The sequence below is a fragment of the Myxine glutinosa genome, chromosome 6 (genome assembly GCF_964187855.1).
Source record: "Myxine glutinosa chromosome 6, kmMyxGlut1.1, whole genome shotgun sequence".
Lineage (NCBI taxonomy): Eukaryota > Metazoa > Chordata > Myxini > Myxiniformes > Myxinidae > Myxine > Myxine glutinosa.
The window spans coordinates 178,162,401-178,306,579 of NC_136266.1; the positions used below are offsets into that span (position 1 = coordinate 178,162,401).

Consider the following 144,179-nt stretch of genomic DNA (forward strand, 5'->3'; position numbering starts at 1 on the left):
GGATGTGGTGTATGGATAGTGTGTACCATTATGGATGGCATAGGGGATTTCCTTGTCCGAGTAAGAGTTAGGAAGAAAGATGAGAATGAAGAGTGCGTATATGAACAACGATCGCCGACACCGGCACAAATGCATGCTCTGGATTGTCCACTCAGTGGACGGCTTGCTTTCGCCTTCGTCCAGCAGACGCCAATACGATGGCGTCGTATCGGCAGTTAATCGGATGCTTTTGGGCCCCAACGTCGGCTAATTCAGATTTTTCGAGTATGGCTGTACGTGATAAACAAAGAGTGCGGTTCGTAGATCGTAAATCCATTAGTGCCGTGGGCATCGGGTCACTGGGTGCGGCGTAAAAGGGATAACAAAGTCGAGTCCTTACGCTATTATTATATAGACGAGCCGAAACCCGTGGAACATCCACGGAAGGGAGGATGTGGTGTATGGATAGTGTGTACCATTATGGATGGCATAGGGGATTTGCTTGTCCGAGTAAGAGTTAGGAAGAAAGATGAGAATGAAGAGTGCGTATATGAACAACGATCGCCGACACCGGCACAAATGCATGCTCTGGATTGTCCACTCAGTGGACGGCTTGCTTTCGCCTTCGTCCAGCAGACGCCAATACGATGGCGTCGTAAGATGGCGTCGTATCGGCAGTTAATCGGATGCTTTTGGGCCCCAACGTCGGCTAATTCAGATTTTTCGAGTATGGCTGTACGTGATAAACAAAGAGTGCGGTTCGTAGATCGTAAATCCATTAGTGCCGTGGGCATCGGGTCACTGGGTGCGGCGTAAAAGGGATAACAAAGTCGAGTCCTTATGCTATTATTATATAGATTGACAATTGTGAATGCAGTGCAACAATGACCCAGCCATTCACAAACAGCTCCTAAACACCGCACCGGCCTCAACAAAAAAGGTTTGTAATCGGCATGTGTCATGTCCTCAGTCTTCTCAAGCTAAGAATGTTTGAGGTATGCAAAGGTCACAAATTCAAAAATGTCACAGTCCGGTGATTCATGCCCAGCAAGCAAAGCACTGAAATGAACGCAGTCATATAATAGACCGATAGACATTGCATAAGCTAAACTAGAGAGTTCATAGAACACATTACTCCACACTGTCTTGAGAAAAGAGGACATCGGCGGGGTCAAAGAGCGGCAAATTTGGTTGGTCGTGATGACGTAGAATGCTGTAATACTTTGGCCAAGTACTGCTAAACTGAAGGTTTTTGAAAGTGCCAAAAAGGCAATTTGTGTTCTACAGTGTTCAAGTATTTTCATTCAATTGAAATGAAATAAAAAGATTTGAAGTTAAAGGAAAACTAGAGCAATGCGACTGTCGCCAATATGCCTCCACGTAGTCCCTGCCCTTGAAAATAGGTAGACTATGTCGTAAAAAGTAAACAAGTTTCTTTTAAATCCCTTCAGCTGTTCTCAAGTATCACATTTTTACCACAGGACAGGTTTCACATTGATCGGTGAAGCAGTTGCAGAAAAGGAGGTTTTTACAATGTCGGCTTTCAAGCTAATATGGCTGCCAAACCACGTGGCATATGACATCAAAAATGTAAACTCTGTATATGTATGGGTAGGAGATCACATTTGTGAAGTTTCATGTTGATCAGATAAGGTTCTTTTTCGAGTCAAGATGGCTGCCAAACCACGTGACCTATGATGTCATCATTTTCAAACTACATGCAACGATGGTGTCGGATGACATTTGTAAAATTCCACATCGATAGGGGAGATATAATAATTATGCAGAGATATAATAATTAAATATTTTCCTTCATTCCAATATCCCTGGTGTTGGGCTAGTGGCTAGGGTGCCGGCTAAGGATCCTAGGATCCTGGGTTCGAATCCCGGTCAATCGCTGAATTAACGCCAGGGGGGTTGACTCAGCCTGTCATCCTTCCGAGGTCGGCAAATTGAGTACCAGTTCACTGGTAATTCCCTGCTTGTCGTTAAAGGCGGCAAAAAGGGTTGGCGTCAGGAAGGGCATCCGGCCGTAAAACATTGCTTCAAAAAGGGGACCGAAAAAACAACAACAACAACCACAGTTCCCGAAAAAGGCCAACCCCCGCTTGCGGGGAAAAATGGCCTCTAAAGGTGTTTTTTTTTTTTTTAATTCCAATATGGCTGGTACACCATGTGACCAATGATGTTTTCGTGATAATCTTTTAATCGCCATGCCTAGTCGATGACGAACGTAAAGTTTCAAGTCAATCAATTCAGTGGTTTTGGAGAAGACGTTTTTTTTAAAGGATTTTGGTTAAATCCAATATGGCTGCAAAACCATGTGACTGATGATGTCATAAATTTAATATTCCAATACAAATGGGTCAAATATCATGAATGAATGACTGAATGAATGAATGAATGATCGTTTTAAGGCCATTTTCCCCGCTAGAGCGGGGGTTAGCCTTGCGGGCCCCATGACAATCATGGTTCCCTGTTTGAGGCAATGTTTTTATGGCCGGATGCCCTTCCTGACGCCAACCCTTGGTCACGCTCTTATGATGCGCAGGGATACGGTGTACCTATTCTAAACCGAGGTACACACCATGATCATTCATCCCAGCAAGATGGTACTCACTTTGCCGACCTCGGAAGAATGACAGGCTGAGTCAACCCCCCTGGTGTTAATTCAGCGATCGACCGGGATTCGAACCCAGGATCCTAGGATCCCAAGCCGGCACCCTAACCGCTAAGCCAACACCAGGCTCAAATGGGTCATATATCATGTGCATGCAATTTCTGATTTTTAGGATAAGGCATCCGATTAAAACATTTATGGCTGGTATACCACTTCACTGATGATGTGATCATTATGATGCTTTTGTTCCACATTGGGAATACTTGACAATGTGCTAAGCTTCAATTTTTTCCATTCAGCAGTTTCCGAAAAAAATTTTTTTAATTATTTGCGTTTAATCAAAGGTGGCTGCCATACGTGGCATATGACATCACAATTATCGTAAAAACATTCTGCAGGTGTGTCACTCCTACGCTGAATGTTTTGTCTCAATCGGACATGTGGTTGCTGAGAAAAACGAGGTTTAGCCCGTCCGGACAACCCGAAAACATAATGTGTCCAGCAACCTTTGGGGGCAGAGGCATAAAAAAAATTTAGAATTTTTTTTCTGAATGTTTACCGCTGTTGATGCAGCGCCTGATACACCACATTATTTAACACGTTACATGAGTTCTTCGTGCCTGTTTGGGCCTATTATGAGGTCCATACACATTACATGAGGTCTTCGTGCCTGTTTGGGCCTATTATGAGGTCCATAAAAACAGGAAGTTTTCCGTTTGGAATGATTTTCAATTGCGTTTCACTTCCAGACAGACAGAGTAAAAAATTACATCAATCCTCTCTGTGCATGCGCGATGCCTCCTCAACTACAGGTTCGTTTTCCGATTCATGTTCAAACTAAAACGGCACTCAGTAGACAGCATACATACCTCCGCCAGATTGGCCATATCTAAATAAATTAACTAAATGGTGAAGAATCACTTTAAAAATTCTACAAGCTGGATCAGGATCAGGATGTTCACCAAAGTCGAATCGATTCTTCCTTGTCAGACACCCAACCTGTCCACCAAGTTTCGTCCAAATCCATACACAACTTTTTGAGATATCCAGCTATGTATCATTTTTGGCCCCATCTCCCAATGGTGCCGAATCACTTTGAAAATTAAATAATCCTCATATATGAATCCATATTCAGATCTTCACCAAAATCGAATCGAATAGTTCTTGTCAGACACCCAACCTGTCCACCAAGTTTCGTCCAAACCCGTCCACACCTTTTTGAGATATCCAGCTATGTATCATTTTTGGCCCCATCTCCCAATGGTGCCGAATCACTTTGAAAATTAAATAATCCTCATATATGAATCCATATTCAGATCTTCACCAAAATCGAATCGAATAGTTCTTGTCAGACACCCAACCTGTCCACCAAGTTTCGTCCAAACCCGTCCACACCTTTTTGAGATATCCTGCTATGTATCATTTTTGGCCCCATCTCCCAATGGTGCCGAATCACTTTGAAAATTAAATAATTCTCATATATGAATCCACATTCAGATCTTCACCAAAATCGAATCGAATCGTTCTTGTCAGACACCCAACCTGTCCAGCAACTTTCGTCCAAATCCGTCCACAACTTTTTGAGATATCCAGCTATGTATCATTTTTGGCCCCACCTCCCAATGGTGCCGAATCACTTTGAAAATTAAATAATTCTCATATATAAATCCATATTCAGATCTTCACCAAAATCGAATCGAATCGTTCTTGTCAGACACCCAACCTGTCCACCAAGTTTCGTCCAAACCCGTCCACACCTTTTTGAGATATCCTGCTATGTATCATTTTTGGCCCCATCTCCCAATGGTGCCGAATCACTTTAAAAATTCTAGTAGACGGATCCGAATCCGGATCTTCACCAAAATCTAATAATTTTGTCCTTTTCACATACGCTCCATCTCTGCCAAATTTCGTCCGAATGAGGTCACAACTTTTTGAGATATTTTGTTCACAAACAAACTGACATGGGACAAAACAAACAGACAAACAGACAAACAAACAGACTTGTCTTCAAGACAAACAGACAAACAGATATGGGTGAAGACATAACCTCCATCTACCTATGGTGGCGGAGGTAACAATAACATTCAATTGAAATGAAGTCGTTTCTCGATCAGAAACTGACATTTGTAGACAGAAGGACAGACAGACAAAGTGACCCAATTACTGAACTCTGCTTTTCGCCTTAGGTGCGCACGATAATATTATATTATTGCCCTCATCCTACTCATAGTATTTTCAAAAGAACATCACATTCCTCATAATGTAGTTTAGTTATTTGTGAGGAATTCTTGACATTGTTATTTCAGATAATAAAAATGGCCATTACTGTGTGGCATGCCTGGGAGGCAGTATACCATAAAGTCAGCAGCTCCGAGCCATTTGACATAACAACAGGAAAACAGCACCCAGCCGGTTCGGTTTAAGCAACATCGGCAAATTTAACAAGCAACACAAGCCGAGCCACTGCCAACAACGGGCACGATGCCACATTTGGAGAAAACATCTTCACTTTGGACCATCAGGACAGGACTCCAACGGGCCGGTACGCGCATTCTCTGGATGTTGCGTCCTTCCTTTTAAATGCCTCCTGCAGTCCAACTCCTGAGATTTTCAAGGAAAGTAAAGCAACAGGTAATTGTTGATGCAAAACGAATACATCAACAGCCGCCAAACACGTCTTCTTTCGCAAAAACGAGCTGTGCAATGGAGAGAGCACACCTCCACCTGCTTGGCCATAATCACTCAATGGTGAAGAATCACTTAAAACATCCGTTGATGGATCAAACCGGATCCGGATCTTCACCGAAATCGAATCGATTCTTCGTCAGACACCCAACCGGTCCACCAAGTTTCGTCCAAATGCGTCCACAACTTTTTGAGATGTCCTGCTTTGTATCGTTTTTGGCTCTATCTCCCAATGACGAAGAATCACTTTAAAAAATTAAATAATTCTCATATCCGAATACATATTCAGATCTTCACCAAAATCTAATCTATTTGCCCTTGTCAGACACCCAACCGGTCCACCAAGTTTCGTCCAAATCCGTCCACATATTTTTGAGATATCCTGCTGTGTAACGTTTTTGGCTCTTTCTCCCAATGGTGAAGAATCACTTTAAAAAATTAAATAATTCTCATATCCGAATACATATTCAGATCTTCACCAAAATCTAATCTATTTGCCCTTGTCAGACACCCAACCGGTCCACAAAGTTTCGTCCAAATCCGTCCACACCTTTTTGAGATGTCCTGCTATGTATCGTTTTCGGCCCAGTCTCCCAATGGTGAAGAATCAATTAAAAATTCTAGTAGCCGGAGCCGAATCCGGATCTTCACCAAAATCTAATAATTTCTTCCTTGTCACATACGCTACATCTCAGCCAAATTTCATCCAAATCCGCCCACAACTTTTTGAGATATTTTGTTCACAAACGGACAGACAGACAGACAGACAAACGGACAAACAGGGGTGAAAACATAACCTCCATCCACCTTTGGTGGCCGAGGTAACAAAGATTTGCGCACTAAATGTCATTTTAAACAAAATCATTGGAATGCACTGCAAAAATGCCCATTTCTTATGAGGTTTACTGTATGGTTGCAGTCCATAAAAGGGCTACTACAACTATTTCTGGGTAATCTGAATCTTCTTCTTTAATGGCCACAAATATTCCCATGTTTTTGTGGGGTTGGCCAGGGGAAGCTTGGCCCAAGTCTTTTGCAACCAGCTGGCCAGGCCTGACTTTTGACTAAGTTTAGGGTAGGAATTTGTAATTTGTTCCAGGGTGCCGGTGATAGCTCACCTACTCTTCGTGAAAGACACCGTGGGATATTTAACGTGCAACTAATGCTGGCAGACGGGACGCCCAGTTTAACGTCCATCAGAGTGACGGAATATGATGAATCACCTGTGAAACACCGGGATGACAGTTTATAGCTGGGTCGGGATTCTCACCCAGGCTAGACACCTTAGAGGCGAGCGTCACTGTGTGTACCTCTAGGGCCTAGGCCATCCTGCCAGCCCTCTGGGTAATCCCAATGATTTTCCAATTAATTATGCACATGTGCCAGTGGAGATGAAGAGAGAAAGAGTCAAATGTAATAATTCTCCATGCAATAAATAAACTTTACAAGCTTTTAATATTATTGGCACTTTGTGTGACGAGGTAGAAGCACAAGGCCTGTGGCTCTCACATCACAGTCAGGTTGGTGGCCTCTATTTTTTTTTTTTTACTGCCTCTCCTTGGGTCTCACTCCCTCTGGTCTCTCAGACCTCCCACCCTCCCCAGGTCCTCAATGACATACCGCACAAGGAAGTTTGATGCGGAGGATGCCATCCGGCCTGCACATCATACTCATGCATTTCAGTTAATGTCCATGTACTTCTGTATCTTCTAGGTACCTATCCAATTCTAGTTTAAACCTATCGACCATTTCAGGTGCCACTACCTCTCCCATGAGACAACTCCATGCATCAAGTCCTGTCTGAAAGACCATTGCCTTAAAGTCTTTATAACTCTCCTCTTCTTCACCCTTCCGAATACAACCTTAAACCCTCTTCGCATTAACATTAGCTATCTGGCACTGTGCTGTCTGCTTGGCCCCATATCTATTCCCACCCCCAGATCCTTCTCCTGCGTCACATGCTCCAAGACTGTCCCTTGCATTATGTCGTTCTATTTTTATTGTTCTTACCCATCCTCAGCACATTACGTTCCCTCCTGTTAAAGTGAATGATCTGCCAATCGTTTGGCCAATCCACTGAATTACCCAGTCCCTCTTACCTCCAAAATTAGTGTCATCAGCAAATTTGAAAAGCTAACTTTTAACCCCATGGTCCAAATCTTTGTTGTAAATGATGAATAATAAATGGTCCTTGAACCGATTCCTGAGGTATCCCACCACTTAAATCCTCCCACTCACAAGCACTCTTCACTTCCTATCACTAAGCCAGTTTGCTACTCAAACCACCAATCCACAAGGAGCACGTAGTCTTCCACCGACTGGTCAAACTCCCAAAATCCAGGCTTACAACACAGTTCCAATCCTTTGTTACTTTTGTGCAACCGTCTTCCGGAGACGGCTCAATCACACCGTACCATCCTGCGATTGAAGCGAGCCATCACCATCTTGTGTCGTCACAGATCCCTCTCCCCAATCTCTCATCATACCCCCATGACCCCCATCCAAACTCAACCCTCAAACATATTTCTCTATTTCCTTCCATCTCTTTTTTTTTTTTTTCCTGTTTCTTTCATTCACTCCGTTACTTGTGTCCAACTGTTGCCCCACTGTCAAAACGTTGCCTTTTACCTTCTGTCTTCAAAGAGCTGAGATTTTGCATACAGAGGGGAAACATCACAAAGTTGTAAAATTGATTATTCAAACAAAACTCTTTTGCTCTGATTAAGCACCAATGCTCAAAACATCAACTGCACCACACTTCCCACAGTGGCTTTCACTTAAAATCCATTGTTCATACAAAACTACAATTAAACATTGCTGATTGATATCTATATTATAAAACAGGGGTGTCCATCTGTCCATCTGTCCATCCGTCCATCTACGAACTACTCCCTCAGTTTTGGGGTCCCAGCGGGCATCGCAAGGTAGGTAGGAGGTTTCATAAATTTCTCAATACAATCGTGGTTTTGAGTTTTGATCCGCACGAAGCTGATCCCGATCTGGAGGTGTATCCACATTTTCTCGCTGGCAGATTCGTCTGTATTGGTTATCTCATCCAATCTGAGTCTATATTTCTTTACCTCATGAGGGTTTGCAACATTGTATTTTGTTATATCAATGGTATCTTACTATAATTCACCAAATGTATGTCCGTCTGTTCCCAGATACCGCAAAAACGGCTGAACCGATCGCAACAAAATTTTGGGTGGGTAATCCTGGGACCCCCCTGGAGTAAAATAGGCGATATTGTTTTTCCAATTTTCCAGTTTTTGCAAACCCACTGGAGTAAAATAGGCTATATTGTTTTTCCTTTTTTCCCCCAATTTTCCAATTTCAAATTTTTCTGATTTTTCCAAACACGATGGAATAATATTTACCGATATGAACAGTGATGTGGCTTTTATTGAAATTCTACAAATACTGTTTAAATTTGGATGATTTGCGTGTGATACGATTTAATGGATGTTTATATAAATCGTTTAAAAAAATTTTTTTAAAGCCTTCAATTTCTGATATTTTGCCTTTTCATTTGGGCCTCCCAATTGAAGTCCTGCCTGTAGAGCAGGTACCGTTGCTAGTAGTATTAATTTGTGAATCAAATTATGCTGTTTGGAATGATAATATAGAGTGATTGAGTTTAAAGGAAGTGACGTGAGGGTTGCCACCCGTGACATTCGTGGATTCGCTATCGACTGGGTATAGAAACATTCACTCGGGTACGTTTTTTGCCCAAGTCATTCACAAACTGGCTGGTAATGTCGGACGTTTAACTGAAGGTGGCACATGAATATGGAATTTATTGGGTCATGGTTTGCCATTCTGCCGTTTTTTGCCGATTTTTGCCCAAGGCATTCATGAACAGGCTGTCCATACCTGACGTTCGACTGAAGGTGGCATAATAATATGCAATTTATTGGTTCATAGTCGAGCATTCACCGTTTTCGCATTGTCTGCTTGAATGTGACCTTCCACACATGCACAGCACAGGTACCGAGCCTATCATCATACAGTGAGCGGGGAGTGGGGAAGGAATTTAACCTCTTGAAAAAAACAAAAACATGTGGCAATCTGCCAATTTATGTTACTTTATACTGTGTTATGATGTCATTTTTTCATATCGATAGCAGTACAACAAGCCTCAGATTCATGATGTGCATTCAGATCACCCAACCTGATGTTTACTCTCTACACCTGCTTGTACCTCACTTTTATTCCAAAAGCATCTCCTATGTTAGCTTAGGGTTGTACAATGACTATTTTATTTATATATATATATATATATATATATATATATATATATATATATATATATATATATATATATATATATATATATATATATATATATATATATATATATATATATATATAGTTACGGTCCGCGGATAAGGATGTTGTTTGCCGAGCGGAGGCACCGCGGCCTAACAGTTACCCCGATTAACCCTTCCCGAACGTTGGCTGGATCGCGCCACAGATATTCAATATGGAAAACTCTAAAGCGACCGAATGTAAAGAGGAAGAAGAAGACGTACAGAAGAGTAACGGGATTTATTATTTACACACACAAGCAAAAGGAGCCGTCACGGTTATATACAGCGAACATGGAAAAAGCAGGTGACACAGTGAAAATTACTAGCTTAATCAAACTTAATTAAATACCCAGGACAGAACAAACAGAACAAACTCACGTACACAAGAAGGATGGAATGGCAGGAATGAATGCTGGAAGGTGTGTGGCTGGAGGGGGAGGAAGGCACGGAGCTGGCTGGGGCTTGATCCCGCACGGGACGTCGGGCTGGACCTCGACGGCCGCTGATGCCACCGATCCTGTCGTGTGCGCGGGATCACGGGTCGGAGCTGCTTGGTGGAGCCGACGCGCTGGTGGGGGGTCTGGCGTGACGGGTTCTCTCCTCTCTCTTTCTTGGTCCAACCACTCTTTCTCCACCGACAACTCAATGCAACCACTCAATGCAACCACTGACCACCACTGACGACCAACTCTGACCAAAACCACACAACTCAGCTCCTCGCAACTTTTTGCGCGCGCGCCTTCATAGCGCCTCCGGCGATTCAGCCGCCGGCCTTTAGGACACGCCCATCGGTGTGCTCACCTCGGCCCTGGTTGGTCGCGCGACCCTCTGGCTCCGCCCTTGATGACGACGGGCGGGCACGCCTTTCTTCCCCAACCCGAGCACATGTTCAATGGCGGCTTTGGGGCGAAAACAACCCACAGCTGTAACAAACTGGCCAACTGCCCAGTGCAGTTGGCAATGGAGACTTGGAGGGGATGTAATTGGCAAATTGAGGCTTGGCCATGACGAAAGGGGAAATGGAGGTTTTTGGGAATGGGAATGAAGAATGAAGGGAATCTATCTTTTTCACTTGGTGCAATGGAGTGTCATTTTAAGGGAAGACAACGCCTTAACCTGATACACAGAATAAGGAGATAAACTACTGAACAGGGATATTATAGTGTCCTTCAATGTATGCTTTATGGAATTAACTACCGGAACGCCCTTTGACCTTTATACACACTGGAGCAAGGAGGGCTCAGACTAAAACAATATTACACAACAATTTACCATACAATACAACACAATCAAAAAAAATACAATCCTCATATCCGCAACAATATATATATATATATTTATATATTGTTACGGTTTTTAGAACCTTCACATGTAAATTTAGTAGAAAATTCCCTTATAAATGACCCCTGTGTACATGTCCCCTTAATTGGCTGTTAATTAAAGATTGCACCTTAGTTAGTCCATGTACAACACGTAGGACACTTTAGGACCTCTCTATAGTTATGTCATTATTATGTGTTCCAGGTAAGGCTGTGTTTCCAATAGTTGACTCTATGTTGCATCAATCAAATAAGATAGGTCCCTTTCAGTGCCCCAATCGTCTCTTCAAAGTGCCAGTAAGTTGGCATTCGTCGCCGTTGCATTGGGCTGTTTTCGGCGGCATTACACCACCAAAACTCCATTGCACACGAGGCCAAGATCGGAGAAAAAGGGGGGAGGAGCCGCCAAATCACGGGCGTGGCACCACCTTGTCATCAAAGGTGGAGTCAGAGAGCCCTTGCCAACCAACTATCGCCGAGGTGAGCCCACCGGTAGGCGTGTCAGCGGGGCCGGCGGCTTGATACGGCCAAGGCCAATAAAAGGAACTGCGAGGGACTGCTTACGGAGATGAGTGATCAGATAAGAAGGAAGAGGCACTCGGCGAGTTCACTGGAGATGAGAAGGGGGTCACGCATCGCGAGCGAATGGTATTGAGAGAACGCATTGAGCGACTGAAGAGCGCATTGTTCGCGGTTGATTGAACTCTTCGCTTATTACGTATGTGGCTGAGCCGCGAGGGTAACCGCCGAAGCCGGCCTACCGTTGCCCTGTGATAGTCCCGCACACGCCAAACGGCACGCGGAGAGCTCCTGCTGTTTGGTTCATCTGCTCCGCGGCGCGAGTTGGGGACTGGAGAACGAGCTACCTGGACGCCATACCTGAACCATCTCCTCCAGCCATTCCTGCCTGCAATTCCCTATTCGTGTGAGTCTGTCTGTATTGTCCTGTGGGTTTAAGTAAGACTGTTTATAGATTTGCGCTGTGTCTTCTTCTGCTTCTTCTGTATATCGCTTTCGTTCCTTCTCTTTCTTTGGTTTTGTATAGTAATTAATAAATACCTGTTCCTCCTCTTACTTTGGTTTCATTCTCGTCCGATCGCTTTAGTGATTTCCCAATTGAGTACCTGTGGCGCGATTTCGGCAAAACCGCTTATAATCGGGTTTAGTCCTTTGTTAACGGCCCGCGTCGCAGCTCGCTTCGCTCGGCGCAATCCATCTATTACGCTGCGGCCCGGGCGGGAGTATTTCCTCGCGTACCGGAAGGCGCTGGTACTTAGGTCATAGGAATAATTGGCCTACTACCCTATTCAGCGCTGACCGGGCGTGACGTCATACCCCCAGGACCGGTCGGACGGCCAGCTTAACAAGACAGGGGGATTAACCCCCCCCCCCCCCTTGCTAACGGGAGTGCCGTCCCCCGGATCCGTAACAATATATATATATATATATATATATTGTGTTATTATTTCTTATTTTGTATATATGAGTGAGTGGGTGAGGGTGTGTGTTTTTGCATGAATTAATTTTTGCATGAGTGTGTGTTTTTGTGTGTTGAGTGGTGTATGATGTAAAGGTAGGTGGTTGGTTGGTTGGTGTTGTGTGTGTATGTGTGTGTATGTGTGTGCATGTGTGTGTATGAATGATCTGGTGTGTTTTGTTGGTGAGTGGTGAAGGGTATAAAGGTGGGTGTTTGAGTGTTCCACAATGTTTGTTTGGTGCTGTGGATTCTGGATGTGGAGGTGTTGTTGTTGTTGTTCGCACTGGCTGGGGGTGGGGGTATGTACGCATCCAGGTGCAGTTGCTGCATGTGGATGTGTATGTGCCCCTGCTGGCCCACCTTAGCTGACCGTATCGACGTTGAAGGGTCGAAACGGGATGATGCTGAGGACCTCGACTGAGGACCCGGTCAGTGCAGCACACTTGTGACCAGGTGTGTTTTGAACTTATATACATATATATATATATATACGACCTGCTCTGGCAAAAGCAGACACTTGGGGGCAAAAATCTAAATTGAGATTTTGATATCATCTGATTCCCCATGCTTTTCTCTTTCATTTGATATATACATTATGTTAATTGGATGAAAAATTAACAAGGTTATGGTATTTTAATGACAATTCATGTCTTTCAATCCTGACAAATCTCACACTCTCACTATGCAATGTCTCTCCGAAAAGACCGACTGGACAACCCTCCCATCCACTTTCTGAATAATCCTCTCCAAGAAGTTCTGTCACTCAAGCTTTTGGGTCTCACTGTCTGCCATGATCTTTCCTGGGAAAACCACATTTCCAAGCTGGCCTCCAAAGCCAGTCGCCGACTGGGCATCCTCCGTCGTGCGAAGTCCTTCCTTGGCACACCTGAGCTCCTCACCACATACAAGGCTTTCATCCACAGCTCAATGGAGTACTGCTCTCCCCTCTGGGCTGGTGCTCCTGCCTCACACCTAGCTCGTCTTTACGCTGTTGAAACCAAAGCGTTCAGAATCATTGGAATCTCCCGCGATGACGCTATCTCCGAGGGCCTTTCATTTAATCACCGCAGGCAGATTGGTGGTCTTTCTGTCTTCTGCAGACTCCTCTCTGGCCTAGCTCCCCCAGCTCTGTCTGTGCTCTGTCCCCCAAATATTCCTGTAGGACGCACAAGATCTGCCTGCAACCCTCTTTTGGTTAAACTGCCAAAATCAAGACTCTCTGCTCACCTTCACTCCTCTTTTCTCCCGCCTCTGGAACAAACTCCCTCACTCTCTTCAATCCCACTCCTCCCTCCAGGTCTTTAAAACGGCTGTTCACCACCATCTCTTATCTTCCCCCATCCAAAACCTTGATCTTTTCTACCCCCGCTAATTTCACCCCAAATCCACTTTTTTGAGCTGACTTTTGACTTATTTCCTGGAAGTCCTTGGTGTCCTTACGTTTTATACCTATCCTGCCTCCCCCCAGGCCCTCTCCCTCCAAAAACATCTCCCGATGTCCCTGCTCTCAAATGTTGTGTTTGTGTGCTTCCTCCCCCTCTCTCCCCATCTTGTCGACCGCTCCCCTTTTTATATACTTTGTTTGCTTGTTTGTTCGATTTGTTTGTTTGATAAATGTTAGGTCTTTCACGAGCCTCGACTCTGTATACAAAAATATATATATATATTCTTACCTTTGTACCATTTCAGGTTATTCACTGGACTTGAATTGCTTAAATTTCAATAAAAACTGGAAAAATTGACGTGTTCTAAAACTTTTGACCGGTAGTGTATATTCCAAGTTTCAGCTACTTTCAATGTATGGAGCTTGAGATATGAGCGCCAACACATTTTGGGTGGATGGACGGACGGACAGACACACACCAACGTGATTTTGAGGGTTTTCTAAATAAAATTCAGGAATGTGCAAACAGACGTTGCTGAAATTTGTAACATCTTACCTCAATGTACAAAGCATTTACTTTTGACATTTGTAGCCGATTTTGTCCAGTAGAAGCCGAGAAACGTATTTTCAGTCCTCATGTTAAGGTTGCGCACAGAGAAACGATCCCTTATATAAAGGGACGGGTGCTTTGCTCCTCCCTTTGATAACTCGCTATTACGGCGTCAAGATTAATTTATTACTCATGAGATAAATTGATCCATGTAATGTCATTTGACTTAATGTCGTGGTCTTCAAGAATGCACCGGTAACCACGACGTTAACCGAGGACCAAGTGTATATGCTTCAAAATCTAAAAAACTACTGAACCAAATCCAACAAAATTTTGCATGTTGCCTAAGGGTACCCCAATTATGGTTTCTGTCTTGGTAGCATATCTGGGGTAGGGAGTTCAAGGGGGAGAGAGTGGGTGGGGGGGAGGGGGGGGAAGGCCCCAATCCTATGTGTATTGTATCGTATTATATCGCATTATATCGTGCCCCCGGTGGTAGCCGGTATCACAAATCATCATCTTGAATGAAGAAACTTTAAATCACTTGATATTATAAATTACTGTGAAGTTAAAATCTGAGTGACAACAATTTGATATTTTCAAAATGTTTAAATTCTGTCATTTTAACTGGAGGTTAAAACCAAAGCATCCAACACGGAGCTTTGCAGTGAAGCTGAAGTGATATTTTTCTAGCGCCATATATATATAAAGCAGCAAGGTTGGCTGATGAAGATGGTGGCAGGATGGCCTAGAAGTACGCATACTCACCTCAAAGATGTCTAGCATGGGTTTGAATGTCATCCCAGATATAAATTGCCATATCAGGCTTTTACAGGCAGGGTGTGTGCCCTCATTAAACTGGGCGCCCCGTCTCTGGCATTAGTTGTCAACGTCAAAGATCCCATGGTGTCCTTCACGAACAGAAGGCGAGCTATCGCCAGCACCATGCCCACAGTATCCTATGGGAAGAGAAAGCTATTGCCGGCACCCTCGCCAAATTACGCATTCCAGCCCTAACCTTAGTACTTGAGCCAAACTCCACCACCCACCTGCCCACCTGCACCGGCTAACCCCACAAAGACGGACGATACTCGTGGCCATGAAGAAGAAGTTGGCTGGCAAAGGTGACGTTAGCTGACTTCCAAGCAGGTGGAGGATGACCTCAGGTAAATTATGGGGTGAATAGCGCAGAATGTTTGTGCAGTAAAACATGTGTCTTCTCATTAAATCGGCCAACAAAGCAAAATAAAATGAGTGTGTGTGTGTATTTGCCTTCATGTCCGGTAACTACACCAAGACCCGAGGACCAATAGACACCAAATTTCCAGGGTATACTCAGGGGGTCCCTACCTAGGTATTCCATAAAATATTTATCAAAAAAATTTCAAACAAAATTATGAATGTTTTTCTTTTTTCCAGATTTCTCATGGGTGTTGTTATTTGGGTTATTTATCCATTTTGGCAGACCATGCCATTTACTTTGTCCGGTAACTACTCCGAGACCAAGATCCAATGGGAAAGTCCTATTACACATGCATGAGCCTAATTAGAATCGTCTCCCTTTCAGGTCCCATGAACAACCGGATTACGTGACGTTTCAATGCCACCAATACCATAGAATATCTAAAACCAAAAAGTTGAATAAGTATCATTTTAGATCCCTTTAGATATTTTAAGACCCTTCAGACTCCTTACACCCTTTTACTATTGGATGTGGGGATGTATATGACGTTTAGACCCCATAGACCTCTCCACCTGATAGACCCCTTTATACAAACAACAACAACAACAGGCAATTTAAGGCCATTTTCCCTGCAAGAGCGGGGTTAGCCTACTCTTCTTGCAATATACAAACTTCTTTTATCAGCAAGTAATGTGCAAACACGACCCACCAAGTGGGTACTCTGTAAGTAATGTGGGTACTTTGCTAATGCATGTATATGTTTGTGTGTGCATACATCTTCAAATCAGACCTAGAATAAGGCAATTTCGCAATGCATCATGGGGCAGGGAATGGGGTTCACACACAAATCTTTGCTCAACCAAATGATAAACAGATCATACATACACAAAGGCAAATACCTTGTAAAATTTGAAAAACACAACACTTTCTTGTTATCATTGGAAAGTCCACAACACTTTGGCCTGATTTTTGCACTTTGCCTCACACCAAACAATTGCAAACAGTAGCACGTGTGACCAGGTAATTCGGGCTCACGGAGACGAGGGTGCAGGGAAGGAGGACCATAAGTTTGTCCCATCGACTCCATCACTATTATTTTTTTTGTTTTTTATTTACTTGGCCCGACGCACAAGTTAACACAGAGCGAAGCAATTATTAAATTGACGCAAGACTATTATTAAATGCTCAGTCCATGCTCATCTGACAGGATGGTGCACAGGTAGTGGAGTGCACTTACCTTTGAGCCAGGTAGTCTGGGTTTTATTCCAGACCACACCATAAACCGTCAGACTTGCACTTTGCAAACAGGGCGTTGCATCACAAAGTGCGCCATTCCATCAGATGGACTAATCCAACACAGGCCGCTTGCATTGGTTGGTGGACGTTAATGATTCAACGGTGTCTTTTGCGAAGAGTTGGTCAATCATTCCTGAAAACCTGAGCAAATTCCAAATTCCTTCCTTACCGACTGAATTGGAAAAGCAAATACAAATCACAAAAAGATTCCTTGCCATGGGCCTCCTTTGGCAGCACAGAACCTGCCTTAGGGCAGAGTACCACATGGAGAAAGAAGAGCAGAGGGAAAGGAGAGCTTCTTAGTTACTGTACAGGAGGAGGTACAGGTAATATGTTTGTCAAAGAGTGTAAAAGGTATGTCGCTACCAAAAACCCATTTGTTTCATGCCCTGGATGAGGTGTCACCACAACGTCCAGCACATGAAAGGCCACAGTTATTGGACATGTGAAGAAGTTTTGCTGGATATGTGCGACGGGAAATAAACAAACTTTAAAACACATTTTCAAACATCAATATCCAACCAATCAATCTTCTTCTTCTTCAACATCCACCAACTAATGCTGGCAGATGGGATGCCAGTTTGAGGGCCATCTGAGGGATGGCACACACAATGATGAACCGCTCGGTCCTTGATGACAGTTTATAGTTAGGCCGAGATTCAAACCCAGGCTGTTCAGCTTAGAGGTGAGCGTGCGTACCTCGACGACATCCATGAAGCCCTCAACCCTACAAACCAATACAAAATAAATAAATAAATAAATAAATAAATAAATAAAGAAATAAATAAATAAATAAACAAATAAATAAATAAATAAATAAATAAATACTGCTGCCAGAATAGCTGAGAGCTATGAGCAAACGCCTTGGAGCGGTCTGGCCTAAACTTGAATCTCTACCAAACTAGAAAACTGTCGCTTTAGTGCTTGAAATGCAGGCCAATGCATCGATGTGACTGTGTGTGCCTTCAGATGGACATTAAGCCTGATGATCCATCTGGCAGTACTGAATGTTGGTCGATGTTAACGATCACGCAATGTCTTTCACAGAGAGTAGGCAAGTTATCTCCGGCACCCTGAACAAATCACAGAACTGTCGGAAAGTGTGCGTAAATGAAAATTTACGTTAAAAAAAATGTAAAAAAATTAACGCATCAATAAAACAACAACAACAACAACAACAAAAACCCTCAATTGATATTTAGCAGCAGGTCGGTGATGCCTTCAATCATAAAGCTTCTATTTATTATTTCCCTACGTAGTGTACGTACAAAGCACGGTTCGTTATTGCTTACACAATGTGTAAGCATACCATACCTGTATGTATTTTTACACACACACACACACACACACACACACACACACACACTTTGCAATACTGTACATGATTTAATGCTATCAATCTACAACGACTCAATAATACATATACACCCTGTTTACAATCACATCAATAGCTATGTCACACACGTGCCTCAACATGTCATATTTCACAATCACGCCATGTAATAATTACGATCCAAAACAGACATATATGATAATGATATAATATATAGACTCGTGAACGTGTCAAATCAAAATCGACAAGCAAAGCAATTTTTTTTACTTTGCTAGGTAACTAATACCGTTTGAGAGGATACATTGCATTTCGTATATCTTCATTAAACATTGGATAGAAAACACAGAGAACCCGTACGGGAGACTAGGAAACAACGCGGATATGAACATACACCGCCACAAACATTCAAGGAATCCCCCCCCCCATACCTTTCCGCTTTCGCATGTGAAATATTTCCTACAGGTATAGAAAGGTATACAGAGAAGATTCCCGCTTGAGAAACATGAAAGGAACAGCTGAAACGACAAGACGGTGTGAAACGGCCACGACGGACCCTCCAAGCCCGAGTTCTCCTCAGGCTCAGCAGGAACCTTATCACTATCAGCTGCATAGCGCGCAAATGGGAAACGGAAGGACCACGATAAGAATCCCAGGAAACAAAAATAATATTTGTTCCGGACATGAAGGGTAATAACTGCACAGAGTGTGAAGAACGTTGAGGGAAACGTTATCAAATTGGTGTCGCTCCAAACCGCTTCACCTCCACCAACACCACGAAGCACGAACCGCAACAAGTAAATAATTAATTTCCTCCCTGTGGGATCAATCCGCTACCCAAGGCCCAGCCCGTTATCCAAGGCACAGCAGGTACGCGGGACCCACCTGATCTCCTTGTCTCCTTCCTTTTCCTTTTCTTTCTCGTCTCCACTCTTATCCTTCTTTCCTTTCCTGCACTCCTCCCACGCTGGTTCTCAATCCATGAAACACGCTTCCCAAGCACTCCACGCACGATATTGTTCCTCGTGGGTTCTCTCTGCCGCCCCCTGCTGGTGCAATGGGTCCATTCCACACCTGTTCCTCTATTTCCCAGCCGCCTGACTGTTTATCCCGACATTTGTCTGTTTTCTTGGCCTCGTTTATATTCCCGTACGACGGTCCATTGTTCCACCCAGGTTCTTCCGCCTCGTGCAATGTTTTTACCCAGCCATTTGTCTTCCCAGATATTGGTCCATTTTCCCAACCAGTGCTCCTTTTCCCACCTATTTGTCCATATACCCAGCCATTTGTCCATTTCCTGACCAACTGTCCATATACCCAGCCATGTGTCTATTTTCCAGCCATTTGTCCTTATCCCCAGCCATTTGTCCTTTTCCCACATATTTGTCCTTTTCCCACCTATTTGTCTTTTTCCCACATATTTGTCCTTTTCCCACCTATTTGTCCTTTTCCCACCTATTTGTCCTTATCCCTAGCCTTTTGTCCTTTTCCCCAGCCATTTGGCCTTTTCCCCAGCCATTTGTCCATTTTTCCAGACATTTGTCCTTATCCCCAGCCATTTGTCCTTTTCCCACCTATTTGTCCTTATCCCCAGCCTTTTGTACATTTTCCCAGCCATTTGTCCATATACCCAGCCATTTGTCCATACACCCAGCCATTTGTCCATACACCGAGCCATTTGTCCATTTTCCCAGCCATTTGTCCATTTTCCTAGCCATTTCTCCATTTTCCTAGCCATTTGTCCATTTTCCCAGGCATTTGTCCATATACCCAGCCATTTGTCCATATACCCAGCCATTTGTCCATACACCCAGCCATTTGTCCATTTTCCCAGCCATTTGTCCATACACCCAGCCATTTGTCCATTTTCCCAGCCATTTGTCCATTTTCCTAGCCATTTGTCCATTTTCCTAGCCATTTGTCCATTTTCCCAGCCATTTGTCCATTTTCCCAGCCATTTGTCCATTTTCCTAGCCATTTGTCCATTTTCCTAGCCATTTGTCCATTTTCCCAGCCATTTGTCCATTTTCCCAGCCATTTGTCCATATACCCAGCCATTTGTCCATTTTTCCAGCCATTTGTCCATTTTCCTAGCCATTTGTACATTTTCTGAGCCATTTGTCCATTTTCCCAGCCATTTGTCCATTTTTTCAGCCATTTGTCCATTTCCCCAGTTTTCATTTTTAAAATGATTTTCACCATTGAGAGAGAGCAGGCCAAAAACAATGTATGTTTGTATAGTATGTATGTATGTATGTATGTATGTATACACAAAGAATTAAGTTAAGCACCCCCCCCCCCCGTTTTTTTACAACCTCGCACATTACAAGGTTGTTGTCGTCAAAACAGTGTAATATACCCATGATATTGCTATATTTTCTGGAGAAGTGATATTATGGTCACATAAAAACATAACAATCATGCCGTTTTCAATATTTTATTCTGAATAATTTAAGGTGAAATTTATTGGGAATTTTAGGCATATTTTCACCTCAATTTAAGTATGGAGCTATAGGTCCATCACGGACAGTGTGGATGACGTTTATGTTTCCTAACGTACAGTCATTGTTCTGAGAAGACCTCTAGCGATCTTTGCGTCAATAACGTGTGTAGGACCCACGTGATCGGATCACTGACTCAACCCTACGTCTCATAGACCCTGTAAGCCGTCGTATGCGTTGCTGTGGCAGGTTGTTCCATTCCCGATGTAATGCACGTTCCAATGATCTCACAAGGTATGATCTCACATACCTTAGAATATATGCCAATGTATACATATACACAAAGAATATATATTAGGGGGTGCTTAACTTAATTCTTTGTGTAGGGGTGCTTAACTTAATTCTTTGTGTATATGTATGTATGTATGCACGCACAGTGCATTCAGAAAGTATTCAGACACTTTCACATTTTTCACATTTTGTTATGTTGCAGCCTTAGGCTGAAATCGTTTAAATTCATTTTTTCCCTCATCAATCTACACTCAATACCCCATAATGACAAAGAGAAAACAGGATTTTAGAAAGTTTTGCAAATTTATTAAAAAGAAAAAACTGAAATATCACATTGACATAAGTATTCAGACCCTTAACTCAGTACTTAGTTGAAGCACCTTTGGCAGCGATTACAGCCTCGAGTCTTCTTGGGTATGACGCGACAAGCTTTGCACACCTGGATTTGGGGACTTTCTGCCATTCTTCTCTGCAGATCCTCTCAAGCTCCATCAGGTTGGATGGGGACCTTCGGTGGACAGCCAGTTTCAGGTCTCTCCAGAGATGTTTGATTGGGTTCAAGTCAGGGCTCTGGCTGGGCCATTCAACGACCTTCACAGAGTTGTCCCTAAGCCACTCTTGCGTTGTCTTGGCTGTGTGCTTTGGGTTATTGTCCTGTTGGAAGGTGAACCTTCGGCCCAGTCTGAGGTCCTGAGCGCTCTGTTTCAAGTTTTCATTAAGGATATCTCTGTACTTTGCTACGTTCATTGTTCCCTCAACCTTGACCAGTCCCCCAGTCCCTGCTGCTGAAAAACACCCCCACAGCATGATGCTGAAACCACCATGCTTCACCGGTGGGATGGTATTGGGCAGGTGATGAGCGGTGCCTGGTTTCCTCCAGACATGACACTTAGAATTGAGGCCAAACAGTTCAATCTTGGTTTCATCAGACCACAGAATCTTGTTCCTCATAGTCTGAGAGTCCTTTAGGTGCTTTTTTGCAAACTCCAAGTGGGGTTTCATGTGTCTTTCATGGAGGAGAGGCTTCCATCTGGCCACTCTGCCATAAAGCCCAGATCGGTGGAGTGTTGCACTGATGGTTGTCCTTCTGGAAGTTTCTCTCATCTCCACACAGGATCTCTGGAGCTCAGCCAGAGTGACCATCGGATTATTGGTCACCTCTCTTACCAAGGCCCTTCTCCCCAGATTGCTCAGTTTGGCCGGGCGGCCAGTTCTAGGAAGAGTCCTGGCTGTTCCAAACTTCTTCCATTTAAGAATCAAAGAATCTAGGAAGAATCCTTCGACCTCATGGCTTGGTTTTTGCTCTGATATGCATTGTCAGATGCATACCGGCGGGCTTCAATTGGGAGGCCCAAATGAAAAGGCAAAATATCTGAAATTGAAGGCTTTTTTTATTTTAAACGATTCATATAGACATCCATTGAATCATATCACACGCAAATCATCAAAATCTAAACAGTGCATGGCGCCCATTTTGAAAAAAGATTGAATTCTGCAAAACGGAAGCGGCCGCTACACCTGTTTCTCAGTCGCACGTTTATGTGTGAAGAGTGCGCGCCGAATCTGTAACACGGAAGCGGCCGCTACACCTGTTTCTCAGTCGCTTTGCACACGCTGCCGTATTACTTCGGAGCTGCACGTTTTATCGGAAGAGTTCGTCAGGAGTCGATCTACTCTCTCCTGGTACTTAGAAAGCCACATCACTGTTCATATCGGTAAATATTACTCCATCGTGTTTGGAAAAACTGGAAAATTGGAAAACGTGGAAAAATTAGAAAAACAATATAGCCTATTTTACTCCAGGGGGTCCTAGGATTACCCACCCAAAATATTGTTGCGATCGGTTCAGCCGTTTTTGCGGTACCTTCGAACGGACAGACATGACGGATGGACATTTGGTGAATTCTAGTAAGATTGAGTGTCGATTGATGAGGGAAAAAATGAATTTAAACGATTTCAGCATGAGGCTGCAACCTAACAAAATGTGAAAAAAGTGAAGGGGTCTGAATACTTTCTGAATGCACTGTATATTTGTGACCAAAACGTGTTCTTCTTCAAATATATATACACTGAAAAACACGGTCTGTGAAGCAGTGATGTGGTTCGGTAGTGAGGTGGTTAGGCAGTGAGGCTTTTATGCCATGTGACTATATTTCTATTAATTACATACTGTTTAAATGTTGGTTTCATCATGTCTATTAATTATGTACTTCTATTAATTACGTACTGTTGGAATATACACAACATGACCAAAGGTATGTGGACACCCCTTCTAATTAGTGGATTTGGCTGTTTCAGCCACACCTATTCCTGACAGGTATATATAAATTAAGCACACAGCCATGCAATCTCCATAGACAAACATTGGCAGTAGAATGGGCCGTACTAAAGAGCTCGGTGACTTTCAATGTGGCACCGTCATAAGATGCAACCTTTCCAACAAGTCAGTTAGTCAAATTTCTGCCCTGCTAGAGCTGCCTCGGTCAACTGTAAGTGCTGTTATTGTGAAGTGGAAAAGTCTAGTAGCAACAACAGCTCAGCCGCGAAGTGGTAGGCCACACAAGCTCACAGAAGGGGACCGCCGAGTGCTGAAGTACGGAGCGCATAAAAATCGTCTGTCCTCGGTTGCAACACTCACTACCGAGTTCCAAACTGCCTCTGGAAGCAACGTCAGCACAACAAATGTTCGTTGGGAGCTTCATGAAGTGGGTTTCCATGGCCGAGCAGCCGCACACAAGCCTAAGATCACCATGCGCAATGCCAAGCGTCGGCTGTAATGGTGTAAAGATCACCGCCATTGGACTTCAGTGCAGTGGAAACGCATTCTCTGGAGTGATGAATCACGCTTCACCATCTGGCAGTCCGATGGACGAATCTGGGTTTGGAGGATGCCAGGAGAACGCTACCTGCACGAATGCATAGTGCCAACTGTAAAGTTTGGTGGAGGAGGAATAATGGTCTGGGGCTGTTTTTCATGGTTCGGGCTAGGCTCCTTAGTTCCAGTGAAGGGAAATCCTAACACTACAGCATACAATGACATTCTAGACGATTGTGTGCTTCCAACTTTGTGGCAACAGTTTGGGGAAGGCCCTTTCCTGTTTCAGCATCACAATGGCCTCGTGCACAAAGTGAACTCCATACAGAAATGGTTTGTCGAGATTGGTGTGGAAGAACTTGACTGGCCTACGCAAAGCCCTGACTTCAACCCCTTCGAACACCTTCAACCCCTTTAAACACCTTTGGGATGAATTGGAACGCCGACTGCGAGCCTGGCCTAATCGCCCAACATCAGTGTCTGACCTCACAAATGCTCTTGTGGCTGAATGGAAGCAAATCACCCCAGAAATGTTCCAACATCTCGTGAAAAGCCTTCCCAAAAGAGTGGAGGCTGTTATAGCAGCAAAGGGGAGTAACAACTCCATATTAACTCCGGATGTCGGGTAAGAACCATCACCATGTAATAAGTTCTGTTTAGCCGAATGTCGGATAAGTGTACATCTGTCCCCGTCACGAGGGGGCGGGGCATGTTAACTAGCTTAGGGCATAAGGATAAATTATCCCTTGTACGTCTTACCCTTGGTGATTTATCCTTTGTCCCTTATGGCACCGCAATAGACACTAGCGCAGGAATTGCCCATTAAACCACACATAACAATAAAACCAACCGGAAGCCAGGCATCGGGCACTGGGGCTGACAATCCGCCTGGCAGGCACACATCGCTCGGGCAGGCGGAGAGCCACGCCCAGAAGGACAGTGATTGGGCGGGAGTTGACCAACAGGAAGGCCGGGGTAAGAAGGGACTCGCTGATTGGCCAGGGCGAAACAAGAAGGCACTCATCGATTGGTGAAAGAAGGGCGAGCAATTTGCGGCGCGCGGATTGGTTGAGAGCTGGACGAGGTGGTGGTGGCCTGTGGGCATTGGTGGAGAAGTGGTGATGACGTCACGACCCGATGTTAAAATAACTCTTGGACCGACATTTTCCTCTTGCCCTCCTCTTGCCCTCTGCTCCTTGGCTTCGCTCTTGCCTTCCTCGCTGTTGCCCTCTTGCTCCCTTGCTTCTTCTCCCTCGTGCGATTGTGCTTGGACCGACCGTGTTCAGAGACGCCATCGGAGCCGTGCAGAGGCTGCAGGAGGAGCTGCAGCCCGGGAACTGCGGTTCTCCGAGCGGACGATGCGTGGACGGGCGCGGCTTGCCGCTGCAGCGTGATTAGGCCGGGGTGAGCGAGACGCCCTGCGAGGCCTAGCAGGGCGCAAACGAGCGGACTGCAGCCTTCGTCCTGCCAAGAACCGGACGGCGAGTTTGGGGCCGACACTATTCCAGATGAGGTTCAAGCCGATTGAGATAAGTGCACACACACATAATTTATTTTATATAGCTTATCCTCCCCATTTGTCCGTGTTCTCAGTCTGGTGAGGGAGCACTCCATTTCGGAATTTCGTTTACCGTCACGTTTCTTGTTGTCGGCATTTCTTTTAATAAACCTTTTTGTTATTTTCTGTACATTTGTAAACCCGGTTTTTGTTACTCCCGCCAGTGTCCATCCGTGTGTGTGTGTGTGTGTGTGTGTGTGTGTGTGTGTGTGTGTGTGTGTGTGTGTGTGTGTGTGTGTGTGTGTGTGTGTGTGTGTGTGTGTGTGTGTTCGTATGTTCGTGTGTTTGTGTGTTTGTGAACAAGATATCTGGAAAAGTTCTGAACGGATTTGGATGAAAGTTGGTGGGATGATTGCCCTTGGGATAAGGAAGAATTGATTCGATTTTGGTGAAGCTCAGGATATTATTCCGGATCCAGGAATTTTTTGAAGGATTTTTTACCATTGGAAGATAGGGCTCAGCAGCGGCCACCCACGGCGGGAGTATGCACTCTACTGAGTGGCGTTCTAGTTTGAGTTATTTTCTGCAGGTTGAAGACTGCTCGGCGGGATCGCTCAGGTAAGCGCTTCAGCTTCCTCCACTTTTCCCTTTCTTTCCTCCCATGCTATATAGTAAATTCCACAATTGAACTGAACGCTTTGGAGTTAAAGCTCGCTATTGGCCATTTATGATCCCTGTGGTGTTCACCTGAGGGAATCACACGACAATACTATCAGGTTTTTCATTTTGCTATAGATACAGAATATATAAATCCTATTTATTTTCCTTAAAAGTTCCAAATCAAACCCAAACCCAAAACCCTTTTAACATATAATGGAGAAGTCATTTGTGTGTTTCCTCTGCATGCCAATTTGATGATTTTTTGCTATTTGGATTGGAAAATTTGTGTTGGACAAAGAACCTCCTGTTACTTCACAATAAAAATCTGTAAAATATGAGTGATTTTTTCCCCTGTCTGGTAACATATTGTTCAATATTTGTCTAGCTTTAAAACAAAAGTGATTGAACACCACTCCTTTCATATTCCATCTCCAGGTGCTGCGTGATGTAATCGCCAGGCACCGACGGGGGCCTGGAGATGACGCGCTGAAAGGGAGTACTCAGTTTTCACTCCGTTTGTTTTCATGTTTTCTTTCTTGTTACTTGGAATATTTGTCTACAGGTCACAATTTTAAACCGATCTTCACAAAACCTCATCAAATGGTGGAGTTTGTCATAAGCAAGAAGCCTATTGTTTTTGGAGTCAAAAGGTGAATAGGTCAACATACGCAAAAGGTCACCAACTTTGTGAAATTTCTAAAATCCTCAATTTTCATCCAATTAACTTGAAATTTGAAGAGGATTTCATATCTAGTCACTGAATTCAACCTCCAACTATTTTTGAGGTCAACAAAAAACCGAAACCTCGACACTGATTCTGCAACTGAACCAGATGACCAGCCCACGGGTCCTAAAATCCTGCTCTGCCACTCTTTCATACCCTCTCTCTATTTTCTTCACACTCTCTTTTGTTCAAGGTCATCTGCCATCAGTTTGGAAATCAGCCAACATTACCGCTTTACACGAAAAATGTGCCAAAACAGATTCTTGCAACGACAGTCCAATCAGCCTGCTCCCAATTATCAGCAAAGTCATGGAATCCATCATTGTTTTGGATATCCAATCCTTCTACTTCTCCAATGGCTTGATCTCTGATCATCAATTTGGATTCAGACCAGGTCACTCTACTCTGGACATGCCGCTTCTGCTGTCTCAACAATGGATGGAGGTCCTCTATGCCAAACAGGAAATCAGAGCTGTCTCCCTTGACATATCACGTGCCTTCGATACGGTCTGGGAACCCACTCTGCTCACCAAACTCTCCTCCTATGGTACGCATGGAAATCTCCACGCATGGCTTGCGGACTTCCTCTCTGGTCATAGCCAACGTGTGGCCCTGAATGGATTTCTCTCATCTCCCCTTCCTGTTCAGGCTGGAGTTCCCCAGGGCAGTGTTCTGGGCCCTGTGTTTCTTCTGGTCTTCATCAATGATCTCTCCGACTCACTTGAAAATCCTCTCTATCTCTTTGCTGATGACTCCACACTCTGCTGCTCCATTCCTCATCCCTCAGATCGGCAGTCTGCAGCCTCCTCACTCTCTGCAGACCTGGACAAAATCACAGACTGGTCAAACAAGTGGAACATGTCTTTCAATCTTGACAAATCTCACACTCTCACTATGTCTTTCCAAAAAGACCGACTGGACAACCCTCCCATCTACTTTCTCAACCATCCTCTCCAAGAAGTTCTGTCACTCAAACTTTTGGGTCTCACTGTCTGCCATGATCTTTCCTGGGAAAACCACATTTCCAAGCTGGCCTCCAAAGCCAGTCGCGAACTGGGCATCCTCCATCGTGTTAAATCCTTCCTTGGTACACCTGAGCTCCTCACCACATACAAGGCTTTCATCCACAGCTCAATGGAATACTGTTCTCCCCTCTGGGCTAGTGCTCCTGCCTCACACCTAGCTCGGCTTCACGCCGTAGAAACCAAAGCTTTCAGAATCATTGGAATCTCCCGCGATGAAGCTAACTCCGGGCCTTTCACTCACTCATCGCAGGCAGATTGGTGGTCTTTCTGTCTTCTGCAGACTCCTCTCTGGCCTAGCTCCCCCAGCTCTGTCTGTGCTCTGTCCCCCAAATATTCCTGTAGGACGCACAATATCTGCCAGCAACCCTCTTATGGTGAAATTGCCAAACTCAAGACTCTCTGCTCACCTTCACTCTTTCATTCCTCTTTTCTCCCACCTCTGGAACAAACTCCCTCACTCTCTTCAATCCCACTCCTCCCTCCAGGTCTTTAAAACAGCTATTCACCACCATCTCTTATCTTCCCCCATCCCAGTTTGTTTTTTTGTGTTTGATTAATGTTAGCTCTTACATGAGCCTCGATCTTGTATCCAAAAAAAAAAAAAGGTCAATGTGTGGTGTGGTCTTCTCCATGCTCGCTTGGTGGGTCCATTTTTCTTTGTGGAGAATACAGTGATCTCAACAATTTACATGAACATGTTGGAAGGATTTGCCTTACCACAGATTGAAGACCTGTAACCTGATGTCATTTTTCACCAGGACGGCGCTCCCCCTCATTGGGCCTTAGTCGTTCGAGCTGTGCTGAATGAAACATTTCCAGATCGCTGGATTAGCTGAGATGGACCAACCGCCTGGCCCCACCATCAACAGACATAACTCCCCTTTATTGTTTTTTCCTGTGGGGGGTTGCCAAAGATGTTGTCTCCACCAAGGTGGCAAACCTGCAGGATCTTCGTTCTCGGATCACAGCTGCATGTCCACTGGTGGACACAAACATGCTGAGCTGAACATGGCAAGAACTCATGTACCGCCTTAATGTCCTGCGCACAACAAACAGAGCTCACATTGAAGTGTTTTGATGGTGTGCACTGAACTTTGAGTGAAGGAACCACCTTTAGAGGCCATTTTTCCCCGCAGAGCAGGAGTTGGCCTTTTTCGGGCACCATGGTCCTCTTTTTGAAGCAATGTTTTATGGCCGGATGCAATGTTTTCCTGCCGCCAACCCTGTTTGTCGCCTCTTACGACCCACAGGGAATTACCAGTGAGCTGGTACTCAATTTACCGATCTCGGAAGGATGACAGGCTGAGTCAACCCCCCTGGCATTAATTCAGCGATCGACCGGGATTCAAACCCAGGATCCTAGGATCCCAAGCCGGCACCCTAACCGCTAAGCCAACACTAGGCTGTGCACCGAATTTTGAGTCTCTGTTTCATATAAAGTTATAAACCAAAGGGTATCATTGCATCATTTGTGGTTCTAAATATATTAACAACCAAAGTTGTCCGGGTCTTTTTGTAGCACCCTGTACTGCAGCTTTTTCATCCATTTTCTGGGAAAGGCAGCGTCCCTACAAATGAAGCGGGTGCTTTTTAATTTTTTTTACACACAGTATTAATGCCAGAGTTGTATCTTAAAATTCATAAGGTGAATGTAAAGTAAACTACTTTGTATTTACCAAAAATAATTATCCATGTAACAGTCCATTTTATGTACATTGTACAAAATATATGCCATAAATACATGTTCAAGTTCTATGATCGGTATTGAAGCTTGATCAACACAGATTTCTTTCTCTACCGACATTTAAGTAATAAATATGCTGGGGAACCATGTTCGAAAGAAGTCTTCGAGACCAACCAAAATCCTTTAATTATATATTATTGTAAACAAACGCAAACCACACAGTTCCGTATGTAATTGAGTTATAGCCATGTTCTTTATAAAAGGGTTTCCCTGTAGTCTGTTGTATATGTGAATGAAAGTTGAGGTGCTGATGTTGTTCAAGTTATTTGCAAAATGGCAGGATGGGACATTTGTGGCAGTCGATTAACTAGTTCCATATCTGCTATTGGTCTTCTACTGGTCCAATTTACCTATTTGTATTCTACTTGTCTCCTGCTGGTCCAATTTACCTTTTGGTATTCTATTGCTCTCCTACTGGTCCCATTGACCTATTGGTATTCTATTGGTCTCCTACTGGTCCCATTGACCTATTGGTATTCTATTGGTCTCCTACTGGTCCCATTGACCTATTGGTATTCTTTTGGTCTCCTACTGGTCCCATTGACCTACTGGTTTTTTTATTGGTGTTTTCTACTGGTCCAGTATTTCACTTTCCTTATTTAAAGCAGTAGATGCTACTGCTCCAATTTCTTATGGGATTTGGCCTATTGGTTTTCCAATGCTATTTTCGACCTGCATGTGGTAATGATCAATTTGATTTTGATGGCCACAGGTTTTGGGCACAAACCAACTTCTCAACATCATTCAATCCTATTCCCTGATGGTACAGTCCCCGGGCCATAAGTTTTTACCATTTGAGCTTTTGTCATAAATTTTTCAACGAAGCTTCAAATGAGAATATGGAGAAGAAAAATTAATAATTTTGTAAATTCGTCACTAGGTTTTTGTTATTTAAAATAAACAAAATTAATGATTTTGTCGAAAGGTCAAAGTTCAGTGTCACCTACAATTGTCCAATTTTCATCCGATTGACCTGAAATTTAAAAAAAAATTGCATATTAGGTCACTGAATTGGTTCACCAATAAAAAGCTAAAAGCCAACTTTTTATATTTTAGATCAAAGTCAGTTGGCAGATCGTGAGAAAGATTAAGGCAGATAGTAAAACCCAAAATCTTGAGTGACCGAACTTCTTGGTCAAAGGTAAAGGTTGTATAAAATCATAAATCTTTGTCCAATTGACTTGAAATTTGAGCAGGGTTTGTATATTGGGTCACTGAAGCCTATATTGCTTTTGAGGTCAGAAGGTCGAGGTCGTCAAAAATCGCCAAATTTTAGAATTAATTAATGTTTGATTGTTGGCATCAACCACACCGAGGATACTCAGTCTAAATCTGAACCCAAAATCAACTATCATATATATACAATGTTAAATGTCTTTATTACCGAAAATCGCTTTATTCGTTACAATTGAGTGAGCAGTTACACCTGCCAGACTGTGGCTTGCATGACTCGTCTTACTGTAGAAACCAATTACCACTTTTTGTAGTTTCCCAACAACTGATCATTTGGGAAAAAATATTTCCTATAATGAATAAAGGTTGAGTGCGATATAGAATCAGCTTTATCATCTCCCTGATGTAGCTTGTTGATCACCTTTGATATCTACATGCTTAGTAAGTATGACTGTGATGTTATCATCCTCCACATTCAATGCTGCTAAATAATATTGTTCCTTTGTCCAGATTTCACTTAAAGTGCAAGGCGTGGTTTGGGTCATGCTGAATCAAGTCCACAGATGTTTCCAACCCACTGTGGCATGCAAGAGACGTGCTATCACAAATATTTCTGAAGAATGAAGAGCAAATTTTTCCTTCCACTCAAACAGTATTGGTTCACAACAAGGTCCCTCATCACTTCTGCACAAGCTCATTTTGAGTGCGAAGAAAATGAAAATGGAGCATCGTGAATGAGTAATTGTCCACTGGAAGAAAGTGGTCTGGTCTAGCCGAATCATGTTTCACATTATTTAAAACAGATATGAGGAATATGACACTTTCAAAATGACATAATCCACCCCCAGATTGTTTCGAGAAACCCCTCGTAACGAAGTGAATAGGAGTGGCCTGGACATCTTTCATGTCCAGATAAGTACATGTCATCTCCAGATAAGGGCATGTCATTTCCAGATAAGGACATGTCATTTCCAGATAAGGACATGTCATTTCCAGATAAGGACATGTCATTTCCAGATAAGGACGTCATTTCCAGATAAGGACATGTCATTTCCAGATAAGGACATGTCATTTCCAGATAAGGACATGTCATTTCCAGATAAGGACATGTCATTTCCAGATAAGGACATGTCATTTCGAGGATATTTTCAGATAAGGATTGTATAATTAAATGACTAAATAGACTTTGAAAGAAGCTGAAAACACTTGGAAGAAAACACTTGAAAATGGAGCATCGTGAATGAGTAATTGTCCACTGGAAGAAAGTGGTCTGGTCTAGCCGAATCATGTTTCACATTATTTAAAACAGATATGAGGAATATGACACTTTCAAAATGACATAATCCACCCCCAGATTGTTACGAGAAACCCCTCGTAACGAAGTAAATAGGAGTGGCCTGGACATCTTTCATGTCATTTCCAGATAAGGACATGTCATTTCCAGATAAGGGCATGTCATTTCCAGATAAGGGCATGTCATTTCCAGATAAGGACATGTCATCTCCAGATAAGGACATGTCATTTCCAGATAAGGACATGTCATTTCCAGATAAGGACGTCATTTCCATATAAGGACATGTCATTTCCAGATAAGGACATGTCATTTCCAGATAAGGACATGTCATTCCCAGATAAGGACATGTCATTTCCAGATAAGGACATGTCATTTCCATATAAGGACATGTCATTTCCAGATAAGGACATGTCATTTCCAGATAAGGACGTCATTTCCAGATAAGGACATGTCATTTCCAGATAAGGACATGTCATTTCGAGGATATTTTCAGATAAGGATTGTATAATTAAATGACTAAATAGACTTTGAAAGAAGCTGAAAACACTTGGAAGTGTACCTGCGAGCCTCTGCACAATGAAACAGTTGGATAACTTCCTGATCAATTCGTCCTAAAACTTTATTTCTTACAGTCATCTTGGGGAAAATGCCAGGGGCATAGAAAAGGCCCCTTTGTATGGTATGTGCAATGTGGCAAAGTATAGAAAGGAAGGGACATTCCATAGCTTGTAGAAAATGCCAAACAATAGAAAATAAGGGACATTCAAAAAATCTCATGTACATGCTGGACTACCCTTGTGTTCTGAGGAGGAACCAAGTAATGCTCTAGAAAAGTTCATATAAAAGGGCACGCTACATCTGGCAAATAATATACATTTACTTCTTCATGCAGCTGTATGAATCAAATTGGCACCTCTTTATATGAAGATCTTTATAGCTGTATATTGTTGAAATATACCTTTCAACCCTTTAGACTGCTGAGATCCCTTAGACCTTTGGAGACCCTTTAAGTCCTCCATGACCCAAAAGACCCCGAAGACCCTGAAAGACCCAGGGAACCCAAAAAACTGAAAGACCCCCAAAGACCCAAAATACCCCAAAAACCGAAAATACCCCGAAGACCCAGAATACCCCAAATACTCTTAAAGACCCCAAATACCCAAACGACCCCAAAGATCCAAATACCCAAACGACCCCAAAGATCCAAAATATCCAAAATACCCCGAAGACCCAAAAGACCCTGAAGACCACAAAAAAGTCAAATTACCCCAAAGACCCTTAAAGAGCCAAAATACCCCCAAAGTCCCCAAAGAACCAAAATGCCCCAAAGAACCTTTAAGACCCAAAATACCCCTAAAAACCCAGAGAACCCAAATATCCTTAAGGACCCTGCACAACCAAACAACCCAAAAAGACCAAGGGGACCCAAAATACCTGAAAGAACCAAAAGACCATGAAGACCCAAAACATTCAAAAGACCCCTAAGATCCTGAGACCCTTAAGACCCCAAAGACCCTTTAGACCCATTACACCAGCTTGGACCCTTGACCATTTAAAGCTTTAGAACACTTGGACCTTTTTAGATTACAAATAAATTACAAATAAATAATATCACCAATATTACAAATAAATTTGTACAAAAGAAATGTTTGTATTATGATTGGTGTAGATCATAGAAACTTAAGTTCAGTCAGGTCATTATCCTCAATTAAGACCAACCTGTGCCTCTGCAGCAACGTGTGGTGAGTCGAGCGTAGCGAGCAGATCCACACTAATCCTATATAAAATATATCGATTGATTTATGACCTGTTTTGAAATCAATTGTCTGAAATGTTATTGACTATAAAAGTTAATGTATAATTTATGCCTTGTGGCAAACTCGATAACTTCTCTGTAATGAAATAAATGAACATCAAAACAATGAGAATAATAGTTGTGCATTGAATAGTGACCATGACGAAGTTGTTGGCGGTAGTACTCTGTCTTTCGTGGTCATAATATGGTAGTTGTTCTTCACGTTGGTTGTACAGACGTTACGTACTATTTGTTTAGTACATTACTGTACAAGATGTTTTCGGAATGTAGAAAGAGCTTTACGTTTGACTTTGATGTAAATAAGGAAGAGCCACGTATGCTGTGGGTGTGCGGACGTTTCTCCTGTTGTGACTCTTGCTCGTTTCCTGGGGTTTCACCATGGCCATGGTGAAATCGGTGATCCTCATTGGAGGTTCTCAAAAAGGTGAATGCAACGGATACGTGGACATGTTCCAGCAGGAAGTCAATGGAACATAGAATCGATTGTTTAAATAGGCAGTATAAGTTTGGACATGAAGAGAAGTTTATGTCCCGCGTCAAATCGATTAAAAATATATACATATTGAATATGACGTCAACAAATATAGAGAATATTGTGTGAAATATGAAATATGTTGATATATGGCGTGGGATTGACACGGACACCATGAGCAACGCGGATAACTTGATCACATCATGTCTATCTCGACTGAGGGATTATAATAATTAAAATGAAAGTGAACATGACTATGACTGAGGAGGCTTAAGGGATTATAATAATTATATATTGTCACTATGAGGGTTAAGGGATTGTAATATTATATATAATGAATACGAGGAGGGTTGAGGGATTATAATAATTATATATATAGTGACTCTGAGGGTTGAGGGATTATAATAATTATGTATAGTGAATATGAGGGTTGAGGGATTGTAATAATTATGTATAGTGAATATGAGGGTTGAGGGATTATAATAATTATGTATAGTGAATATGAGGGTCGAGGGATTGTAATAATTATATATTGTGACTATGAGGGTTGAGGGATTATAATAATTATGTATAGTGAATATGAGGGTCGAGGGATTGTAATAATTATATATTGTGACTATGAGGGTTGAGGGATTATAATAATTATGTATAGTGAATATGAGGGTCGAGGGATTATAATAATTATGTATAGTGAATATGAGGGTCGAGGGATTGTAATAATTATATATTGTGACTATGAGGGTTGAGGGATTATAATAATGTATAGTGAATATGAGGGTTGAGGGATTATAATAATGTATAGTGAATATGAGGGTCGAGGGATTGTAATAATTATATATTGTGACTATGAGGGTTGAGGGATTATAATAATTATGTATAGTGAATATGAGGGTTGAGGGATTATAATAATTATGTATAGTGAATATGAGGGTCGAGGGATTGTAATAATTATATATTGTGACTGAGGGTTGATGGATTGTAACAATGATATGTAGTGACTATGAGGGTTGAGGGATTGTAATAATTATATATCGTGAATATGAGGAGGGTTGAGAGATTGTAATATTTATTATATGTAGTGAGTGAATATGAGGGTTCACGGATTGTAATATTTATATGTCGTAAGTGAATATGAGGGTTGAGAAATTGTAATATATTTATGGAATGAAAGTGAACGTGATGGCGAAGGATAAGGGATTGTAAATATTAGTGAATGAATGAAATTGAACAAGAGGTGGATAAGGGATTGTAAAATTAGTAATTATTTGAAAGTAAACATGATGAGGGATTGTAATATATTTATGGAATGAAAGTGAACATGAGGGTGATGGATTTAAATATCATAGGTGAAAGTGAAAATGAGGTGATTAATTGTAAGACTATTAATGCAATGAACGTGAAAATTAGGTGATGGATTGGAACACTATTAATGTCATGAAAGTGAACATGAGGATGGTTGAGGGTTGAGGGATTGTAAACGTCCGAAAATGGACGGAGGTTGTGTTTCCATCCCTGTCTCTGTTTGCCTTTCTGTGAACATGATTTCTCACAAAGTTGTGGAAGGATTCGGACAAAATTTTGTGGGCAGGTTGGGTGTTTGATAAGGACAAATTGATTAGATTCTGGTGAAGATCCAGATCTGGATCCAGATACCATAATTTTTACGTGATTCTTCACCATTGAGAGATGGGTCCAAAACACTATATAACGTATCTAAAAAAAGTTATGGATGGATTATGACAAAACTGGGTGGAGAGATTGGGTGTGTGACAAGAACAAGCCGATTCGATTTTGGTTCAGATCCGAATCCAGATCTGGCCTATCAGTGGGATACAAAACGTAAACTGTTCAGTCTGTCTGAAGTATTGTCATGTGTCTGCCCTGTAGTGAACACCGCAGGGTGACATGGATTACCAAACGAGCTTGAACTCCAAGGCGTTCAATCGAATGGCGGACCTTTACTCGCGAGGGAAAGGAGGCTGACGAATTTACCTAAACGGCTTCCACCCGACGTCTTCGAACCTGCGATAGTCAACTCAAACCCGACACAGAATTGAATTCAATTCAAATTGCAACAAATATAGAGGGTTTTTTTTTTTTGGGGGGGGGTATACAATATCGAGGTTCGTGTAAGAGTTAACATAAATCACAAAACGACAACAAAAAACGGACACACAAAACATACAAACAAAACATACAATAAAGGGAGTGGGAGACAAGATGGGGAGGGAGAAAGGGAAGCACACAAGTACAACAGCAGAGAACATGGACATCGGGGGATCTGTGGGAGGTAGAGGGCTTGGGGGGAGGAGGCGTGGGAAGGGGAGAGGTATAAAACACATGGACACTGCTAGGACTTCCAAGAAAGAAGTTGGTATTTCAAAAAAGTGGATCTGCGGTGAATTAACGGGGGTAGAAAAGATCAAGGTTTTGGATGGGGGAAGACAAGAAATGGTGGTGAACAGCTGTTTTAAAGACCTAGAGGGAGGAGTGGGATTGAAGAGAGTGAGGGAGTTTGTTCCAGATGTGGCAATAAAGAGGAATGAAAGAGTGAAGGTGAGCAGAGAGTCTTGATTTTGGCAATTTCACCAGAAGAGGGTTGCTGGCAGATCTTGTGTGACCTGTAGGAATATTTGGGGGACAGAACACAGATAGAGCTGGGGGAGATAGGCCAGATAGAATTCGGTAGAAGACAGAAAGATCACCTACCTGCCTGTGGTGAGTGAGTGAAAGGACCACACAATCAGCTTCATCGCAGGAGATTCCAATGATTCTGAAAGCTTTGGTTTCAACAGCGTGAAGCCGAGCTAGGTGTGAGGCAGGAGCACCGGCCCATAGGGGAGAACAGTATTCCATTGAGCTGCGGATGAAAGCCTTGTATGTGGTGAGGAGCTCAGGTGTGCCAAGGAAGGACTTCGCATGACGGAGGATGCCCAGTCGGCGACTGGCTTTGGAGGCCAGCTTGGAAATGTGGTTTTCCCAGGAAACACCATGTCAGATAGTGAGACCCAAAAGCTTGAGTGACAGAACTTCTTGGAGCGGATTATTGAGAAAGTAAATTGGAGGGTTGTCCAGTCGGTCTTTGCGGATAGACATAGTAAGAGTGTGAGATGTGTCGGGATTGAAAGACATGTTCCACTTGTTTGACCAGTCTGATTTTGTCCAGGTCTTCAGAGAGTGAGGAGGCTGCAGACTGCCGATCTGAGGGATGAGGAATGGGGCGTCAGAGAGTGGAGTCATCAGCAAAGAGAAAGAGAGGATTTTCCAGAGAGTCGGAGAGATCATTGATGAAGACCAGAAAAAGCACAGGGCCAGAACACTGTCTTGGGGAACTCCAGTCTGAACAGGAAGCGGAGATGAGAGAAATCCATTTTGGACCACATGTTGACTACAACCAGAGAGTAAGTCCGTAAGCCATGTGTGGAGAGTTCCATGGATACCATAGGTGGAGAGTTTGGTGAGCAGAGCGGCGTGCCAGACCGTATCAAAGACACGTGATATGTCTGATTTCCTCTTTGGCATTGAGGACCTCCATCCATGTTTGAGACAGCAGAAGCAGCATGTCCAGAGTCGAGTGACTTGGTCTGAAACCAAATTGATGATCAGAGATCAAGCCATTGGAGAAGAGGAAGGATTTGATATCCGAAGCAATGATGGATTCCATGACTTTGCTGATAATTGGGAGCAGGCTGATTGGTTTGTAGTTGCAAGGATCTGTTTTTGCACCAGTTTTGTGTAAAGCGGTGATGTTAGCCGATTTCCAAACAGATGGCAGATGACTTTGAGCAAAAGAGAGGGTGAAAAGAATAGAGAGGGTGTGAAAGAGCGGCAGAGCAGGAATTTAGGACCCGTGGGCTGATGCCGTCTGGTCCAGTTGCAGAATCAGCGTCGAGGTTTGACAGAAACTTCTCCACCTTGTCAGGAGAGAAGGACAAAGAGTCCAAGAGCAGCTGGGTTCGACTGGGTAAGATGGGTACAGAGAGAGATGGGTTTGTGACACAATATTTTGAGGCAAACACAGAGTTGAGGCATTCGGCTTTGTCACGTACGGTGTCAACTGTGTAGCTATTTGAGGTAAGGGAGTGGATGGAGGGGAAACAAACACCAGAAACAGATTTGACCAAACGCCACCAGGATTTGGTGAAAGCAGACAGGTTTGAGAGTAGAGAGATAATGTTTCCTGGCTCTCCTGAGGGTAGACACATTTGTTCCAAGCTTGGTGGAAGGAACTGAGATTTCCTTCAGTTGGATTAGCCTTCCAAGAGGCAAAGGCAAGTTGTTTCAGGGCAACTGCCTCACCACAAGATTCAGTGTACCATGGATGGGAGGTAGGTTTAATGAAAATAAATGCCAGCAAACAAGAAAATGCGCGATAAACTAATATCCTAAATGGGACGGCCCCCACAGTCCCATATGCACACAAAGGGAAATATAAAAGAACGAAAGTAAAAATGTGTATTTGTTTCATGGCACTTAGCTCTGAGCTGTTCTTGAACCTCGTCAGGAATCGTCCAGGCCCCTGCGCGCAATCCGGGCGCGACACCGGCCTTGGTGGGGAAAAAAGGCCTACGCATGCCCTCGTTCACTCAGCCGCGCTCGTCCTCCCGATCGTCCAGACTTCCAATGTCCCCGGCGCAAGAGCGCTACAAAATGTTCACATGCTCGTCAATGAATCTCCCTCGCATAGGAGCGCTATGAACTCTGACCATTCGCTCTGAAATTCCGAAGCAGAGCGAGATACGAAATCGTCACCGCTCACCACCAAAGCCAGAAGATGAGAGACAGCCAAGAGGAGGAAATGTCGGGGAGACGACCGTTCGCCACCAAACCCAGAAAAAGGAGAGGAAGTCAAGAGGAGTCGTGAACTTCGACCGTTCGTTGTCGAATCCCGAAAATCAGCGACAGCCAAGAGGTGAAAATGTCAGGGAGAGCATTATTTTATACTCGAGGCTCTGGCGTCTTCCGTGCCTGCTCCACCAATCCAATAGTCCCATCTTAGCAGTCCTTGCTCCAATCAATCCCGGACCAATCACTCTTCTTCGGGGCGTGGCCTTATGGCCCTGCCTGCTTGATGTGGCGATGTCGTGGCTGGCAGTGCCAACGGTATTGTTCAATGTCTTGTTCCGGTCGCTTTTATTTAGTGTTATAAATGTGCGATTGCCTGGCTTTGTGTATGTGCTGCGTCTCATAAGGAACAGAGGAAAAATAACAAGAGGCCATTACATACAGTGGATTACTTACCCATAATCCATAACTAATCCATTGAATGATCTCGCGAGATCACGGCGAGGTCACGTCTTTTCGAAGCTGTTCCATGCGCTCACGCTTTCGAAGCTAAGTGATCTTTCACATTTGTGTTTTTGTCGTATCTTTATCTTTCTTTCGGTGCATGTACCTATTGGGGTGACTTTAATAGGTTTCTCGGTGTTGGTTTTTCATACCTGTGTACAGAATCGTCGGTTTTTTCGTATCGTGTATTCTGAGGCCTAGTGTAGTACTAGTCGACTACCGTGTCATCAGACCTTGGCTTGAGGCTTTTGTTTTTTGTCTCAGCGGTTCTTCGATCGCGCTGCAACTACTTTCGGTCTCTGTTTTTCACGGTCTTTTCACCCATACTCCCTTGTTTTAAAATCTCAAAAAAAACCAAAAATTTTTTTCCCTTCCCTGTTCTTATCCGCTTGTGCGTTCTTATTTGTTCTTTCGGTCTTCGTTCTTTTGCTCTTTCGTTCTTCGTTATTTGTTCTTTCGTTCTTCGACCACGTTGTTCGAGATCACGTGATCAAGTTGTTAATACATGTTTCATCTGTCCCCTGAAGAACTTTATTATTATGTCATATTCGATAACACTTTTTTCTACTTCTTCTATAAAAGGATGCTTTCGACTTGTTCACCAATTCTATTCATTCAAAAAAAAAATTCCATCTCTTACAGTGCATCTTTCATTCATTCCCTAAACTCTCCAGAACTCCACCCACCCTTCAGCGTCCTCAAACGTATTTTTGACTCGAATGTCTCAAGAAACTCATTTTGCAATAAATGTTCGTTTCCCATAAATCGTACACTTTTCAAAATCCAATCACACCCCTCCCCTCCAAATCTTCCCCATCACCCATCTCTGTCAAATCTTCCCCCTTGCCCCTCCCCCCCAAATCTTCCCAAACACCCATCCCTTTCAAATCTCCCCCGCTGCCCCTTCCCTCCTAAACTCCCCCTACACCCCTCCCCTCCGAGACTCTCCCTCACTCCTCCCCTCCTAGACTCCCCTCTCACCCCTCCTCCTCAAAGCGTCCTCCCCGCTTCTTCCCCCTTCCAACTTTCACCTTCATCTTCCTCAACCTTCTGCCTCACTCTTCCCCCTCCTCAAATAACACCTCACTGCGCCTCACCCAAACACCATCAAACCTTTTGTCCGCCCCATTCTTCCCTTTCTCCAAGCTATTCTGTAATCTCTGACACACCTGCAACAGCTCTCCCTACCTCTTCCTCCTCTTCCACATCCTGCCCTACCGCTCCCCCCCCCCCCCCCCCCCTGTTCTGTATCCGATGCTCCCCCTTCCTCTTCCTTAACAGTATGGACCTCAAACATCCGGGGCCTTCGCTCAAACTTAACTGATCTCTCCATACAGGTTGCTTCTGACAAACCAGACGTGATCTGCTTAACAGAAACCTTCCTCCTTCATGATGTCTCTGATTCCTTGGTATCTCTCCCAGGTTACTCCCTCCTCCGGTGTGATAGACCTGAGCCTCGTCCTGGAGGTGGGGTTGCTATCTTTATAAAAAACTCTCTTCCTCACTCGCCCTGCACTGCCCTCTCTCCACCTCACCCCCAGGAATACCTTTGGCTATGGCTTCCCCTTCGCTCCCACCTTTTGTTCATATGCGTGTTGTACCGTCCACCAAACAGTGATGACTCCATCTACATCTCGCTGTCTCATAATATGGACCAACTTCTATCTACCCATCCCAACTCTCTCTTCCTCATATGTGGTGATTTCAACTGTCACCATGCCAGTTGGCTGGGGGTGGGTACCTCTCTCACCAGCCATGGCTCTTCAGCAAAGGACTTCTGTGACTCACTGGGACTGACACAATCTGTCAATTTCCCAACCCGGATCTCAGTCAACGGAGAATCTTCTCTTCTGGACTTGGTTATGACTAACTTCCCTGAAAATGTCTGCTGCTCTTCTTCTGCTCCAATCGGCTCTTCTGATCATGTGCTTGTTAAAGTGGACATCTCTCTGACCATTTTCAGAGAGCCTCCTCAGCGTCGACAAGTCTGGCATTTCACTCAGGCCAACTGGCACGGTCTTCAAGCAGCCATCAATCATCTGGACTGGTCTCCCATCTCTACTGCCTCTGACATCAACTCATCCTGGGAATTCTTCCAAAGTAAATTGCTCTCTCTCATGCACAGATTTATCCCTTCTCGTCTTCAGTTGTCATACCCTTCCTCCCGTCCATGGTACACGGAATCTTGTGGTGAGGCTATTGCCCAGAAACAACTTGCTTTCGTCTCCTGGAAAGCAAATCCAACGGAAGGAAATCTCATTTCCTTTCACAAAGCCCGAAACAAGTGTGTGTCCACCCTCAGGAGAGCCAGGAAACAATATCTCTCCGTCCTCAGGACCGAACTCTCTTATCTGTCTCCCTCTTCCAAATCCTGGTGGCGTCTGGTGAAATCTGTTTCTGGTGTTTGTTCCCCCTCCATCCCCTCCCTCACCTTAAATGGCCACACGGCTGACTCCACACGTGAAAAAGCTGAATGCCTCAACTCTGTGTTTGCCTCTAAATCTTGTGTCCCAAACCCATCCCTCTCTGTACCCACCGTACCCAGTCATACCCAGCTGCTCCTGGACTCTGTGTCCTTTCCTCCTGACAAGGTGGAAAAGTTTCTGTCAACCCTCGACTCTGATTCTGCAACTGGACCTGACGGCATCAGCCCACGGGTCCTAAAATCATGTTCTTCCGCTCTTTCACTCCCCCTCTCTGTTCTCTTCACCCTCTCTTTTGCTCAAGGTCATCTTCCACCTGCTTGGAAATCTGCCAACATCACCGCTTTGCACAAAAAAGGTACAAAAACAGATCGCAGCAACTACAGACCAATCAGCCTTCTCCCAATTATCAGCAAAGTCATGGAATCCATCATTGCTTCAGATATGAAATCTTTCCTCTTCTCCAATGGCTTGATCTCTGATCATCAATTTGGTTTCAGACCTGGACACTCCACTCTGGACATGCTGCTTCTGCTTTCTCAACAATGGATGGAGGTCCTCAATGCCAAACAGGAAATTAGAGCAGTCTCCCTTGACATATCACGTGCCTTCGATACAGTCTGGCACCCCGCTCTGCTCACCAAACTCTCCTCTTTTGGTATCCATGGAAATCTCCATGCATGGCTGGCGGACTTCCTCTCTAGTCGTAGTCAACGTGTGGCCCTGAATGGGTTTCTCTCATCTCCTCTTCCTGTTCAGGCTGCAGTTCCCCAAGGCAGTGTTCTGGGCCCTGTGCTTTTTCTGGTCTTCATCAATGATCTCTCTGACTCTCTTGAAAATCCTCTCTATCTCTTTGCTGACGACTCTACTCTCTGTCGCTCCATTCTTCATCCCTCAGATCGGCAGTCTGCAGCCTCCTCACTCTCTGCAGACCTTGACAAAATCACAGACTGGGCAAACAAGTGGAACATGTCTTTCAATCCTGACAAATCTCACACTCTTACGATGTCTCTCCGAAAAGACCGACTGGACAACCCTCCCATCCACTTTCTGAATAATCCTCTCCAAGAAGTTCTGTCACTCAAGCTTTTGGGTCTCACTATCTGCCATGATCTTTCCTGGAAAAACCACATTTCAAATCTGGCCTCCAAAGCCAGTCGCCGACTGGGCATCCTCCGTCGTGCGAAGTCCTTCCTTGGCACACCTGAGCTCCTCACCACATACAAGGCTTTCATCCGCAGCTCAATGGAATACTGCTCTCCCCTCTGGGCTGGTGCTCCTGCCTCACACCTAGCTCGTCTTCACGCTGTTGAAACCAAAGCATTCAGAATCATTGGAATCTCCCGCGATGAAGCTAACTCCAAGGGCCTTCTCACTCACTCACCGCAGGCAGGTTGGTGGTCTTTCCGTCTTCTACCGACTCCTCTCTGGCCTTGCCCCCCCAGCTCTCTCTGGGCTCTGTCCCGCAAATATTCCTACAGGTCGCACAAGATCTGCCTGCAACCCTCTTTTGGTTAAACTGCCAAAATCAAGACTCTCTGCTCACCTTCACTCCTTCATTCCTCTTTTCTCCCACCTCTGGAACAAACTCCCTCACTCTCTTCAATCCCACTCCACCCTCCAAGTCTTTAAAACAGCTGTTCACCACCATCTCTTATCTTCCCCCATCCAAAACCTTGATCTTTTCTACCCCTGCTAATTTCACCCCAATTCCACTTTTTGAAATACCAACTTTTGTCCTGGAAGTCCTTGGTGTCCTTGTGCTTTATACTTCTCCCTCCCCTCCCCCCCCCCCCTTCCCACGCCTCCTCCCCCCGGGCCCTCTCCCTTCCACACATCTCCCTGCTCTCGGATGTTGTGTGTGTGTGCTTCCCCTTTTCTCCCCATCTTGTCTTCCGCTCCCTCTTTTTGTGGATTTTGTTTGTCTGGTCGATTTGTTTGTGAAGTTAATGTTAGCTCTTTCACGAGCCTCGATTCAGTATACAAAAAAAAAAAAAAAAAAAAACTAATTAACATAACCCCACCCCTCGTGATGGAAATGAAGACACGCGCGTACACGGCATACGGTCTTCCAGATCCCTACTTAAGAAACGGGGTTTCTTCTTCTTCACGACAGTCGGAGCACACTACCTATGCAAATCTACCTGGACTAATCTAATCACTGCCTACCCCCTACAAACGTAACAGTATGTTCTCTACAGAGTGCCATTCTGGTGGTGGTTCGTGTGCAGCCACCCGGCTGCTGGTTGCGTCATTTTCAGTGGGCTCGTCTGCCACTGATGCAATGCCTCTCTATAACCAGTTATCTGGTACTCATTTTGCCGACCTCACATGGATGACTGGCTGAGCCAACCCCAACTGGCCATCAATTCAACGGGATTCAACGTCAGGACCGAAAGATCCCAAGCCTGCTACCCTAACCATTAGGCCAGGTTAGGTTGAGGGATTGTAATATTTGTAATTTTGTGAAAGTAAACGAGGGCGAAGAACCATGCAGCACATTGTGAACATACCATGTGGCGGATGATCATCGCTGTCTTTATTTCTCTCATCTGTCTGTCGAAGGAGAAGTGAATTCTTGTAGAAACTTTTATGTAAGGCTCATTTTGCTGCAACTCCATGGGTTTGAGGGTTGTGGAGTAGCAGCTGAAACCTGAATCCTATCCAGGTTCTGCCTGATGTCTCCATCTTTGCTCTTTGCTTATTTGGGTTCCTTCTGACGACTCCAATGCAGTATTTGGTTTTCCATCTGATTTTGTTTTCTGGTTTGACGCTACCACTTGCTTTGTGTGCAGGAACTCGCTTTCGACCCCTCTCTCTGGACTTGCCAAAGCCTCTGTTTCCTGTGGCTGGGTTTCCCATCATTCAGCATCACATTGAGGCTTGCAGCAAGGTGCAAACTCCCCTCATTGTTCATATTGATTACGTGTCGATCGACAATTCTTATTTGATGATTTGCCGTTGCAATTCCTGAAATGTAACAAAGTGTCTTTATTATTTTTCACTAGGTTCCAGAGATGAAGGAGATCCTCCTCATAGGTTTCTTCCAGCCAAGTGAAGTCTTAAATAGTTTTGTCTCAAATGCACAACATCAGTTCCGGATCTCAGTGCGGTCAGTACCACGTTTATTGTTGAATATTATGTGGTCTGCATCATCCAAATTGAGCTTTGTGATTTCTATACCAAGTAAACTACCACAGCATGAATGCTATTCTGTTGACATGCCAAAGTTTGTGGCATTGATTCATGATGGAGTATGAGTTCTAATACCTGGTTGTGCACAGCTACCTGCAGGAGTACAGTGGACTTGGCACCGGAGGTGGCCTGTTCCATTTCCGGGATCAGATAATGGCCGGGAACCCAAAACGCTTCTTCGTGCTCAACGGAGATGTTTGTGCAGACTTTCCTCTGGTGGAAATGCTGAAGGCTGCTGAAGTCCACCCTCCAGACACCTTCTCCATCATGTGCACCAATGTGGGTATTGAGGGATTGGCATTGCATCTCTTGTAACTTGGTGGGACACTGTCATTGTCCCCATTGTATTATCTAATCCTGTCTGAATGCCCCGAGTGTGACCTCCTCTCTCCTCCCACAGGCAAATCGCAAACAGTCATTGAACTACGGCTGCATTGTGGCAAATGCACACACAAAGGAAGTGAGTGAAGCAGGCCAATAGCTTTGGAGTGTATTGTCATTGTGGCATTGGTTGAGGAATTTCATCCACATATCCATTAGTGGTGATGATGAAGGGGTTTATTATTATTATTTTTGTATACAAGATTGAGGCTCATGCAAGAGCTAGCACATTAAACACACAGCACATAAAACGCAAAAAACAAATGGACACGAAAACAATCAAGGGAGGGGGAGACAATATGGGGAGAGAGAGGGAAGCACACAAGCATAACAGTAGAGAACAGGGACATCGAGAGATCTGTGGAATGGAAAGGGCTGGGGAGGGGGAGGGAAGGGGTACACGGTATAAAACAAATTGACACTACCAGGGATTTCAGGAATGAAGTCGGAGATTGAAAGAGGTCGATTTTGGGTGAATTAACGGGGATAGAAAAGATCAAGGTTTTGGATGGGGGAAGATAAGAGATGGTGGTGAGCAGCTGTTTTGAAGACCTGCAGGGAGGAGTGGGATTGAAGAGAGTGTGGGAGTTTGTTCCAGAGGTGGGAAAAAAGAGGAATAAAAGAGTGAAGGTGAGCAGAGAGTCTTGATTTTGGCAGTTTCACCAGAAGAGGGTTGCTGGCAGTTCTTGTGCATCCTGCAGGAATATTTGGGGGACACAGCACAGACAGAGCTCGGGGAGCTAGGCCAGAGAAGAGTCTGTGGAAGACAGAAAGACCACTAATCTGCCTGCTGTGAGAGAGTGAAAGGCCCTCAGAATCAGCTTCATCGTGAGAGATTCCAATGATTCTGAAAATTTTGGATTCAACAGCTTGAAGCCGAGCTAGGTGTGAGGCAGGAGCACCAGCCCAGAGGGGAGAGCAGTATTCCATCAAGCTGTGGATGAAAGCTTTGTATGTGGTGAGGAGCTCAGAGGTGCCAAGGAAGGACTTCGCACAATGGAGGATGCCCAGTCAGCGACTGGATTTGGAGGCCAGCTTGGAAATGTGTTTTTTCCAGGAAAGATCATGGCAGATAGTGAGGCCCAAAAGCTTGAGTGACAGAACGTCTTTGAGAGGATTGTTCAGAAAGTAGATGGGAGGGTTGTCCAAACGGTCTTTTCGGAGAGACGTAGTGAGAGTGTGAGATTTGTCAGGATTGAAGGACATGCTCCACTTGTTTGACCAGTTTGTGATGTTATCCAGGTCAGCAGAGAGTGAAGAGGCTGCTGTCTGTCGATTTGAGGGTTGAGATATGGAGTGGCCGAGAGTGGAGTCATCAGCATAGAGATAGAGAGGATTTTCCAGACAGTCAGAAAGATCATTGATGAACACCAAAAAAAGTACAGGCCCCAGGACACTGCCTTGAGGAACTCCAGCCTGAACAGGAAGGGGAGAGGAGAGAACCCTATTCAGGGCTACACATTGTCTGCGACTGGAGAGGAAGTCTGCAATCCATGCATGGAGGTTTCCATGGATACCATAGGAGGAGAGTTTGGTGAGCAGGGTGGGGTGCCAGACCGTATCGAATGCACAAGATGTGTCAAGGGAGACAGCTTTGATTTCCTGTTTGGCGTTGAGGGCCTCCATCCATTGTTGAGACCACAGAGGCAGCATGTCCAGAGTAAAATGACCTGGTCTGAATCCAAATTGATGATCCGAGATCAAGCCATTGGAGAAGAGGAAGGATTTAATATCAGAAGCGATGATGGATTCCATGAATTTGCTGATGATTGGGAGCAGGCTGATTTGTCTGTCGTTGCAAGGATACCATTATTTATTGGAGTTTTGGTTATTTGTGAAGGTCTATTGGGTGATGAGCCAGACTAGGTGGTTTCATCGTTAGAGCATCCACTCTGCATATCGGAGGTCAGGGATTCAAACCCTGGCTGAGTCGTGCCAAAGACTTTTAAAATGGTACCTGCTGCTTTATTGTTTGATGTTCAGCATTTAAGAGGATTGAGCATGGCCAAACAACGCTGGGAAGGAAATGGCAATCCACCAAGTATAACCCTTGCTAAGAACCTATTTCGGCAGCAACATTGCTGAACTATTAACTTTCTGGAACTCGTTCAGATTTTAGTGTATGCGGTTATGTTGCAATTAACAGGGGAGTGAAACTTTCATATAGAATCTTGAAACTGGTACTTATTGACTTCTTTAGATCACATAGGACTCAAAACCACCTGTTTCCAATTTTTTCCAGCATGGATACGCACTAAATCCAAGATGGCGGCCATTTAACACGATAATCGCTTAATCGCCAACTATTTTGGACATTTGTAATGGATATAGTTGTCCAGTATATCGTTTTATAGGTTTTTTTGGTCACTGAATTCATTGAAGTACTTATATCATCAATAACACAAAGCATAAAGTGAATAATCATCCAATATGAGGTATAATTGGCGCCATATGGCATGGCACACCCATATAAATACCCAATGAACGGTACACAAATATTTGGGTTATAATAATGATTATGTATATTTGTTTTTCAGCAAAATAAATCTGTCCTGATCGTTCTATGGAAGACTGCATGGCATGAGCCATAATAATGTAACCACAGGAATGGATGCATGGGTGCAATCTGCCATGAAATCAGAGTTGACCAGCTTATGAAGTGTCCATTTCTAAACATGTATTTTCTTTTCTACTTGCAGGTAAATAATGGCATCCGAAGCGGAACCTCTGGAGAAAAGGGCACGTACCGAACTAAATTTCAAGCTGTGCATCAAATGTCAAACTTCAAAAGAAGAACAATTAAAGGAACCCCCACAGTCCCAAAAGCAATCAACGTATGACAAATTTCTAACAGCGGTTCGTTTGAGAGCGCAGTTTGGAAACACTGACTTTATTGCACTCAACGAAAAAATTGGACAATTGACAGCACAAGATTTATGTGACAAACATGTTGTGTGGCACAGAACGTGCTATGCTATGAGCACAAATAAAGAACATATAATACGTGATGAAAAGCGCTACAACCGAGCGTGTGCAACATCCGATGTTACTCTCCTTAGTAGCCGAACCGTGGGGAGACCAACTGCTTCATCAACACTTAGTGCTACGGACGAAGAGCCAGTGTCAAAAAAGTACACCCGATCACAGTTAACTGCATATGACAAAACAGAATGTTTCTTCTGTCAAGGTAAAATACAAGGTCCCTTGCACGAATGTCAATCAGCAAATATTGGAAAGCAGATAAAGGACATATTGGCGCCAATTTCCACCACTGTACTCCTGAAGGACATTTCCACCACTCCAACAACCAAGAATGGAAGGTTAACTATGCCACTGTCCTATCTGACAATGATGCGCTGTCACGTGATATTGTCTACCACAAGAAGTGCATCACCGAACAGTGGCAGTTTCTAAAGCAGGGAAATGCTGCAGACAGTGGATCATGCCCTAAGACAGCTGACCGCTGCAACACAGATGCCAGTGGGCCGACAGTACACCACATCATGGCTGAAATTGAATTCTTTGCCGAAATACAAGATCGCATCAACGAGGGAGAATTTATTCCAATGGACGAAGCAGAAAAGCTATACTTATCGAAGATGGAACAATACAACATCCAGTATGTCTCGAAGTTTTCTAACGCCAAGTCCGAGCGGAGGTGGCTACGACAAAATATCGAGGAAAATGTTAATCTCGTTCAGTTCACACCATTACCGAAGAAGCCTACACTGATACATTCCAAAGCTGCACAAAATGCTGCAGTTGATGAAGCTGTCAAGAACAACACATACGATGACATGAAGAAGTTATTTGAAGCAAGCAGAGTCCTACGTAAATTGATCCAGGAAACAAAGAAAGACCCGTGGGTTTTCACCGGAACACTCGATCCCTGTTTGTCATTAAAGGCGGCAAAAAGGGTTGGCGTCAGGAAGGGCATCCGGCCGTAAAACATTGCTTCAAAAAGGGGACCAAAAAAAAACAAAAAAAACAACAACAACAACCACGGTTCCCGAAAAAGGCCAACCCCCGCTTAGCGGAGAAAAATGGCCTCTAAAGGTGGTTATTATTATACTCGAAAATAGTGAGTATTGCGCAGTGCCACAGGAGCTCCACGGCATGGTGCTTTGGATCATGAAAGGTACAACTACAGTTAAAACTGAAGCTCGTGCACAAGAGTTTAATAGATCTGCGTCAATCGTCTCTCAGCAAATAGTACAAGCCCACAAATCTAATCGGCAACTCCTGTATGACCCAAAATCACCAGTGGCTGCGTTTCGATCGACAATTGAAACTCCTATCACACTCGGCATCTCACTGTATTGTGACCACAAATGGCGAAGCCAGAAACTGTCAAATCTAGTTTCACAAGCCGGTTTGGGAGTTCCATACCGACGCGTAAAGCAGTGTGTCGCTCAAATTTCGGAAGGGGTACAGATGAACATGGAGAAGAACGATGGAAACTATTTACCACCAGGGCTTCACAAAAAACGAAGATTGTGATTCTCAATTGACAACGTTGATGCCAAGGTTGATACCTCTGATGGCAGGAATTCTTTCCATGCAACGGCAATGGCTGTGTATCAACGGGAACCCAGCATGGATGAAACCGTGGAGGTGGTCACAGAGTATGCAACCCCCACACACAACAAATCGGCAAGATCGTTGAAGGATGTCCCCATGACTGTCGTCCCACTGATTCCGAGCAACATAACAGGTACTCATAAACCTCCCACGAGTCCTTCTTATCCGAACTTCAAACTGGGGATGAATGAGGAACAGCTCAGAGGACCTGCATTTGATGACCTATCATGGCTGTTGGTATGCCATTACCATCGCAATCATGCCAATCCAGTTATTGAGCTAGCTGAACCACACGACAGCTCTCGAGATGGTGAAGTGATTCATGTGCGACACCAACCTGTCCCTGTCTGGACAGCATATAATTCACTTCTGCGTACGTCAGCATCCAACACTGAATCTATCAAACTGGACAAAGTGCATGCACTGCCCCTCATAAATGCACCAGCCCATGAGTGGACGACCCTTACCACAGCCCTGACTCAGCTCTCTAATCTCAACAAACTGATGGCCCGAGACAATCAGGACAATGAGCCAATACTTGTGTGGCTAGATATGGACTTGTATAAAAGAGTTAGAAAACTGAGCTTCCTGGATCTACAGTTCCAAGCCAACATAATCCCAAGTCCCGGTCCTTTCCATGTAGTTCTCTGTGCCTTACGGTGTCTTGGAGCGACTCTTGAGAGCAGCGGTCTAGATGAAGCATGGATTGAAGCCGGCCTGTACAGTAGAGTAACTGTAGTACAGATACTGAATGGAAAGCACCACAACAGAGCCTTGGATGCTCACCAGATCACTCTGCAAGTTCTATTTGATTTGTGGATCGAGGCATTCTGCGAGCAACATCCAGTGCTACTCAACAAACTGACGTCTGCAATAGAAGATGTGAGAACAGCATGTCAAAATGGTCTGGATATAGCTCAAGCTCATCGTGAATTGGTGAACTTGGCATCCGATCTGAAGCTGGTGGAAACGCTAGAAGCATTCGACCACGAGAACGAGAAGTACCCGATGTACAAGTGGGCTCGTATGTATATGAGACAGGTCAACAACCTACTCCACTTCATGCGAGGTACCCGCGACCATAACTGGCTCTTGTACCTTGCCTCATTGGAAAAGATGTGCATCTACTTTTTCGCATATAACAGGCATGACTATGCACAGAACATTCCCGACTACATCGCACACATGTATCACCTGGAAAGCAGCCATCCCTCGATATGGCAAGAGCTCAAGAGTGGTGACTTTGTCGTCAGTACGAACCCTGTTGCATTCACATCCATTGGACCTGATCACGCACAGGAACATGTCAACAAGATCCACAAAGGTGAAGGTGCCATTTCTGGCTTAACCACCGATCCCCAGGGTCTGCTCAAATACTGCCTCGGCTCCCCAGAACTGGCAAGGCTGGCTGGAGAAACCGAGCGTATGCTAAACATATCAGATTCTATCCCAAAGAAGCACCACCAACACTCAGCATCTAAAACTGGACGACAGGAAAAGGCTGTGAGACAACTCAAGGATGTCATAGGCAGTGCAAACCCCTTCAATGCACCAGAACATGATGATGGATCTGAAATGAAGTTGGTCAACTTCGTCACCAAGCGGATAATGCCAACGGCAGTGCAGCGTGGCGTTTTGGACATAGAGGTACGTGGACACACGGCACTTGCAACATATGTTGATGAGAGGGTCAATGGAGACAAGAACATGTGGGACAAAATGTCGAAGCTCAAGTATCTGACTTGGAAAGATGGATGCAAAAGTATCAGTCTGAAGGCATCCTCCGAAGTAGCCAGCTTGAAAGCAACTAACTCCCTGTTCGTTCGCTTGCTGCTCGTTGCAAAGTCCTCAAGAGCACTGGACCTGCAGAACATTGTGGGAACACATGAATTTGCCCATTACAATTCAAGCCTAATGAGGCCCGATGGTTCTCTGCTACCTACTACAAGCAAGTCCACCCTCATCCATGAACTGGAAGGAGTGGTTTCGGGGACAGATACTTCTGAAGAATCCATAGAAGAGCCGATCATCCCACGTCAATCAGCACATGTCTTGACCAGCATCGTAATAGATGGCATGGCTCTCGTGCAGGAGATGGTTGTTCGGAAGGATGGTATAAAGTGTTGCCGAGACCTGTCAGGCTGTTTCATTCGAAGTGTTGACAAGTCGCGAGGCTACAGTGACATATACTTATTATTCGATAACTACACTGTTACAAACTCCATGAAGGACAGAACGAGACAGCTCCGAACAGCAGGAAGAGCACAAGACAAGAGATACAAAATAGAAGATTCCACACCTATCAAAGACTTTAAGGTATTCCTAGGAACCAAGGAAACCAAAGCCAACCTCGTGCTATACCTTGCACAAAATCTGTCCAGCTGTGCAAACTGCCGATCACTACCCACACACACAAAGGTGTTATGTCTTCCCAATCAAACATGGTGAACATCACAAGTACACAGGAGGAAGCCGACACGTTACTGGTCATGTATGCAGTGAGTAGTTTGTATGCAGTGAGTAATACACCACATATATACTCCTCTGACACAGATGTGTTGGTGCTCGCTCTGCGCAGGGTCCTAGACCTCAACACAGAGAGTCTCATCATCATGGGCTCTGGTGATCGACGACGGAAGATTAAACTCAAACCTATCTACATGGCCATTGGCGCAGAACGTGCAGCAGCTTTGCCAGGATTCCACGCGCTCACTGGATGTGATACCACTGGCCACATCCAGGGAAAGGGGAAGCCTACTTGCTTCAAATCCTTCATGAAGGCTAGTGATGACGTAATCCATGCACTAGCTGGGCTTGGTGTTGGTGTGTATCCATCTCCGGAGGTGTTGGCTGGTTGTGAAAAGTTCGTGTGTCAGCTCTTCAAACCTGGTTATGAATCAGCTAAAGCACTCCGGTGGCATATGTTCAAGCAACTCAAGGGCAACCAGGGTGTAGAGAAACTACCTCCAACTCAAGGATCCATAACTGAACACATTCTGCGAGCACACTTCCAAGCTAACATTTGGGTGCAGGACACAGTAGCTGTTCCAAGTCTTCTAGATCTAGTATCGTTGGGATGGAAACAACTAGATGACGGACGTTGTGTTCTTGTGACGTCGAAAGTTCCACCGGTACCAGAGGCTGTCGTCGGCCTCGTGAAGTGTTCATGTATTGCCAGCAAATGCAGTGGACGGTGTTCTTGCAAGACCAATAATCTGTCATGCACAGAGCTTTGCAAGTGTGAAGGTGCTGAAGGATCATGCACTAATGTTGCAAATGAGGAGACAGAGAGTGATGATGATGATGACAGCGACAGTGATGACTAATAACGTGGCAGTAATAACTAGCATCCGGATACATGTATAATTGAGCATCCAATTTGATATGTGTATGAACACCATTTTGTTTTCCCCATGATTGTTAGATACATAACATGCCTAGGTAAATTTCCATAACACAAGTACGTATGTTGATAAATGGTTTGATTTTTCTGTATATGGTGGCCACCATCTTGGACTTATTCTACGACATTAATGAAAACATTGAAAACTTCTTAAAGAAGTAACATACTTCGTAGAAAAGAATATATTGTAATCACAAAAATGTCCTTAGCTTATCATTATACATGTACGTAAATAAATGGTTCAGATATAAAAAATATCGTATTTTTTCGAAATTTGGTGGACGCCATCTTGGATGTTGTCAATGGATATGAATGAAAACATTGAAGACAGTCTATTTCATACAACCATATGTAGATACAAATATATTGTAATCAAAAGCATGTCCATAATAAGCTTATCATTGTGCATATATTGAATACGTTGGTTCAAATATAACGATTTATTGCTTTTTCGGTATATGCTGGCGGCCATCTTGAATTTTGCCACTGGACATAAATTTAAAAATTGGAAACAGGTTGTTTTGTGTTCAGTGTGATCATAGAAAGTAAAAAACCACAAGTTTCCAGATTCTATATGAACCGTTCACTAAATAACACAACGACCTACACTATTTAATGTATGAACGGGGAAGTGCTGAAAGTGATGGGTTGCTCTACACTGCACACTAGACAATGTTTATGTTCGTACCTGATGTAATTATTGTGACAGCCACGTTTGCTTTCTGCAGGTTCTACATTACGTGGAGAAACCAAGCACGTTTGTCAGTGAACTCATCAACTGTGGTGTGTACCTGTTCACACCCAAGATTTTTCAGGACATTGCCACAGTATTCCAGAACAACCAGCAAGAGCTACTCAGGTGGGCTACATATAATGCCTGCCTGTGTCGCTCACCATTTTTGTTTTTGTCTCGTTTTGTTCTTAGCCTGTGGCTGATTCACATCCCCTTCATGTGCCTCTGATGTGTCTCTTCATGTTTCTGTCTCTACCTTGTGTTTCTGTCTTCTCGCTCATGTTTCTGTCGTCTACCTCACGTCTCTGGTCTTCTCCCTCGTGTCTCTGGTCTTTACCCTCGTGTCTCTGGTCTTTTCCCTTGCGTCTCTGGTCTTCTCTCTTGCGTCTCTGGTCTTCTCTCTTGCATCTCTGGTCTTCTCTCTTGCATCTGGTCGTCTCCCTCATGTCTGGTTGTCTCCCTCGCGTCTCTGTCTTCTCCCTCGCTCCTGTCGTCTCCCTCGCGTCTCTGTCGTCTCCCTCGCGTCTCTGTCGTCTCCCTCGCGTCTCTGTCGTCTCCCTCGCGTCTCTGTCGTCTCCCTCGCGTCTCTGTCGTCTCCCTCGCGTCTCTGTCGTCTCCCTCGCGTCTCTGTCGTCTCCCTCGCGTCTCTGTCGTCTCCCTCGCGTCTCTGTCGTCTCCCTCGCGTCTCTGTCGTCTCCCTCGCGTCTCTGTCGTCTCCCTCGCGTCTCTGTCGTCTCCCTCGCGTCTCTGTCGTCTCCCTCGTGTCTGTCGTCTCCCTCGCGTCTCTGTCGTCTCCCTCGCGTCTCTGTCGTCTCCCTCGCGTCTCTGTCGTCTCCCTCGCGTCTCTGTCGTCTCCCTCGCGTCTCTGTCGTCTCCCTCGCGTCTCTGTCGTCTCCCTCGCGTCTGTCGTCTCCCTCGCGTCTGTCTTCTCCCTCGCGTCTCTGTCTTCTCCCTATCGTTTGTCTTCTCCCTCTCGTCTGTCTTCTCCCTCTCGTCTGTCTTCTCCCTCTCGTCTGTCTTCTCCCTCTCGTCTGTCTTCTCCCTCTCGTCTGTCTTCTCCCTCTCGTCTGTCTTCTCCCTCTCGTCTGTCTTCTCCCTCGCGTCTGTCGTCTCCCTCGCGTCTGTCGTCTCCCTCGCGTCTGTCGTCTCCCTCGCGTCTGTCGTCTCCCTCGCGTCTGTCGTCTCCCTCGCGTCTGTCGTCTCCCTCGCGTCTCTGTCGTCTCCCTCGCGTCTCTGTCTTCTTCCTCGCGTCTGTCTTCTCCCTCTCGTCTGTCTTCTCCCTCTCGTCTGTCTTCTCCCTCTCGTCTGTCTTCTCCCTCTCGTCTGTCTTCTCCCTCTCGTCTGTCTTCTCCCTCTCGTCTGTCTTCTCCCTCTCGTCTGTCTTCTCCCTCGCGTCTCTGGTCTTCTCCCTCGCCCCTCTGGTCTTCTCCCTCGTGCCTCTGGTCTTCTCCCTCGTGCCTCTGGTCTTCTCCCTCGCCTCCTTCGTTTTTCTATCTGCACATTTAAAATTTCTGTCTTTTTGTTTGAGTCTAAAGTCCATTATACAGTATGACACGCTGTTGTGGTTGAGCTTTATAATCACCTTTTGTGTTCTTTAATATGTAGTTTTCTCATCATGGCCATCCCAGTCATCCTTGTTTTCTGATTACTTCCATGTCACCTTCTGATCCTTCCCTTAACCCAACCTACGTCCCCCTCCACTCATTTTGTGATGCACCTAGCTCGGGCTTTGTTGGGTAAGTTCGTGAGTCACGGTGCAGTTTCTAACATCCTAATAGCACTTTGCTTCTGCTCATGCCCAATCATGTGGTTTTCTTTTTATACTTTTCTAAGCTGCCAGATGGTATAACACAGTCACTGCTGTTTCCTTGTTGTTAATACCATGCGTGACTGTGCTTAACTTATAATGGCACTATATACTTTGTTTTTGTCCTCACTATCAAGTTTGTGTGCATTTGTGGTGCATTTGCATTAGTCCATGACAATCCTGGATTCCTGCAAGGGTATTGGAGTGTTGGTCACAGTGGACCTGCAGCCTGAGCACACTTTGTCTGCCATGTGTTTGTAGTAGAATATGGCGCAAAGTGATTAAATTGCTTCAGATGTAGTTAAGCCTTGTAAATGATGAAAGAGTGTGATATAGATTGTTGTGATTGTGAAACTTCCTCGATGCTTCAGTTATTATAAACATCGGTCCCTCCTCTTTCCCCTTTGCCTTCCATCTCCCTGTTTACATCTAACTTGCATGATTTTGGCTTTCAGTTTGTCGGATGATCAAAACGGCACAGGGAATGGCGGGTGGCAGCGTGCAGAGGTGATACACCTCGAGAGGGACGTGTTTGCTGCATTGGCAGGTCGTGGCCGGCTCTACACGCACGAGACCAACGGCTTCTGGAGCCAAATCAAGTCTGCTGGGTAAGTGTGGTGTACAAGGAGTGTATGGCTCTGTAATAAAGCAATAAATTCAAATGCATCATTCCAAAATTGAAGAGACCAGTGAATACATTTTTTAGGCAAACTCGTAAAATAGGATACGGAGATGTTTGTGCAGACCACTTTTAAGAAAAGAAAAGATTTAACGGGGAAAGATGGGCAGCATTTGGAAAATTTATAAACATCGTGAAAAGCAAACACCATTGTATCTGAAACACAAAGTTTACTTTCGATGTTTAAAACTAGCAATGACTTCTGGCAGTGAAATGTGGGTTCTTGCGAAGGTGGCGAAAATGATGATCACCACACAAACAGCCCTGGAAACCTGCTTGCTGCTTTGACATAAAACGAGACAAGAGAAGCCAATGGATTCCTAGAGCAGAGAAAACCAAATCCAACAACATATTTGTCACAAAAAAAAAACAACTGAAATTGAACTGGGCTGGACACCCAGCAAGAAGGTATGACAGGAATTGCAAACTAGAGGACCTGGAAGAAGCAGAGGATCACCGAAGATTGAAAGGAGAGACAAAATTGAACTAGAACTGCACTCGGTGGAGCGCATACCTCCGCCAGGCTCACCAGTCTGTTTTGTATCCCACTGTTAGGCCGGATCTGGATTCGGACCTGAACCAAAATCGAATCGGCTTCTTCTTGTCACCGAACCAACTCGTCCACCAAGTTTATTCATAACTCATCCACAACTCCATATTCAGATCTTCACCAAAATTGAATCGATTCATCCTTGTCAGACACCCAACCTGTCCACCAAGTTTCGTTCAAATCCGTCTACAACTTTTTGAGATATCCTGCTATGTATCGTTTTTGGCCCTATCTCCCAAAGGTGAAGAATCACTTTAAAAATTCTACTAGCTGAATCCGAATCCGGATCTTCACCAAAATCTAATCATTTCGCCCTTGTCACATACACTACCTCTCTGCCAAATTTCGTCAGAATCCATCCACAACCTTTTGAGATATCTTGTTCACAGACAAACAAACAAACAGACAGACAGGGGTGAAAACATAACCTTCATCCACCTTAGGTGGCGTAGGTAAACAGACAGACAGGGGTGAAAACATAACCTCCATCCACCTTCGGTGGCGTAGGTAAACAGACAGACAGGGGTGAAAACATAACCTCCATCCACCTTCGGTGGCGGAGGTAACTAGAGTGAAGTCGATGGCGGGCCATTGCAAATCCCTGCGCTTCCCACCTAAGGCAAAGTTGAAAGTTGGCAAAAAGTTACACCAGGGATCATGATGGCCCAATATCATATTTTAAGTTAAAATGTTTCCTGTTTTGGCCTCTGTGACCCTCAGTCCCCACCCCCTGAGGCATGAACTGGGTGGTCAAATAAAAATTAAATCGTTACACATTTCATGCGTCCACCAATGCTTATTGCGGATACGAAGTTTCATTAGAAAATGTTTTTAAATTGTTTTAAATGTGCTCGTAATTGTATTTTCTGGTATTTGACCTTATAACCCCGCCCCAGGGGGCTTAGCCAAAATGATACTGCTCTTGCACCTGCTTACCAAAATATGATGCTGCCCTTGCACCTGCTTGCCATGTGGTGATCATAACGACTACGTTTGGTGAATTTCTGCTCAGCTGTTTAGAAGGAGATGGCGTGACACATAAACGGACGGACAGATTGGGCCCTTACCCTTCCCCCGCCCTCGTGTTTTTCAAATAGCATGGGGATAAAAATCCACTGCAGCACAATAGGCCTGGATTACCTGCAATAAAACAAGAAAAAAAGAAAAAAACCTTGTTGTGGGTAGGCCTCTGTCCGGCACGAGACTGAAGTAGGCTGGTTAAGGCAAGTGAAGAAGATTTTATGATTGATCACTTGTATTCCACTCACTGCAACCTTGGAGTTTATATTGATGATCCACATTTGGCCAAAGCCCAAGTGATGCTGCGTGTTTTGCATTGTGTTTAAGACATGGCTGTTTCAAACAGAGGTCACTGGGAAATGAATGATCTTCACTTGTATTTGCTGCTATTTTTTCATCTAAACGATGCAAAGTGAACTATTTGATAACGATCAGATCTAGTAATGTCGAAACTTGCTTTATTTACATCCCACCTTGGATCTAACTTTTAATTTAACAATTATCATCTCCGCCATGGAAAGTGGATGGAGGTTGTTTCCACCCCTGTCTGTTTGTCTGTTTGTGAGCAGAATATCCCAAAAGGTTATGGACGGATTCAGACAAAACTTGGTGGATAGTTTGGGTGTGAGACGAGCAAGAATTGATTAGATTTTGGAGATCATCCGAATACGGCTCCGGATACTAGAGAATTTTAAAGTGATTCTTCACCATTGAGAGATAGGGCCAACAACGATATCTAGCATGACTTCCCCAAACTTTGTGGATGGATTGTGACGAAACTTGGTGGATGAGTTGGTTAGGCGACAAGAACAAGCCAGTTAGATTTTGGTTCATGTCTAGATTCAGATCCAGCCTATCGATGGGATACAAAACGTAAACTGTTCAGGCCGATGGAGGTGTGCACTCTACCGAGCGCTGTTGTAGTTCTAAAGTTTTTTTTCAACCTCTGCGGAATGTAAAACCGGGGCTGGCAGGATAGCCAGCACGTGATATGCCCACTTGCCTTTGAGCTGTCTAGACTGGGATCGAATGTCGTCGTCCCAGCTATAAATGGTCACCCTGGTACTTTTCATTTCGATCTGCTGTGCCATCCATCAGATGGATGTTAAGCCAGAAACGGTTCCTCTCTCCACGCATGGCTTGCGGATTTCCTCTTCCTCTCTAGTCGTAGTCAATGTGTGGACCTGAATGGTTTTCTCTAATCTCCCCTTCCTGTTCAGGCTGGAGTTCCCCAAGGCAGTGTTCTGGGCCTTGTGCTTTTTCTGGTCTTCATCAATGATCTCTCTGACTCTGGAAAATCCTCTCTATCTCTTTGCTGATGACTCCACTCTCTGCCGCTCCATACCTCATCCCTCAGATCGGCAGTCTGCAGCCTCCTCACTCTCTGCAGACCTGGACAAAATCACAGACTGGGCAAACAAGTGGAACATGTCTTTCAATCCTGACAAATCTCACACTCTTACGATGTCTCTCCGAAAAGACCAACTGGACAACCCTCCCATCTACTTTCTGAACAATCCTCTCCAAGAAGTTCTGTCACTCAAGCTTTTGGGTCTCACTATCTGCCATGATCTTTCCTGGGAAAACCACATTTCAAATCTGGCCTCCAAAGTCAGTCGCCGACTGGGCATCCTCCGTCGTGCGAAGTCCTTCCTTGGCACACCTGAGCTCCTCACCACATACAAGGCTTTCATCCGCAGCTCAATGGAATACTGCTCTCCCCTCTGGGCCGGTGCTCCTGCCTCACACCTAGCTCGGCTTCACGCTGTTGAAACCAAAGCTTTCAGAATCTTTGGCATCTCCCACGATTAAACCAACTCCGAGGGCCTTTCACTCACTCACCGCAGGCAGGTTGGTGGTCTTTCTGTCTTCTACCGACTCTTCTCCGGCCTGGCTCCCCCAGCTCTCTCTGTGCTCTGTCCCGCAAATATTCCTTCAGGTCGCACAAGATCTGCCTGCAACCCTCTTATTGTTAAACTGCCAAAATCAAGACTCTACTCACCTTCACTCTTTCATTCCCCTTTTCTCTCGCCTCTGGAACAGACTCCCTCATTCTCTTCAATCCCACTCCTCCCCAGAGGGTCTTTAAAACAGCTGTTCACCACCATCTCTTATCTTCCTCCATCCAAAACCTTGATCTTTTCTACTCCCGTTAATTCACCCCAGATCTACTTTTTTTAAATACCGACTTCTTTCCAGGAAGTCCTAGCAGTGTCCACGTGTTTTGTTTTGTTTTTTTCTCCCAGCCCACCCCTCCCCCCCCCCCCCCTTCCCATGCCTCCTCCCCCGAAGCCCTCTCCCTCCCACAGATCTCCCGATGTCCCTGCTCTCCATCTTGTCTCCCGCTCCCTTGATCATATGTTTTACGTGTCAGTTTGTCTTTTTGTGATCAATGTTAGCTCTTACACGAGCCTCGATTTTTGTATACAAAAACAAAACCAAAAAAAAAAAAAAAAAAACCCCGGTCCATCTGCCAGCATTTGTTGCCTGTTCAAGACTGCCACTGTGTTTTGACGTAGGGGAGGCGAGTTATCACTGGCACCCTGAACAAATTGCTCGTACAGTCTGACCATCATTCCTAGCCCGCTGATTTACCAGACTTTGGCCAAAACGTTCCCTGGCCGACCCCTCAAGAAGGTGGGAATATTTGGGCCTATTAAATAATTAGTAGTAGGGCAATTCCCCAACATTACGGAGTGACACTTTGAGTCATTTTTGTGAACTTTGATTGCTCTAGCATTGTGATAAAGCCACTAGTACCTACTCTCTATATATCATATTGTAAAGGAAGAGTTGCACTTTACAGAGATATTAATGGAGTTCCTGTAAGTTGGACCATTGTCAAGTAATTAACATTCAAAAACTGTGTTATGGAGTGACACTGTCTTTTGTCATTTATTAAACAATAACAACATTTATTGAAAACTCTGCTCTCACAATAGTTATAAAATTGTAATGAAATAATGGGAAGATACACTAATAGTTGTGCTTTTAGTACAGGGGTTTCAAAATTCCAGACATGACCTAATTACTCTGAAATAATTACAATAGTCCCGTTACGGAGTGACGAAAAATCCCGTTACGGAGTGATGAGATAATTTTGAGATTTCTCCCAAAGCAACAAATCATTTCTAGATAACGCCAGGCTTTCATTCTGAACCCAGCTGACTTGTGCTGGCGTTTCAACATCTAACACTTTAGATAAATAATAAAAATAAAAATCTGAACTGAGAAAATATACAATAAACATATTTAAAAAGTCAAGAAATAGACTAAAGAAATTGAGAACAATTTACGAGTGGATGACCAGAAACAAAACAAAGTTTGGAATTAATCAGTTGGCCCCATCACAAAACTTCACATGACTGCCCTGCAAAAGGTTCCCTTTCCCAAAGGACATTCAGCAAATACATAATGATTGCGATGGTTGAGGGATGGCTGAAGAAGGAATCTGACGACTTGGTTGGAATCAATCCAGGATTTATCTTCCACCTCTGGGAATGTATATGTCAAGTCAGATAGGCCCGCTTTTCGCAAAAATGATACTTCCAAACAACCATCATCTACTATCTGAGTCACCTGGCCAACAAACAACTTCTTAGATTTTTTTTGTGACATACTGCACAGTCACAAAGTCACCAGGGTGCACTTGGGGTTGACTGTCTGACCTGGGGCGCTCAGCAGGTGCTGGACTAGCAGTATTTTGACATTCCAAGGATGATACATGGCACTCGGGGTGAAGACTCACCAATTCAAATTGTTCCGCTGTTGAGTACATAGAGGCGCTCACAACATATTTCCTCACAGGTTTCACACAGTGTGTTTGGTGTGTTTTCGGAAGCGACGTCACTAACTGCCAGCGCTCGTCCAATTGCGACTGGCACTTCTCAAAGTCTCCTGCTGCGATGAATAAAACTTCGATCTTTTTGCACTGTGCCGCTGCTACGCGGAAGAAGGATTCTGCATCAGATACAGGATCCCCAGCCAGATTTGCCAACCAAACTCTCCTCTTTACCTCACCTCCTATCCCATCAACAGCACCCTTACCGTGAGATGTGGCAAAGAAATTCCAGGATAATTGAATCTTGAACAATTCCTGAAGGAACTCACCTTTTTCAGGCTGAGTTATCAATTGTTTGACAGAATGAGTCACTCTGTAACGTTACGGAGTGACAAGTTTTCTTTTTAATTTATTTTCTGTAGATAAAAATAAAATAAAAATTATACTGTACAATGATTGGGTGGTATAAGTTCTTAATGACCCTGGATTTATTTGGTTTTTCATCCACCAGTTAAAGAGAAAAGTAACCAAATGTCAAATTTTCGTCATGAAGTGACATGTCACGGAGTGACATCTGACTCCTAATTTGAGTTTTAATTTTAAAGCATAGAAAGACAACTTATATTTTTTCAATTGGTTTTGAAATAATCTTCATACAGGTAGCTTCTGATGGATAGCATTTGTTGACTTCATACCAATTAATTGAGAGAATGAATGAATTAATAGTTCTTTGCATTATCGAGGGCCAATTTTATTGCGCTTTTCAGTAGAATGACTTCATTAATTGCAATGAGTGATGTAAGCCAACAGAGCAAGCTAACTCAGTGATCTTGATATTATCTGAAAGTACATGTTTTCAGCTTTCATTTGGTACATAACATGAACTTTTTCAGTCAAATTTAAAATTTGACTTCTGCGGACCATTTCTCGTGGAATTGCCCAGTAGTAGTAGTAGTAGTTAGTAGTAGTAGGGTGAAGGAGCTTGTACACATCATGTGTAAGTTAAGGATATTAGTGGGTATAATTGTATTTTCACATGATTTACAAGGACATTGGCAGACACTGGACAAATTAACATGGTTTTGGGGATTTGAACCTGGGGTGCCAGCATCGTGAGCTGTGAGTACAAACGGGGAACAAGAACCAGGCTCACCTGAAGTTCATCCCTTTCCTTCAATATGATCATTGTCATTTTTCATGTTTATTTATTTTTGTGCACAATGCTTTGGCAGCCTTGAGTTCCCCCAACTTATATATATAAAAATAAATAACCACCTTTAGAGGTCATTTTTCCCCGCAAAGCGGGGGTTGGCCTTTTTCGGGAACCGTGGTTGTTGTTGTTTTTTGGTCCCCTTTTTGTAGCAATGTTTTACGGCCGGATGCCCTTCCTGACGCCAACCCTTTTTGCCGCCTTTAACGACAAAATGAGTTCCCCCAACTTGCTCACCTGAATCTAGTGATGGGAATGAGAATCTGCGGCTGGCTAAACCTCGATGCTTCATTGGATCTATTTAGCTCCCATCGTCAACTCCTTCCTCGTGTTAATGAAAACATTTTTTTTTTACCCAATGTATAGTAGATATACCAATACAACTTTCTGCAAACCTTCTCAGGTCGGCAATATATGCCAGCCGCCTGTACCTGAATTCATACCACGATACACACCCAGAGAGACTCGCCACCAACGGGGAGAACAAGCCACGTATTGTTGGTAAGAAAAGGCACCTCACACAATCGATACAGACCAATTTACTTATCAAATGTGTTAAAAGTCCAATTCTTCCTGCTCTCTGGAATATTGTATGATTGTACAACAACAACAAAAACAACAGGCATTTTAAGGCCATTTTCCCTGCTTGAGCGGGGGTTAGCCTTGCGGGTCCCATGACAATCTGCTCCATTTTGCCTGTATGATTGTATACACCATATATAAGAATAACATTCCCTCGCTGGTGTTTTGCCTCAGTCTGCTTGTCCTTTGCTCTCAGGCAATGTGTACATCCATTTGACTGCCACTGTGGATCCCACTGCTTTGGTGAGTTACTGAGTTGTATCATCCAACTTTTTGCAGCACCTTCTAGATGGCCTAGCAAGCTCTTCCATAACCCTCGACTTCCCCCCCCCCCCCCCCCACCCCAAAGTAAAATGCTCACCTTGCTGTGTGGCTTCGGTGGGGAATGGTGCCATCATCATGATAACTGAGGTAGTGCACAAGTTTAGTCGATTCAAACTGTTGCAGCCATCTGTTGCCATCAAAGGTTATGACCTTTTCTCTAATCCTGATGAGGAAGGTGCTCGGGGAGTAATTGCGTACACTCGGACACAACTACGTGCAACAGAAATTGTTTTTGATTTCAAATTCAAAGAGATTGTTGGATGTGCCATCGTACTCCATGGAACCACAACAATTGTTGGAGTATGTGTTTATCGCAGTCCATCCAGCAATCTTGAAAACAATGAATTGCTATTGGAAGTGATAAACTACCTGGGATCAAAATGTATGTCAAAAACACAATCATGTAGTCGTAGTGGAAGACCTTAACTTTCCAGAAATTGAGTGGCAAACCTGGCACGTAAACACTCAACATAACAATACAGCTCACAGGTTCCTGAATGCTTTACTGGAAACCTTTATGCACCAAATTGTTCAAGAGTCCACAAGGTATCGGGAAGGACAAATCAGCAGCATCCTTGATCTTGTGATAACAAATAAGCCAGAATTGATTACAGCCTTGGATCATGGTCCATCACTCGGACAAAGTGATCACTGTTGTCTACATTTTGAGATAAACATTGAATCTGGCCTTATTGTAGAAAGGGTCAAGATTAAGTGCCTACAATACAACATGGGTAACTACAGTGCTATGAGGGAGAAGATGGCAGACAACAACTGGACTGATCTCTTGGCCGGAAAGGACTGCAGGGAATCTTGGAATGTGTTTAAGGAGCAACTTATGAATGCAATTGACAAATTTGTTCCAGTGGTCAACTAGAACGGCACTCAGTAGAAAGCATACCTCCACCTGGTTGGCCATATCACTCAATGGTGAAGAATCACTTTAAAAATTCTAGTAACCGGATCCGGATCCGAATCTTCACCAAAATCTAATCATTTCGTCTGTCACATACGCTACCTCTCAGCCAAATTTCGTCCGAATCCGTCGACAACTTTTTGAGATATTTTGTTCACAAACAAACAAACAGACAGACAGGGGTGAAAACATAACCTCCATCCATCCACCTTTTAGTCTGGAGGCATATCCCCAAAAGTGGCCTAGAAAAGGTGGTAGGGGTACACTCATGTTACAAGCTGGCAACAATGTTTTTCTGAAAGCCCAGACCTCTAGGAACCCAAAAAGTCTTGTTGCCAGCTTGGGAAATGGTTTGGACCAGATTTGTGGCCATTTTTCAAAATGGCCACCTACATTTTTGGTGTTTTCTAATATTTGAGCTCTAGAACTTATATCTGGCTGTCTTAAAGGTCTCTAGGGTTATGACCTTATAACATATAGTCATACAACAATCCTCACCCAAATTGGGGTGCATGGCATATCTATAAGTGGTTTTATTGAAGCAAAAAGGCAAAAATATGCCTGAAAAACGCCTTCATTTTGATTTTTCCAAATCACTAAATTGCATACTGTGAAGTTGTTCTTTGGTCAATTTCTTTCAAAAAAGTTTTAAAATTTGCCCAGATCCCTCCTCTTCATTAGCAAATCTTCAGGAATATACCCAAGTTCTCAGAAAATATGTTTTATGCATGATCAGCTACCCCTACCCCCTAAATCACAAAACGTGCCAATTTTCAATATTTCCAGATTCCAACCAATATCATTGTTGTATGACTTTTTCTCATCATGATAGGTCCAAATTAACTTACTCTATGTGATTAGGTGTTAATAAAAATTGAATTTCACACTTTAGTGAAAATCCAAGATGGCTGCCAAATGGCCATAGAATATTTGGTGGCGCGAGACCATAAGACTGCAATTTCATTCAGAGGCACTTCTAAAATGTTCCATTTATACTAAATATATGAGGCACTACTATTCTATAGGTCACATGTATGTGAAAGAGTCTTGATGAGTTGAAGATGTATTATTTTAGAGGGGGACTTTATGTAAAATTTATGTTTTATAACATTTGAATTTCAGGAAAGTAGTGTGGATTTGGAAGTGCCTTGTTTGCGGAGTATATTAGTTCCAACATAGCTGACAAACAAGGCACTTACATAAATGAAGACATAGAAGATTGTAAAATATAAGCTATATTATTTAATGTAAAACAAAAATAAACATACATAACTTGTATACATAATGCAAACATTATTATGTTACACTGATCCAAACAATACAAACGTCAATGCAATGCTTGCACCTTTAAACTAAACAAATATTTGGCACTGAATTAAAGTCATACCCAACAAGCTAATCTGGCTATTCATACATAAGTGACAGAATGTGGGATACAGTCATATCATAGACTAGTAATACATTGGTGGAACAGAGCTGAAGCAAGACTAGTTACATTACGTCAAATACAGCCAGCATAGTAACAATATGACATTATGGAATATACTCAAGTTTCCATGCATGTCGTCTAATCACTATCAGAGTCATTGAGGGGGTTCCTGCATAAGTCTGCACATTTGCATGCCAATGTGCACCGCAATCCATTTTTCCTACAGTTGCACCTGCCAGTTAGACATGGACGGGCCTTTGAGGTACATGCACACGTCGCAATTTTGACACATTCTGCTGTGAGCCCTTCCTTGGTCATGAGACGGGGCATCAGCTGGTTGTCCTCAAGGTACCAGCCGGATGTTGTTGGATTGGGGATTCCTGGATTTGGCACATTGGCATTTCGCCACACAAGGGCTTGATGATGTGCCCTTAAAATGTGCTGGTGCAATGCATCCTCTGTTGGTGGCATGTTCTCTGGCTTTTTACCAACTTTTCTGAATTGGGAACATCTCAGCGCCTGGATTTCCTTTGCGTCTCCTTTCGGGTTGTAAAGACGGCAGACAAACTCCTCAGCCTTTGCACAAATCTCTTCACTTGGAACATGTGCAACCCCTAGCTGGGAGAGTAGGTGAGGAACTTCAGTACAGTTGCTCATCAAAGGTAAGTACTGTATACGTTTGCCCTAGTGCAGCAGTCATCCTTTGGCAGTTTTGAATCACTGTCCAGATGGTGTCAAACTCATGTGCAGGCTCATTGATAATTATCGGCATAGGCCCTACTGTAGTCTTTGCTGGATTCACATCAGACACACGCTGGTTAAATGCTGTCCAGCCTGGAACATGCTGGTCCTCGGTGTGAGACTGACGTGCAAGGAGCCATGACACATCTATGGCCATAGCCTCAGAGATAACCTGGGCATCCGATTCCATATACCAATCAGCTTTCACAGCTACTGGAAATGTTGCTTCGGGTTTCTGGGTGCCCATGCCTGAAGGTTGAATCTCATTGAAATGCTCTGGCACAGTTACAGATCTGCTACTGCTTGACTTGACATCAGGTGCAATGGTCTTTTCGCCAGGTATGCTTCTTCGAAAGGCAGCAGACTGTGAGGCATGAAAGGAGCCTTGACCGTCAAGGGTCTCCTCTATGATGTCAATGTTATCATTAGCATATCTGATGTATCCTTGGTAGGTAGCTTGTGCAAAATTCAGGGGTATTATTGTGTTGTTTTGCTCAACATATCTGGCCAAGACAGAGTTTGCAAGGGCAGTGTCAGCTCTTCTTACAGTTTCATAACTAACACCATGTCCTGCAGCATGCATTAGTTGCACCAAGTCCTTGGACCTTGTTGCTTGGTGAACAGTGAGAGCTAGCCCTAGTTGCTTTGGTGTCTGCTTTCTGCCACCAGATGCCAAACATACTATGTCCTGTGCTATGCTCAAAATCCTTTTGCTTTCTCCATCATCATCACCTTCGGAGGTCCCTTCAGAATCTTCAAATATGCTGTCACAATCACACAGCAGGCGTAGGAAAATGTAAAGGCTTTCAGGAACCACCTTCTGTGCACTTTCAGTATTGATGTCTCCAATATCTGAGTGTCCTGGCATTGTCTTGATGTCATTTCTCATTTTGACTGCCACTCTGTAAAGCCAACTCAAGAGTTCCTTGTCCTTTGTTTCGGCTGAGAAAGATGGAATGTGCTGGGAGGTTTCATCAGAATCTTGTATCTCACTTTGTTCTAGCTCATCTGCCATCTCTGCTAAGTTCTGAACAACAATACCTGTTTGAATTAGTGGGAAGACTAGAAGTGAATCCTGTTGATTCATGGACTGTACAAAATCTGCCCTATCTCCTAATACCCTTTTGACTTTGTTCTTGAATGCTTTGTAACTCTGTCGGTCACATTGCTCCACACAGACACTGAAGTCTCTTCTCATCATGTAACAGTATTGGTGCCAGATGGTTTTCATGGTATAGATGTCTCCTCCAGACAGCCCAGCATCCACCTCCTCGATCATTTTGTTGAAACAAACATCTGGTGGATATTCTGGGCCTTCTTCTACCACAGTTGACTCAGACTTCCTCCTGAAGGTTACATAACAAGGAAGGTGGTACTTCCCTTCAGCAGCTATTAGGTCACTTATTCCTGCCAACCGGCATCTCATAATCTTGTTCTTTTGAGCATCATTTAGTATTCTGTCTAAGGTCTCTAAAGTGGCTACATTCCTCAATTGCTTTCCTGCCTTATCCTCCTGACAGAAAATACATTTGTCCCAGGACACTGAAGCAACTGATGCTCTAGAAGAGGGGCGAATGCATGTAGATGGTTGGTCACACGAGTCCTTTGCTTCCTTTTCATGCCGATTTTTCAGTCTCTCAATATGGTTGGCATGTGTAAACTTTGAATAACAGCCCCTGTGCCATACTATGTGTTCTTTTTCATCATCAAGGTCAATACTCTGTATTCTGTCAAGTGTTGAGATGTACTCATGGTCATGGTATTTCTGTCTCGTAATCACACAGTCTTTAAAGCGTTCGAGACCAACATCTGTGGGCTTGGTTGTCTTTTCATTTTTTCTGTTGCCTTGGCAAATGAAGCATGTGCTCCAGTCGATGTCCAGTGCAACTGATTCTCTCTTCCGTCTCCCGCCTATCACAGCTACAGGTTCCATCTTCATTCATATCTGGAAAGAGACAAAGACTATGTCTACCACAACACTGAAAGCTATTTACAGCACATGCAACAAGCAATATGTTATAGTACATTGTTAACACAACAATTATGTTAAAATGATGATTCGGGCAGGACCTGAGGAAGGATACAAAGGAAAGCATCATTATTGCAATATATTATGTCTCAAAAATGTGTTGGTATCAAATGGTAGACTGCATTACCTTAACTTAACGTCATAATGTGAAATATTATATTTTATTGGCCATTTGGCAGCCATCTTGGATTTTCACTAAAGTGTGAAATTCAATTTTTATTAACACCTAATCACATAGAGTAAGTTAATTTGGACCTATCATGATGAGAAAAAGTCATACAACAATGATATTGGTTGGAATCTGGAAATATTGAAAATTGGCACGTTTTGTGATTTAGGGGGTAGGGGTAGCTGATCATGCATAAAACATATTTTCTGAGAACTTGGGTATATTCCTGAAGATTTGCTAATGAAGAGGAGGGATCTGGGCAAATTTTAAAACTTTTTTGAAAGAAATTGACCAAAGAACAACTTCACAGTATGCAATTTAGTGATTTGGAAAAATCAAAATGAAGGCGTTTTTCAGGCATATTTTTGCCTTTTTGCTTCAATAAAACCACTTATAGATATGCCATGCACCCCAATTTGGGTGAGGATTGTTGTATGACTATATGTTATAAGGTCATAACCCTAGAGACCTTTAAGACAGCCAGATATAAGTTCTAGAGCTCAAATATTAGAAAACACCAAAAATGTAGGCGGCCATTTTGAAAAATGGCCACAAATCTGGTCCAAACCATTTCCCAAGCTGGCAACAAGACTTTTTGGGTTCCTAGAGGTCTGGGCTTTCAGAAAAACATTGTTGCCAGCTTGTAACATGAGTGTACCCCTACTGTCACATTTCCTGGAAGTGCCTCCAGACTATTTGGTGGCGGAGGTAAAAACACTTCAAGGTATAATAAGAAACAAATCTACGCTACTAGATGGACTCTTGCCACAAGCAGATGCAAGTGTCGCGTGTGGGACAAATAAATAATTTATGGATGTAGGGAAGATTACCAATACTACCATTTGGTGAGTGACAGCTGACGTAAAGCAACTCGGAACCTCGATCAGGAATACGAGATTGAACTTGTCTGTACAATATGAAAGAAAATCCGAAAGATTTCTGGAGTTATGATAACTCAAAAGTAAAGAGCAGAAAAAGTATCGGGTCTCTGAAGCTGGAAGACGGAACGGAAGTCACGACAGATAAAGACAAAGCTGAAGTGTTCAACAAACTCTTCAGTAGTGTGTTGTTACGTGGTCCTCCCGGTGACTACCTGGTCTCGGTGACCCCCGGACCGTGAGAGGAACCCCACCAGAAAGATATATGATTTATACGCTTTCGTAACGCAATCAATATGAATTCCAGTCAGTAAGAAACCCCACACCAAGGATCCGGATTAATCAATAATATATTCCCAATCAATCAACAACAATCAACAATCAATCAACAATATTACTAAGATGGCCATCTCATATATTTCCCCCCTTTACCCCACTCACTGCACCCTCAATGGTCACTGTCCCTCACAATGTCTCTGGGCCCCTCCAGACCAAGGTGAAGGTCGACTTCTCCGCACACGGGCGGTTGAACGGACCCCTGGCTGACGTGCTCCAAACGTGCACGTCCCGTACCGGGAACGGCTGCTGCAGCGGACACCTCCTCGGGACGCCACCGGGGTCGGAGCCCGTGATCGCGGCCTCTGGGCTGTGAACGGCTCGCAAAGCGCACGAGGCCCAAGGTGCGACCCGTACACGCCCTCGGAGGCGTCGAGGCGAACCGTGCCGGACGCTTGGTTCCTTCGAGGAACCCACGGCAACCTGACACGTAACAGGCAATCACCCCGCGCAGGTAACTCCTCTCGCCAGACGGGCTTTTCAAACTCAGCGTTCCAAAGCAGGTAAAGATCGACTCGGCTCGCGTCGGAGTTGGTCGAGGATCAAGATGGCCGCTTCCCTCTCGACCTTGTCTTTTTTCTTCTTCCGGTTCACCATCCCATTTCCGTTCTCCTGTTATCAGGAGCGCTTCTAACCATTTAACCACAACAACCTTTAATGGAATAAACATTAATAAGCAATGACCTGAATAGTAATTCACATAAATCCGGAATCCGTAACACTCCCCCCCTTCAAGAAAGAAAGTTTGAACCCAGCGAAAACTTTCTTTGCAGGCCAACTTTGATAAACAAACAAGATAACTCACACCCCAAATCATCAGTTCCCCCGGGCACAATTATCACATCTCAAAAAACAAAGCAACAAAATTTCACAAAACCCCCAGAGATTCCAAAGGTAATTCACTCTGGACCAAGCGTCAACACTTCTAGTTTCTCTTGAATGCCGGTTAAGGGGTGGTGACCAAAACCCCAAAGTTAAACAACTCGATAGCACTTTTTCGGGAGGCCAAGCTGAGTATACACTACATGGACGCCTTAAGGAATGTGGAGTTCACGGTTAGTCCAGGGAGGAAAGTTCATTACATGGACGCCTTTAAGAACGTGGAGTTCACGGTTAGTCCGTGCAGGAAAGTTCACTACCTGGACGCCTTTAAGAACGTGGCGTTCACGGTTAGTCCGTGTAGGAGCCCAGGCTCTAGTCATTTAGGCAGTCATGAGCAGAAGGTTAGGGTGTGTGTGTGTGAACAAGACGGTCGAATCAGAAGGAAGAACAGATTTATTTACACTATTTACAATGATTTGGTAGAAGAAGGGATACAAGGCAGAACTTAAGCAGTCTTACTTATTCCCCAGACAATGGGCCCAGATTGTCAACAATGTCTCCAGACAAACGGCTCCGCCGTATATAGTGCTTCAACTTCTCCAGACTCCTAACAGTTACGGTGGGACCACTTGACCCAGTAGTCACCTGACTGGCGGTCTCCGTCTCGGCCAGTGCTCTGACCATCATTCTTTCGGGGGATGCCGTAACTCTGGGAGCCTCCATAGTAATATCAGCTGCTGCCAACACCAAAACTACCGCCAAGTTGTCCTCTTCTGTAGACCTCTCGACGCCTATGAAATGCCTTCCCTACTGTTATGGTCTGACTCTCGAAATCCTTACCATTCCAATTCTTCTCTGCCTCTCTGGCGTCTTTTGTGCTTGCAAACGTGACAAAGCCGAACCCTCTTGACTGTTGAGTTTCCCTGTCTTTTACCAACCGCACTTCCACCAGCGGCCCATATCTGTTGAAGACAGAGGTCAGAACTTCTTCCTCTGTTTTGAAGTTCAGTCCCCCTACAAATAACTTGGTACTTTTGTCGCCCTCCCGAGCTGGTGTGGTGTTATTTTCCCTGCTGGGCTCTTTACCAACCCTCGGGTTACCATAAACTTGACCCCCGGCCAAATCATTCCCGATAACCACAGATACTCCCTCTACAGGAAGCATGACTACTGGCTTGTAAACTTGTAAACAGTGACTACTGGCTTGTAAACTGATGGTGACCGGTCTTGACACCAAATCGGATTCCAAATGGATGACATGAAGTGGGGCACTAACACAGCCACCGATCCCTTGTAACCGAACCCTATCACCAGTTGCTGTAATCTTTGACAATGGCAAAATGCCTTCAAGCATTAAGGATTGATGGGCTCCTGTGTCCCTCAATACCCTAACAGGTCTTGGGTTAGTCAAGTCTCCCTCTAGTGAGACAAACCCCTCATAAATAAATGGTTGGTAACTCTTCTGAGGGCGATTTCTTACGTTTGCCATCGCATTCGGAGTGGTACTAGTCGGACTCCGCTCTGGGTTGTCCCTTTTCATGAGGTAACAACTGGACATCAAGTGTCCAGTTTTTTGCAAAAGGCGCAAGTAGGCCTGGAGGAAAAACTCGTGGTCTGCCTCGGGCCCCCCGGGAAATAGGTTTGTCTTGGGCCCGTAGCCCCCTGATTTCGAACAGTTGGGGTATCAGAGTTGTCCCCATAATCCTCTCGAGGCCGCCACCATGTATTGTCGTTCTCCGCACCGGGTGTTCCATAACTCCCCTGCTGAAGTCTAGGCGAGGAGTTAGGTTTGTGGACCCCTATCCGGTGTGTTAAGGCATAATCATCTGCCATGGTGGCTGCGTCCCACAACTTTGGTACTTTCTTTTCCTGCAGGTACACTTTGATGTCCTCGTGGACACACTGTTGAAATTCCTCCACCAGGATCAAGTCACGCAATGCTTCGAAGTCTTTCCCGACTCCTTTTGACTCACACCACCGATCAAACATGTTTTCTTTCACTCTGGCAAACTCCACATGGGTCTCACTCTCCCTCTTTCTGGCATTCCTGAATTTTTGCCGGTAAGCTTCAGGAACCAACTCATAGGCTTTGAGGATGTGCTTCTTCAATACCTCATAATCTGCACATTGGTCCATTGGTAGCGCCGAATAAATATCTTGAGCTTTACCCACCAGCACACTTTGCACTAGTATGGTCCAGGCCTCCTCCGGCCAGTTTAACTGTCGAGCCACTTTCTCAAAGTGTGGAAAACATTTAGCGACTTCCTTTTCACTGAAGGGTGGAACCAGCCTCACATGTCTGCCCACATCCCAGGTGTTCTGGCTAGGTGTCGGCCCCGTCAGCAAGGGTGGTACCTCTCCCCGTTCTCTCATTAACTCCAGCTCCTTGAATTTAATTTCTTGCTGAAGCGCCATGTCACGTTCCTTTAATTCCCTTTCGGCTTTTCTCTCCTCTGCTTCGAGTTCCCTTGCAGCTCTCCTCTCCTCTGCTTTTCTCCCTTCTAACCTTTCCTGGAGTTCTCGTTCCACTCTCCTTTCCTCTGCTTGTTTCTCTTCTCTCCTCTCTTCTGCTTTCCTTTCCTCTGTTTTCATCCTTTCTAACCGTTCCTGGAGTTCTCGTTCCACTCTCCTTTCTTCTTCTGCTCTTTCCTTTTCTGCTTTCCTTTCTTCTTCTGCTCTTTCCTTTTCTGCTTTCCTTTCTTCTTCTGCTCTTTCCTTTTCTGCTTTCCTTTCTTCTTCTGCTCTTTCCTTTTCTACGTTCCTTTCTTCTTCTGCTCTTTCCTTTTCTGCTTTCCTTTCTTCTTCTGCTCTTTCCTTTTCCGCTTTCCTTTCTTCTTCTTTGATCCGTTCCTGGCTCCGTAATTGCAACTCCAGTTTCCGGAGCTCAACGTCTTCTGGTTCTTCGGGTAGCCACTCCCAGGCTAACTCGTCCCATGTTCCTAATCCCACCATAGATTGTATCACCGCGGTCTGCAACTCTGCCTTCCTCAAATTAGTTCGGACCTCCAAGTTAAAATGTTTGGCCAATTTCAAGAGGTCCGATTTTAGTAACGCTCGGAACTGTGCCTCACTCGGGGTTACCGCAAAGTTCTGTGCCACAAACGCCATGGTGACTATCGTTAACACCTGTTAACCTTCACCCAAGACTTTACCACAATTTCTCAAAAATTTACCAATTAATAATTAATTAATTAATTTTAATTAATAAAAATATTATTTTATTATTTGATACAATTTTAGATCCCGGACGAGCCCCCAATTCTGTTACGTGGTCCTCCCGGTGACTACCTGGTCTCGGTGACCCCCGGACCGTGAGAGGAACCCCGCCAGAAAGATATATGATTTATACGCTTTCGTAACGCAATCAATATGAATTCCAGTCAGTAAGAAACCCCACACCAAGGATCCGGATTAATCAATAATATATTCCCAATCAATCAACAACAATCAACAATCAATCAACAATATTACTAAGATGGCCATCTCATATATTTCCCCCCTTTACCCCACTCACTGCACCCTCAATGGTCACTGTCCCTCACAATGTCTCTGGGCCCCTCCAGACCAAGGTGAAGGTCGACTTCTCCGCACACGGGCGGTTGAACGGACCCCTGGCTGACGTGCTCCAAACGTGCATGTCTCGTACCGGGAACGGCTGCTGCAGCGGACACCTCCTCGGGACGCCACCGGGGTCGGAGCCCATGATCGCGGCCTCTGGGCTGTGAACGGCTCGCAAAGCGCGCGAGGCCCAAGGTGCGACCCGTACACGCCCTCGGAGGCATTGAGGCGAACCGTGCCGGACGCTTGGTTCCTTCCAGGAACCCACGGCAACCTGACACGTAACAGGCAATCACCCCGCGCAGGTAACTCCTCTCGCCAGACGGGCTTTTCAAACTCAGCGTTCCAAAGCAGATAAAGATCGACTCGGCTCGCGTCGGAGCTGGTCGAGGATCAAGATGGCCGCTTCTCTCTCGACCTTGTCTTTTTTCTTCTTCCGGTTCACCATCCCGTTTCCGGTCTCCTGTTATCAGGAGCGCTTCTAACCATTTAACCACAACAACCTTTAATGGAATAAACATTAATAAGCAATGACCTGAATTGTAATTCACATAAATCCGGAATCCGTAACAGTGTTCACCAATGAAGACTTCAGGGGAGTGCTTCTGCCAAATTGGCAGTTCAACGGGGAACACCAACAACAGGCATTTTAAGGCCATTTTCCCTGCAAGAGCGGGGGTTAGCCTTGCGGTCCCCATGACAGTTCTCCATTTTGCCCTATTTTCTGCATCTCCGCTTGTTAACCCCCTTGCCCGCATTTCTTCTTCGACCATCTTTAGCCAAGTCTTTCTCGGTCTTCCCCGTCCTCTACTTCCTTCTACATGCATTCCCATCACTCTTTTCAACCAGTCACTTTCATCCTTCCTCAACACATGACCAAACCATCTCAACCTGTTTCTATTCACAGCATCCATCACAGGCTCTATTCCCAACATCTTTCACAATTCATCATTTGTCTTCCTCTCTCTCAACGATACTCCACACATCCACCGAACCATTCGCATTTCCACCCTTTCCAGCCTTCGTTGCTGCTCTACGTTCATTACCCATGTCTCACTCCCATAAATCATAACACTTCTCACACATGCAGCATACACCTTTCCCTTCAGCTTCAATGACACTCCCCTCCTCGTCAGCACGACACTCAGTTCCCGAAACTTCTTCCATGCACATCTCACTCGAGCAACCGTTGCCGAGTCTGATCCACCTTCTCCATTCAGCATGTCTCCAAGGTAACAAAATGTTTTCAAACCTTCCAGCTTCAGGCCATCTCCAAGATCCAACTCAACATTTCCTCCATCTGCAGCTCCCTCTGTGCACACCTTACACTTGAATGTAGCTGCTACACTGGTTAATGACCCTCTCAAGCCACGACATTTTTGATGAACCCACTCAGCGCACATTGTACATTGAATCGAATTCACTCCGACACCCCTCCTGCACACAGCACACGTCCACTTCCCAGTTCTTTCCACCTCACCACATGCTTTACCACTTGCCATCACCTTCGTTTTTCCGATATTCACCTTCAGACCTTTTGTCTCCATACATTCCTTCCACTTGTTCATCTTCTCCTTCAGTCCATCCATACTTTCTGCAATCAACACCAGATCATCTGCATACAACAACTCCCACTTGCCATCAGCTTCGTTTTTCCGATATTCACCTTCAGACCTTTTGTCTCCATACATTCCTTCCACTTGTTCATCTTCTCCTTCAGTCCATCCATACTTTCTGCAATCAACACCAGATCATCTGCATACAACAACTCCCACGGTAAACCCTCCTTTACGTTCTGAGCCAGCACCTCCATCACAGCTACAAATAGTAGTGGACTTAGTACCGATCCCTGATGCACTCCCACCTTCACCTCAAACTCACCACTGTTCCCGTCCTTCGTCCTTATAGCTGTGCGCACTCTTTTGTACATTGCCATCACAACTCTGATCAACCATTCCTCCACTCCTAACTTCCTCAATGCCCATGTCACTACTTCACGTGGAACCCTATCGAATGCTTTCTCCAGATCAACAAACCCAAGAAACAACTTCTTCCTCTTCTCCATCTACTTCTCCTGCAACTACCTCACAATAAAAAGCACGTCTGTCGTTCCTCTTCCTGGCATAAATCCAAACTGCATTTCGTCAATCTTCACTTTCTTCCTTATCCTCCTCTCCAACACCCTTTCCAATACCTTCATTCCATGCTCCAATAACTTTATCGCTCGATACGAGCCACAGTCCAGAGGGTCACCTTTTCCCTTGTATAGAGGGACGAGGGTACTCAGTTCCCAATCCACTGGAATGCGGCCTTCTTTCACCACCAGATTGCAGATCTCTGTCATTCTCTTCACACCCCAATTTCCCGCTGCCTTCAACATATCTCCCACAACTCCCGTCGGCCCTCCCGCTTTTCTACTCTTCATTGCTTTTATCGCTTCCTCAACTTCCTTCTCGGTTATCTTCTCTGCCGGTCCTAAAACTGGGTTACTCTCTATGTGCCATCCCATTCATTCTCTGCATTCAACAGTATTTCCATATATCTCTTCCATCTTCCTTTAATTCCATCTGGGTCCACAACGATTTGTCCCACTTCATCCTTCAAGCAACTCACCCCCATCACATCACACCTCTCTTTCGCTATCTGCTTTGCAATCCTGAATACCGCTCTACGGAATCCAAGCGTTCTCCGAACATTTTCCTACATGCCTCCTGTGCCTTTGCTACCTCTTTCTTTGCAGCCTTCTTGGCTGCCTTATAACTTTCATGCTCTGCCTTTTCTGCCACCATACCCTTCGCCTTCTGCCACTCATTGAACTTCTTCCTCTTCTCGTCAATCTTCTTTCCAACTTCATCATCCCACCACCATGTTTCCGAGTGCCTCAGTGGTCCTTTTGTCCATCCACATACCTCACCAACGGCTCCCAACAGACTAGCTTTCATTGACATCCAACCACTTTCAAGCTCGACCACATCATCCTCCACCATACTCAGCCTCTCTTTGAATGCCTCCCTCACTGTCACCTCTTTCAACCTCCACACCTTCATTCTCGGTTGGTACTTCACCCGCCGAGCTCTCCTCGCACCTTTCACCCTTATGTCGCAGACAACCAAGTGGTGCTGTGAAACAGCCTCCTCCCCCGGGATCACCTTTGTGTCCCGGAGGTGCCCCCTACCTCGCCTACGCACCAGCAGGTAGTCAACGGTTGTCGTCGACCCACCTGACGTGTTTGTAACAAGCTTATTATCCTCTTTCTGGAACTGAGTATTACAAATCAACACATCAGCTCCATCAGCAAACTCCAAAATCCTTTCACCTTCTCCATTTCTCACACCATATCCGTAACCCCCATGAACTCCCTCAAAACCGTCCATATTCCTTCCCACATGTCCATTTAGGTCTCCTCCTACCACAACAACTTCCTCATCTTTCACGTTTTCCATCAGCTTCTCTATAGCACACCAGAACTTGTCCTTCTCTTCATCGCTCCGACCAACCTGCGGAGCATATCCCAAGATGATGTTCACCAAGAGCTTTCCAATCATCATTTTCACCATCATCAACCTTTCACTCACTAGTCACACTCACCACACTGTCTACAAACTCCTCAGAAAACAGGACACCAACACCAATCACGCCCTCCGGGCACCCTTGCCACACAAACTTGTATTTCTGTCCCTGCCTACCCTTCACCATTCTCACACCACTTCCCTTCCATCTCGTCTCCTGCACACAACATATGTCCACTCTTCTTCTGACCAATACTTCCACCACTTCTCCTGATCTCCCTGTCATAGTCCCTACATTCCATGTCCCAAATCTCAGAAACCGATCTCCACGTCGGGCATCAGACGTTTCGTCGTCATAAATGGAATGATTTCCACCCTTGCTTCGATCGGGTTCCCACCTTGAGTTTTGACGAGAGGGAGTGGGGTCCCCCACGGGGTACTTCGGGCTGTACCCTGCTTATATGTAGTCGTAATTGTCATGGTTCTCTTTTTGAGGCAATGTTTTTATGGCCGGATGCCCTTCCTGACGCCAACCCTTTTAGTCGCCTCTTACGACACGCAGGGATACGGTGTACCTATTCTAAACCGGGGTACACACCGGGCAATGTTTCAATGGGGAACACCAAGAAAACATAAACATTACACCAAAGATGGTGAAAGAGAAACTCCAACTGTTAAGTGCATGCAAGTAAGCAGGGCCTGATGGATTTCATCCTAGAGTCCTAAAGGAGTTAGCTCTTGTTTTATCCACTCCACTGGCAATTATCTTTAAGAAATCGTTGTATGAGGGAATACTTCCGGACGATTGGGAAAAAGCCAATGTAATCCCAATCCTTAAGAAAGGAAATCGCCGACTGCCAGAGAATTACAGGCCAATAAGCCTAACCTCAGTAGTAGGTAAAACCATGGAATCTATTGTGAGGGATGTAGTGCTGCATCATGTCATCAATAACAACCTGAAAACCTAACCTCCCTCAAGGGAGAATAAGTAAAAGTTACACAGGAGGTGAAGGACCTTGGTGTTGTTATAGACAACGAGGTAACTTTCCACAGACATGTAGCTGTATCTGTCAACAAGGCCAATCAGATGTTGGGTCTTATCAAGAGGATTTTTTCTAGCTTCACAAAGGAAACTTTCCCACTCCTCTTCAACTCCATGGTCCGTCCTCTCCGACAATATGGAAATGTAATTTGGCATCCAAGATTTAAAGCCGACGCCGATAAGACAGAGAGGGTGCAATGGAGAGCGACAAAGCTCATACCAGAACCTAGTCAACTTGCTTATCAGGAAAGACTCAGACAACTGGGCATGTTCTCCCTTCACTACAGGCGACAACGAGGAGACTTGATTGAAGTTTACAAGATCATCAAAGGCTTGGTAGTCGTGGATCCCGAGCACTTCTTTGTTCCAACGATCTATCATGCAACTAGTGGCCATACCCTGAAGTTGTTTAAGGAGAGGAGTTATGCACAGCTCTACGAAATAACTGTTTCAGTCAAAGAGTAACTGAGAAATGGAATAGCCTTCCTCAGTTAGTGGTAACTGCACCATCACTTCAATTATTTAAGAGCAGGTTGGACAATCATTGGTCCTCCTCTCATCTAATATTACCCTGATTTCCCAACAAACATGCACACCTCACAATAAATTATGTTCAATTTATGTCAAGTAGTGGGACATATACAAACCCCATCGATGGAATGATTGGAAGTTTAAACAGGATTACCTTTTACTTCCATATAATAGTGATGATGATGGTGCTTGGTACAGATCATCTACATGATATACACTACCGGTCAAAAGTTTTAAAACGCCTCAATTTTTCGCAGTTTTTTTTTTTAAGTTTTAAAAGTTTTAAAAGTTTTCGCAGTTTCGCAGCCTCAATAGTTCGCAATTTTCGCAGTTTAATGTCTCAGTGTACTCTGAAATTAAGCATAGAACAAATAAACAATTGGAGATAAAAAAAAGAAATCAAAGAATCATTTTGTTTAACAAAATTTAATTTAAAATTTTAACTCGGCAAAGTAGCCACCTTTTGCAGATATATTTCTTTGCTGATGACTCCACTCTCTGCCGCTCCATTCCTCATCCCTCAGATCGGCAGTCCGCAGCCTCCTCACTCTCTGCAGACCTGGACAAAATCACAGACTGGGCAAACAAGTGGAACATGTCTTTCAATCCTGACAAATCTCACACTCTTACGATGTCTCTCCGAAAAGACCGACTGGACAACCCTCCCATCTACTTTCTGAATAATCCTCTCCAAGAAGTTCTGTCACTCAAGCTTTTGGATCTCACTATCTGCCATGATCTTTCCTGGGAAAACCACATTTCCAAGCTGGCCTCCAAAGCCAGTCGCCGACTGGGCATCCTCCGTCGTGCGAAGTCCTTCCTTGGCACACCTGAGCTCCTCACCACATACAAGGCTTTCATCCGCAGCTCAATGGAGTACTGCTCTCCCATCTGGGCTGGTGCTCCTGCCTCACACCTAGCTCGTCTTCACGCTGTTGAAACCAAAGCGTTCAGAATCATTGGAATCTCCCGCGATAACGCTATCTCCGAGGGCCTTTCACTTAATCACCGCAGGCAGGTTGGTGGTCTTTCCGTCTTCTACCGACTCCTCTCCGGCCTTTCTCCCCCAGCTCTCTCTGGGCTCTGTCCCCCAAATATTCCTGCAGGTCGCACAAGATCTGCCTGCAACCCTCTTATGGTTAAACTGCCAAAATCAAGACTCTCTGCTCACCTTCACTCCTTCATTCCTCTTTTGTCCCAACTCTGGAACAAACTCCCTCACTCTCTTCAATCCCACTCCTCCCTCCAGGTCTTTAAAACGGCTGTTCACCACCATCTCTTATCTTCCCCAATCCAAAACCTTGATCTTTTCTACCCCTGCTAATTTCACCCCAAATCCACTTTTTTGAGGTGACTTTTGACTTATTTCCTGGAAGTCCTTGGTGTCCTTGCGTTTTATACCTATCCTGCCTCCCCCCAGGCCCTCTCCCTCCAAAAACATCTCCCGATGTCCCTGCTCTCAAATGTTGTGTTTGTGTGCTTCCTCCCCCTCTCTCCCCATCTTGTCGACCGCTCCCCTTTTTATATACTTTGTTTGCTTGTTTGTTTGATTTGTTTGTTTGATAAATATTAGCTCTTTCACGAGCCTCGACTCTGTATACAAAAAAAAAAAAAAAAAAAAAAAAAAAAAAAAACGCACTCGTGGCATTCTTTCTACAATGGAAATCAAATATTGTTTGGGAAGTTCTTCCCAACACTGTTGCAGAAGTTCCCACAAATGTGTTGCAGTTGTAAGTTGCTTTGCTTTCACCCTTCTGTCCAGTTCATTCCAAACCAGCTCGATGGGGTTTAAGTCTGGAGACTGTGCTGACCATTCCATGATTTGAAGCCGACCGTCTTGTTATTTTCCTCAAAGGTAGTTTTGACATATTGTAGGTCTTTCCTTTTGAGAAATTGCAAAGAAAGCCAAGGTGTCAGTGAGTACAGTTTCCTACACCATCAAAAGGCACTTGGAAACTGGAGGAAACTCTGACAGGAAGAGGTCTGGTAGACCCAAAGCCACAACAGAATCAGAAGACAAGTTTCTGAGAGTCAACTGTTTGCGTGATAGGCCGCTCACAGGACAACTTCAAGCACAGCTTAACACTGGTCGAAGTCAGCAAGTCTCGGTTTCAACTGTGAAGAGAAGACTTTGAGCTGCAGGTTTGACAGGTCGAGTGGTAGTAAGAAAGCTATTGCTAAGATGGCAAAATAAGAAAAAGAGGCTTGCCTGGGCCATGAAGCACCGCCAGTGGACTACTGAAGACTGGAAGAAGGTCTTATGGACTGATTAATCAAAATTTGAAATCTTTGGTTCATCACGCTGGGTTTTTGTACGCCGTCGAGTAGGCAAAAGTATGGTTCCTCAGTGTGTGACACCAACTATCAAACATGGAGAAGGAAGCGTGATGGTCTGGGGCTCTTTTGCTGGATCCAGAGTCGGCGACTTGCACAGAGTGATTGGCACCCTGAACCAAAAGGGCTACCACAGCATTTTGCAGCGCCATGCAATGCCCTCTGTTATATGCCTAGTTGGTCAGGGGTTCATCCTACAGCAAGATAATGACCCTAAACACACCTCCAGGCTGTGTGAAAACTACCTTCGAGGAAAAGAACAAGACGGTAGGCTTCAATTCATGGAATGGCCAGCACAGTCTCCAGACTTAAACCCCATCGAGCTGGTTTGGGATGAACTGGACAGAAGGGTGAAAGCAAAGCAACCTACAAGTGCAACACATTTGTGGGAACTTCTCCAACAGTGTTGGGAAGAACTTCCCGAACAATATTTGATTTCCATTGTAGAAAGAAAAATTTGTAATTGTTGCCCTGGTGTTGGGCTAGCGGCTAGGGTGCCGGCTTAGGATCCTAGGATCCTGGGTTCGAATCCCGGTCGATCGCTGAATTAACGCCAGGGGGGTTGACTCAGCCTGTCATCCTTCCGAGGTCGGCTAATTGAGTACCAGTTCACTGGTAATTCCCTGTTTGTCGTTAAAAGGCGGCAAAAAGGGTTGGCGTCAGGAAGGGCATCCGGCCGTAAAACATTGCTTCAAAAAGGGGACCAAAAAACAACAACAACCACGGTTCCCGAAAAAGGCCAACCCCCGCTTTGTGGGGAAAAATGGCCTCTAAAGGTGGTTATATATATATATATAAAGAATGCCACGAGTGTGTTCGGCGGTTTTATCTGCAAAAGGTGGCTGCTTTGTTGAGTCAAAAATTTTAATTAAATTTTGTTAAACAAAATGATTCTATGATTTCTTTTTTATCTCCAATTGTTTATTTGTTCTATGCTTAATTTCAGAGTACATTGAGACATTAAACTGCGTAAATTTCAATAAAAACTGGAAAAATTGAGGTGTTCTAAAACTTTTGACCGGTGGTGTAGGATTATGTATTTATTGAAGGTGGTGCTGTAATGACAACTAATCATGGAGTGCTCGTTAGCTGAAGAGCTGCTGCAACCCAAACTGTCCTTTTATTCTCTCCAACTGCTTATCTTGGTGATGCAAATTGTTGCTGATGGCCATCCAATGAAAATGAAGCTGATAGTCTCCTCCCATGACATTTTTTGATTGGGTCTGAATTTGAGTCTCGTGGAAGAGGTAGAACACAGAACGGACAAGAACATAACAGAACAAGGAGAATCTAGCAGAAAGAGGGGAAACACTGATAGCAGGGTGGAGGGACATAACAGAGTTACACTTGGAGGAAGAATGTGGTGGGGGAGAATGACATGTGGGGTGAACAAGCTTGGATGCAAGCTCAAATACAGCAAGATGAGGAAGAGAAAGCTGGGGATGAAACAAAAATGGGGATGAAACAGAATTCTCTGGCATACGTCATAATTACCATTAAAAGATTCTGCGGGCGGAGGCGCTCCTATGCTGAAAATTTCCTGTCAATCGGTCCAACGACTGCAGGGAAGATGATTTTTAAAGGAAATATATCCGAAAAATGGCAGTGGCTCAATCATTTCATGGCCTGAGAAGAAAAAATGTAGTTTCCACATTTTTTGGGAGGGATATCAGGGGTAGACAAGATCATTGGTTGGAATGGAGGATGATGTGAATTGGCGGTGTACTGCCATCTTGAATCACTCGTGGGAAGAGTGAGATTGAACTGATTTGCAGAGTCAATCCCACAGGTGGGTGAAAGGGGTAACAAAGGAGTGCGGGTGAGCAGTCAGCCTGGATTTTGGAAACCCAACAATGAAAGGCCATATGTGTCTTAGAGGGCCTGGGAGAGAGGTGGGCAAGGGGGGGAGAAAGACCTGACGAGCAACATTTGAAAGCAGGTTATCAACATGTCTGCAATGAAAAGGTAACAGTTGCTTGTGGCCTCTCCTGGAAAATGGCAATGATGCTAATTATTTTACGATTTCACAAGACCTTTTGATTTCACGGAAATCTCGTTTGTAGAATTTTATTGACCTCCCACCCCCTTAGTGTTAAAAGTTTTGCTTTGTATCTATCAGATGTTGACAAACTGCCGCTGCAACGTTTATCGACATGTGAGATGTCATTGGTAACGGAATTATCTTTGTGTGTCTTGTGCTCCAGCTCGGCCCAAATGTGACTGTCGGTCCCAACGTGATTGTTGGACCCGGTGTGAGAATCAAGGAGTCGATTATCCTGCAGGGCTCCTGCTTACAGGTACATATTTCACACAACCACGATATCTAATTTGTGTTGGAAGAGTACCAGTTTTTATGATCGTCTGCCTTCACCCAGGACAACTGCTGCATCCTCAACGCCATTGTGGGCTGGAACAGCACGGTGGGACGCTGGGCCAGGGTCGAAGGAACCCCCAGTGACCCAAACCCCAATGACCCCTTTGCCAAGATAAACAGCGAGACGTTGTTCAACCCAGATGGACGTCTTAACCCATCCATCACCATCCTGGGTGAGAACCTCTACATAACCTCGGTGTTTTACCCTACTCCCCTTGTCATTTGAAATTGCTCACTGTACTGTCAGCTGGAGAGCCTTTTGGTGCAGACGCTCAGGATACCGAACATATAATGAGGACCAAAAAGGATATTATCATTATAAATAACTTGTATCGGTTAGAGAAATCTCATGTATCTCAGTTATAACTTCACAGCACCCAGTGCTCCATCATTGTGCTATTTACATGGGCGAGGTGTATGCCAGGTGTACGCGTGATGTATTTTTAAGCTTTTCGTGAGGGCATGCTAACGATGGACAACGTGGTTGTCTTGCTCTTCTCATTGTTGATAAATTACCCGACTACAAGATGGACGAAACAAGTCTTTCGATGACAACTGACCATACAATATGATGGCAATCGTTTGTCAACAGCATGATATTGGAGCGCTCATTGGAAATTGATATCCGGAGCACAAATTGTGACTCTTGGCTTAAGCAGCGTTTTGGGGCTGTTTTCGACCAGCGAATGAGTTCAAAGAGCAAAATCTTTGGAAGGAGACATCGTCGAGTATGTGTGAACCCTTAATCGAGACAAAACATAAACCCATCACGTGGGGTCATTATCTTGCTGTTAACTGGGCAATGCCAAGGCTCAGTGAAACCTGGCATCCTAGGTAGGCATTTTACCCTCAATTAAATAATTTATTGGACTTTGTCTCTACTGCGTTTCCACCGAAATGTCCTGCTCTGTATCGTTTCTGAGCTCCATTTCTAAATGCTGAAGAATCACTTGAAAACCTTTTAAAATTATTGGATGCAGATCCAGATCTTCATCAAAATCTAATCGGTTTGTCCTTGTCATGCACCCAACCTGTCCACTAAATTTGGCTGAGTCCATCCCTAACTTTTTGAGATATCCTGCTCACATACAGACAAGCAAACAGACAGATAGACAGGGGTGGAAACATAACCTCCGTCCTTTGGTGGCGGAGGTAATAATCTGACCAAATGTGCCTTGCCCTAAATACCAGCACTTTCATGCAATAACTTTTATCCTGAAGTTATGGGTCTGACATGATAGTCAACCAATACGTGGTACCACCAATTATTTGTCATGTGAGACTACCAGAGAGCTCGAAGTCAATTGTCCCTATGTATATATGTGTATGTATATGTATATATGTGTATGTATATGTATACGAGGTGTGTTCAAAAAGTATGCGTCCTTAGTTTGTCGTGAATTTTTTCCCACCTGCAGAAGCTGTCATTCGACGGCAGACCGCCGATGAGTGAGGAAGTGTAAGTGAGCGCCGTCGGATTTTCGTTTTTGACAAAATGACGGAAAAACTTGAACAACGCTACTGCATCAAATTTTGTGTAAAGCTTGGCGATTCCCAAGTGGAAACGATCCGCAAGATTCAACAGGCCTTCGGGGACGAAGCAATGAGCACCACACAGATAAAGGAGTGGTACAACCGCTTCAAAGACGGCCGCACATCAGTGGAGAGTGAAGCACGTTCGGGTAGGCCCTCAACATCCCGAAATGAGATCGTCATTGACCAATTGAGGACCCTGGTGATGCAGGATCGTCGAATCACGATCAGAGAACTTGCAGACGAGGTGGGCGTCAGCATTGGATCCGTTCATTCCATTATGAAGGAGGATTTGGGCTTCAGGAGAATCTCAGCGAAGTTCGTACCAAAGCTGCTAACGATTGAGCAGAAGCAACTCCGTTTGGAGATCGCACAGGACATGCTGGAGACTGTGAACAGCGATCCCAGCTTCCTCAACACAGTGATCACTGGCAATGAGTCCTGGGTTTATGGGTACGACCCAGAAACCAAGTTGCAGTCATCACAATGGAAGCATCCAACATCCCCGAGGCCAAAAAAAGCAAGGCAGGTCCGCAGCAATGTCAAAGTCATGCTGACCGTCTTCTTCGACTCCAGTGGCGTGGTTCATCACGAGTACGCACCACACGGCACAACCATCACCAAGGAGTATTACCAAGAGGTTCTGCGTCGCCTTCGTGATGCTGTGCGACGCAAACGGCCGGACCTGTGGGCAGCGGGCAATTGGCAGCTCCATCACGATAACGCACCCGCCCATTCTTCACATTTGATACAGAGTTTCTTGGCCAAACACAACACACCTGTGCTTCGTCAGGCTCCCTACTCTCCCGACATGGCTCCGTGTGACTTCTGGCTTTTCTCCAAGCTGAAAATGCCCCTGAAAGGGACCAGATTTCAGTCCAGATAAGACATCATGCGGAATGCGACAGACCAGCTGCGCGCCATCCCAAAAGAGGCGTTCCAGCGCTGCTTCCGACAGTGGCAGAACCGTTGGGAGAAGTGTGTGGCAGCCCAAGGGGACTACTTTGAAGGAGATTAGTGTAAGTTTGTTGTATCTGGATACGAGTATTTTTTATGAACAAAGGTCGGATACTTTTTGAACACACCTCGTATATGTGTATGTATGTATGTATGTATATATATATATATATATATATATATATATATATACATATATATATATATATATATATATATATATATATATATATATATATATTAGGGTGGTCCTCAAATGTACACCAAAAAATAAAATTGGACTTTTTTCAGGTGCTTGTTGCTAAAATTGTTCCTTATTGTGAAAAAATGAAATGTGCCAAAGATGGTTTCTATACGACTTTATTTACTACTGTCACACATGGGTTGAAAATTACAATGTTTCAGTATCGACACACAAAATTGTTTTTAATAAACTAACAATCAGATGTAATCCCAAATCAGGAAGAATGTATGACAATCATCATAAACACACAGAGTAAGAGTCCTCCAGACCATTGATTCCTCATTTATAAGTTCTGTGGTAAATTATTTCCTCCTTATCTTCTTTGCGTCGGGGAACTGATGGCGATGCCACTCAACAACTTGCAACAGGTACTGGCGCTGCTGTTCATCCTTTGTCAAGACTTGATTGTCGTCCTGTATTAATGCTACACCACGTTCTGCAAAGTCGTTGACAGTGGCAATACCGCGCAATACTTGCTGTGATGACTGAAATGATGGGTCATCGGCCCACTCACCAGGGTCCTTTTCTAGGAAATCAGTATTGACTTTGAATGCAGTAAAAATTCGCAGTGAGGCAGAAGTAACAAAATCTGCAACAGTCTTGGCAGCGATGGCTTCTTTTGCTGTAAGATCCACATGTACCCGTGGTTGAGGATTCTCTTGGCATTCTTCTTTAAGAGCAGCTACTATCATTCGCTTGACATCAAGCTCAACACTATCATCAAACAGAGCAAGTCCTGCCAGTTCTTCGCTGAGGTATCACAAGTGATTGGAAAGCTTTTTGCTGGTGGCTTTGGCAATCACTGAATCAGGATAGAAAATGAGTGCTTTTAAGAGAGCTAGGTCTCCAGCAGGAGCACCAATGGCAGATGGAGCGCTGAACCAGGCTTTGGTATACACTGCTCCAACAAATGCTGTAAAACGCTTTATGCCAGTGAGTTCCTTTGGGGTCAGTCGAAACTGATCACGGAACAAGTAGATCTTGATTCCATAAATCACACAGGCCATCCATCTTGCCCGATGCATGGCTCCTGGCTGCATGAACCTGAATCCTCTCGGAGGACGCTCACCAAACAGAATAATAGTCAACTCAAGAAGTTCACGGTAGTCATCTCGTAGTTGGCCCAATTCCAGTTTCTGGATGCAGAATGAAACGACATCTCCTTTGCAACTTTAAAATACACCTGAAACTACAGAGTCCAGGTCATCAGGCATCATTGGCTTAAACTTGCTTTGGTCAATGGAATTCCAGTTTGACTGGAAATGCTTGAAGACGGCTATCTCAGGTCCTTTTGATGGACCAAGAAATGGTTTGAATGCTGCCATTGCTGCCTCTACCACTAGTTCCAGAATGTGATGCCGGCATGCAAAATGTAATCGTGGTCGTCCAAGCTTTTGCTGCAAAATAGTGCACCCACCAAGTGCTGAACCAGTGTTGCTGACTGTCGTGTAAAAGCTCATACCTGCCACCATGTCTTGCAAATGCCATTCTTCTAGGCATTGCATAACAGCAGCAGCTGTTGCTAGTCCAGTTCCTGCTGGCAGCTTTGGCACACCCAGAAGCTTTCCAGTTCCTTGTGGGTCACTGACAATGACAGGAAGGCGATCAACTTTTTTAGTCCCATCGTCTGGAAGGAGCTTGCCATCCCAATGAACCACCAGACTTGTGTTTGGAGCATAGGATGCCTGGATGTCACCTGCAATTGTCTTCCGTTGGATCCGCCTGGATTTCCTGATCGATGTGTGGTTGATGGCCAACTCTGAAGGGTCGTGTCCCAGAGCAGAAGCTGCTGCTGACAAGATGTGAACAGCTGATCGATCGCTAACCTTTCTCTGTCTCACCGAAACCTGGCAACAACCTCTGGACTACTACACACTCAACCTCACCACACCCAATGGATATTCCTACGTCAATAAACCACGCTCGGAGGGCCGAGGTGGTGGAATTGCCGTTATCCACCGTCAAGACATCAAGACCAACCTCATCTCCATCTCATCTGCTCCATCATTTGAACACCTGGCTTTAAAACTCTCTGGTCACACGCAGTCAGTCATGGCTGTCGTCTACCGCCCTCCCAAACCACACCCATCATTCCTGTCTGACTTCTCCTACTTTCTGACCCAGCTATGTTCCCTCTCCCCCTCAATCCTCCTCCTTGGTGATTTCAATATCCACATGGACTCCACTGACTCCACAATAACCACTGACTTCACTGATTTACTCACCTGCTTTAACCTCACTCAACATGTCGACTTTCCTACCCATATCCGTGGTCACATTTTGGACCTTGTCTGCTCCACTGGATTAAATTTGCACCATCTCTATGGCTCCGACCTCACCCTCTCTGACCACTTAGCCATCACTCTGACCATCAACATCCCCGCCCCAACACCAAGGCATTATCGCACAATCAACTTCCGTAAGCTAAACGCTCTTTCACCTACCTCATTCTCATCCACCCTCTCTGAAAAAATGTCCACTTCTCCCTTCATTGACCTCCACACCCCTTCCGACCTCACTGACTACTACAACCACACTCTCTCCTCCTGCCTTGACCAGCTTGCGCCTGTAAAAACCAAAACAGTTTCTTTCACCCATTCTGCTCCCTGGTTTACCCCTGAACTCCACCTGATGAAAACTCGTGCTCGCCAACTTGAAAGACTCCGCAATAAAACGGGTCTCACAGTTCACTCCCAAGCCTACAAGGACCACATACAACACTACAAAGATGCCCTCTCCCGCACCCGCTCTGCCTACTACTCTCAAATTATCCACTCTGGCTCCGGAAACCCAAAAGCACTCTTCTCGACAATAAACAAACTCCTCCGCCCCCTGAACACCACCACCCAGTCATTCACAGTAGACAACTGCATCTCCTTCCTCTCTTTCTTCCAACGCAAAATTGACAACATCTACAACAGCTTGACCACCGCCGCACCCGCTCCCCCTCCAACCACCTGCCCCCCCTTGTCCTGCCATCCCCTGTCTCGGTTCTCCCCAATCTCTCCTACTGACCTCTCTGAACTCCTCATAGGAATGAAAACTGCCACCTGCACTCTTGACCCCATCCCCTCCAGCTTTGTCAAAGCCTCCCTCCCTGCTCTCTCTCCACTTATCATTGCAACAATAAACTCCTCCCTGTCTACAGGCATCGTCCCACCTTCCCTCAAAATTGCTGCTGTTACCCCCATTCTAAAAAAACCTGGTCTAAACCCTGACACCCTAAACAACTTCAGACCCATCTCCAACCTACCCTTTCTGTCAAAAGTTTTGGAACGCGCTGTAGCCACTCAACTCAAACATCATCTCTCTGCCAATAACTTGTATGAAACATTCCAATCCGGATTCCGCTCCAACCACAGTACTGAAACTGCTCTCCTCAAAATCACCAACGACCTTCTCCTCTCCTCTGACGCTGGCAACCTCAACATTCTCGTCCTCCTCGACCTCAGCGCTGCCTTTGACACCATCGATCACACTATCCTCCTCACCCGACTTGAATCCACCTTTAACGTCACCGGCACTGCCCTCTCTTGGATTAAATCATACCTCTCTGACAGATGCCAGTTCATCTCCATCAATAACTGCAAATCCCCCACTGCTCCCCTCCCCCAAGGTGTCCCCCAAGGTTCAGTTCTTGGCCCCCTCCTCTTCATCCTTTACCTGTCCCCGCTCGGTCACTTAATCCGCCGTCATGGTCTCCAATTCCACTGCTTCGCCGATGACATCCAGCTTTTCATCTCCACCAAGTCCGTCTCCACCGACACCCACTCTATCCTGACAAACTGCATCACTGAAATAAAATCCTGGCTTCAAATCAACTTCCTCAAGCTTAACTGTGATAAATCTGAAATAATCATCATTGGCCCAAAAACGCTCACAAAATCCACCCATAACTTTGCCCTCAACATCGACGGTATCCCAGTATCCACCTCCCCTCACATCCGGAATCTTGGCGTCATCTTTGACCAAACCCTTTCCTTCGACAAATACACTAAACAGATCACAAAGTCAGCCTTCTTTCACCTGAAAAACATTGCCCGTCTCCGCTCATCCCTCTCCTCCACGGCTGCAGAAACCCTCATCCACGCCTTCATCACCTCCCGTCTGGACTACTGCAATAGCCTCCTCTATGGTTCACCCTCAAAAATCACCAATAAACTCCAATACATTCAGAACTCCGCTGCCCGTCTACTCACTCATTCCCGGACCCGTGACCACATCACCCCCGTCCTTTACAAGCTTCACTGGCTCCCCATCCCCCAGAGAATCCAGTACAAAATCCTCCTCTTGACATACAAAGCCCTCCATAACCTGGCCCCATCCTACCTGGCTGACCTCCTCTCCAGACACACTCCCACCCGCAACCTCCGCTCTGCTGGTACCAACCTCCTGACCCCCTCCATCCGGACCAAATTCAGATCCTGGGGGGACAGGGCCTTCTCCATCGCTGCTCCCACCCTCTGGAACTCACTACCTCACACCATCAGAGACTCCTCCTCACTCACCACATTCAAAACATCACTAAAGACCCACCTGTTCAACGCTGCATTCAACATTCAACCCACAGCATTTAACCCCTGACTATCTCTTCTCCTTCTCCCTCCTTTTGCTTTAAATATTTCCCTATTGATTCTTGTCTTGTCTTTTTGATTCTTGTCTTATATATATGCCGTATATCGCTGCTGTTTGTTTTCTTGATTCTTGTCTTTTTGCAATTGTTGTTTTCATGTATTGTTATGCATTATGTTTTCCACTCTGTCAAAGCGCCTTTGGGCTTCTGGAAAAGCGCTATACAAAATAAATGAATTATTATTATTATTATTAACCTTGGTGCGTTCGAGAGCTGCTGTTAGGTCCGGTGTAACAATGCTACTTGCACGCTTTCGGCTCTGCCTCTTTGAAGCAGATAGAACACCAGAGTCATCATGATCACTGGCTTCAGCACTGCTGTCTGTTGATGATGCTAGCTCAAGTCTCCTCTCGGGCTGCTTTCTTCTCTTTTTCATGCTGCTCTCTTTCAGTCAACACCTTGTCGTGTTGATGTGTCCGCTCCTCTTTTCCTGCTAGCACCTTGTCAACACCAACCATAAAGCCCCGTCGACCTGGCTCCCGTTGTGCCTTAAGGAATTCACGGTCCTCTGGTATTTTGATCAGATCAAGGACATCAACATGAGCAATGTCAAATAAGTCACGTAGACCGGTTTGAAACTGCTCTTCTTTCTTTATCTGAGGGACAGATCGCCGGCTCTTTCCTTTCAGGATGGATCTGTATTGTTCTACTTTTCTCTCTAGTTTTGCAATGATATTCCGCTCTCTGCAGTGGGGATCCGTGCTTTCTCTCAGATGCATAATGTCTCACGAACAACAGTTGTTGCGGCACTGCTTATATCCAATTTCTCAGCATGATGTAGCTTAAAGTATCGCTGCAGAATCTCTTGCCAAGATGGGAGCCGAGTTTCTGGTAGTTTTTCAATATGGCAGCCTATCAGCCACACATGGTTCTTTTTTCTGGTTGCTCTTCTTGAAGTACTTGCACTCGCCATCATAACTGAAACAAACCGAAATAATTTCTGTATAGTGCTGATTAGCAGATTAGCAGGGGCCATGTGACAGTGGTAAAAGTTTTCAAAATGAAATGAAATTTTACCCAATTTGTTCTCTCTACAGGTGTAATAAAAAAATGGAAAAGCACTTTAGAAAAGTTAATGTTTACATTTGAGGACCACCCTAATATATATATATATATATATATATATATATGAGCATACGCACGTCGCTGCATCATTGGACGACTCCTCAGCACCATCCCGACACACGCCACTGCATGTGCTATGGAATGAGGTGTTTTTACGGCGGCCGGAATGCAAATCCTGCCACCAACCTCCGTGAGAGAGGACCCAGTACCCTGGTACTCATTTTGCCAACCTCGGAAGGATGACAGGCTGAGTCAACCCCACCTGGTATTAATTCAACAGCCGAAAGGGATTAGAACTCACACGCACAAAAAAGGTGCAAAAACAGATCCCAGCAACTACAGACCAATCAGCCTTCTCCCAATTATCAGCAAAGTCATGGAATCCATCATTGCTTCAGATATGAAATCTTTCCTCTTCTCCAAAGGCTTGATCTCTGATCATCAATTTGGTTTCAGACCTGGTCACTCTACTCTGGACATGCTGCTTCTGCTTTCTCAACAATGGATGGAGGTCCTCAATGCCAAACAGGAAATTAGAGCTGTCTCCCTTGACATATCACGTGCCTTCGATACGGTCTGGCACCCCGCTCTGCTCACCAAACTCTCCTCTTTTGGTGTCCACGGAAATCTCCATGCATGGCTGGCGGACTTCCTCTCTTGTCGTAGTCAACGTGTGGCCCTGAATGGGTTTCTCTCATCTCCTCTTCCTGTTCAGGCTGGAGTTCCCCAAGGCAGTGTTCTGGGCCCTGTGCTTTTTCTGGTCTGCATCAATGATCTCTCTGACTCTCTTGAAAATCCTCTCTATCTCTTTGCTGATGACTCTACTCTCTGTCGCTCCATTCTTCATCCCTCAGATCGGCAGTCTGCTGCCTCCTCACTCTCTGCAGACCTGGACAAAATCACAGACTGGGCAAACAAGTGGAACATGTCTTTCAATCCTGACAAATCTCACACTCTTACAATGTCTCTCCGAAAAGACCGAATGGACAACCCTCCCATCCACTTTCTGAATACTCCTCTCCAGGAAGTTCTGTCACTCAAGATTTTGGGTCTCACTATCTGCCATGATCTTTCCTGGGAAAACCACATTTCAAATCTGGCCTCCAAAGCCAGTCGCCGACTGGGCATCCTCCGTCGTGCGAAGTCCTTCCTTGGCACACCTGAGCTCCTCACCACATACAAGGCTTTCATCCGCAGCTCAATGGAATACTGCTCTCCCCTCTGGGCTGGTGCTCCTGCCTCACACCTAACTCGTCTTCACGCTGTTGAAACCAAAGCATTCAGAATCATTGGAATCTCCCGCGATGAAGCTAACTCCAAGGGCCTCTCACTCACTCACCGCAGGCAGGTTGGTGGTCTTTCCGTCTTCTACCGACTCCTCTCTGGCCTTGCCCCCCCCCCCCCCCCCCCAGCTCTCTCTGGGCTCTGTCCCGCAAATATTCCTACAGGTCGCACAAGATCTGCCTGCAACCCTCTTATGGTTAAACTGCCAAAATCAAGACTCTCTGCTCACCTTCACTCCTTCATTCCTCTTTTCTCCCACCTCTGGAACAAACTCCCTCACTCTCTTCAATCCCACTCCACCCTCCAGGTCTTTAAAACAGCTGTTCACCACCATCTCTTATCTTCCCCCATCCAAAACCTTGATCTTTTCTATCCCCGCTAATTTCACCCCAATTCCACTTTTTTGAAATACCAACTTCTGTCCTGGAAGTCCTTGGTGTCCTTGTGTTTTATACTTCTCCCACCCCCCCCCCCCCCCTTCCCACACCTCCTCCCCCCAAGCCCTCTCCCTCCCACACATCTCCCTGCTCTTAAATGTTGTGTGCTCTCAAGTGTTTGTGTGCTTCCCCTTCTCTTGTCTTCCGCTCCCTCTTTTTATATATTTTGTTTGTCTGGTTGATTTGTTTGTGAAGTAAATGTCAGCTCTTTCACGAGCCTCGATTCAGTATACAAAAAAAAAAAACTCAGGACCTTAGGATCCCAAGCCCGCCGCCCTAACCATTAGGCCAACACCAGGTATCATTGTCCCTCTGGAGCATGCCTCATGTCACTCGTCATGAATGTGCTTTCCGGACATCTGGTAATTAAGGTAATTTCTACGTCACATAGGTACTGCACGCATCTGCAATTGAATAGCACATTGTTGCTGATGATCTCCAAAGACACCATTTAAGGCATGGTTGTGAAATACATGGAGGGAATAGTGAGAAAGAACAGCCTCTGGAAGGTGGTTCCAGAGGCTGGTGAAGTGAAAAATAAGAGTTGACTGTGCAGTCAACCTGTATTTTGGAAGTTTAACCAGGAGGGGGTTCCTGACAGAGCATGCGCATCTTGGAGTTGCCGGGGAGGGTAATGATGGAGAATAGACGGTAAAAATCCGAGAGACCACCGATCTGCCTGCAATGTGAGGGCAACAAATCTTTAACTTTGGCCTCTCTCACCATGGGAGATTCTATTAGTTATTAGAGCTTTACTTTCCACAAATCCAGGAGAGGCACATGTGATGTTGGGTAACCAGGCCAGAGTTGAGAGCACTTCTCTAACGAGCTCAGGATCTGATTTTTCAAGGAAAGGCATGGAATTTGACGAAGGATGCCCAGTCTAGAGTTGGCTTTCTAGGCGAGCTTTGCTATGTGGTCGGCCCAGGAAAGCTCATGGCTGATGATGAGGCCTAGACGTTCAAGAGACTGAACCTCTTCCAGTGGATGACCAAGGGAATAGATGGTTGGGTTCATGTGACAATCATTCCAAGGTTATAGGGTGAGACTGTGATATTTTCCAGGTTTTAAGGACATGTTCCGTTTATTTGTCAAGAGTTTAATAATTTACAGATCAGCAGAGACGGACAAGGGCCTGTTGTCTATCTAGCAGTGGGATGTGTATTGCATAACACAATGTGGAGTTGCATCAAAAAGGAAGAGAGCGTTTTCCAGAAGTCATTACTAGAGATGAGGATTCAGACGAGGCCCAAAACACCATCTTGGGGAACTCCAGCCTCCACTGGGAGAGGGGAGGACAGGGTTATATTGTTGACAACATGTTGACTGTGTGAGAGGATGGTCAGAATTCCTGGTAGGAAGACTGCCTTCCATGTCACAGGTAGAGAGCTTGGCAATCAAAGCAGAATGCTAGACTGTGTCAATTGCCAAAGTTATGTCCAGGTAGACAGTTCCAACATGTTTGAGATTTAGGGATTTAAACCATGAGAGAGGTGCAGAAGCATGTGCAAAGTTGATTGGCCAGGATGGAATCCAAATTGACAGCGACAGCAGATTGTTGGGACACAACAACAACAACAACAACAACAGGCATTTTAAGGCCATTTTCCCTGCAAGAGCGGGGGTTAGCCGAATGAGGAAATATTTGATATCAGAAGCAATTATGGATTTCCTGACTTTGCTTGTAATTTGAAGCAAGCTCACTGCCCTATACTGTGGTTGGTAGGGTCTGCTTTTGCACCGTTCCAGTGAACAGGAATGATGTTTGCTGATTTCCACACAGAGGGGAGGCAGCCAAACGAGGACAGACTGAGTCGAGAAGATAGAGGGGGAGAAAGAATGGCAGAGCAGGATTTGAGAACATGGGCACTGATGCCATCTGGGCCCGTCACCAAAGTAGTGTCAGGATGGACATAACCTTCTCTACCTTCTCTGTGAGGTCAGAGTCCAGTTGATGTGGGTACGTCCGGGCAATATCTGGACATAGCGGGATGGGTTTGGTTCACGAGATTTAGAGGCGCACACGTTACGTCAAACGTAGAAGTCCTGACATGGATACATCACGTAAATGCTAAGCAATTATTTTTCATTCATGTACATGTATTTTTTAGTTTCCTTATTTATAATCAGGCACACGACTTTCTATCTTGTATTTTTTGTGTCTTCTTCTTCTGTTGCTTCTTCCTCTTCTTAAAAAAAGAAAATTGAGTGATTCTGCTCCATGCTGTCTTGTTACGTTGGCATCCATCTCACACATGCAAACAAATTATTTACTATACCGGCCTGAGCAATGACCTTTGACAAATATTCTGATGAAAAAAAACTTCAAGATTCATCAATTTCAATCACACATTGTGGGTTCATTTAGTGAATGTCCTTTTGGTAACTCTCTTTTGAAAGTCATTTGGTGTGTGGTGACATCATCTTTAAGCTATTTCTACGTCGTCGCCATTTCTCAGTTCGACCAACTTTTGCCCCTGACGATAAGGCCCAAGGACAAATATTACAAAGTGTTGGCCTTCACCTGGAAAAACCTGTGTTTCCCCAAGGTCAACTGTATATCGCTTTATCACGTGTAACGGGATTTCACGGCATCACGTACTATGGCGATCAACAACATCGCACATTTGCCAAAAATATAATCCTCCCGTAGCACGCCAACAATTAAAACAATCAACTTCTAAATCTACACACCTCTGCCCTTTTAGCGAAAGAAACCTAGATGTCAATAACGTAAGCTTCTGAAGACCATGTCCACATCAACGTCGATCTTGTTACAATATTAATAAAGCTAAACTTCCAACCTGACTACGTGGCACAAAAAGGTCAATAACAAGTACAGGTACATTCAAAGTACACCACCCCCCATGCAAAATAAATAAATAACATCCTCCAGCATGGGACACTGCCGGGGCGCCTTCGGCATCCAGCGATACCGCACATTAGACACGGTATTGGAAGGGAAAGGTGTACAATAATTGATTGATTAATTGGGTATTTAAAATAAATACATGATTTAAAAAAAACACCTTTAGAGGCCATTTTTCCCCGCAAAGCGGGGGTTGGCCTTTTTCGGGGACCGTGGTTGTTGTTATTTTTCAGTCCCCTTTTTGAAGCAATGTTTTACGGCCGGATGCCCTTCCTGCCGCCAACCCTTTTTGTCGCCTTTTACGACAAACAGGGAATTACCAGTGAACTGGTACTCAATTAGCCGACCTCGGAAGGATGACAGGCCGAGTCAACCCCCCTGGCGTTAATTCAGCGATCGACCGGGATTCTAACCCAGGATCCTAGGATCCTAAGCCGGCACCCTAGCCGCTAGCCCAAAAATAAATGATAATCGTAAAATAATTAATTTCTTAATAAATTGGCTATTAGCATACATACTGAAACCACCACCGTTTCATCCGAATCTGTAACTTTTTGAAAAATAATTGAGTAATTAATCGAAAAATTAAATAATTAATCGATTAATTTATTAATCCATAAATCAAAAATACCCATTACCAGCCAAATCACTTTGTCACTGTCGTATCCAAATATCAGCTTCCTAGCTCAAAAGGTGCCTGAGATATCACCCGCACAAACAAACAAACAAGAAAGAAAACGAGCAAACACAGTGAAAACCGAGTTCTCCCTTTAAGCACGCATCATCGCCACGCCCCCTTCCATGCCCGGCAATGACATCAGGCAACGACTGGAGATGGAATAGGAAAGGAGCGGTGTACAATATATTAACATCAAAAACCTTGTGTGTGTCAACAAATAATCACATTCGATATTTACTAACTGTCACAGTTATCGGGGATGCCTCTTCGTGGTGGTTGTACCCCCCCCCCCCCCCCCCCCAATGCAAGTCAGGAGCCAAATCTTCCCCATTCTTCCCTGTTGCCCAAATTTGTCAGGGCAGTGCAGTCATGGTCAGAGTTTCGATCGGTCCCCATGGACTGGCCCTTTCGCTCTTGTCTCTTTCTCTCTCTCTCTCTTTCTCTCTAACTCTGTTGTGGCCCTGACTTTGTGAATCTTTGATGTGGGGGATCTTTGGGTTGCTCCTACGAGATCGATCGGCTGTCTCCGTGTTGTGGGCTTGTTCAAGAGAACTGTCTCGGGCTAAATAAGAACAACTAATCGTTATTTCACTGGGTCCCTTCGCTCGTGCTTGTAATTACCTCTGCTACCAAAGGTGGGTGGAGGTTGTTTTCACCCCTGTCTGTCTGTCTGTTTGTTTGTTTGTTTGTGAACAAGATATCTCAAAAAGTTGTGGACTGATTCGGACGAAGTTTTGCATGGAGTTAGCGTATGTAAGAAGGACGAAATGGTTAGATTTTGGCGAAGATTCTGGTTCTGATCCAGCTAGTAGAATTTTTTTAAGTGATTCATCACCATTGGGAGATGGGACCAAAAGCGATACATAGCAGGATAGCTCAAAAACTTATGGACGTATTCGGACGAAATCTGGTGGAAAGGTTGGATGTCTGACAAGAACGATTCGATTTTGGTGAAGATCTGAATATGGATTCAGATACGATAATTATTTATCCCTGGTGTTGGGCTAGCGGCTAGGGTGCCGGCTTAGGATTCCAAGGATCCTGGGTTCGAATCCCGGTCGATCGCTGAATTAACGCCAGGGGGGTTGACTCAGCCTGTCATCCTTCCGAGGTCGGCTAATTGAGTACCAGTTCACTGGTAATTCCCTGCTTGTCGTAAAAGGCAACAAACAGGGTTGGCGGCAGGAAGGGCATCCGGCCGTAAAACATTGCTTCAAAAAGGGGACCAAAAAACAACAACAACCACGGTCCCCGAAAAGGCCAACCCCTGCTTTGCGGGGAAAAATGGCCTCTAAACGGTGGTTTTTTTTTATACGATAATTATTTAATTCTCAAGTGATTTTTTTACCATTGAGAGATCGGGCGAAAAGCAATATACTGTATATCATGATTTTAAAAAAAAGGTATGGACGAGTTATGACTAAACTTGGTGGACGAGTTGGTTAGACGACAAGGACAAGCCGATTAGATTTTGGTTCAGGTCCGAATCCAGATCCGGGCCCATCAGTGGGATACAAAACATAAACTGCTCAGCCTGGTGGAGGTATGCGCTCCACCTAGTGCTGTTCAAGTTCAACCTGCTAAGAAAGGTTTCATTGATTATATTGTCTTGCAGCCTATTATCGGCTTGTTTTAACAACCCGTTAATATTTATGATAATTTCTGGTCTTGAAGCTCCTTATCAAAACTGTTAAAGGCTTTCTAAACCACAAACACCACATAACAGGACAGAGAAAATACTGATCAAGACTATGTCTTTTGCTTGTACAGATTGATGTCACATTCAGCATCTTATGAATATTGCTTTGATATTCGTGTGGTTTTTAATATATTGTTTTGTGCAACGTGTGTCATTTCTCTCTACTCGGCTGTATGCAGGGTGCAATGTGACAATCCCAGCTGAACTCGTTGTCCTCAACTCCATCGTGCTTCCACACAAAGAGTTAAACCGCAGCTTCAAAAACCAGATCATTCTTTAGGCGGTGGTTTGTGGAGCTGTTTAAAGTCTTGCAGACCTTGCGCCGATGAATGACACCATTTAGGAGGAACCTAGGCACATGTGAACAATTGGAGCTTCGAGGTACGGTGCAGTTCTTTGTAAAAGGTTGAGCATTTTTGAAGGATGAACTTTCAGATGAGCGAATGCGTTTATGGTGAAGTTTTCTTTTTGAGCCAATCACAAGAGTCGATGGCCGAATGTTGTTTAAATGATAACATGTTCATTGCCGGTTGGTGACGTAGTCATTGGATATTTGGAGCCAGGAGTGTACATCATGTTTGTTACCCCATAAAGGTGTACAAACTTCATTTGGGAAGGGAGAGAGGTTTTCATCAGATTTATATTAATTTTGTGTGGAGCACCTTGAGGTACCTCTAAAAATGTAAATACCAAGTTGAGTAGACCCCACGAATAAGCAGTCCCCAAAGAGGACAATCAAATTGTTCACAAATTTCACATTTCAACGCGGCACAAAAACGGCAACCGCAAATATTGACCAAAGGTCGTTGATGCATTTCGGCGAAACTGCTCTATTCCTGTCATCCTCTGCCCCCTCTTGAGCTAATTCAAGCACTCATCAGGCATCCATATTCACCATCCCATGGAAAAAGTTTTTGTTCTTTCAACGCTTGTGGTTTGGTTTTGATTGCGCATTACATAAACACTCTCCGACCAAAGGTGATCAACTTTGAAAGGGTGATCGCACAGTTAGCGATGCCACTCAACAGTGTTGTAGTCGAGTCTACCTGGTCCGAGTCCAGCAGTCCCAAGTCCGAGTATTTGGCATTCCCCCTGTTGTTTTTTTTCCAATTTAACATTCCGAACTTTTTCTGTAATCACAGCAATCCCCTGCACACCTTGATATGATCTTCTTTTCTAAAAAAAAAAAAAAATCAAATATGAAAACCCTAATCCTAACCCAAACAGCGCAGAAACTGCTGTAGTTTTGAATCCCAACATGCTATGGCACTCCGATTTTAACACGTCCTCAGGGTAACATTTGCAGTTACACATACCAAATTTTAGAAGTTCTAGCTCAAATAATAACGCATATATGGAAGGCACCATCTTAGCCACCATATGAAAGCCCGCTTGGAGTTTGCAAAAAAGCACCGAAAGGACTCTCAGACTGTGAAAAACAAGATTCAGTGGGCTTCCATGTGTTTTTCACTGAGGAGAGGCTTCCGTCTGGCCACCCTGCCATAAAGCCCAGATCGGTGGAGTGTTGCAGTGATGGTTGACCTTCTGGAAGTTTCTCCCATCTCCACACAGGATCTCTGGAGCTCAGCCAGAGTGACCATCGGGTTCTTGGTCACCTCTCTTACCAAGGCCCTTCTCCCCCGATTGCTCAGTTTGGCCGGGTGGCCAGCTCTAGGAGGAGTCCTGGTTGTTCCAAACTTCTTCCATTTAAGAATTATGGAGGCCACTGTGCTCTTGGGAACCTTCAATGCAGCAGAAATTTTTTTGTAGGCCTCACCAAATCTGTGCCTCGACACAATCCTGTCTCTGAGCTCTGCGGGCAGTTCCTTCGACCTCATGGCTTGGTTTTTGCTCTGATATGCTTTGTGAGCTGTGAGACCTTATATAGACAGGTGTGTGCCTTTCCAAATCATGTCCAATGAATTGAATTTACCACAGGTGGACTCCAATCACGGTGTAGAAACATCTTAAAGATGATCAAGAGAAATGGGAGGCACCTGAGCTAAATTTCAAGTGTCATCGCAAAGGGTTTGAATACTTATGTAAATGTGATATTTCAGTTTTTTTATTTTTAATAAATTTGCAAAACTTTCTAAAATCCTGTTTTCTCTTTGTCATTATGGGGTATTGAGTGTAGATTGATGAGGGAAAAAATGAATTTAAACGATTTCAAAATGAGGCTGCAACATAACAAAATGTAAAAAAGTGAAGGGGTCTGAATACTTTCTGAATGCACTGTATGTGCTGATGTGTCTGGGAATACTCTGCTGGCTGTGTTCGTTTCCTGCTTGGAACCTCACTCACTCGCACTCTCCACCAGCCTGATCTCTTACCACAAGATGTCCGTGTCAAATCCCAGAGGCGCCAACAACTTTGCATTTTGCTCTGGCTTTTATAAGCCGTGGATTTGCAGCTTCCTCCATCCTCGTAGTGGCGTTGGGGTTACTGCCATTTTATTTTGTTCCCACAATATCTCTCCAGGATGACAGAGTTTTGCCACCATATTGGCCCACCCTGTTTATAGATGCCGCTCATTGGTTGCACCCAGCTCCTAAAGCACTGCCGTCAATCAAGGAAGAGGTTGGCTTTGACAGGCCCCTCCGTTTTGGGGGAGGGGGGGGGGGCGAAGGGATGGAGGAAAAATTTACCCATGCAAAGAGTGCTTTAACCTCAGTGTTGCCCAGGTAAAAAAGGAAATTGTAATACCCTCTGCCACCATCACCAGGTGGCGCTACATTTACATCGAGAAATTACGCCCCTCTCCCGGTCCCCCACACCCTCCGAATGAGGCCGTGGTCACATAGCCTATATTACACCCCCAAACAAAGTGGTACTTCTATTTGTACCCCGAGTAAAGTATATAAGTGTTTTTAGCTGGAGTACCCAGGGTTCCTCAAGCGAAAAAGGAACGTTAACATTTTTGAAATGAGGGCAAATATAATGGAAAAGCAATTACATCCAAATCAGAATGCATCACAAATGTCTTTACTATTTTACATTTTTATTTTTACATATCATTTTACATTTTCGTTGAATATTTGCTGGTGAATGTACCGTTCATCACGTTTCTGAGTTAATTATGATGACCTCCAGGAAGAAGAAGAAGCCTTACCACCAACTTACTTATAACCAACTAACTAACTAACTAACTAACTAACTTATACACCAACTTATCACCAACTTACAACTTACCCCTGTGCTGTCTTTCCCTCGTGGTCCCCCTCTGCTGTCTTTCCCTCACGGTCCCCCTGTACTGTCTTTCCCTCGTGGTCCCCCTGTGCTGTCTTTCCCTCGCGGTCCCCCTGTACTGTCTTTCCCTCGTGGTCCCCCTGTACTGTCTTTCCCTCGCGGTCCCCCTGTACTGTCTTTCCCTCACGGTCCCCCTGTGCTGTCTTTCCCTCGTGGTCCCCCTGTACTGTCTTTCCCTCGCGGTCCCCCTGTGCTGTCTTTCCCTCGTGGTCCCCCTGTGCTGTCTTTCCCTCGCGGTCCCCCTGTCCTGTCTTTCCCTCGCAGTCCCCCTGTGCTGTCTTTCCCTCACGGTCCCCCTGTACTGTCTTTCCCTCGTGGTCCCCCTGTACTGTCTTTCCCTCGCGGTCCCCCTGTAATGTCTTTCCCTCACGGTCCCCCTGTACTGTCTTTCCCTCGTGGTCCCCCTGTACTGTCTTTCCCTCGTGGTCCCCCTGTAATGTCTTTCCCTCGCGGTCCCCCTGTAATGTCTTTCCCTCGTGGTCCCCCTGTAATGTCTTTCCCTCGTGGTCCCCCTGTGCTGTCTTTCCCTCACGGTCCCCCTGTGCTGTCTTTCCCTCGCGGTCCCCCTGTGCTGTCTTTCCCTCGCGGTCCCCCTGTCCTGTCTTTCCCTCGCAGTCCCCCTGTGCTGTCTTTCCCTCACGGTCCCCCTGTACTGTCTTTCCCTCGTGGTCCCCCTGTACTGTCTTTCCCTCGCGGTCCCCCTGTAATGTCTTTCCCTCGTGGTCCCCCTGTGCTGTCTTTCCCTCGTGGTCCCCCTGTACTGTCTTTCCCTCGCGGTCCCCCTGTAATGTCTTTCCCTCGTGGTCCCCCTGTGCTGTCTTTCCCTCACGGTCCCCCTGTACTGTCTTTCCCTCGTGGTCCCCCTGTGCTGTCTTTCCCTCGTGGTCCCCCTGTAATGTCTTTCCCTCACGGTCCCCCTGTACTGTCTTTCCCTCGCGGTCCCCTGTGCTGTCTTTCCCTCGCGGTCCCCCTGTGCTGTCTTTCCCTCGCGGTCCCCCTGTACTGTCTTTCCCTCGTGGTCCCCCTGTGCTGTCTTTCCCTCATGGTTGTCAGCTCTTTCACGAGCCTCGATTCAGTATACAAAAAAAAAAAAAAAAAAAACTTCGACTGCTTCTGGAATTGTTTTATTATTTGTTTTCAAATGTCTGTTGATTGTTTTGTATTTATTTATGCGAATGTGTACTTGTATATAACTGTCATTAATGAAAATGGCTTATACAGGGCCCTTTTTTTTTATTATCCAAAAAAACCAATCCCCCCCCCCCCCCCCCCCACCCCTAAAACACTCATAGGCACTCACTGATGAACCTCTGAAAGTTTAATGAAGATCCGTTCAGCTATCTCTGAGAAAAATGGCGACACACAGACAGACACACAGACCAACGGCTCTCTTATATAGTAGATATACTGTATATTCAAATCACAACACTGTTCAGAGCGGTAAATCCTAGCTTTGCACCGTACACATCAGTGATGACGTTTACTGTAATGAGGTGGCTTTCTTCCAGTGAGGTGTGGTACAAATTAAAGGATCACAACAGACATACCTGCTACATGTCACATGTGGACCGGACCATGCCTGTCCTTGCACCCGGCTCTTTTGTCAAACATTACCACGTTTGCATGAAACAACTCGGTTCAGGTGTTAACCACAAACAACGAGGTAACACAACAAAAGTGGCAGTTTCTGTAAGGTTGGAAATACCACCCCAGCCCCATGCCGCAGAGATAAGTTGTACTTGCGCTCAGTGAAGGTTGTCCTGCTATTGGAGTGAATTTTGAAACGTGTCTGGGCGATGTGCCATGGTCATTGTGGGCGTTTGGGAGGACAGATTGGTTTTGTTCCCACGAACTAAATACTAAACCAAGCTAAAGGTTAACTTTGCTTGTGCTGTATAGTGTCATACATGACCTTCCTGCACCTGTGGAAATGCGATGGAAACGTGGTGATTCAGGACTAGAGCCTATTCTGATGTCACTGAGTCCAATCCCAGAAAGTTGCCTCGAGATGATTTGTTGTGCATGCCAGAAGCAATGCAAGACTCGACGCTGCAAATGTCGCTATTCAGGGTTGAGGTGCACATCAATGTGTGCCTGTCAATCATCAGACCCCTTGTATGAATTTGATGTAGTTTGGCAAAACAACATGTGTGACATTCCTGAATGTTTGTGCTTCATGGCCATGTGTACTTAATTTTAGAATTGCATGAAACATTGTCTTATTAAAACCATTTCCCATTTTATAGTGTCCAATTTCAATATCAGTTTGAATGTCTCTTTCAATATGTCGCCAACCATAATATAGACTCGACGGATTTATGAAAAAAGGCCATGTATAAGCTTCTAGGTGCATTTTGGGGTAAAAGTTGTAAAGTTAAAGTAAAATATCTACATGTATATACATGATATATAAATGTTTGATCAAATAAATTGTCCAAAAATGGCAATTTGGCGGCCGTTTTGTTTATGCTAATTAGAAGGTCAAAAACTCAAAATTCGGCTTGGGAACCGGGGTAATCGAATTCGGCATGCCCTAATTATGTTAAAAAGTGAGGTTCCCAACTTTTACCCAAATATGCACCTAACATTCACATTTCTCAGAAAACCGTCTAGTCTAACTGTAAAAGTTGGTGTGCTCCATGATGGTTTCAAAAGTCTGGAATCAAAGGGACATTTATTTTCCAATTTTATTTTATGAGAAACGCTTCCTGGGGTGGGGAGAGGGTGGTGGAGTTGAAGGAAATATATTTTGTGCCGTGGCCAATAATCCCCCCTGCCAGCAGCAGGGGTCAGTAAACCACTTGCGCTGTGGCACGTGTGCAGGCAAAAATCCTAAGTTGTTGTCCCCTTCCCCCTCCCATGTGGGTGGAGGTGGAGGATTTTTGGTTATTTCTCCTAAATAACTTCATGGAGCGGGTCCCAGTGTCCGGCCGGCTGTAGATACGTACGTCAGTTAATATTTGACTAAAACATCTCACAAATTACCTGACCGATAGGACCAAATTTGGTACGATGCATTAGGACAGAAAGGTCTCGCGGGGTTGTGATCCCCACCCGGATGCACGCCCTATAAAGGGAGTGAAAGGGGGTTTTCCCCAAATATTGGTATTTCATTCAAAAATCTTCTTCTCAGAAACCGCCAGACAGATCCAGACCAAAGTTGCCACGAGGCGGAGACGACTCAACGCGTTGTGCTTCCCCATCTGGATTCACCCATTTAGAGGGGTGTTTTACCCCAAAGGGGGGTTTCACCTTAAATTCAGGTAATTGTCCCCGTCGCACCGCGGAGCGAAAGGGGGACTATGGTTTGTCCGTCTGTCCGTGCGTGCGGGCGTGCATGCGTACGTAAGCGAAGGACCGCATTCGAATTTGGTGTGTGGGTGCAACCCACGTCAAAATCCAAGATGGCCACCGCCATGTATGTCGATGCCATGTATGTCTGAACCTTGTGAGCGGAATATCTTGAAAAATAAGCGAAGTACCAACTTCTAATCTGGTGTCTGGGTGTATAGGCACAAGGAAGAACCCTATTGAAAATTGGGTCGCTACGTCAAAATGCAAGATGGCCACCACCATATATATGTCTGAACCTTGTGAGCGAAATCTTGAAAAATAAACGAACTACTAACTTCTAATCTGGTGTGTGGGTGTATCTATGCATAAGGAAGAACGCTATTGAAAATTGGGTCGCTACGTCAAAATGCAAGATGGCCACCACCATATATATGTCTGAACCTTGTGAGCGAAATCTTGAAAAATAAACGAACTACTAACTTCTAATCTGGTGTGTGGGTGTATCTCGGCATAAGGAAGAACGCTATTGAAAATTGTGTCGCCACGTCAAAATCCAAGATGACCGCCGCCATCTATGTCTGAACCTTGTGAGCGAAATATCTTATCATAGCATGTTTTCTGCGTCCTCCACTTTGTCAACTCGCATCACTTCCCCGACGGGGGACCTAGGCGTAACACTTGGTTATTTTAAAATCTTCTCTGTGCGGGACTAACCGTCAGTCCTCCATGAGGCTATTTATTACCCTGCGCCCGTGAAGCAAAAATTCAGGGTTAAGCATTCCCGTGTGTCCGTGTGCCGTGTCTGAATTTAAAAAATTCATTTTCTTGGCAACCGTTGGTCCGATTGACATGACATTTTCACCATAGGAGCACCTACTCCTGTAGAATAGTTTAATGATTATTGCGACGTCATAGGTCACGTGCTACAGGCGCCATCTTGGAAAAACGTCGCACCTCTACATCTCTGAAACCACGCCATGGAAAAAATTGAAACATGGCTCATTGTCATGTACTCCCCTTGGGGAATAAGATATGTTAATAATGATGTCATCGGTGCCTTCGTTATGACGTCATAATTCGACAAGTACAACACTTATCCGATCATTGTGAATTTTTTTTTCTCAGCAACTGTTGGTCTGATGGGCATGAAATTTTCACCATAGGAGCGCCTCCTCCTGTAGAATATTTTAATGATAATCATGACGTCATAGGTCATGTGGTACAGGCGCCATCTTGGAAAAACCGAAAAATGTTGCACCTCCATATCTCCAAAACCGCTGCACGGAAAAAATTGAAACATGGCTCATTGTAAAGAACTCCATATGGGGAAGAGGTGTTGTTAACGATGACGTCATTGGTGCCATAATTATGACGTCATAATTCGACAGGGACAACGCTTAGTCTGATCAGTTTGAAATGTATTGAGCGTGATCTATGCAACAATTATATTAGGGAATATAAATTCATGATGTCATCGCTCACGTGGTCTGGCAGCCATTTTGGATCAAAGAAAAAAATGAAACGTTCAAAAACAGAAGAGTTGGCTCGCACCAAGTTGACTGCGCAGGGTAAGTATTCTACGAATACCATCTAGTCACCATTTGTGTCCATGGCCTGACCCTGGGTATTACCAACACATCCGCAAAATGTGGTGGAGTTCAGACCAGCCGTTTTTTTTCCTGTAATTTTCAGATGTCCACACATCACACACACACACACACACACACACACACACACACACACACACACACACACACACACACACACACACACACACATAACACATAACACATACACGTTAAAATTGCGAGCCAGTGACATTCACACACATCATCAATAATTATTGTTTATAGGTTTATTTGAATGTTCCATTGACACATCGATTTAGCAAATTCATTTCTGATGTCATTCTTTTCATCTTCATTAGTACCTGGTCTGATTACAGGTGTGCCCAAAGAAAAACAAGTCAAGTGGCGTTACATGTGGGCTAGGTGGCAGACATTCTATTGGTCCACAATGTCCTGCAATATACACACACACACACACACACACACACACACACACAATTGAGTGCAATATACCATGGTACACAAATACAATTACCATTAGTACTGTGGCGGACACGAAAGCTCATTGGCGCGAGGGCATCATTCCGCGCACCAAGTGGGCGGCGGCCACGCCCTAGATGTAGGCGTGGCCACGGGATATACACCGGGCGCGCAGCCCGGAACGCTCCAGTGTTACAGTGGAGCTCTTGAATAAAGACTCTTACAACCTCCCGCATTGTCCGCTTCCTCCTTGCTTACAAGCAGCGCGCATAACACCGCGCTTCATTGGTGACCTCCGACGTTCTGGTCAGCCGTCACTGACCACCCGAACCCGCCACAGCCATGGCAACCAACGCGGTAGCGATAAAGCTCCCCGAGTTCTGGGAAGCTCAGGCGGAGATCTGGTTCCTGCAGGCCGAAGCCCAGTTCAGGCTTCGAGGCATCACGGCGAACGAGACACGCTACTGCCACGTCGTCGCCTCCCTCGGGGCCGGCACGGCCGCCCGCGTCGTGTCGGTCCTGAGGAATCCACCGGCCGACGACAGGTACGAGGCGATCAAGCGTCTCCTCCTCGCCACGTTCGGCCTCACGGTGGACGCACGGGCCGATCACCTCTTGGACCTCCCCGAGCTCGGTGACACGCGACCGTCGGTCCGAATTGACCATATGCTGTCGCTCATGGGCGACGAAACCCCGAACGCTCTATTCCGGGCGTTATTTCGACGCCAGCTGCCAGCACGAGTACGCCTCGCGTTGGCCGGTTCTGCGACAACGGAACCCCGAGCGCTCGCGGCCGAGGCCGACAAGTTCTACGCGGCTTTGGACAGGCAGGCGAGTTTCGGTGCGGCCGTAGCGGCTCCCGAGCCCGAAACTGCTGCTGGTGCCCACCCCTACGACGCGACGCACCGCGTCGCCGCTGAACCTCCTGCGGGTGCCCACCCCTACTCCGAGGGGCGCCTCGTGGCGGCCGCCATGCCCCACCCACCACCACCGCGGAAACCGCGGCCTCCGGCTTTGCCGCAAACCTGGTGCCATTTCCACGCTAGGTTCGGCCACGAGGCCCGGCAATGTCGCCCGCCGTGCTCATTCGGCAGGTCGGGAAATGCCCGGGCCGGCCCTCGGTAGTGGCACTGAGCGCCGGCCGATTAAACAGCCTCCTGTACATAACGGACACCTTATCCGGGCGCCGTTACCTGTGCGACACGGGAGCGCAGGTGAGTGTCGTTCCTGCCGGTACGTCCGACAAGCAGACCGCAGGCCGGGGTCCCGCTCTGCTTGCTGCCAACGGTACGCCCATTCGCACATACGGAAAACGCTGCCTTTCTCTGCGGGTCAGAGGGCAGGTTTTCCGATGGTCATTTGTGACTGCCGACGTGCCTATGGCACTGCTTGGCGCGGACTTCCTTTGTGCCAATGGCCTCTTGGTGGACGTAAAGCACAGAAGGCTTGTCCAGGCTGAGATGTTCAGCTCGCTCGCTTGCGCGCTGCCCGCCTCGTTGAGCAGCTCATCGAGCGGCTTGCTGAGCGGTTCGGTTCCGGCCAGGTTCATCTGCACGCTTCCGGCAGCGGACGAATTCACCCACCTCCTCGCCCGTTTCCCGGCCCTCACGAGGCCCACCTTCTCGGCGGGGACCGTCAAGCACGGGGTGGAACATCACATCCCACCCGCCGGGCCACCGGTCTACGCCCGGGCACGCCGCCTCGAGCCGACGAAGCTCGCGGTTGCTAAAGCCGAGTTTGCTATGCTGGAGCGGCTCGGCATCATGCGGCGCTCCGAGAGTGCTTGGGCGTCGCCGCTCCACATCGTGCCCAAGCCCGGCGGGGGATGGCGACCGTGCGGGAACTACCGCCGTCTCAACGACGCCACCACCCCCGACCGCTACCCCGTCCCCCATATTCAGGACTTTTCCGCCCGCTTGGCGAATATGTCCTTCTTCTCGAAGGTGGACCTCATACGCGGTTACCACCAGGTCCCCGTCAGGCCGGAGGACATCCTGAAGACGGCTGTCATCACGCTGTTCGGTCTTTTCGAATTTCTTCGGATGCCCTTCGGTTTGAAGAATGCAGCTCAGGCGTTCCAGCGCCTCATGGACAGCGTCTTGCGCGACTTGGATTTCGTCTACGTCTATCTGGATGACATCCTCGTCGCAAGCGCGTCCCGCGAAGAGCACCTCCACCATCTCCGCACGCTCTTCGAACGCCTGGGCCAGCACGGCCTGATCGTGAACCCCGCCAAGTGCCGGTTCGGTGTCACTGAAATCGACTTTTTGGGGCACCGCGTCGCCAGGCACGGGGCCGTCCCCCTACCGGCCAAGGTGGAGGCGGTGAAGGGGTTTCCGCGCCCCCGCACGATCAGGGGGCTCCAGGAGTTCCTGAGCATGGTAAACTTTTACCATCGGTTCCTGCCCCGCATCGCCCAGCTCCTGCGCCCCCTGCACGAGGCCCTCCGAGGGAAGCCGGGCAAAGGTGACGTTACCTGGACTGAGCAGATGGACGCGGCGTTCGTGGGCGCAAAGCTCGCCTTGGCTAATGCCACCATGCTTGCGCACCCGGCGCCCGATGCACCGATCGCCCTCACCACCGACGCCTCGGACTACGCGGTGGGCGCGGTGCACGAGCAATGGGTGCGTGGATCTTGGCAACCGCTGGCGTTCTGCAGCCGGCAGCTCCGCCCGCCCGAACGCCGGTACAGTACCTTCGACCGCAAGTTGCTCGGGCTCCACCTGGCGGTCATGCACTTCCGCCATCTGCTCGAGGGCCGTGCGTTCACGGCCTTCGTCGACCACAAGCCACTGGTGTTCGCGATGGGCAAGGTCGCCGAGCCGTGGTCAGCCCGGCAGCAGCGTCACCTCTCGGCCGTGTCCGAATACACGACCGACATCCGGCACGTCGCGGGGAAGGACAACCCAGTGGCGGGTTGCCTTTCCCGGTCCGTTGCCCACGCGGTCCACCTCGGCATCGACTATGCCCGGATGGCGGCGGACCAGGCCGCCGACCCCGGCGTTCAGGCCTTGCAGACTGCCGTTACGGGCCTCCGCGTCACCGAGGTGCCGTTCAACGGCGTGGGCACGGCCCTCTGGTGCGACGTCTCCCTCGGGCGGCCTCGCCCCATCGTGCCCGCGGGCTGGCAGCGCCAGATTTTCGACGTCATCCACGGCCTGTCCCACCCGGGCACGAGGGCCTCCCAGAGGTTGATCGCCGACAAGTTTGTCTGGCATGGCCTCCGGAAGGCCGTCCGCGGCTGGGCCAGGACGTGCCTCGCGTGCCAGCATGCGAAGGTGCACCGACACACCCAGGCCCCGTTTACTGTGCCGGAACGTCGGTTTGACCACGTTCACGTGGACCTGGTGGGACCTCTGCCCCCCTCGCAGGGTTTCACCCACGTCCTGACCATGATGGACCGCACCACCCGGTGGCCGGAGACCGTGCCTTTGGCGTCAATGACGGCGGCGGACGTCGCGCAGGCATTTATCGCCACCTGGGTCGCCCGGTTCGGCACGCCCTCGGACATCTCGTCCAACCGCGGCCCCCAGTCACCTCGGAGCTCTGGGGGGCGGTCGCGCGGGGGCTCGGGGTCCAGCTCCACCGCACCACGGCCTACCACCCCCAGGCTAACGGCTTGTGCGAGCGGTTCCACCGCTCGTTGAAGGCTGCGCTCCAGGCGACCCTCCGTGACGGCGGCTGGGTCGACAGGCTCCCCTGGGTGCTGCTGGGCCTCCGGACGGCGCCCAAGGACGACCTGCGCGCATCCGCGGCGGAGTTGGTCTTCGGGCAACCGCTGCGGGTGCCGGGCGAGTTCCTCCCCGACTCCACGGCACCATGGTCCGTGGCGCAGGAGCGCTCCGCGCTGCAGGAGACCGCCCAGAGGTTCGCCCGGGTGCCCACGGCACACCACGGGCACCCACCTACGCACGTCGCCCCGGAGCTTCGCACCGCGGAGTACGTCTTCATCCGGCACGACGCCCACCGGACACCACTGCGGCCCCGTACGACGGGCTTTTCCGCGTGCTGGAGACCGGGGTGAAACATTTCACCTTGGACATCGGCGGCACTCCTGACCGTGTCTCCATAGACCGCCTCAAGCCGGCCCACCTCGACGTGGACCACCCACCGCCGGTGGCTCGGCCCCCGCGTCGGGGCCGCCCCCCGGCGGGTGCACCCCCGGCACCGCCCGGCCCCGCTGGCACGCCGCCCCCCGAGCCTGCACCCATCCCGGGTGCAGCCGGAGGCATCCCAGCTGGCATCCCCGCACCCCGGACGCCGCCAGTCGCCAGAGGGCGCTTCAGCCGGGTCATCCGTTTGCCCCGCAAACTGGCCCTCCAGGTGCGCGGGAATTCTGGGGGGGCGCGTGTGGCGGACACGAAAGCTCACTGGCGCGAGGGCATCATTCCGCGCACCAAGTGGGTGGCGGCCACGCCCGAGGGGTAGGCGTGGCCGCGGGATATACACCGGGCGCGCAGCCCGGAACGCTCCAGTGTTACAGTGGAGCTCTTGAATAAAGACTCTTGCAACTTACCGCGTTGTCCGCTTCCTCCTTGCTTACAAGCAGCGCGCGTAACACTGCGCTTCAGTACTACAGTAATAATATAGCTTCAACTAAACAATGTGAAGTCTCTGTGCTGACATTATTCCAGATCAGGAATCAATGCAGATACCTGTTACACCTGTGTACAAACTGCTATTCAAAAAGTGCAGGTGACTGTGTGCTCGTAGCCTGACCAAATTTCAAACTCCGTTCCTCACTCGCAGGTGCACTGTTTTTAAGGATGTCATAAAGGACACAAACAACAGCCACGAAGAACTAATGTGAAGTGCTAATAAACAAGGCGGTGTAAAAGACGTTGCATGAACAGCGGTTAACTTCCAAAAAAAAAAAATTCTCCGACTTTTAAAATCTTTCTTTTATTTCGATCGAATTAAATACTTGAACACTGTAGAACACAAATAGCTTTTATGGCAAATTTAAAACCCTTCTGTTTATCAGTACCTGGACAAAATATCACGCCATTTTCCGTCAGTCATTTTACGTCATCACGACCAATCACATTTTTCCGCTCGTAGACCACGCCAATGTCCTTGTTTCTCAAGACTGTGCAGGTTAAGTTGTACGAACTCTGTGCTTTTGATAGGAGCACAATCATTAGCACGACATTTGTTGTCACCTTTCTTTCACTCACTCATAACGCTGCTGTCAAGATGGCCTGCAGGTACGCACACTCACCTCCACGCTGTCTAGCAAGCTCCTGCCCTTACCTACAGGGGGCACTGCATCAGCGGTACAATATTGTGTTCTCAGCTGTGACACAAACAGCAGCCAGCGGATGCATACACAACGAGAACAGCACTCGGTAGAGCACATACCTGAACCAAGATGAAATCGGCTTGTCCTTGTCACCTGACCAACTCATCCACCAAGTTTCGTTCGAATCCGTCCATAAGGTTTTGAGATGTCTTGCAGACAGACAGACAGACAAATATGGGTGAAAACATGATCATGCAACAACAACCTTGTGCTGACCTCTCTTGAAGGAGCTAACCTGGCTCACCTGGCCTTCACTCAAGCACAAGCGATACAGTAAATGAGGAAACGAAGCCATACTGTCTGTTTTGTTCCCATTGGTGGCGTCTGAGACGCTGTTGCTCTTGGCAGGCAAGTTTTCCAGTTCCTGGATGAAGGAGAGACATTCCACGACACGGAAGGGCATTTCATCAGGTGTGTCTTTGAAGAACCGTTTCAGAACAAAGAGATCTTCCTGCCATTGTGTTGGAGTCAGTGAAGGAGGATGAGCCATTTGACCGTCGGAGTGGCCACACGTCCAGAATTGTGCCCAAGAGCCTAGGAAACTGCTTCGGCAGCTCAATGTGTATCTGAAGATGCAAAAGGAGTGGTCTTCTTCCTTTTCTTGTGGGGTTGGCCAAGGGAAGATTTGGACGTTGGGAAGGTGAGGGTCTTCCACTGATTGAGTAGTTGATGCATGCAGTTGTCTGAGTAGAGGTCAGACTCCGCTGCAAACCATACAAGTTAAGTAATCAGAGATCAATTTGAGGTGATGCAGTTGAAAGAACCTGAGAGGGAGGTCCAGGTCCAGGCTCAGAACAACTGAAGCAACATGAAAGTCTGCGCAGACATCTCCTAACTCGTTCTTGGCTCATGAACCAATCCCATCCAGTCTTTCCTAGCATCGAATGCAGTTCAGACTTGAGAGCTTGCGGACGTTAAAATGATTGGAATTTTTTGAGCAGGTCAGCAATCTTAATGAGCAGGTGGTCACTAGGTACCTCAAGTTTATTTATTGGAGTTTTTTGGACTCCAAGTCAACGTCACTGAACTTCTCATTTGTTCAGTTTGAACTTCTCATTTGTGGTCTCGAGTAGGTCAGCAGTCTTAATGAGCAGGTGGTCACTAGGTCCCTCAAGTTTATTTATTGGAGTTTTTTGGACTCCAGGACAATGTCACTGAAGCAGAATTTGAACTTCTCATTTGTGGTCTTGAGCAGGTCAGCAATCTTAACGAGCAGGTGGTCACTTGGTCCCTCAAGTTTATTTATTGGAGTTTTTTGGACTCAAGGTCAATGTCACTGAAGCAGACTTTGAACTTCTCATTTGTGGTCTCGAGCAGGTCAGCAATCTTAATGAGCAGGTGGTCACTAGGTCCCTCAAGTTTATTTATTGGAGTTTTTTGGACTCAAGGTCAATGCCACTGAAGCAGACTTTGAACTTCTCATTTGTGGTCTTGAGCAGGTCAGCAATCTTAATGAGCAGGTGGTCATGAGGTCCCTCAAGTTTATTTATTGGAGGTTTTTGGACTCAAGGTCAATGTCACTGAAGCAGACTTTGAACTTCTCATTTGTGGTCTCGAGTAGGTCAGCAATCTTAATGAGCAGGTGGTCACTAGGTCCCTCAAGTTTATTTATTGGAGTTTTTTGGACTCCAGGACAACGTCACTGAAGCAGAATTTGAACTTCTCATTTGTGGTCTTGAGCAGGTCAGCAATCTTAACGAGCAGGTGGTCACGAGGTTCCTCAAGTTTATTTATTGGAGGTTTTTGGACTCAAGGTCAATGTCACTGAAGCAGACTTTGAACTTCTCATTTGTGGTCTCGAGCAGGTCAGCAATCTTAATGAGCAGGTGGTCACTAGGTCCCTCCAGTTTATTTATTGGAGTTTTTTGGACTCAAGGTCAATGCCACTGAAGCAGACTTTGAACTTCTCATTTGTGGTCTCGAGCAGGTCAGCAATCTTAATGAGCAGGTGGTCACTAGGTCCCTACAGTTTATTTATTGGAGTTTTTTGGACTCAAGGTCAATGCCACTGAAGCAGACTTTGAACTTCTCATTTGTGGTCTTGAGCAGGTCAGCCATCTTAACGAGCAGGTGGTCACTAGGTCCCTCAAGTTTATTTATTGGAGTTTTTTGGACTCCAAGTCAACGTCACTGAACTTCTCATTTGTTCAGTTTGAACTTCTCATTTGTGGTCTCGAGTAGGTCAGCAGTCTTAATGAGCAGGTGGTCACTAGGTCCCTCAAGTTTATTTGTTGGAGTTTTTTGGACTCCAGGACAACGTCACTGAACTTCTCATTTGTTCAGTTTGAACTTCCCATTTGTGGTCTCGAGCAGGTCAGCAATCTTAACGAGCAGGTGGTCACGAGGTCCCTCAAGTTTATTTATTGGAGTTTTTTGGACTCAAGGTCAATGTCACTGAAGCAGACTTTGAACTTCTCATTTGTGGTCTCGAGCAGGTCAGCAATCTTAATGAGCAGGTGGTCACTAGGTCCCTCAAGTTTATTTATTGGAGTTTTTTGGACTCCCGGTCAACGTCACTGAAGCAGACTTTGAACTTCTCATTTGTGGTCTTTCACGGTGGATCTTTAACTATTGTATCCCTACGGAAAAGATAATCGTAAAACAATTGGCCAAACCGGCTGCCTCCATGGCTTTAGTCGCACGCGTCCCTTTGGCACAGACTCAGGGTTTTATACAAGACATCCGCACACAATGTTGCCAGAGTTGATGAATCTCGAGTCGTAATTTAAAGGCGGAGCAGGTATGTTGGCTTGGAAGATCACCTGCATATGAGAGCCGGTGCAGGGTCACAATTTGGGGTTAAACGGACATCTTGCAAGGCCATGGGTACCGAGTGTCATAGGCCACTCAATTAGGCACGGTGGTGGCTGCACGGGCCGGCAGGGATAAGGTTACAAGGGCAGCGGCACATGGCGAGTCTCTCCCGCCACCTGGCCAGAGTGGGAACCCCCGGGCTCTGACTCTCTCGGGAGAGACACCATGTCAGAGCTGAGTGGATCCCATTTCTCCTCTGGTTTCGTCGTCATTCCACGAGTCCATCTGCCTCGGCTTTTAGGCTGAGAGCCAGAATGTACCCGCGTTTGGATAGATAAGAAGCTTTAGGTGCTGGGAAGCCCTATGAGGTGTTGTATCCATTTCCCGGATGGCAATCGGTGCTGTATGGTGTCACAAGTCAGGAAAAACAACCATTGTGCAAGAAGTGACATCATGAATGCTTCTGACGTCATTCAGAGGAGCCTGTAAATCTGTGTGTTCATTTGATTTATAAAATAATAGCAATTATCAGGGCAAGACAGCAGCTGTAGGGGGAAGTTTCAGATATTTATAGGCGAGTGAGTGTTGTGGACCAACATTAAAACAGGCACTGAAATGGTCACCTATTGGGTGGTAGCCAAAGCTTGCATCAACAGTCGGTCTTCAACACCGGTTTTGGTGTTAGCCTCATGAAAAGGACCGTCAGGACCCAGCTCCATCAAAAGGACAGTATCTGGGCCATAAGCTTGGGTTTGGACCCCATTGTCCAACGTGGTACCTTACCAAAGCGCAATGCATTGTCAAGGCTTTCGAGGTGTCCTGCTTGAGCAAGACTTCTTGGAAAACAAAGGTCTAAGCAACTCTCCCGGTTGGTAGTGCGGAGGATACGGTACTCATTGCTTTGCTCTTCCTCCCGTCCTGTTTGCCACCCACTGTGACAGGTCGTTTAGCAGAGAGCTTCCTGTTTTGCAGGCCAGCCCTGAGCCACTTCCTGTCCATGTCCATCAGTGGGATGTACGTGGGTGCTGCCTGCATTTGGGGATACGGTTCCTGGAAAAGTGGCATGATCTTTATGATCATGACTTTTCAATTCCCTCCGTCGATATACGATGGGATGTACAAAAGGTTTCTGTTTGAAGATTATATACCGACACGACCCTTCTCAAGTGTAAACCAGCAGCATCCATGTTGATCAATGTTGGTGCACATTATGACTTTGCACATCAGAAGCCATTGTTGTTGCCTGTGGAATCATTGGCTTCATTTGTACATAATTGGTTTGCGCGTTTGGCATTCCAACATGGACACTTAGCTCATGAGGCTGTGGCCAACAGCTGCTTTTCCCATTGTAATTCATGTACTGATGTCCTTGTCCTACATGTAATACATGTACGAGCTCCTCCATGAGCCTTCAGATAAGAACTGTATATGCATTTGCTATTTATATCGAAGATTTTACAAGTATATTGGCCGGTTGTGTTTGTTATTCTGTCTGTTTGTTCATTACTTGGCAAAAAAAATAATGTTTTTGACAAGTATGTTGATCACTCCAGTTTGTGTGTGTGTTTGTCTGTCCGCTCACCTATACTTGCGTACAGGTCACAATTTTAAACCGATCCTCATGAAACTTCACCAAATGGTAAAGGTCGTGGTCCGACAAAATCCTATATATCTTTGAGGTCAAAAGGTCAAAGGTCAACCACTTTTTTCAAATTCCTAAAGTCCTCAATTTTCATTCAATTGACTTGAAATGTGAATAGGATTTACATATCGGCTGACTGAATTTAAACACCAACTATTTTTGAGATCGACATGGGCCAAAAGGTCAACATCGGCCAAAGGTCAACAACATTTTTCCGATTTCTAAAATCCTCAATTTTCATCCGATTGACTTGAAATTTGAATAGGATTTTCATATAAGTTAATTGAATTCAACCACCAACCCTTTTGAGGTCAACATAGGTCACAAGGTCAACATCGGCCAAAGGTCAACCCCTTTTTTTTTTCAAATTTCTAAAATCCTCAATTTTCATCCGATTAACTTAAAATCTGAAGATGATTTGCATATCAGGTCACATAATTCAACCACTAATTATTTTTGAGGTCAAAAGGATGCTCTACTGAGTGCCATTCTACTTTGTTCTGTTTTATCAGATCACTCAATGAGTGATTTTTCATGTGTTTGTTTGTCTGTCCGCTCACTTATACTTGCCTACAGGTCACAATTTTAAACCGATCTTCATGAAACTTCACCAAATGGTAGAGTCCGTGGTCCGACAAAATCATACATATTTTTGAGGTCAAAAGGTCAAAAGGTGTTGACCTTTTAACATAAGCCAAAGGTCAACCACTTTTTTCAAAGTTCTAAAATCCTCCATTTTCATCCGATTCACTTAGAATTTGAAGGGGATTTTCATATCAATGAACTGAATTCAACCACCAACTATTTTTGAGATCAACATAGGCCAAAAGGTCAACATAGGCCAAAGCTAAACCACTTTTTCATATTTCTAAAATCCTCAATTTTAATCCAATTGACTTGAAATTTGAATAGGATTTACACATCGGCTAACTGAATTCAACCACTAACTCTTTTTGAGATCAGCATAGGTGAAAAGGTCAACATAGGCCAAAGGTCAACCACTTTTTTCACATATCTAAAATCCTCAATTTTCATCTGATTTACTTGAACTTTGAATAGGATTTACATATCAGCTAACTGAATTCAACCAACAACTATTTTTGAGGTCAAAAGGATGCTCTACTGAGTGCCATTCTACTTTGCTCTCTTTTGCCAAGTGTCGCTCTATGAGTGATTTTTCATCTTTGTCTGTTTGTCACTCACCTACAGGAGGTCACAATTCTAAACCGATCGTCATGAAACTTCACCAAGTTGTAGAGGTCGTCACAATGGAGAGCCCCAATTTGACAAGGTGGAAAAGTTTCTGTCAACCCTCGACTCTGATTCTGCAACTGGACCTGACGGCATCAGCCCACGGGTCCTAAAATCCTGTTCTTCCGCTCTTTCACTCCCTCTCTCTGTTCTCTTCACCCTCTCTTTTGCTCAAGGTCATCTGCCATCTGCTTGGAAATCAGCCAACATCACCGCTTTGCACAAAAAGGTGCAAAAACAGATCCTAGCAACTACAGACCAATCAGCCTTCTCCCAATTATCAGCAAAGTCATGGAATCCATCATAGCTTCAGATATGAAATCTTTCCTCTTCTCCAATGGCTTGATCTCTGATCATCAATTTGGTTTCAGACCTGGTCACTCTACTCTGGACATGCTGCTTCTGCTTTCTCAACAATGGATGGAGGTCCTCAATGCCAAACAGGAAATTAGAGCTGTCTCCCTTGACATATCACGTGCCTTCAATACGGTCTGGCACCCCGCTCTGCTCACCAAACTCTCCTCCTTTGGTATCCATCACCGCAGGCAGGTTGGTGGTCTTTCCGTCTTCTACCGACTCCTCTCTGGCCTTGCCCCCCCAGCTCTCTCTGGGCTCTGTCCCGCAAATATTCCTACAGGTCGCACAAGATCTGCCTGCAACCCTCTTATGGTTAAACTGCCAAAATCAAGACTCTCTGCTCACCTTCACTCCTTCATTCCTCTTTTCTCCCGCCTCTGGAACAAACTCCCTCACTCTCTTCAATCCCACTCCACCCTCCAGGTCTTTAAAACAGCTGTTCACCACCATCTCTTATCTTCCCCCATCCAAAACCTTGATCTTTTCTATCCCCGATAATTTCACCCCAATTCCACTTTTTGAAATACCAACTTCTGTCCTGGAAGTCCTTGGTGTCCTTGTGTTTTATACTTCTCCCACCCCCCCCCCCCCCCTTCCCACGCCTCCTCCCCCCAAGCCCTCTCCCTCCCACACATCTCCCTGCTCTTAAATGTTGTGTGCTCTCAAGTGTTTGCGTGCTTCCCCTTCTCTTGTCTTCCGCTCCCTCTTTTTATATATTTTGTTTGTCTGGTTGATTTGTTTGTGAAGTAAATGTCAGCTCTTTCACGAGCCTCGATTCAGTATACAAAAAAAAAAAAAAAAAAAAAAAAAAAAAATCTCGTCTTCCCCCATCCAAAACCTTGATCTTTTCTACCCCCGCTAATTTCACCCCAAATCCACTTTTTTGAAATACCAACTTCTGTCCTGGAAGTCCTTGATGTCCTTGTGTTTTATACTTCTCCCACTACCCCCCCCCCCCCCTTCCCACGCCTCCTTCCCCCACAGATCTCCCTGCTCTCAAATGTTGTTTGTGTGCTTCCCCTTCTCTCCCCATCTTGTCTTCTGCTCCCTCTTTTTATATATTTTGTTTGTCTGGTTGATTTGTTTGTGAAATAAATGTTAGCTCTTTCACGAGCCTCGATTCAGTATACAAAAAAAAAAAAAAGACAAAAAAAAAGCCTATTGATTTTGAGGACAAAGGTCATCTGGAGGTCAATTTTATAAAATTGACATTTTTCATCCGATTGAGTTGAAAATTGAATAGCATTTGTATATTGAGTCATTAAATTGGGAAACCAACTATTTTTGAGGTCAAAAGGTCAAAGGTCAACTCAAGGTCAAACTTCCAAAATCATCAATTTTCATCTGAAAAATCCTCAATTTTCATCCGATTGACTTGTAAATTGAACAGCATTTGTGGAGTGCCTCATTGAATTGGGAAACCAACTATTTAAAGGTCAAAAGGTCAAAGGTCGACTCAAGGTCAAACTTCTAAAATCATCAATTTTAATCTAATTGACTTGAAAATTGAACAGCATTTGTATAGTGTCTCATTGAATTGGGAAACCAACTATTTAAAGGTCAAAAGGTCAACTCAAGGTCAAACTTCTAAAATCATCAATTTTTATCTGAAAAATCGTCACTTTTCATCCTATTAACCTGAGCTTTGATCAAGATCGTCAATTTTAATCTTGATGAAATGGACAATTTGATGGATCAATGGCAACCTTTTTGGGGGTGAGGTGTGGATTTTGCAAGTATCGTGCTCAGCAGGACGTCTTCTTGTTTGTTTGTTTACTTGTTTACATATATTTCAAAAACTAAAAAACTACTGAACCAAATTTTCCATGTTGCCTATGGGTACCACAGGGATGATTTCTCTCCGGGTGGCATATCTGGAGGAGAGGGTTTAAGGTGCAGGGAAGACCCCAATCCTCTCTATAACTATGCAAATGTGTAACGCATAGCGACCTGGTGGTAGCCAGTATTACAAATAATCTTCTTATATCAAGAAAGTTTAAACAACTTGATAATATGCATTGCGGTGATGTTGAAATCTGAGTGAGAATAATTCGAAATTTTCGAAATGTTTAATTTCATTTATTTTAAGTGGAGGTACGCACACTCACCTCTAAGGTATCTAGCCTGGGTTTGGATCTTGGCCCAGGTCAGCTATAAACTGTCGTCTTGGGCTTTCTTGGGCAGGGTGGCGCTGTCATTAAACGGGCGTCCCGTCTGTTGGTATTAGATGTCGGACGGTAAAGATCCCATGGTGTCCTACATGAAGAGTAGGCAAGCTATCTCCGGCACCCTGGCCAAATTTCAAATTTCTGCCTTAACGCTTCGTCGAACGTCAGATCTGGCCAGCTGGGTCGTGAAAGACTTGAGCCAAACTTCTTCTGGCCATCCCCGCACGTACGTGGGTGTTAAAGAAGAAGAAGAAGTTGGCTGACGAAGGTGAGGTTAGCTGATGGAAGATGCCCTCAGACAACTGATCGAGTGAATGGAGCAGAATGTTTGTGAAATACAACTTCTTGTCTTTTGATGAAATTCTTCAGGAAATTAAACATCCTGACAACCTGTGGAAATGTGCCAATGTCTGTGTTGCACCTGATACGTATCGTATGTGAGAAGGAAGAAGCATAAAAGAGGTTTTGATGCAAATGAGGAGTAGAGTGAATTTGATTGTAAAAGGGGTGAAAATGCAGGAGGTGTTGGTGTTGTGTGGGTCTTGGGTTCCGGAGAATGTGAGGCTTCCTTGCTTTTCCAGGAGCAGACCTTTTGAGCGTAAAGGAAAAAGTGATATGGAAAGGTTGGTGTGTGTGTGCGTGTGTGTTGTTAGTACACCATTGTAAGGTGCTAACAATGGGCCTTGTGTCTCTCTTGAGGATTTGTGTCCAAGCAGGTCGCCGGAGGAGCAAACATGAATGGGCTCCAGCTTTCCGGGAGCTGAGCCAGGAAAGGCAGCCTGAGTTGTGACCCTCGCGTCCTGCAACCTGCCGCGGGAACCCAGCACCATGGCACACGTGACCCATCACGAGCTCGGACCTCCTCCTCCTCCTAGATGCTCCTTTCGTGTGCTTCCGGTACCGAGCTTCCGGAACTATGAAACCCCCATTCTGGGTTTCCTTCCTCGCCACGTGCTCCTCCACCTCTCAATCTCGCTACCCCCAGTGTCCACCACGTGATGTCCCGCTCTACCCAAACCATGGTTATTCTGCAGAAGACATTGACACTCACCGAGCTGCTTGTGGATCGAAAGCAGGATGTTATCGATGTATTAGACATGATCAAATGGTGGGGTCGGTGTTACTACACAAGGGGTTCTGGAGGGTGGTCACGTGGCCTTCGTGGAGGGCAAGCTCATGACGTCACACAGCCAATTGACTAGACACGAATCAATCTTTTCATCATTGTTACTCCCGGAGTTATCCAGGGAAGTTGAGATTACCCCGATCAGGAAAACTTTTCACTCCTGTCCGTTTGTTTGGAGGAGGATATCTCAAAAGGTTATGGATGGATTTGGGGGTAATTTGCTGGACAGGTTGGATGTGTGATAAGGATGACCTGGTCATTGGTCTTAGTGAACCGTTTTTTTGGGCAAAATGATTTGATTTCTGAGAATTTAAAAAGGGATTCTTCACAATTGAGAGATGGGGCCAAAACGATATATAGCAGGATATCCCAAAAGGTTGTGGACAACTTAGGACAAAACTAGGTGGATGAGTTAGTTAGGTGACCATAACAAGTCAGTTCGATTTTGGTTCATGTCCGACTCCCGGTCCGGCCTACCAGTGGGATACAAAACACAAACTGTTCACCTGGCGGAGGTATGCGCTCTCCACCGAGTACCCTTTTAATCCTCAGAGTTTTGTTCCAAAGACTTGGTATTTGGTCATTTTCTTGTTTTCTGCGTTGTTTAGGCCAAAATCGCTGGGAACTTGAACTGACACCTCAATTAGCAATTCTCTTTTTTGTACCTGAGTATTCGTTGCTGTGTCGCTTTCATATGAGACAACTTCTGCTCGCACCTGTCTTTGGAAATATTTTGTTTGGTGGGTTAGAGATACCTTCTCTGGTTTGCTGTTGTCGTGTTTGCGTATGAATTGGGTTCGGTTGTCCGTTGAACGTTTCACGTACTCGGCCAATCCTACTGTTGTCACTCTGTGCACCTGGTTGACTTCCATCAGGCCGCCACCTCCTTCTCGTCTCGGCAGGTACATTCTCGGGATGCATTGATTTTTGAAGAACATTTTGTGGAAGGTGAGGAGTTTCTTGGCTTCATATGTAGTTTGTTGATTTCTGTTTCTAGCCAATTTACTGTTCCGCAGCTGTATAGGAATATTGGTATTGCTCGCTGGTTTATGGCTTTGATTTTGTTTCTTGCGGTGAGGTATGTTTTCAGGATCAGCCTCGTTCTACACAAGTATTCTTTGGCAATTGGTTTGTGCATTTGTTTGTGACATATTTGGTGGCCCTCTTATACTCCGGGGTATTTGTATGTTCCTTCATTTTCTAGTTCCTGTCTTGTTGTATTTAGGTCGATTTTTATGTTGTCCATTTTTGTTGGTTTACCTTGTACGAATGTGCACTTGGCACGTTGATCCAGGCCAAATTCCTTTTGGATGTCGTTGGAGTAGTGTTTCACTAATTTCAGTTCTTCTGGCAATTTTTCGTCATTTGGTGCAAATAATTTTAAATCATCCATGCGCAGTACATGTGTCACCTGTCTTGTCTCTTTGGATGCTCTATTGGATGTTAGGGTGTATCTGCCTTCCTCATTAATGAGGTTGTTCATTGGGTCCAGCACCAGGAAAAGGGGAAAGGCCCTCAGAATCAGATTTATCACGGGAGATTCCAATGATTCTGAAAGCTTTGATTTCAACAGCGTGAAGCCGAGCTAGGTGTGAGGCAGGAGCACCAGCCCAGAGGGGAGAACAGTATTCCATTGAGCTGCGGATGAAAGCCTTGTATGTGGTGAGGACCTCGGGTGTGCTAAGGAAGGACTTCGCACGACGGAGGATGCCCGCCCAGTCAGTGACTGACTTTGGAGGCCAGCTTGGAAATGTGGTTTTCTCAGGAAACCCTCCCATCGACTGGACAACCCTCCCATCTACTTTCTCAACAATCCTCTCCAAGAAGTTCTGTCGCTCAAGCTTTTGGGTCTCACGATCTGCCATGATCTTTCTTGGGAAAACCACATTTCAAATCTGGCCTCCAAAGCCAGTCGCCGACTGGGCATCCTCCGTCGTGCGAAGTCCTTCCTTGGCACACCTGAGCTCCTCACCACATACAAGGCTTTCACCCGCAGCTCAATGGAATACTGCTCTCCCCTCTGGGCTGGTGCTCCTGCCTCACACCTAACTCGTCTTCACGCTGTTGAAACCAAAGCATTCAGAATCATTGGAATCTCCCGCGATGAAGCTAACTCCAAGGGCCTCTCACTCACTCACCGCAGGCAGGTTGGTGGTCTTTCCGTCTTCTACCGACTCCTCTCTGGCCTTGCCCCCCCCCCCCCCAGCTCTCTCTGGGCTCTGTCCCGCAAATATTCCTACAGGTCGCACAAGATCTGCCTGCAACCCTCTTATGGTTAAACTGCCGAAATCTCGGCTCTCTGCTCACCTTCACTCTTTCATTCCTCTTTTCTCCCGCCTCTGGAACAAACTCCCACACTCACTTCATTCACACTCCTCCCTCCAGGTCTTCAAAACAGCTGTTCACCACCATCTCTTATCTTCCCCCATCCAAAACCTTGATCTTTTCTACCCCCACTAATTCACCCCAGATCCACCTTGTATGAAATTCCAACTTCTTTCCTGGAAGTCTTGGCAGTGTCCATATGTTTTATACCTCTCCCACCCCCCCCCCCCCCTTCCCATGCCTCCCCCCCAAAGCCCTCTCCCTCCCACAGTTCTCTCGATGTCTCCATGTCTCTCGGTCCCTGCTCTCAAATGTTGTGTTTGTGTCCTTCCCCCTCTCTCCCCATCTTGTCTACCGCTCCCGATGTTATTTGTTTTGTGTGTCTGTTTGTCTTTCTGTGTGATTAATGTTCGCTCTTTCACGAGCCTCGATCTTGTATACAAAAAAAAAAAAAGAAAAAAAAAAAAAGATTATGGCAGATAGTGAGACCCAAAAGCTTGAGTGACAGAACTTCTTCATGAGGATTGTTGAGACAGGAGATGGGAGGGTTGTCCGGTCGGTCTTTTCCAAGAGACATAGTGAGAGTGTGAGATTTGTCAGGATTGAAAGACATGTTGCAAGTGTTTGACCAACTGGATTTTTTCCAGGTGTGCAGCGAGTGAAGGGGCTGCTGCCTGCCGATCTGAGGGATGACCGATGGAGTGGGAGAGGGTGTAGTCCTCAGCAAAAAGACAACATAGATTTTCCAGACAGTTGGAGAGATCATTGATGAAGATTAGAAAAAGCACAGATCCAGAACACTGTCTTGTGGAACTCCAGCCTGGACAGGAAGAGGAGATGAGAGAATTCCATTGAGAGCCACACGATGACTGTGACAGGAGAGGAAGTCCCGAGCAATGAGTGGAGATTGACATGGATACCATAAGAGGAGAGTTTGGTGAGCAGTGCTTGGTGCGAGACTGTAAAATGGCATACATCCATGGCTTTCTCAATCAGCTGGATTATTTGAGGGTTGATCTTGTACATTTGCATGCACTTTATCATACGTGAATGTGGAACACTGTTAAAATATTTTTTCGAATCTATCCATGATGTGGACAATTTGGTTCTTCTCATATTGCAGTTTTCGAGTATGGCCTTGTTTAGTAGTCGGTGGTCTATTGTTCCACAACATCCTCTCTTTTATTGTCCCCCGTCGCACCGCTGAGCGAAAGGGGGACTATGGTTTCCCCCTCCGTCCGTCCGTCCGTGTGTGTGTGCGTGCGTAAGCGAAGGACCGAATTCTAATTTGGTGTGTAGGTGCAGCTAGGCATATGGAAGAACCCTATTGAAAATTAGGTCGCCACGTCAAAATCCAAGATGGCCGCCGCCAATGTATGTCTGACGCCATGTATGTCTGAACCTTGTGAGCAGAATATCTTGAAAAACAAGCATTCTGAGTATTGCGCTGCAATACATGTCCCCTACCGGCAGTCTGTCGTCTGGAAAACTGTTGGGGAAATTACCAAGGGTTATTCACCCACAGGTTCTGAATCGTTCCCAATCGCAAATTACCTCAGGATGGGCTCACCTGTGATTCGCACTCGGGACTTCGATGTATACACCTTGCAGACAGGTCAGCAGAAACACGAGAAAATAAGTTGTTGATAAAGAACCTTTCGAGTCGCTAAATATCAGTAATTTATTACATTTTCCGGTTCACGATCAATGATCGATGTGTATATAAATGTTGCTCGGCTTGGCTCCGCCCCTCCGGAAAGCGCGCGCTGTGACGCGCTTTTGACGTTCGCAGACGAGGCTGAGGGTGCGCGGTGCGGCTTGAGGAGAACTCTAGAATAAACAAGAGATATCCATTTTTTAAATAAAATGGTTGAAAGGGTATACAGGGTCTTAATATGGTATAAAGGGATCTAAAAGGTCTAATGTGTCTAAAAGGTGTAAGGCTTTAAAGGTATTCTCCAATAGTCCATAATTAATATACGTGGTCAAGGTCCAATAATAACTAATTAATAAACAAACTCACGGATCAACTCATGTTCAAACAGAACGTAATTAAAGATCGTTTAAAACAATCCCACAAATTTATCCCTATTGAAACAGTCTTATACGTCACCCTTATACACGAATGAAACGGAAAACCAAATACTACATTGGAGTCGTCAGAAGGAATCAGAAGAAGTAAAGAGCAAAGATGGAGTCATCAGAAGGAACCAGAAGAAGTAAAGAGCAAATATGGAGTCATCAGAAGGAACCAGAAGAAGTAAAGATCAAAGATGGAGTCATCAGAAGGAACCAGAAGAAGTAAAGAGCAAAGATGGAGTCATCAGAAGGAGCCAAAAGAAGTAAAGAGCAAAGATGGAGTCATCAGACTGAACCAGAAGAAGTAAAGAGCAAAGATGCAGTCATCAGAAGGAACCAAAAGAAGTAAAGAGCAAAGATGGAGTCATCAGACGGAACCAGAAGAAGTAAAGAGCAAATATGGAGTCATCAGAAGGAACCAGAAGAAGTAAAGAGCAAATATGGAGTCATCAGAAGGAACCAAAAGAAGTAAAGAGCAAAGATGGAGTCATCAGAAGGAACCAGAAGAAGTAAAGAGCAAAGACGGAGTCATCAGAAGGAACCAAAAGAAGTAAAGAGCAAAGATGGAGTCATCAGAAGGAACCAGAAGAAGTAAAGAGCAAATATGGAGTCATCAGAAGGAACCAAAAGAAGTAAAGAGCAAAGATTGAGTCATCAGAAGGAACCAGAAGAAGTAAAGAGCAAATATGGAGTCATCAGAAGGAACTAGAAGAAGTAAAGAGCAAAGATGGAGTCATCAGGAGGAACCAGAAGAAGTAAAGAGCAAAGATGGAGTCATCAGGAGGAACCAGAAGAAGTAAAGAGCAAAGATGGAGTCATCAGGAGGAACCTGGATAGGATTTGTGTTTCAGCCGCTACTCCTTTACCCTCAACCCCATCCAGACACAGCCAAGTGAACCTTCCAGAAAAAGAAATTCTGGAAGCATTCACTTCTCCTAAGACAGATAGATAAAGAAAGAGAGAATTAAAGAAGAAGCAAGAATTAGAATGAATAAAGAGAAAGTATGAAAAAGTAGAAAGAAATGTGAAAGGAACAAAGATGTTGGGAGGAAACCGGATAGACAGATTTCAGCAGTTCTTCCTCAGACAAAAACGCAGCAACAGTTACAAGCTACCAGTGGTCCATCACCTATTTAACCTACTAAACATGTCCAAGTCCTGCTAAAGGATTTTGGGAAGTTCCAAGAGAGTGATTTGTGTTGTACGGTTTTCAAGTACTAGGGCATGCCCGTACTATATATATATCTAAAATTATATCCCCCCCCTCTATTTACATGAAATGGTTTGGTCCAAAGCGAACGGCTTGCGAGTACGGTGACAATCCCCCCCCCCCCCTCTATTTACATGAAATGGTTTGGTCCAAAGCGAACGGCTTGCGAGTACGGTGACAATCCCCCCCCTCTATTTACATGAAATGGTTTGGTCCAAAGCGAACGGCTTGCGGAGTTTGGTAAATAAATCGCCATAGCGTGCACAAACGCGCAGGAAAGCGAAAGAATCGCAAATTAGTTTTAATTAGTTTTAAAACATAGTTTAACGCCAACATAGCGGCAACATAGTTTGCCAACGTGAAATAAATGAATACGCTCTCAAATGTGCCGTCCGAGGCAGAGTCTGTTCGCCACGTTCGGCACACGTGATAACTCGCTGCTCTCTGATTGGTTGAATCGTTTTTTGGACATAGCTCGGTAACTACTTGTCCGATTAACATGAAACCTTGAAAAGGCACATCCTCGGGTCCCCAGCAATATACCTGGCAAGTTTCAAGTATATCGGACCCGTGGTTGTCGAGAAACAGCGGTCACAGACATACAGACATACAGAGATTACTGGAATTATAGATAGATATAATTCACTTTTTTATTAAATAAAGATTGTAAAAGTCGTATAAATAAATAAATCCCGGAATTCACCGCCATTTATGCAGTAGCTATTACACCACCCTATCTAGCATGTACATTAATTAATTATTGGTGCCTGTTGTTTGTGTCCTTTTAGTCCAGTTGCCAGCACATGAAACCCGGAAATTGTCAGTACTATAAGGTTTTTGGTGGATTAGTAATGGTTAAGGGGTATATATGACAGAACCACCTCTTGCCGCTGCAGCAACTTTGGGGAATTTCCGTTATTTGCATAAATCCAAGATGGCTGATTTTCTACCTGGGTTCAAATAGAAAATCAGCAATAACTTTTGATAGACTCAAGCTAGAAGGATGATTTTGGTATCTACCCATAGGTTTGCCCATATGGCAGAGGCAATGGAAGGCTCAAATTATGGTTTTCATGTTGCTAGGCCCTTGCTAGTCAACTCAAATCCAAGATGGTCACAATTGACACTTGGTCGGAATCAGATTTAGAAACACGAAAACAATATGACAACCAAAATGTTTATTACATTTTTTAATAGTAACCTTATTGGGTCCACGAACACATATTAATTACAATAAAATAATTCACAACATCTCAATAAACCATTTTAAACACACAACCTTGGACTCCCACTATCAACTATACTTATACATCAATCATCTTTGTACATATCAGGGTACATTTGTATCTGTAACAATGCGCTAATATGTAGCACACCGCACGTCTAATATGTAGCATTTCCTGTGGCTTTGCACTGACAGCTTATGACTTTCATTAACTCAGGAGGTGCTGGTGGTCCCTTGGCGATTACTGGAGACGGTATGCTGTTGAGAATCTCCCAACCGAAGTTAGTTATACAGAGCGAAGGGGCGTTCTGCTTGTCTGCTGCTTTCCACAGTATCGTTTGATGGTGCGATCTGAGCATATGAAGGAGCAAGTTTTCATCTGTGGGAGGGAGGGATTTCACTAGGGGTGGCTTACCCTTCTTCTTTGTGTAGGTGGCATGTCGGGCGGCGTTCATGCTGGTGCATTTTGACTGACCATATAGTACAGCGAAGATCTTGACCCGTTTTCAGCAGGTCTTCATGTGTAGCCGTCTCCTCTCCAATGACAGAGTAGCGCTGTGGAAAATCTCCTTCTTGGAGTTTGCTGAGGGCGGTGATCTTTCCCTTGTTGAAGGGATACGACACTGTGTCACACCCTGTCACCGCATGCATTCCAAGGAGCTGGAGGGTCTTATCTCCGAGAGCAGTTGCAATTTGGTTGATGTGCAACACACTCCCGTCCCACTTCTCCATCTGCACCAAAGCAGTGATCCCCAGCTTCCAAACCCAGAATGTCAGAATGATGAAAACGTCTGTGTCATCACTGATTATGCGAATCACCCTGTTCCCTTCATGAACAGCCTGAAGCATGTAGCTGACCATCAACACATCTGCCTCATCATGGCTGAACGGTCCTTCCTCCTCTCCAACCATCAGAACATCCACGCCCAGTGTGTATGTGCAAAGTAGACGTGAGAGAAGTCTTTTGTTAGCCTTGCTATTAAGGATGACTTCTCGCTTAGGAAGAGGAGACGTGAGTGTGAGGTTGTAAGTAGGGCCTACCAGCACTAGCACCACCAGCACGGCGTGACCTTTCATGATCCTCAGCCGACATATTGCCATAGCGGTCAAAGATCACTTTCGTTGGGATTCCACTGTAGGGCTGCAGTCTGGTCCCCATGCTTGTAGCTACTGTAGATACTGTACCACCACAGGGCCAGACGATGTGGTACAGTAGCTGTCCTGCATCAACAATCACTTCTTCTGGGGGACTTGGCTCGGTCGACAGGATTGCAAGTTTTTTTCACAAGGTTGGCCTTATTCCCTTTGCGGAGAAGACCAAAGTCATCAAAAATCGAGGGGGGTACTCCACAGAGCTCATACTCAAAGACAGATTTGAGGTTGACATTCCGGGCCTGGCCGACTATCAGCAGTCGGATGAACAGCGCCTCCATGTCATAGATCGTCTTCTCGCCGACTTTGACCCCCCTTTTCATTGCTTCCATGGTGTTGACCTTTCTGTGGATTTCTTGGGTTAAGGAAGTTAGCAGAATGTTATCAGAAGTTATAGCCGAATCGCTACTTCACCATATAAAACCGGCGGCCATCTTGGATTATGGTTTCCTAGCAACATGAAAACCATAATTTGAGCCTTCCATTGCCTCTGCCATATGGGAAAACCTATGTGTAGGTACCAAAATCATACTTCTAGCTTGATTCTATCAAAAGTTATTGCTGATTTTCTATTTGAACCCAGGTCGGCGGCGCCAATCTCGGATTTATGCAAATTACGGAAGTTCCCAAAAGTTGCTGCAGTAGCAAGAGGTGGTTCTGTCATATATACCCCCTTACCTTTACAAATCCACCAAAAAACCTTATAGTACCAACAATTTCCGGGTTCACATAGGGTTTATCATAGGTGGCAACTGGACTATTTATAACGTCCTTAACAACAGTACCTGTCCTGTTTGGAATGATTGTCAATTTTGTTTGACGACCACGCAGGTAGACAGAGTGAAAATGTTATCTCACTTCTCTCCGATTGGCCCGAATTCCGACCGCAGGTTTGTTTCCCATTCATATTCCGATTCGTGTTGAGAACATAAAATTTAATTTAAATAAGTTGTTCCTCGATGATAAACTGACATTTACAGACAGGCGGCCGGTAACCAATAATTGCTTAACCCCGCTTTTCGCTTCGCGTGCGCGGGGTAACTAGAACAGCACTCGGTAGAGCGCACACCTCCGCCAGGCTGAACAGTTTAGTCAGGTTCACTGTGTTAACAAATATAATTTCTTTCAAAATTTTGGGATTAGCAAACCTGTACATTTTTGGAATCATCAGAGCATGGAGAATCCGAAAATCAATGTTGGCATTTGCACAGACACCTCCATGGCCGCCATTTTGGATTTTCAAAATGGCCGCCATAAAATACATATTTTGCGCAATCTCAGCTTCTAGTCAACCTAGAAACTTAATTAAATATGTTAATCCTATGTTTTCTGGGCCAAGGAATCCAATAAAAACCTCAAAATAGTGCTCAGGATTATAGAAAAGCAACAAACAAAGGTAATTGAAAACCATTGTCTTTATATTTGTGATATAACTGTATTACATAATACATGATATTGCAAGTCCGTTGAAGTTATAGGTTGTTATAGGAAGTTATAGGTAGTATCAGATTGAACTATAAGTCCTATACACAGGATCTACGAGGTCTATACCGTTGAGGAATATGCTTTTACAGATCTTCATCACTGTCCTGAGTGTCATTTTCGCAAAGGTGTCTACGCAAATGCCAACATTAATTTTTGGATTCCTCGTGCTCTGAATATTCCAAAAATGTATAGTTTTTCTGATCTCCAAAATTTTTGAACGAAAAAACATAGTGAACCTGACTAAGACGAGGCCGGCACACAACCACTTGCGCCGACGTCCAGAACGCCAAGAGGAGAAGAGAATCGGCAGCACACACTCACAGGCAGGCACGAGAGCAAGAGCAAGAGAGAAAATGACGGTCTACAATTGTTTTTATAATCCCGGCTCTGATGTCAACGGGCTCCTCCTCCAATCAGCGCAGGCCAACCGCACCGGCCCAGCGCTCCACCAATGGCCGTGTCGCTTCTCCTTCATGCCATTGGTCTGTGGCCAATCAGCGCGTCGCTTCTCCTCGCTCCTCCCTCTACCAATCGGCGGGCTTCGTCCTGCCTCATGTCTTCCTATTGGTGGTGTCTCGTCCAATCGCTGCCCCTCTGGACGTGCTTTTGCCTGCTTGCTCGATGTTACTAGAGTCCCTGTATATAGAGAGTTGTGTCAACTCAAATTTGGACGCCATTTTGTGTCTAAGTGTGTCGGATTAGATATACATGTACATTCGCGATATGGGGTGATATATTCTAAACCTGCTAAAAAAAAATTTACTACACATATTTAGTCTTATTATTACATACAGGTGATATTTGTTTTGTCAAAAACTCAGCTATTGCCGTGAAAAAGAGCTGTGTGGTGATATTAAAAGTGGTATGGCAATGCATATTACAAGCCAACACTGCATATAAGAGCTAACATTATAAGTAAGACAAACCAATGCTGTCGTTCTCTGAATTTTAATAACTTTTAGAAAGGAGTGTGGGCATATCCAATATTTTTTAAAGGGTGCCGAGAGCAATTCCGGTGTAGGACTTCCAGCCGACATATAGTCTAACACACTTAAAACAAATTCTGTACGTGGTATTGCCATATTTCTATAGTGTACAACTTTAGTTTTATCGACATTTATATTCAATTTCCATTGTAATGATTTAACAAGCTGCAAGTCAGCTTCTGTCTCTGACATAAGGAAAACGTCATCAGCATCTAGTAAGATTGAAACGTTCATTTATTACTACACCCTTGCCCAGAACTCTGATGGATATTGCCTGATCGATTAATATGTTTCATAGCTGGCGACTTAATTAACACTTAATTTTCGACTGCGCCAAGCCGTAATTAAACAGAGAAACAGAGAAAGAAAAGCAAACAATAACTCGTCAAATTTTGGACGTATGGATGGCTGCACAACCCGCAAAAAAATTGAGCAGGTCCCCCCCTAAAATTGCTTTTATGATTGCCGATTAGGCTAAAGATTTTAAACCAAAAAAAGAACTTGCCTCGGAATAAGTTTTGACTGGACGGACAGACAACTGAAAACAAAACGGACCATGGGTTTCCCACCCCTATAAAATCAAAATTAATTCCCTCTGAAAAAGTACAGTGACATTGCCCGCAGACTACCCAACCGCAGACCAGGCAATGTCACTGTACCGGGACATTTCATCAATCAATGACAATATGCGGTCCGCTAGGACTACCCGAAAAAAATTGAGCAGGGTTCTTCCCACGGAAATGCATTTTTGGTCAGCTCCTTGAAGATTATAAACAAACACAAATCACTTCCCTTTAAAAGGGTTTTCAACGGACAGACAACCAAAAAAAAAACGAGCAGATATAATTGATTTTGAACATCGATCATCAAGCGGCGTGGGCCTACCTGGCAGAGTCTCGAGGAGTCGATCGCTTTCCAGCTCTTTCGTCTGACTTTCGCTTCCCAAATTTGTCTTCTGACTTTATCACTTGGAAATCTATACATCTTATATTTCCCAGATTGGTTTGAACAACCAAAAGCAGAACAACCAGTCATTTTGTTTGGCAATAAACAACATTCCAGTACCAAGCTGACGTTCACGCACGGTGAAGTTAGACACAAAATGGCGCCACGAAATCACGTGACCAGAAATCTCGGGTCAGCGCATGGCGCAACTCTCTTTATACAGGGACTCTAGATGTTACCATACAAGTGGGTGATGTAGCCGGTGATGTTGAACTGACTTGTTGGGTGGTTTTATTGTGGGGACAGTATTTAATTAGTGTACCAATGGGCCATTCTCACTAGTGTCTATGACTCTATGTGCAGTGCCATAAGGGACAACGGGATGATCACAAGGTTTTACGAGCCGGGGAATTAACATAATCCCTACGATAATTAGCACAAGGGTCATCCTTGAATGACCACGGAGATACACTTACCCGACATTTGGCGAAACAGGTCCCTGACTTATGTACATCGAAGTGGTTCTTTCTACCCACGATCATCAGAGCACCTACCAATGCAGAACTACCTGAATCTATATATCACTACCCAAAAATTCATAACAATATTTTACAAGCCCAGCTATGCCGCTGTTAGACTTTTGGTCTTGTTTTTTTTAAAAAGAAGGGATCAATGGCAGGATGGCCTAAAGGTACACACTCGTCTCTAAGCTGTGTAGCCTGCGTTAGAATCCTGACCCATCTGTTAACTGGCATCCTAGTGTTTCACAGGTAGGGTGATTCATCAATGTATGTACCGTTACACCCGGTGTCCTGTCTGCCAGCAAAGATCCCATGGTGTTTTTCATGAAGAGTAGGCAAGCTATCACCAGCGTCCGGAATAAATTAAAATTTTATTCCCTAGCCTTGGTCGAACGTCAGGCATGGCCAGCCGGTTCGTAAAAGACTTGGACCAGGTTTCTCCTGGTCAATCGCACAATGGGTGTGTGTTTGGGTGTATATTTGTGTATATGTGTTTGGGTGTGTGTGTGTGTGTGTGTGTGTGTGTGTGTGTGTGTGTGTGTATGGGTGTGTGTTTGGGTGTATATGTGTCTATATGTGTATATGTGTTTGGGTGTGTGTGTGTGTGTGTGTGTGTGTGTGTGTGTGTGTGTGTGTGTGTGTGTATGTATATGGGCGTGTGTTTGGGTGTATATGTGTGTATATGTTTTTGGGTGTGTGTATATGTATGTATGTGCGTGTGTGTGTGTGTGTGTGTGTGTATATGTATGTGTTTGTGTGTGTGTGTGTGTATATATATTGTTACTGTCGCGGTTAAGATGTTATATTGACCGAGCGGTGGTGTATTACCGCGACCTAACACTAACAGTTCCCCCAATTCTTCCCCAACTCACCCGATTCACCCCAAACTTTGGCCGTATCGCACCGCAGCTGCCCAATCTGGAAAAGACTAAAACGACGAATGCAAAGAGGAAGACGAAGGCAAAGAAAGGTTTGGAAATACTACTAAATTTATTTACTATTTACACACATAAGCAAAAAGAAAGCAGTCACGTTTATTTACAACACATAAGACGCAGGTGACACAGTGCAAATACTAGCTTACCTACAGTCTTAATTAACCCCGGGACAGAACAAACAAAAGACAGACTCACACGGGGAATGATGACAGGAGTTGGCTGGAAGGAGAGGATGGCTTGGAGCTGTATTGTGCAGCACGATCGGCGCGTTTAGCAGCCGCCGTTCCTTCGCGGCCCTGCTCAAAACCGCCGTCCAGGCCCCAAGCGGCTTTTGGGTGTTGTTGCTGCTGTGGCCGCCGCTGCTTTTCCAGGATTACAACAGGCTTTGTGCTTTCTGGGATGTCCTCTCCTTGGATGTTCTCTATGTTCTCTTGGTCCAATCACTCCTCACCACCGACAACTCAACGCAACCAACGCAACCACTGACCACCACAACGCAACCACTGACAACCAAAACCACACAACTCAGCTCTGCTTCTTGGACCCTCTCTCTTCTCAACGGCTTGGGCTCCCTTTTGTCTGCCGGTAAAAGCTCATCTCTCAAAGCTTGTCTCAGCTTCTCTTTTGGGAGCGTCGCGCTGCGGATTTTAGCTGCGGCCACGCCTGCTCATTCCCTCCTCTCAGCGCCTCTCTTTCTTCTTCAAAGCTCGACTGCTTGGGGAGCGTCGCGCTGTGGGTTATATAGGCCCCGCCCCTCAACCTTTGCGAACCTCCCCGATCGCTCTTCCTCCGCCCTCTCTAGCCAAAATCCCTGGCTCATGGTTGGTCGAGTGGGGCTGGCTCACTCCTCCCCTCTATGACGAGGTGGAGACACGCCTTTCTTCTCCGACCCTGCCTCGTGGTCAATGGCGGTTATTGGAGGGGAGGTAATTGCCAAACGACGAAAAGGGGGAATGGAGGTTTTGGGAATGGGAATGAAGGGAATCTATCTCTTTCACTGGTGCAATGGAGTACTTCAATTAATGGGAGACACAGCCTTACCCTAAAACACAGAATAAGATATAACTATCGAACAGGGGTATTCTATTATTGGCTGACGTGTATGCTTGTGGACTAATTATGGGATGCCCTTTGACCTTTACACAGCTCCGGAGGCAGGGGGCGCAGAATAAACAATAATAATAATTCACACAATAAAAAATATATACAGTCCTCATATCCGCAACATGTGCGTGCGTGTGCGGATGCGGATCCATGTGCGGATATCATGTGCGTGTGTGTGTGTGTGTGTGTGTGTGTATATGTATGTGTTTGTGTGTGTGTGTGTGTGTGTATATATGTATGTGTTTGTGTGTGTGTGTGTGTGTGTGTGTCTGTATGTATATGGGCGTGTGTTTGGGTGTATATGTGTGGATATGTGTTTGGGTGTGTGTATATTGTTACGGACGTGGTTTAGATGTTACTTTGGGCCGAGCGGATGGTCCACCGCGACCGTTACAGGATCCCCGATTGGCCCGACTCCCCCAACGTTGACCAGATCACACCACAGATATTCAATTTGGAAACCTCTAAAGCGACCGAAAGAGAAGGAAGAGAGAAGAATACAGAGTACGGAGGAACAACAGGATTTATTATACACACAAGCAAAAAGAAGGAGCGATCAAAGTTATTTACAAGCAATGGATGGAAGAAGCAGTCACACAGTGAATCGTTAGCTTATACTAGTCAATTTACTTAACCCCAGGACAACGATTAGGACAGACGACGTTCACACTTACACGGGGGATATTGCAGGCAGGTATGGCTTGAGGATGGATGGCTGTTTTTGGGAGGCAATGGAGGGTCCAGCGTGGATTGCTGCCGGGCGCGTCCTTTTCGTGGCCTGCGGCCCCTTAGCTGCCCCCTTAGCTGCAGCGCAGCTGGTCGCACGATGGCTCGCACACACCTGCTCATTCAGGCGTCTTCCTTCTCCCCAGCAACAACGAGGGACAGTAAGCAAGATGACGGGGTCAGAGCAAGAGCAAGAGGAGCAAGAGCAAGAGGAGCAAGAGGGTGGAGTGCGTCCCGCGGCGACTTATATTGGTTTCCTCACCGAACCTTCGCGCACTTTCTCGGGGGTTCCCGCTCCGCCCTCTCTTAGCCAAACCCCTTGTTCTGGGTTGGATGAGCGGGGCCGCCTTACTCCTCCCCCCTATGACGAGGGGGGCGACCCGTCTTCTCTAGCCACTCCCCTTGTTCGTAATGGCCGCAAATGGCGAAAACCGGTCAGCAGCTGCAGGTAAGGCGCCGTCACGTTGCACAGCAGTTCAGTACTGCAATAAACGGTTGATGTCAAAGCTCAAGTGGGGGAATCCCTGGCACTTGGGCTGCCATGGATCATCGGAGGGGCCTACGCTTTATTTCATTTGATGCAATGCAGTCAATCTAGTGGGAAACACATATTTAGCCTACATAGAATAAGGAAATAAACTATTTAAAAAGATATATCGTGGCCTGTGTGTAAGTTTCATGGAATTAACTAGGAGGACGGCTGCGACCATTATTTACATTACGAGGGTGTTACACACAACAAAACCATACTTTTCACATTCGTTACACTTTCTCCAAAATTGTTACACTTCTCAAAACCGTTACACTTCTCAAATTCGTTACACTGCACCATCCTTTCTTCAGGCCCGTCCTCGGGCCTACAAAACTTTAACTTAGTGTGACACGTAGGTGTAATTCCCTCTACAATTAACCTGGCCCTGAGTGTGACAATCTTAAAACACAAATAAGTATGTCCCCCTATTGCAATGCACCCTGTCGAACAGACTCAAGCCCACAGCTAACCGAATTACGGAATTGTTCTCAAACTATACATTTACGGTGGGGAGCATTATTTACAGTGACGTTATTTCTTATTTACAACGCAACCCAGGACCTGTGTTTTTTTTTTTTCTTTTTAGGGAACAAGAAAAAGAAATTCCTGTTGGGAGGGAGGAGACAACACGCATTGCATCGATGCACCTGTACCAATACCACCAAAGCATCCAAAAGCACCACAAAAGCACCACCCGGTGCACAGTCACCACGGTTCATAATAAACACAACAAAACAACTGGTGGTGGTCTTCTCTTTCTCTGCTGGGTCGATGTTCTTCCCGACGTCTTCTGGCTTCATGCGGCCTACTTGGAAATAATAAAAAGCACAACTTGTGTTCATCCTTATTTAGGGCCTCAGGGGCCAACTAAGGGTGGTCCACCTGTTTGGCATAGGTGCCACCTTACCGAGGTCCGCAAGCAAGATTCCCTGGCCACTATGGCCGGTCTCCAACAGAGGTGCCCTGCCCCAGAACCTGGGGTCCATCAAGTGGTACTTGGCCGCAGAACAGCAGTCCATAAAGTAGTACATCAACGCAATGCATGCTGGTTCTGAGAATCTCGTGCGCACAATGGCCATCTCACGCACGCTCCCCTCGGCGCCCCATGGCGCACAGGTCCTCAAGTGGGAGACAAAAGGGGGGAAGACAAATGAGCGAGGGGTAGGGTCACAAGGGTACACGTCAATAAAGGCAATGCAGGGTGAAGTGCGTACGGAGAGCGAAGTGAGAAAAACTCGTCCCTACCGTACGTCACCCCCCCCTGTCACCTACACTACCCTTGCCCTTACCCCATATTTACAAGAATTTACACCTTTACAAATTCGTCACTACGTCTTGTCTTCCCCATCTTTCCCTTCTACACCAAATTCGTCTCCAATCCCTCTACTTCAAAATTTGCCATCACCAATTCATCATCAATCCTCATAAGGAGGGAGAGATGGAATTACGCCCAATGTCACACCCACGTCATGATGCGTCTCACAATCCAAAACATTTGCATTAATGAAAAATAATAAAACATGGCATGGTGTGGAGTTACCTCATCTCAGGTGAGTGGATGCAGATGGTGCGAGGAGACTCCAATCCTAACTATCCTCTAAATGACCTTAACACTCTTTACACTACCCGGGGTCTTTCCCTGCCAATCCATTGGCCACTTACACTATGGGTTCTAACAACCAATTCCCATTGCCCAAACTGTGGTGCTTCTCAATTTGGGGTCTCACTCCCCCGATTCATCTCCCGGTGCCCTTGCACAATTTCTGGGCTGTGACGTGTAGCTCTCCCAACAGGTCTACCCACCTGCACACCTCCACCACTGTAGTTGCCACCCGAGCTTACCTAGCTCCTCACCCTAACCTAACTAACTGGGGAAGACCCCTCCTGGCTCTGTCACCCCTTGGTGCCCTCTGGCACTGGGCTACCCGGGTCCGTCCTCCAGATCCTCGGGCCCCATCCACAACTAACGGCTCCCAGAGCCCACCTGCGGCCTCACCTGGCCGACATCCTCACAGTGGTGGAGTGCCCAAACCAACTACACACACTAACAGGCTACACGCCCAGCCATTTCCACAACACTAATGCACCCATCCAAACATCATTCTTCCACTCGCACCACAGATGCCAATATCCAACCACAATTTACCTATACCCTCTACCTAACACTTACACTACCCGCCCCGGGTATCCGTGATGGGGGTCCACTCTTCCCCCATTCACACCTTCGCACCATCCACTCCACTCCATAGTTTCCATCCTACTCACTCCACGACCATCCATTCCAATACTCCATATATTCCACACTCCATGTCTTCCACACAACCATTTATTCCATACACCTGTTGGTGCACACCTGTGCACTCACACCTGGTGCCACCTGCACCCTCCTCCTCTTCCTGGACCATTTGGTCATCACAATACACAATCACCACTACTCCCTCATACACTGCTCCATACACCTGTTCAGTTGCACACCTGTGCAATCACACCTGTTCAATCACACCTGTTCAATCCTCAAACACACGGCATCATCTCATCTACCTACTCCCCTCTGAAACTTGCGCTTCCCAGTCGTCCCTTTCAACTATTGCGCTCCCTCGTCATTATCATCCACACTAATCTACCTGCGTCCCCACTACAGGTATCCTTGTCATTACCTAACCTTAACGTTACCTAATGTCATCTTCTAGGGCCCTACACACAATATCCTAACCCACCGGGCTAGTTTTCACTGCCATCAACCCCATAAGCTAGTGCTCCTTTGCCCCCCCGTTTGTGAGGGATGACAGAGTTGCCATCCCACCACATCGGGGAGGTCCTACTATCAATTTGGCACACCAAATTTCAGCCAATCAAAATTTTTGCCAATCATCTGCCAATCACCGTACCAATCATCAAATTTTGCCTTTTTCTAATTTTGGGTCCAAAACACTATACTCATCACCCGTCTACTTATTAGATCCTCTCGGTGCGCCAATTCACTTCCACAGCCCGGCTTCGTACAGCCGAGCAATGAACGCGGGTTCTTTGGTGCCGGCGGCTGGATGCGTCCGGCACTCGGTGCAGGGATGGGGGCTTACCCGTGCCGAGATCCCACGCACCACCTCGGCACGGAGCCATCCAATTGCCCGATCTCGACCTGCCGGAACGTCTCAATAAAAAGTGGTCGCCATGACGACCCTTCCTATCGGGCTGCCCGCTCCGCCTAGTGGAGCCCGGACGAGGCCGTTCCAAGCGAGGCACAGCGTGGATCGCGTACGGCGGTCCTTTCGAACCCGCCGTGGCTCGGATCCCCGCTGGTTCTCGCGGCACGCGAAGCCCGGCACGCACCGAGGGCCCGATTCGGCTATAAGTCGCTCTAACCGCTAACCTGGTTACCGTCGATGCCTCACCTGCATGCTTACACGCATACGCTACCCCATTCTTGCTCATACATCCAGCCGTCTCCCTGATCTTGGTCATTGCACCTTCTCTTACACACCCAGGTACACTCATTCCACTCACAGACTTGGTCACACACCTGACCACCGAACACCTTGGCACACATTCGTCGCTCGCACACCTCACCAACACACCTCTTCGCGCCCCCTTCTCGGTCACCTCCTCTGTGACAATCATAGGTGTGTTCTCACTCGCACACCCAACCACGTGCCTTACTACCAACTCAAGTGTGCATTCCCACATACGCTCTACCACTCCAGGTGTGCTTCCTTCCATTCCAGGTGTACATCCTCGCTCACCTGTCACAACCAACTCACGCTCCGTGTCACTCTCACTACTTTCACCTCCATTCTTGACAGCGCACTCACCCTTACTCTCGACAGCACACTCTTTCCTCATGCACCCGTCCGTTACACACCTTTCTCGCGCACACTCTTGCGCACACTCTCCCGTTACATCCTCTGTAACACTCACCACTGGCGTACACTTTCTCGTTACATCCTCTGTAACACTCACCACAGGCGTGCATTCCCCCTTACTCTTGACAGCGCACTCTTTCCCCATGCACCTGTCCGTTACACACCTTTCTCGCGCATCCTCTTGCGCACACTCTTTCGTTACTTCCTCCGTAACACTTACCACACCGCGCTTCCATGTACCCCCTCGCACACGCGCTTCGACCAACTCACTTTTGACGGCACACTCTCCCGTTACATCCTCTGTAACACTCCTCACTACGCGCTTCCATGTGCTCCCTCGCACATGCGCTACGACCGACTCACTCCCGACGGCACACTCACTCCTTGGCGCGCACTTTTTCCTCACACACCCCAGAGTCGGACATTCTCGCACACCTCTTTTTTCGCACACCAGACCTGTCGCACACTTCACCAACGGCCTCTCACGAACACCCGGATCCAAACCAATCCCCAAGCCGACTGAATCTCCCCTCACATCATATACATTGCCACTCACCTCCGTACCTCGTCGTCGCACCTCCTTTGCCACCTGCAAACTCTTTATTTGGTTAATGAGCATCACATCATGAGTTGAGCACCGACCTTGTACATATTCCATTACTTCCTCCTTTATCTCCCTCTTAGTTTCTGTCCGTCCCTTCTTAATTTCACTCACCTCTTCTTCCACTTCCTCTAATTTTTGCTTCACCTCTTTTATTTCCCGGTGCGTCTCCTCAAGTTCGTCCTCTAAGGCTACCGTGACCGTCTCTATGTGCATCCTCACCTGCCGGTCCTTTGTCTCCATTACCTCTGTCACCTCGTCCAACCTCATTGTCAGCCCCTCACGTACCATCTGACATTGCCTCTGTGTCGCTATCAAGTCATTTTTAATTTCTTTTTGTGTCGCCTTTAACCCTCCGAGTACTGCAGTGTTCCTTTGAACCTGCTCAACTAACTCCGTCTGTCCCTCCGTCAGCTGTTCCACCTCCTCCGTCAGGTCCTCTATGCCCCCTTGTAACCTCGCCGTATTATTTCTCACCTCTTTCTCCATACGCTTTTCGCCTCGCTTTACCTTCTCGCGTACCCCCGAGACCTCCTCACTTACGCCTCGTCGTATCCCCTCTTTCATCTCCTCCATCTCTTTGGTAGATGCCACCCTCATCTGTCCCAATTCATCCCTCTGAGCATCCAGTTTACTTTCTAACCCGATTTGCACCTCCTCTATCTGGTTCCCCATTCGTTTGATTTCCCTGGCAGATTGTTCCCCTATTTCCCGCAATTTGTCCTCCATCCTATTTTCTAACCCCATTAACCCATTTTTCACCTCTTTTATCCCGTTGTCTAACCCCTCAAAATTATTGTCTAACTTCCCAAATTTCTTGTCTAACCCCTCACCGGTACCCCTCGCTTCGTCCCTCATTACCCACAATTGCTCACCCTGAGCATCCATCCGGTTCCCCATTACCCCCATTTGGCCCTCCAATCGCTCACCCTGAGCATCCATCCGGTTCCCCATTACCCCCATTTGGCCCTCCAATCGCTCACCCTGAGCATCCATCCCTTTGAAATTATCGTCTGTTGTTACCATAAAGGCCATCATCTGTTTCATAAACAGGTTCCAATTCATTGGCATCTCGGGTTCGGCTACCGCGACCATGGGCGCGGCTAAATTTGGTGCCGCAACAACCATGTGCGCGAGGACGCCATCTTGTGCGCCCGAAACCTCGTGCGCGAGAGCGCCATTTT

At 45.6% G+C, this 144,179-nt stretch overlaps 2 protein-coding genes across 4 annotated transcripts in view; one reads left to right on the forward strand and one right to left on the reverse strand.

The window, feature by feature from the left end:
- The window catches only part of LOC137428985 (anion exchange protein 2), a 155,961-nt gene extending 136,781 nt beyond the window's left edge, over nt 1-19,180 (reverse strand). The window contains exon 1 of one of the 3 annotated variants that reach the window (XM_068118930.2): nt 19,022-19,180. The gene's annotated coding sequence lies outside the window, so the exon portion shown is untranslated. Of the gene's footprint in view, nt 1-16,747; nt 16,864-18,567; nt 18,757-19,021 lie in introns of those variants that run through there. The other 2 variants (XM_068118933.2, XM_068118932.2) reach the window with 2 other exon arrangements.
- Nucleotides 19,181-33,775: 14,595 nt separating this feature from the next.
- GMPPA (GDP-mannose pyrophosphorylase A) lies at nt 33,776-101,404 on the forward strand. Its single transcript, XM_068097786.2, has 12 exons — nt 33,776-34,041; nt 44,597-44,694; nt 44,810-44,913; nt 45,086-45,275; nt 45,397-45,456; nt 54,090-54,220; nt 56,357-56,509; nt 63,545-63,642; nt 63,920-63,966; nt 84,546-84,638; nt 84,717-84,888; nt 100,295-101,404. The coding sequence occupies exons 1-12, from the start codon at nt 33,996-33,998 to the stop codon at nt 100,393-100,395; spliced, it is 1,293 nt and encodes a 430-aa protein (XP_067953887.1). The 5' UTR covers nt 33,776-33,995; the 3' UTR covers nt 100,396-101,404.
- Nucleotides 101,405-144,179: the final 42,775 nt, after the last annotated feature.

Coding starts and splice junctions, on each gene's coding strand:
- GMPPA (XM_068097786.2), top strand. CDS start 33,996: ATGGCCATGGTGAAATCGGTGATCCTCATTGGAGGTTCTCAAAAAG. Junction 44,914..45,085: donor CAGTTCCGGATCTCAGTGCG/GTCAGTACCACG, acceptor GGTTGTGCACAG/CTACCTGCAGGAGTACAGTG. Junction 84,889..100,294: donor CCCATCCATCACCATCCTGG/GTGAGAACCTCT, acceptor GGCTGTATGCAG/GGTGCAATGTGACAATCCCA.